General features: G+C 41.4%; 2 protein-coding genes across 4 annotated transcripts in view; one reads left to right on the top strand and one right to left on the bottom strand.

Annotated features, from left to right (window-relative positions):
• The window catches only part of gtf2b (general transcription factor IIB), a 25,931-nt gene extending 19,601 nt beyond the window's left edge, over nt 1-6,330 (top strand). The window contains exons 4-7 of the mRNA XM_078560763.1: nt 1,248-1,394; nt 1,521-1,650; nt 4,839-5,120; nt 5,738-6,330. Of these exons, the coding sequence (XP_078416889.1) occupies nt 1,248-1,394; nt 1,521-1,650; nt 4,839-5,120; nt 5,738-5,871 (693 nt within the window). The 3' untranslated portion in view covers nt 5,872-6,330. The remainder of the gene's footprint in view (nt 1-1,247; nt 1,395-1,520; nt 1,651-4,838; nt 5,121-5,737) is intronic.
• A 24,375-nt stretch (nt 6,331-30,705) lies between these two features.
• LOC144692194 (serine/threonine-protein kinase N2-like) lies at nt 30,706-142,175 on the bottom strand. 3 transcript variants are annotated; one of them, XM_078560749.1, is made up of 22 exons: nt 141,574-142,175; nt 88,988-89,285; nt 64,187-64,332; nt 60,849-60,978; nt 57,776-57,924; nt 57,468-57,681; nt 51,480-51,665; nt 50,353-50,462; nt 49,258-49,401; nt 49,102-49,177; nt 48,807-48,975; nt 45,045-45,165; nt 43,581-43,717; nt 43,328-43,403; nt 43,137-43,228; nt 42,130-42,306; nt 39,956-40,018; nt 36,718-36,794; nt 35,613-35,755; nt 35,420-35,527; nt 34,491-34,571; nt 30,706-32,939 (listed from the first exon to the last, which is right to left on the bottom strand). In XM_078560749.1, exons 1-22 carry the CDS (start codon nt 141,592-141,594, stop codon nt 32,736-32,738), a joined length of 2,922 nt encoding a protein of 973 aa, XP_078416875.1. In that variant the 5' UTR covers nt 141,595-142,175; the 3' UTR covers nt 30,706-32,735. The 3 variants fall into 3 exon arrangements, 2 of the variants coding, with proteins under 2 accessions (XP_078416875.1, XP_078416876.1); XM_078560750.1 differs by having other exon boundaries at nt 57,776-57,921; XR_013579284.1 differs by lacking the exons at nt 30,706-32,939; nt 34,491-34,571; nt 36,718-36,794.
• Nucleotides 142,176-144,179: the final 2,004 nt, after the last annotated feature.

Below are 144,179 nucleotides of genomic sequence, written 5' to 3'. Positions count from 1 at the left end.
CTAGCAGAGACTTTGGGTAGTTCCTTGTCTTCTCCACAAGTGGGGGAGGAGCTCAAGTCAAAACTGTAATCTGAATATGGGAGGTTCAGCTAAAGATTTTAGCTGCCTTTATTGAAACGATTGCCCTGACCCTTGAATACCACATTTTCTTGATTAATGTCTGCTCGCCTCATAAGTACCCTCGCTTCTACTCTCGCCCCAGGGAACCACATGAATTCAGAACATGACTGTGCTTCCTTAAGAGATCATGGGGTGTTTATTGGGTGCCAATGCCCAGAATATCTCTTGTGTGCAGATAAATCCTTTTCCATTTCTATGTGAACATTGCACTGCATAAAATAGCGGGCCATACTAAAGACAGAAAATCTAACCTTCCCTATAGCTTGTGTAGTCCTGCTCTGCATGCTTTACACGTTTCCTCTCTACTTTTCTTTGCTGTAAACCTTGGTGTAAATTGGAGCAATCCTTTTCGTCTGTAAAATTTGCATTGCAACATTGTGTCTGTGGTGTGGGGCGGTGGAGGAGATTCTGAAAACTAATCTGATAGGGTGGGTTTTTTTTAAAGATTGAAAGCTAAACAAACTGCTGGGGATTGTGCTGATATGACAGTGCTTTGGAATGTGGGAGTTAACTTTCTGAAGTTTTTTTTTGAATGTTCATCTTTTCTGTAAACATTAATAAAGATCTGCACTATAGATTGTAATTTATTGATGCTGGTTGACACGTTTCTAAAGAATACCTATAGATGCATCTAGTTAAATGCAAGTTCATGTAGTGAGGGTCCTTGCTAAAACAAAAACATTGCATCTAATTAATTGCGTGAAATTGTTCCAGTTGGAACTCTGCTTTGTTTCAACACTGACCAAGGACATTCCTGAATCAACAGTTTTAAAATATAAACTTTTTTTAAGAAAGGGAATTTGGTAAGTGAGATTTTGAGGTTTGGACAGCAAAGTGGAATTATTTATAAATTAATATATGAAGGTAGGAATTGTTTTTGCGCCAGTGTATGTAACTTTGATTTGAGAAGTGTGCCTTTTGTGAGGGTGCTTTTGAAGGGAAGCAGGGAAAATAAGTCTAGAGTATATTTCTATTAGGTCATAGACCAATATTTGTATTAAATCTTATCTAATGGGTTTGGCATTGAGATTTGTAACAAAGTAATTGGCGCGGCTTATAATTTTTATGTGTGTTTTATATAGTGTGTTTCCTTCTGTGGGTGTTATTTGCTTTGCATTTCTTCATAGGGTACTGGATCAGCAAGTTTTGATGAGTTTGGGAATGCAAAATATCAAAACCGTAGGACTATGAGTAGCTCTGACCGAGCAATGATGAATGCATTTAAGGAAATCAGCAATATGTCTGACAGAATAAATCTCCCCAGAAATATAGTTGTAAGTTCATATAGCCTTTATCATGATATTGCTTCATTAAATCATTGTAATGAAGACATAAAACTTTAATATTGATGCTAATTGAATGGCCTGTACTTAATTAAATCGTGCCTTTTCACTTCCCAGGATCGAACAAATAATTTATTTAAACAAGTGTATGAACAAAAGAGCCTGAAGGGAAGGAGTAATGATGCCATTGCTTCCGCCTGTTTGTACATTGCCTGTAGACAAGAAGGTGTACCACGGACATTCAAAGGTAAGAGGACCTGGAATTAATGCCAAATTATTGCACTGTTTTCAGCAAATTCATTTTACAACATTGTTGTCAATAGCATTTTTTGGTTTAGGCCAAAGTAATTATTCCAGTGGCTGTTAATAAATAGAAGTTGATGTTAACAGTTTCAATTAGCAACTTTAATCCAGCCATGGACACGAGCTGAATGCTGAGGAAGGGGTAAGCAGAAATGTGTTCAACATAAGGCAGCATCCAACTGATTATGGCACGATGAGTGGGGAAGACTCTGGTGGCTGGAGCTATACCCAATGCAAAGGAAGGTATTTGTGATTGCTAGAAGCTGAAGATGATCAGCGAAGGGTTTTTGACCCTTCCAGCTTCAGTTGCTTATTAATGATGTTCCCTCTGTCATAAGGTCATAAGTGGGACTGTTCTATGATGATTCCAGTGTTCAGGCTCATTCACAACTCCTCCAGTCATAAAGAAGTCCATGTTTGCTTGCAGCAGGACCATGGGTAATGTCCAGGCTTGACTTTATCAAGCGGCAGGTATTCAGGCTGCAAGTGTCTGTAATCATCTTGAACAAGAGAGAACCTGTTCAGCTCGCCCCTTTACCTTCAATGCCACTGCCATTGCTGTGTAATACACGATCATCATGGGTACCACTGACCAGAAACTGAACTGGCAGAGCCATATCAACTTTGGCTGTAGGAGCAGGGTAGTGGCTGGGTCACCACTTGATCCTTCAAAACCTCACCACTATTTACAAGGTTCAAGCCAAGACTGTGGTATAATACACATGCCTGGAATGGTGCAGCCGGTAACCTCGATTCATATGTTCAACAGTATCAGGGATTGAGTAGTTTGGTTGGTGATCCTATCACTGAGCCAAAAATCCATCCTTTGCACTGCTGGCACATTGTGGCTGCATTGTATACTATCTACAGAATACACTGATAGTATTTCCTATTTGACCTCTAAGAAAGGCGAGAACAGCAACATTTCAGGGATCCCACCACCTTCTAAATACCTCTCCAAGTCACGCACTATCTTGACTTCAACATATAATTATCATTCCTCCATTGTTACTGGATCACAATCCTGGAAATTATTGCCCAACGACATTGTGGTGGTGTGATCATAACCAGGACTGTAATTTTTCAGGAGAGCTCAACATAATTTCAGGAAAACTAGGCAAAGACAATAAATGTGACTTTGGCTGTGTTGCTTACATCTGAAGAAATTTTTTAAATGGCAGGAAGTCTACTGAAACACTAACTTGCAGCATTTAATTTCAAAGTAAAGAAAGAACTTACATTTTAACCTCCTTGACGTTTTAGAAGTGCAGTCACTCCTGTGATACAGGCAATTGCAGCAGCTAACTTGCACACAGTATAATCCTGCAAACTGCAGTCAGGCATGTGACCAGATAACCTATAGTGCAGGATAATTGTTGGACAAGTCAGCTCTCCTGCTCTTCTTTGAATAGTGCTATGGGATATTTTACATTTTTAATATTTTTTTTACCTAAGATGAAAGATTGGGTCTCAGTTAAACATCACAGCTGAAAGGTGGCTCTTCCAACACAGTAGCAGAGGCAAGAGTGTTGGTGCTGAGCCAAGGCTGAAATTGGTGTAATAGAGGTTAGCTAATTGAAGTATTAATTTGTCCCTTTTCCTGGCTAAGCTTTTTCCTATAATAGTTTAGGATTTGGGAAGAGGAAGAGCCCATCAAACCTGTTCTGTCTGTAGCCCAATGGGTTCTAGAATGAGGATAGGCAGCTCTGAGCACAGCAGGCCACCTCTCTGAGGTACACACATCATTCATTAGTCAAGCAAAGCTGGGCAGCAAGAATGAATCAGTAGATTTTTATTGACCTACCTTTCCTTTCTTTTTCTACGCCTGGCCAAAGCTCGGTAGGGCATGTGGGTGGTCTGAGTTAACACCGTTCTTTCACCTCTAGGACCTGGATTTAAATCCAGAGAGATGGGATAGGAGTCAGTTCTCTGTAAGGGCCCTAAAGTGAAATCATTTTGAGCCACCTCGATCCAGTACTCAGTAGGTATGTGTCTACAGAACAAAACGTTCCTTCATTCAGCACTTACTGGCAGCTTTGCTACTGTGTTAGAAATGGAAATTGACTAGATGGTATTTGGATAGTGTATAAGAGAGCTTTACTCTGCACTTCAAGTTCATATTGTATTTACCCTGAGCTTGCTTGATGTCAGTGCAAGTGTTAAATGGATGTCTCTCATTCCGTGACACATGCTTGCATTTCGAGGAATGTGAACTAAAGATCATCCCAAGAAACTAGAACAAGGCCGAGGGATTCCTGATTTTTTATTTTCAGGATTTTTAAACTGCTTGATAAGTGATATGTTAATCAAATGTGGCCATATCTTGGAATATTGTCGCTTGATATGGACATTACAGACAAGGATAATACCTGTACTTCACTGGGATCTTTAATGTGGCTGGTTAACTGCATTGTATGCCAGTTACTTTATAGCATGTACCTGTGTAAGCTAGACAGTTTATTTTAGCAGTGTGGTGAGGAGAGGCGATGACTATAAATCTGATTTCCTGTGTAGGATCTAATATCTGTATGAAGCCAAAGGTACAAATAATATAAAACAGAGCAATTCAGTGTTGTTGGTCTGACTCTGGCAGGCTGCCACTTCAGAGAGAAGGGACCCCCATCCTTATCAATCCTGGTGGAAAATTATATGTTTAGTGTCAGCTGGGTATTTGCTGGCGACATGCCAAGTAGGTTTTTGTTCTGGTCTTGATCTTTTAGTGGCTTTAATGAATTTGGGGCAGTTATTCCTATTCTAATCAATTTAAACACAAAATGCATGGCACAGAAATACATTGTGATGCTACCGTGTAGTAACACAGGCTTGTTGTTTAAATGCTGTTTATCAAAATGTATAAAGATCTCGTGCTTATATCAAATACCGAGTAAAGCTGTCCATGTTAATAATACCCTCTTGTTTGTTGCCAGTAGTTAATTAGTGGCTTGGGTGGAGTGATCGCAGCATCCTCCCAAGTGTTTGGATAATTGCAGTTAATTGAAATAACCCGAACTTTCATCTTTCCTGAGAATCATTTAACACTGCCACGTTGCCCAAATCTCTGGTGTTAACGGCGTCTTTGCTTTCAGATTCCTTACTTGTTTCGCTTCTAACGTTGTCCTCCCTCACTGTTAGAAATTTGTGCAGTGTCCCGGATCTCAAAGAAGGAAATAGGCCGTTGCTTCAAGTTAATCCTGAAGGCTCTGGAAACCAGCGTGGATCTAATCACTACAGGAGATTTTATGTCCAGGTTCTGTTCAAACTTGGGATTGCCTAAACAAGTACAAATGGCAGCAACGCACATTGCGAGGAAAGCTGTGGAACTGGACTTGGTGCCTGGCAGGAGCCCTATTTCTGTAGCTGCAGCAGCTATTTATATGGCATCACAAGCTTCAGCAGACAAAAGGACGCAAAAAGGTATTTGGTCTACTAACCTGCTAGTGAAGAAGGAATAATCTTAAATTGGGCCTAATTTGAAATGCATAACTACGTAAATTTTTCTTTAACATCCCAGCAAAATAAATGACCCTGGAAATGGGGAATGTTGGTGCATTGAAGATTAATCCAGTTTTCTTTCCCCCAACAAAATTATGCTGGTCTAATTGGCCAAAGGGCTCTGGTAATCCATGAACTTTGTTCTTCGAAATCGATATTTAATGTTTGCATAATGAGATGTTGGCGAGAATCTCACTTTCGGAGCTCATGTTCCATAACCATTATAGTGAGAGAATAGAACGGTTCTGATTTTCTTATTTTCTGTTCCCAAGCTGCATGTAGCATTTACTGATGCCAGCTTTTTTTTTAATTTCCCATTTGAAATCACTTGAACTCGTCTGCTGAGCGCCTGACATTTAGAATTGATGTTTTGTAGAAGTTCTTGGAAACTGTGATGGTGTCCGCAAGTCTAGGCATGTGGCTTTGTGGCTACTCATTGCCCTGTTTCTTCAGTGGTTGGGGGTGTGTGTGTATTTTCACTGAGCTCACGGTGAATTCTGAATCTAATTGGTGCCTTTTTTTTTCTCTCTCTCCTCCAGAGATTGGAGACATTGCCGGCGTGGCCGATGTCACAATCAGGCAGTCCTACAGACTCATCTATCCTCGAGCTGCTGACCTCTTCCCTGCTGAATTTAAATTTGATACCCCAGTAGACAAACTGCCCCAGTTGTAAATGGAACCAGCCTACTCGCAATATGTACAAGAGCGTGTTTCTAAATTTAAAAAAAAAACACCATTCCCCTACATAGGGTGTTTGAAAAGAAGTTGATTTGGCCTCCTGATTTTTGAAACTCTAAGTGAAGAACCCAGACGAGAACTAATGAGACTATGTAGCAGCAAATGGTTCTGTGTCTGAATACAAAGTACATTCCGAAGCTGAATTTCAAGATCGTTTGTACTTGCCAGCTAATTTGTATATTTGCAAGTGAGGAATTTATACTTAACCAGATAATTTGTATATAATGTGAAAATTGGGGATATTGTGTTGCGAAAGGCTGCAATAGACTGGCTCATATTTAGTATTTTTTATCGCTGAGTTACTAATTTGTAATTTGACATGCCTGTATTCAGGTTAGCGAGATGCTTGATGTCTTCATAAATAAATGGCCATTTTTTTGCCTTTGCTTCTCTATCTACTTTGACTCCTTGAACCTCAACATTGGTTATTATTAAGAACTGGTTGCTGAGTTTTGAAAAAATTACACTTAGTACCAGTGGGTAGTTTGAGGTTTTCAAGGTAACTTGTAGGTTCTCTAATAGATAATTGAACTGAAATTTGTTTTGTTGGAAATTTTATTTATGCAAGGAGAATTGAAATTAAAATGTGTAGTATTTAAGCTTCCTAGAGCTACAAATTGCTTATTCTAGGGAAAAGGAAATTGTTGTATAACGGTTTCACTACAAAGTGCAAAGCGTTTGAACTGTCTACGTCAGAAATCGAGTTTATATTCAGGGCAAGATTTTCTATTGAAACAGCTCCATTTCACATCAGTGTTACGTATTTGAAAATCATGCATGTTGCCCAAGGTTCCTTTTTAAGTGGCATGCTTACCCATGGATGACCCATTGAAGGAGTAATTAATGAAATTAGTAGATTACTTTTCTGTGATTTGTACAGATAGAGATTAATAAAAAAAAAACAAATTAATTGTTGCATAAATTACACTTCTAGCAAGTGCTGTTTTATTTTTCCTTTCAATTTTTTCCATGAAATTTGTGCACATTAGTGTAAAGAATTTAAAACTAGGGAATAGAATAATTAAGCCAGTGCCAGCCAGCTGCTATGAACAGAATGATCATGATCACACCAGCTGTTTCCTTGACAATGCAGAGATGATAGGGAAAAGGTTCTGAATGAGGTAAAGAATGCGAAAGGCAGCAGTGGCTGTCACTGACCTCCAATATAAGGTAGCATCAGTTGGGAGACTGGCTAAGATTGCATAATCCGAACGGCATAGAATCTGAAGTAGAAGTCTGGTCTGTAAATATGGTATCCACGTGTGCTCATCCCACCCAGCTCTCTTGCTGCACCACCTTCTGTGACTGCCTCTGTCAGGCAACTTGTACAACATCTAGGCTTGCATGAACCACAATTTCTTCCAGCTAAGCATCTAAAAGACTAAAACCACCATCCTCCCCAATTTCTGTCTCCGACTAAACCATATTCTCCATCACAAGACCATCTACTTCCACCTCTGACATCCTGTCTCTGCCCCTCCCTCAACCTAATGGCTCCCATTATCCTTGTTCATGATGTCACTTCCAGACTTAACTATCCCAATGTTCTCCTGCTCACCTCTCATCTTCCACCCTCAAATTTCAGCCATTGCCCCGTGCTTGTGAATTTAGTCCCTAAGCCCCTCCAAGATCTTCCCCCAACCAAACTTGGTTACTCCATATTTTACCTTGGCTCAATACTCTTTCATTCTGCCTCTGCAAAGCACTTAATGCAGCAAAATGTCCCAAACAAGACTTTATCATCAGGCAATTGAATTGTTGTATCTAAGCCTCCAATATGACAAACAGGAAGCACATGCTCAATACAAATCAGAAGTGTGCTGCCTGCTCTATTGGTGTAGATCTATAAGACGTAGGAACAGAAGTAGGCCATTTGGCCCATCAAGCCTGCTCTGTCATTCAATGAGATTATGGCTGATCTGATAATCCTGAACCCCATTTTCCTGCCTTTCCCCATAATCCTTGATTCCCTTACTGCTTAAAAATCTGACTATCAGCCTTGAACATACTTAATGACCCAGCCTCGACAGCTCTTTGCGGTAAAGAATTCCACAGATTCGCTATCCTCTAAGAGAAGAAATTCCTCCTCATTTCCATCTTAAACGGGTGACCCCTTACTCTGAGATTATGTCCTCATCCTAGACTCCCAAAAGGGGAAACGGCCTCTCAGCATCTACCCTGTCAAGCCCCCTAAGAACCTTATGTTTCGATAAGATCACCTCTCATTCTGCTAAACTCCAATGAGTACAGGCCCAACCTATTCAACCCCTCCTTGTAAGAAAATCCCTCCATAGTGGGATCAACATAGTGAACCTTCTCTGGACTGCCTCCAATGCCAGTATCTATTTCCTTAGACAAAAGGACCAAAATTGTTCACAGTATTCTAGGCGTGATCTAACTAGTGCCTTGTATAGTTTTAGCAAGACTTCCTTATTTTTATACTCCATTCCCTTTAAAATAAAGGCCAACATTCCATCTGCCTTCCCTATTACCCGCTGAAATTGTATGCTAGCTTTTTGTGATTCATGCACAAGGGCCCCCAAATCCCTCTGTGCTGCAGCTTTCTGCAGTCTTTCTGCATTTAAATAATATTCAGCTCCTCCTTCCTGCCAAAGTGCATAACCTCACGTTTTCCCACATATTCCATCTCCCAAGTTTTTGCCCAGTCACTTAACCTGTCCATATCCCTCTGCAGACTGTCATCCTCACCGCTTGCCTTCCCACCTATTCGTCATCTGCAAACTTGGCAATAGTATGTTCAGGTCCCTCATTCAAGTGATTAATATATATTGTAAATACTTGTGGCACTCCACTAGTTACAGGCTGCCAGCCTGAAAATGCCCCCCTTATCCCAACTCCCTCTCTTCTGTTAGTTAGCCAATCCTCTATCCATGTTAATATACTATCCCCAATACCATGGGCTCTTATTTTATTAATAGCCATATGTGCAGTACCTTATCAAAACCTTTGGAAATCCAAATAATATTACATCTACTGGTTCCCGTTCATCTATCATTTTTGTTACCACCTCAAAGAATTCTAAAATATCAGGCATGATTTCCCCTTCATGAAGCCATGCTGACTCTGCTTGATTATACACATTTCTAGATGTTCTGCTATTACATCCTTTACAATAGACTTTACAACACTTTCCCAGTGACGGATGTTCAGCTAACTGGCCTATAGTTACCTGTTTTTTGTCTCCCTTTGTGAATAAGGGTGTTACATTGGCAGTTTTTCAATCCTTTGGGACTTTTCCAGAATCTAAGGGTTCTTGGAAGATTAATACCAGTGCATCCACTATCTCTGTAACTACTTCCTTTAGTATCCTAGGATGCAACTCATCAGGCCCAGGGGACAAATCGGCCTTTAGCCCCATCCGTTTCCCTAGTGCTTTTTCTCTAGCGATAGCTATTTTATTTATTTCCTCTCCCTCCCCACCACCCCCCCTTTGCCCCTTGATTTTTGGAATGCAATTAGTGTCTTCTACTTTATTCAACTTATTCAACTCCTCTGCCATTTCCTGGTTCCCTATTATTTCCCCAGCCTCAATCGCTAAGGGGCCTATGTTCATTTTGGTGCCTTTCTCCCTTATATATTTAAAGAAGCTCTTACTGTCTGTTCTTATATTGCTTGCTAGTTTGCCCTCAAAGCTTATCTTCTCCCTCTTTATTTTTTAAAACTTCCCCAATCCTCTGGCTTACCACTAATCTTTGCTACATTGTATGTTTTTTCTTTCAATTTGATACTACCCTTTACTTCCTTGGTTAACCATGGCTTGTTTATCCCCTTCCGAGAATCCTTCCTCACTGGGATATATCTTTGTTGTGAGTCATGAATTATTTTCTTAAACATCTGCCATTGTTCATTTAACTGTCTTTTCTGCTAAACTCCATTCCGCGTCCACTCCAGCCAAATCTGCCCTCATTCCTTTGTGATTACCCTTTTTTAAGTTTAGCACAGTTGTTTCTGACCTAAGTTTCTCACTCTCAAACCGAATGCTAAATTATACCATGTTATGGTCACTGTTTCCATGGGGATCTTTCACTCTGAGATCATTTTATTAAACCTGCCTCATTACACAGTACCAGATCCAAAATAGCCTGATTCCTGGTTGGATTCACAACATATTGCTCTAGGAAACTGTCCTGAATACACACTATGAATTCTTGCTCATGGCTACCTCTGCCAATTTGATTTTCCTAATCTACATGATTAAAGCCACCCATGATTAATGTACTGCCTTTTTTACATGCCCTCAATATCTCCTGATTTATTCTCTGTCCTACAGTATAGCCACTAGGGGGTCTATAGACTACTCCCACCAGTCTTCCCCTTGTTATTTCTTACCTCCACCCATATGGATTCTACATCTTCTGATCCAAGATCGTTTCTTGCTACCGTACTTATTCCATCTCATGCTAACAAAGCTACCCCACCACCCTTTCCTTCCTGCCTGTCCTTTTGAAAAATCTCTCAGCCCTGAATATTTAGTTCCTAGCTTTGATCTCCTTGGAACCATGTCTCTGTAATGGCTATAAGATCATACCCATTAATGACTTCTTGTGCCGTTGATTCAGTTTTGTTTTTGTTTTGAATACTATGTGCCATTAATTTTCCCTTTTTACCATTTTTCCCCCTTTGACCCTATTTGCTGCTTTTTGTTTTACGTTTGTACACTCTGTCCTTTCCTGTCACACGCTGGGTTTCATTACCTAAATAGCTGCCCTGCAATGCTGCCATGTCCTTTTTCCTTTGTAAGTCTACGTATCCCCTCGCCCCTCTATTTAGTCTAAAGCCCTCTCAGCCCTAGTTATTTGATTTGCTAGGCACCCAAGGCCTGTATCTGAAACTGGTTATTAGGCCTTTGACTTAATCAAATGTGCCTGTTTAAAAAAACCCATTTCAACCTTGGGTTGGGTGTCCAAAATCTGGCATCCAAAAATCCGCATCCTTAGGACCAAGACTGCTGCATTTCGGATTTTCCAGAATTTTGGGCACCTGGGTTGGAAAGGGTCAAAGGTTCCGGTGAATTGAGTGCGGGAGCTAGACCAGCAGACCTGTAAACAAAGCGATAACTAGTCCGGCACACCACTGTAAACTAGCACCTAGTCGAGTTGTTCTGGTGTTTGGACAATAGGCCTGAGTTTGTTTAACTGAATATCAAATGGAAAATTTTCAAAGATGTCTGGTTTTTGGACAGCTGGACGTTGGACATCCAATCTGTACAAGCTGCCCAAGAACAAAAGGTTTACATGCGGCCTAACGGAGACCACCACAGGTTGCAACCAACAAGAGAAGTGTATAACAAATGCCTGTGTGAGATGTGGAGCCAACAGGAGCACAGCAGTTGCTTTCAGCTGCAAATTCAAACTAGTGCGCAGTTGATCTTTTTCTCCTCCCTCTACCCTTGTGATCCAAGTCGACTGCTAAATACCTGTTAAAGATTACTGGCTGCTACCACCCTCTTCCTTGTAATCTCCCACCCTTTCCCTGACCCCCTTGAAAGACTTAGCTGTGTGTTGCTGCTAGTGCCACAGTGGACTTCGAGATAAAATTACAAGAAATAGCAGGAGGAGTATGTCATTTGGCTCCTCAAGCTAGCTTCGTCACTCAATAAGATCTTATTGTGGCCTTAACTCCACTTTCCTGCCCGTACCCCATAAACCTCGACTCTCTTGTGAGGTCAAAAATCTCTCTCACTCAGCCTTGAATATATTCAATGACCCAGCCTCCACTGCTCTCTGGGGAAGGGAATTCCAAAGATTTATTTGAAGTCCTGTTCGTCACTGAATTGCCTGGGAAAGCCCATTAGGTGACCACAGCTTGATGAGACCCAATATTAGGATGAGTCAGAGACACACTTTTGTAGTGTTGGGATCATTCCTGCTTACCTGTGTTAGACATGCTGGCCTGCAAGCCCTAAAGATTTTGGAGGAAGTGCTTCGGTTTGTCACAGGTACAGCAGATAACTGGAGTGATGACTAGCTCATATCTTCCACAACATCTTCCCAATTACTTTTTCCGTGCCTGATAAGGGAACTTAATTAAGCTGCTTGTTTGGATGTCCTAATTGAAGCCATGTCCTTTTTAGAGATCAAATTTCAAGGTTTGGTTTGGGGTGGTGATGCTCAAAAACAATGCAAAAGCCATCTTAAATATAGGATGAATCCAGTAGCAAGAGAGCTTGGCACAAAGCGGATCTCATCTATATCTGGAATCTTTATTGAACCTGTACCCTATTACACCCAAGAAGGTAATGCCATCTTCAATAAATGAAACTGTTGAGTATTTCTGAATGGAATCCTAGACATCAATGCAATCAGTGTTTGATTTTTATTTTATTGATAATGATCCTGTTGAAGCCTGGCATCAATCTGAAAACGTTGCCAGGAATTCAAGGACAGTGAGCCAAAAGGAAACAAGCTCCTATGAGAAACAGAGGGTCAGGAAGAGGAGCATTTGCAGTGAGGAGCGAATTGTAATGAGACACGAGGCAAGAGTTGAAGCGGGGATGATGTCGCATCAGGTGTTAGATAAGCAGGAGTGATTGTTTTTGTGATGGCACATTTGCATTTCTTCTGTATTACAAATGTGTGTCTGTAAGCGAGTGAGGAAATATGGGGTGAAACTGATGCCAGATTTTTAGATGAAAAATTAGAATGATCAATTTTGAGGTGAGATCCCTCTTGGCCAATCTCCCTTGAATGCTTGCCAGCAGCCATATTAGAAACAAGTGTCCAGGGCGTGTGTGTGAAATGGGCATAAGGCTCCTTGAATGTCCTAATCAGGGCCCAACAATTAAGCTGATTTTCTCAATTTTTCAGGTCTATAGCAGTCTAGTTGGACCACTGGAAGCTGCTGACAAAGTTTTACACTTGCACTTATGTGGAGCTGGCAGTGCTAGTTGGTGTTTCCCAATCCCTTAAGCAATTATAGCTTGCTCATTTGTTTTATGCAATTTCCAGTGGTGAGCCTCAGGCTGATGTGTGCTAGTGGCATTGCCTCTTTGGTGCCAGTTCATAGAACTACACTAATTCCTTGCCCATGTGCTCCACTGAAGCACAAGCTGCCAAGTTAGCTGATGTCATTTCCTGCTATGCCTCTAGGTGGAGCTTTGAACAATTTCCTATTTTAATCTGAACAATTGGAAGACATCAGTCCCTGTCGCACCAGCTGACCAACTATACCACCAGATGGGGCTGTAGAACCACCCACATTGAGAGACACCAGCAAGTTGAGCTATGCCACGATGTGCGGCTGTCAATCTTTCCCATCTCCCTCTTTCCCCTTTCCAAAAAAATCAAATAGTTTCAGTTTAAAATTGAATTTATCTGCTCCTCCATAACTTTCCATCCTGTCCTTTGCTTAAAGATTCCCTCTTAAAGCATCCACTCCATCATCAGCTCCGAACCTCAATCCACTCCATGCCATTCCAATGTGTCCAGCTGCCCATGGATTAAATATCCTCCCAGCAACTGCTCTTTGTGCTGCAGCTGTCTGGCCCCACCGCCCAGCCCATCCCTCCTGAGTTCCTGACTGTAATAAAAAGCCTGTAATAATCTTGAAGAGTCATAGTGGACTTGAAACGTTAGCTTTGTTTCTCCCTCCACAGATGCTGCCAGATCTGCTGAGCTTTATTTTTTATTTCAGATCCACACTATTTTTGCTTTTATTCCTGACTGTAATGCTTTGCACTCTTGGGCTTTGCTTATCTTCGACAGCCCGTCTTATTTGTAGGTCCCATTGTTCTTCATCCTGGACTGGACTATGTCCCCACAGGCCATTCACTTGGCCAGGGATCAACTCTGCCCCGGAGGAGCTCTCGCATTCATTGCACCCTGGTCACAGCCATCTTCCCCTTCCTGCCTTTAACTGATATTACATCTTTACAGTTAGTTTCTCCCATTGTCTTCAGCACAAAAAATAAATGTTAAGTTTAATTGATTATTTAAGTACATTATATTGTCAGGTTCATTTTCTATTCTATTCCTCAAAATTTAGTTCTGAATAACTAACCACATTTTAAATACACAAAAATATACTTTCAATCCAGTTTCTATTTACTGTTCTTTAAAATATATGGGTATTTCATAAATGCGACAAAATACTCTGCATTAAATGCCGACGTTTTAAAAGAATTAGCCACAAACATCTTGCACATCAATCATTTTAAACTAATAAAATGTCTTGCTGCTTGTGTACAACACCACAGGATATTTATTGTGTATATAACGGGGTGCTACGTCAGCATCTGTAATAAAGGGAGGAAACCCTTTGTCAGAACAATCTTTTCTCTTGGAAGTCAACAGAACTGTTGTGCGGTTTCGTACATTTTCTGTTATTTGATTTCCAGCCCCTTTTCCTCAATAGACGAATAATTTTCTATTAGTTATGCTTCAGCGTTTATGAGTCCTTTAAAAATATGGTTAGCATCAGGGATTTACTGTTACTATCAATGATTGCCTGACTTTTAGTGTTGGATGACCTTTTCCATGACCAAATTATTCTCAGGAATAAAACAATGCCTACAATTATCAAGTTCTGGTGTATGTCATTCAAAATCCTGCTGTTCAGTGCACACCCACTCCTTTCCCAGATCCAATATTATTTGATTAGTAGGTTCTATTTTTTTTCATTTGTCCATTGAGTGTGTTGCTCACAGGCCAACACTTATTGCCCATTCTTAATTGCCCTTGGGAAGGTGGCGGTGAGATGCCTTCTTGAAGCACTGCAGTCCATGTGGTCTAGGTACACCCACTGTTAGGAAGGGAGTTCCAGGCTTTTGATCCAGTGACAATGAAGGAACAGTGACATATTTCCAAGTCAAGATGGTAAGTGACTTGGAGGTGGTAGTTTTCAATGTGGTTGTTGCCCTGTCCTGCAAGGTGTATAGGTCAGAGGTTTTGGAGGTGCTGTTAAAGAAGTTGCTACAATGCATCTTGTTGCTGCTACAAACTGCAGCCATTATGCTGGCGAAATTATCTGGGGTGGGATCTCAATGAGCCCACAATGCTGTCAGTTGCCTCCTTGGGCAGGTTCAGAGGCCTGCTCCTTCCCCTGCCTTCATTAATAGCAAAAAAGTAGAACTAATTTGCACTCGGGAGATACTGACCAGATAATCTGCTTTAGCGATATTAGTTGAAGAATAAACACTGGTCAGTGGGGAGAACTCGGCTGCTGTTCTTCGAATTAATGGCATGAGATTTATTATGTTTATCTGAGAGGGTAGATGGGCCTTGGTTTAACATGTCAATCAAAAGACAGCACCTCCGCCGGTGCAGCACTCCCTCGATACAACATCAGCCTAGATTTTGTGCTCCAGGCTCTGGAGTGGAACTTAAACCTACAACCTTCTGACTCGAGGTGACAGTGGGCCAAGTTCACTGTGAATATCTCTTCACATGACAATCCTTTACTGAAGGAAGGCTTTCAGTATACAGAGACATCAGAAGCAACAGTGTTCTGGGTTACAGGGCAGACAACGACAACAGAGAGATGCTGCAACATAGGCGGTCAAAGCAGATTAAGGTAAAGGCAGGAGTCAGGCTGGGGTTATGTATCTTGGAGCAAGCAGGGGGTTGAAGTTAAATCTTGGGAGGCAAAGGACTAGCCTTGAAGGAAGATTAGCACTGAGAATATTATGATCTGGCAACACTGCATGAAGTCTGGGTGGTGGTCAGGGCAGGGGGGTCTTGACTTTCAGGTGGCTAGAGGTAGCAGCAGTCTTGCAGACAGGCTTGGTGCCTGGTGATCCAAACAACATGCCCCCTCTCACTTTCTTGCTACTTGCCTCTTACCTGATTTTTCCTGTGGAATGTGTACTTTGAAGCAAATGTTAAGCCCTATAATTGAGAATACACACAAATAAAAATGAAATAGCCATTAATTTGCAATCAGGGCATAATGATATCATTTGAACCCCAAACCAGCACTAAAATTTCCATTATGCTATAAAACATAATTTCACATATTGCATACGTCACTGACCCCAATAATATATTGTACATTACACAACACAAAACAGTATTATTCCGATGCAGCATGAGCACTGCCATAGGTCAACCACCTTAATGAGTAATAAAGTGAATAACTAGCAATCGAGGTTTTACCAGTTCATGAAAATCATCCATCTGTTGCAAAGACAAACTACTGGCATGTAATGACATCCAGAGTCTTCATCCAAGGAAGCACTTCCTCCTTATTAATCACATCCCATACATTGTTAGAATGCAGATATGGTTGTGGTTTTTTTAAATAGTGGAAACAGCTCAGAGAATGGCAAATGTTTTCAAGTTTTAGATTATTAAGCCACCAAGCTAAAGAAGCTGAAACCTATAGGATTGGGGAGGAGGGGTGGAAGAGAAGAAACATCAATTCCAATTCCTAAATACTTTATTTGCAGCATTACCTGAGTCAATTTACCTCAGACAGCACAAAATAGCTTGGCAAGACTTAATATGTGGAGGGTGATTGCAATGCCATCTTTTTATCACCTGCACATTGCCAATACTTAAGGCCACATCCTATTTCCCTATTAATGTACTGTGCTTCTATCATTTAGATCTGGCACACAGCTCTTGTTACAACATTTACACTCTACATCAGAGTGGTTGCACCATTATTAATCATATCATAAATGCAGCCTAACCCCAGAAAGGCGACTGGTCTGGGTTGCTTTGGACTCCAGCCAGGGCCTCATTCCAGATATATATGCAGTGCTGGTGCGAAATGGAAACTGTTTAATATAGATGCCAAACATATGCTGTAGTATAAATGCACCCTTTGAAACTCTGTGGAAATGATCATTACAAGACAATGTTAGCAAGTAACTTTTTCCGCTTTACAGCAGTTCTTTCAAGCTTTTCCACATGGGGATCCGCAGACCTAAAACGTCAGCTACCCAAAAGGAAATAGTATTATCATTATTGCATATACATGTAAGAGTTCCAAATTCAACAAATACAGAAATCTGAATCGCATGGATCTCCTGGGGTCCAAGAATCCTAGTCCCAAAACCATATGATTGATACTTATGGGAATTAACCCTTGGGCCTTCCTGAGTTGTAAGTCTCAGCAACTCACTTTAACCAACTGAGTCAGCAGGTTGGGAGGTGGGGAGGGCCTTCAAAAGGACAATTTTTAAACTGCTTAACCTTAGATACTGGTGTAATTACCACTGAGTGAGTGGTCCCCACTGTCGGAGGTGCTGGCTTCCGGGTGTGATTGCTAAAACTGATGCCCCATCTGCCCGCAAGTGTTATTAGGGTCATCGAGGGATTCTCATGGTCAGATTAGAAGGGAGTCTTGGGGTATGATGGTTACTACATTAATACCTTGCATACAAGCAGATTTAGATGTACCGGCTGAATAGGCCACTGATTGGCAAAGTATGCTTAACTTTAGAGAAGTATAATGTTATGTGTGTGAGCTAGTCTAATGTTCAGTAGATATACACCCAACATGGCAAGAATTTAAGTTAGTGGTGAAAGAGGTCTGGATGTTTTAATGCATCAATCTCTGAAACTTGAAAGGTCGTGACCAATGCCATGAAGTTATAGCTGAAGTGCACAGGGCATTCGGGTGGACTTACAGAACAATTCACTATAAAACAAAGAATTCCATTTTGTGTTTGTACAAAACATTGGTTACAACTTCAGTTGGAATAATATGCCCAACTTTATCCTGAGGGTGGTTGTATGAAAGCTTTTGAAACGATATAAAAGCAGGCATCAAAACTAATTCACAATTTAAAATACATTTGTTATTCACATCCTTTGGACTCTTCACATTTAAGTGTAGACTTAGGGGTGATTGGATTGAGAGTTTTACATACATAAAAAAAAAAATCCTGTTTATGCTTATACAGGGAAACTACTTCAAGTGGTTAGGGAGGAGCAGAAGTCACACTTAAAAGTTCTGTTCAGGGCAGAACGAAGTTGTGTCACAAGCAGTGGTTTTCCCAAAAAATAATGGACCGGTGGAACAGGTTTCCAGCCCATACCGCCTCACTATATGCTGTGAAGCTGGAGCTGTGTCTGGTTGGGCTGGAAATCAGCTCATAGAAGAGGTAATGGAAATTAGGGCCAATGTGATATCCTGGGTTAACTGTGACACCCGAGGGATCAGAGGGGAATTTTCTAGCTTTTGTGCTAATTGGGCTGTGTTTTATTGCCTCCTCCAGGAGGTTACATTGCTCTGGGTGTGGTGTGGATGTATGGTAATGCATAATGCATCACAGCTGTGTGGAACAGGCTGGATGGACCTGTAGGTATTTTCCTGTCAATGCGATACATCAGCATCAACAGTAATAAGATCCAGCTCCACTATCTGGAATGCATTCAGCCCATGAGCACTGTGTAACAGGAATCCCTTGTAACCATACATTCTAAAGTGAGGCTCTGGACCCCAAATTGTAATGTTACATTCTCTTCCTGTTCATACTTTCCTGTCTACATTTACAAGGAGGCCTAAAAAAACCCACCTGAGCAGAGTGCCCTGGGGTCATTTACAGCACAGAAAGAGGCCAGTCGGCCCAGTGAGTCTATGCTGGCCCCCCATGGAGTAATCCAATCAACCCTATTCCCGCACTCTATCCCCGTAGCCCTGTAAGTTGATTTCCTTCAAGTGCCTATCCAACTTCCTTTTGAAATCATTGTCTCAGAATTCACTGCCCACAAGGGTGATGAAAGCAAAGTCATTTCCATTTGCTATGTAAACAAGTTCTTCCTCATATTCCCCTGCATCGTTTTTCGAAAACCTTAAATCTGTATTTCTTAGTCTTTGTACCATCAACTAATGGAACATTTCTCCCTTGTCTGCCTTATCAAAACATGTCAAAATCTTGTACAGCTCTATCAACTCTCCCCTCAATCTCCTTTGCTCCAAGGAGAACAATCCCAGGTTCTGCAACCTAACCTTGTGACTAAAATCTGCCCCCTTCCTGGAACACTTTAAAAGCAAAATACTGCAAAATCAGAAATCTGAAATAAAACAGAAAGTGCTGAAAAACACTCAGCACGTCTGGCAGCATCTTTGGAGAGAGATAGGTGGAATTTTACACCAATGGGATTTTACGTTCCTGCCGAAGTCGATGGAGTTTAGAATGGCTCGTCGCATTTTACAACCCCGTCCCCACGACAACAGGGCCATAAAATTCCGGCCATCATGTTTCGAGTCCATTGTGACTCCTCTTCTTCCATCTCTAGACCATTCCGGTAAATCTCTTCTGCACCCTCTCAAGGACCTTCAGATCCTTCCTAAAGTGATGACCTAAACTGGATGCAATACTCTCATTGTGGCCTCGCCAGAGCCAAGGTTCTTCCCTGCTTTTGTACTCAATACCTCGATTTATGAAACCCAGGCTCTCAAATGCTTTGCAAACCACTCTCTCAACATGTCCTGCCACCTTCAAAGATCTATGCACATGCACCCCTAGGTCCCTCTGTCCCTGCACACTCTTTAGAATTGTGCCATTAAATCTTTGAATAAAGGTGTCACATTTGCTACTTCCCAATTTTCTAGCACCTCCTGTCCTATCTAGGGAAGACGCAGGAGCAGAAGTAGACCATTCAACCCATCGAGTCTGCTCCGCCATTCATCGAGATCATGGCTGGTCTGATAGTCCTCAACTCCACTTTCCTGCCGCTTCCCCCATAACCCTTGATTCCCTTACCGATTAAAAATCGGTCTCTCAGCCTTGGATGGTAAGCCCTTCTGCTATCTCCACCCCCAGTTCCTTAAGCAACTGGGATGCAAGCCATCTGGACAGGCAACTATCTTCTTAATTAAAAAACAAATTACTCTGGATGTTGGAAATCTGAAATAAGGACAGAAATTGCTGGAAAAAGCTCAGCAGGTTAGGCAGCATCAGTGGAGAGAGAAACGGTTAATATTTCAGAACTGCAACCCTTCGCCAGAACTGGGAAAAGTTAGAGGTGCAATAAGTTTCGAGTAAGGGGTGGATGGGGCAAAGACAAAAAGCTCTGTGATAGGGTGGAAGGCAGGAGAGATTGAATGAGAGAAAAGTGTCTTTTCCAGGGCCAAAGGAAATGGTCATTGGGTAAGAAAAGAAACAAGGAAACAAAAGATGTGTTTAGAGTAGATGCTGCTGTTGACTGAAAGAAAAACCCAAAACAAGCAAACAAACAGTCTGAAATTCTTGAGTTCAATATCGGGTCCAGAAGGTGAATCAGATGAGGTGCTGTTCCTCAAGCTTAAGCCTCGCTAGAGCAGTGCGGTAGGCCGAGGATTATAAGAGGCCCAGATAGGGTAGTCAGGAAAGACCGGTTTCCCCTAGCTGAGGGGTCAATTACCAGGGGGCATAGATTTAAGGTGATTGGTAGCAGGATTAGAGGGGACATGGGGGAAAACTTTTTCACTCAGAGGGTAGTGGGTGTCTGGAATTCACTGCCTAAACTGGTGGTTGAGGCTGAAATGCTCGACTCATTTAAAAAAAGGTACCTGGATCTGCATCTGAAGTGCTGTAACCTGCAAGGCTGTGGGTCCAGGCGCTGGAAAGTGGGATTAAAAATGAGCGGATAGCTTCTTTTTTCATTTTATGGCCAGCGCAGACATGATGGGCTGAATGGCCTCTTTCTGCACCATAACTTTTCTAAAGTTCATTCTATTCTCTCAGCCAGCCTTCTTTTCTTCCCCTCTCAACGTATTGTTCTCACTTGAAGAATTCACCATTTCAATTGATCATGGGACAATCTAATAGGAACGTGGATACGGTTCTTGATTCACTGAGGAACATATTCAATTACTTCAGTTTGAGTCATAGTGATAGAGGGCTACAGTACAGAAAAAGGCCCTTTGGCCCATCGAGTCTGCGCCGGTCAAACAAGTACCTAATAATTCTAATCCCATTTTCCAGCACTAGGCCCATAGCCTTCTATGCCATGGCATCGCAAGTGCACATCCAAATACTTCTTCAATGTTGTGAAGGTTTCTGCCTCTACCATCCTTTCAGGCAGTGAGTTCCAGATTCCCACCACCTTCTGGGTGAAAAAATTCTTCCTCACATCCCCACTAAACCTCCTGCCCCTTACCTTATATCTATGCCTCCTGGTTATTGGTCCGTCAACCAAGGGAAAAAGCTCTTTCCTGTTTACCCTATCTATACCCCTCAATTTTATCTAACTCAATCATGTCCCCCCTCAATTTCCTCTGCTCCAGGGAAAATAACCCCAGGCTATCCAATCTCTCCTCATAACTAAAACTCGCCACCCATGCAACATCCTGGTAAATCTCCTCCGCACTCTCTAGTGCAATCACATCCTTCCTATAAATGCAGATTCCAGAACTGCACGCAATACTCTAGTTGTGGCCTAACCAGCATTTTATACAGTTCCAGCATAACATTCCTGCTCTTACATTCTATGTCCTGGCTAATAAAGGCAAGTATCCCATATGCCTTCTTAGCCACCTTATCTACCTGTCCCACTACCTTAAGGGACCTGTGGACATGCACACCAAGATCCCTCTGATCCTCAGTACTTCCCAGGGTCTTACCATTCATTGTGTATTCCAGTGCCTTGTTTGTTCTGCTCAAGTGCATCACCTCACACTTATCCAGATTAAATTCCATTTGCCACTGATCAGCCCATCTGACCAGCCCGTCTATATCCTCCTCTAATCTAAGGCTAGCCTCTTCACTATTTACCACCCCACCAATTTTCATGTCATCCGCGAACATAGGAATCAAACTTCCTACATTCAAGTCTAAACCATTTATATATACCACAAACATCAAGGGACCCAACACCGATCCCTGTGGAACCTCACTGGACACAGGCATCCAGTCACCAAAACACCTCTCCACCATCACCCTCTGCTTCCTGCCACTCAGCCAATCCTGGACCAATTTGCCTTGGATCCCTTGGGCTCTTATCTTCGGTATCAGTCTCCCATACGGAACCTTATCAAAAGCCTTGCTGAAGTCCAAGTAGACTATGTCAAATGCATTGCTCTCATCTACACACCTGGTCACCTCTTTGAAACATTCAATCAAATTGGTCAGACATGGTCTCCCTTTAACAAAACCACGCTAACTGTCCTTGATTAATCCCTGCCTCTCAAAGTGTAAATTAATTCTGTCCCTCAGAATTGCTTCCAATAGTTTCCCCACCATTGAGGTTAGACTGCCTGGCCTGTAGTTCCCTTCTTGAATAACAGTGTTACCTTGACTGTCCTCCAGTCCTCTGGCACCTCTCCTGTGGCCAGAGAGGTATTGAAAATTGCCAGCGCCCCTGCTATCTCCTCCCTTGCCACACTCAACAGCCTGGGATACATTTCATCCGGGCCTGGAGATTTATCTACTTTTAAGCCTGCCAGACCACTTAGAACCTCCTCCTTTTCTATGCTAATTTCTTTAATTGTATCACAGTCCCTCTGCCTGATTCCCATACCCACGTCACCCCTGTCACTTGTGAACACCGACACAAAGTATTCATTTAGAACCCTACCTACGTCTTCCAGCTCCACGCACAATTTACCACAACGGTCCTTAATGGGGCCTACTCTTTTCCTAGTTATCCTCTTGCTCTTAATGTACTTGTAAAATAACTTTGGATTTTCCTTTATTTTATCTGCCAATGTTTTTTCATGCTCCCTTTTTGCTCTCTAATTTCCTTTTTAAGTTTCCCCCTACACATTCTATGCTCCTCTAGGGTTCTGCTGTTTTGAGCCCTCGGTATCTGCCATAAGCTTCCCTTTTTCTTTTTATCCAATCCTGTATATCTCTCGACATCCAGAGTGCTGTGGATTTGTTGGTCCCACCCCCTTTGTCTTTACTGGAAATGTTGGCTCTATACTCTCCCTATTTCCTTCTTGAATGAGTCCCACTGCTCTGACACAGATTTAACTAAAAGTAGCTGCTCCCAGTCCACTCTGGCCAAATCATATCTGATCTTATTAAAATCGGCCTTCCCCCAATTTAGAACTCTGATTTCTGGCCCATCCTTGTCCTTTTCCATAACAACCTTGAATCCAACAGTTATGATCACTGCAAAATCCTCCCCCACTGATACCTCTATACCACTTGTCCGGCTTCATTCCCTAAAATTAAGTCCAGGACCACCCCCTCTCTTGTAGAACCTTCTACGCATTGGCTTAAAAAGCTCTCCTGGATGCATTTTAAGAATTCCGCTCCCCCTAAACCTATCACACTATGACTAACCCAGTTAATTTTGGGGAAGTTGAAATCCCCCACTATTACTACCCTATTATTTTTACACTTCTCTGAAATTTGCCTACATATCAGCTTTTCTATTTCTCTCTGACTGTTTGGAGGCCTATAGTACACTCCCAGCAATGTGATTGCTCCTTTTTTGTTTTTCAGTTCTACCCATATGGCTTCATTTGAGGAGCCTTCTAAGATGTCATCCCACCTTACTGCTGTAATTGATTCCTTGATCAATATTGCGATACCCCTCCTCTTTTACCTCCTTCCCTGTCTCATCTGAAGACCCTATATCCTGGAATATTGAGCTGCCAATCCTGCCCCCCTCTCAACCATGTCTCTGTGACAGCAATGACATCATACTTCCATGTGTTAATTTGTGCCCTCAACTCATCTGCCTTATTCATCAGACTCCTTGCATTAAAATAAATACCATCCAACTTTGCCAAACTCCCTCGTCTTAACTGGCCTATAATTTCTATGCCTTCCAGACTCACTTGCTTTCTTCTAATTTTGGCTGTGCACATCCCCCCAGCTGAACCGCCTCTCAGGATCCCATCCTCCTGCCAAGTTAGTTTAAACTCTCCCCAACAGCACTAGCAAACCTCCCCGCAAGGATGTTAGCCCCATTCAGTTCAGGTCCAACTGTCCGCCTTGTACAGGTCCCATCGCCCCAGAAACAGTCCCAATGTCCCAGAAATCTAAAGCCCTCCCCTCCTGCACCATCTCTCCAGCCACACATTCATCTGGACTGACCTCCCATTTTTATACTCACTAGCACGTGGCACCAGAAGAAATCCAGAGATTACTACCTTTGAGGTCCCGTTTATTAATTTGTTTCCTAGCTCCCTAAATTCTGCTTTCAGGACCTCATCCCTCTTTTTACCTATGTCATTGGTACCAATATGTACCACGACCTCAGTCTGTTTGCCCATCCCCTTTAGAATGCCCTGCAGCCGTTCAGTGACATCCTTGACCTTGGCATCAGAGGCAACATACCATCCTGGAGTCACGTCTACAGCCGCAGAAACGCCTGTCTGTTCCCCTTATTATTGAGTCTCCTACCATTATTGCTCTTCCCCTCTTTTCCCTCCCCTCGTGCAGCTGAGCCACTCAGTGCCATGAGCGTGGCTGCACTCCCCAGAGGAACCGTCACTCTCACCGTTTTCCAACACAGAAAACCGGTTCTCGAGCAAGATGCGCTCTGGGGATTTCCTGACTACCTGCCTGACACCTTTCTTTTGACTGGTCACCCATTCCATCTCTGTCTGCACTTCCGTAAGCTGTGGGGTGACCACATCTAAAAACATGCTATCCACGAAACTCAGCCTCGCGGATGCGCCTCTGCCTCCAGCTGTCGCTCAAGCTCCGAAACTTGGGGTTCAAGTAGCTGCAGCTCGTGGCACTTCCTGCACACGCGGTCGGTCAGAGCACAAGTAGCATCTAGGACTTCCCACATGCTGCAGGCGGTAAAACATGGCATTGAGCAGCCCTGCCATGCCTCTAGTTGAAAAAACCCCGCTTACTTTAAGTTAAACACAGTAAAAAAAAAAGTTAAATTATTTATGTACTTTAAATAAAAACTAGAACCCTTACCTTTTCTTAGCTTAATCTATTTTAAACTGGAGAAAAACACTTACCCACTACTCACCGATCGGCTCTCACCTTTGTGCTGACATCACTTTTTGAAGCTTCCCCACACTCGCACTGGTTCTGATCTCTCCGCTGCTCTCTTGCACTGTCTTGTGATGTCACTTGTTATTTTCAACAAGAACTGACTGCAGGACACTCTTCCCAGACTGCTTCACACCACGATGCTGACTGCAGGACACTCTTCCTAGACTGCTTCACCGCGATGCTGACTGTACGACACTCTTCCCAGGCTGCTTCACAGTAATGCTGACTGCAGGACACTCTTCCCAGACTGCTTCACCGCGATGCTGACTGCAGGACACTCTTCCCAGACTGCTTCACCACGATGCTGACTGCAGGACACTCTTCCCTGACCGCTTCACCGCAATGCTGACTGCAGGACACTCTTCCCAGACCAAGGTTCAAAAATTCTTATCAACAGTGTACTCTCATCTATCTCAACCAACCCAATTATGTGGGTCAATTTCAAATTTATCCTGAAAGAACTTAATTGTAAAACTAGCCTGGACCTCAACTCCTCTTTTTGGAGTTTAGCCATGATGGGCAAAGTGAAAGGAGAAGATAAATGAATTGCTGAATTTTCTCTTGTGTTTTGAGCAAAGGTCATCTACCTGAAAAGTTCTTTTTTTCTCTCCACAGATGCTGTCTATCCTGAGTATTTCCAGTACTACTTGCTTTTATTTCAGTTTTCCAGCAGCTGCACTGTTTCTCTTTGATATTATAGCATCCAATGGTAGTTTGATGGTGTGCATTTCAACCCCAAACTACACCAAACCCAAACTTCGCATCAAAATACAAACACATTTCAGACTGAAACTTAAGTGAAAAAATATAATGCAAATATAATTGTAACACATACACATCAGCAGCATAATTAGAAAAATTAAATTAGGTTATTTGAATATTCATGAATTACACACAGTAGCATCACTAATTTGCCAAAAGACTCACTTTCTTTCTCTGTGTAAATTTGAATTGGCCATGGATGGGAGAACAGCGCTTCAGTGCCTTCGGCCTATCTCAGATCAACATAAAGCTAGTGATCAGCTACTGCACCAAAGTTTGTCCCCAGCCTAGTTAATGACACCTAGGTAAATAAATCATCACTTGAGTGAACTAGAAGTATGCATTAAGCAGAGGAATACTGGGCTCCCTTTTAACATAATCTATGCTGTAAGCAGCGTCCATGTTCAATGTTACAAGCCACCATTCTGGCATAGTTTTCTCCAACTTCACAACTGTAATGCAAAAGGGCTAATGAAACACAATGCTAAAAAGCATCTCAAGGAAATTTGCAGCTGAAGGGAGGATACACAGGTTAGTCAAATAACTGAAATAACTGCTGGGAAGGAGACAGAAGGCTGGAGATTGCAGATGCGCAATGGCGTGAAGTCATTGGTGGAAATTTTAAGATGGAAGATTTTAAATCTACTATACTGGGAGTCTGAGAGTCAGTATGGGAAATCAAGTCTTGGGTGATGGGGTGCCAGTGCAGGCCAAAAGAGGAGTAATGAACAAGCTGGACAATGCAGAATTTCAGGGAAAATGGAGAGGAGGGTTAAGCAAAGAAGTCACTGGATAAAGAGAATCAGGTCACAATGCAAGAGAGTTCAACAACAGAAAGGCTGGGGTAAGGACAGACAGCAAATGTAGTTGGAAGCAAACCATTTAGTGATGACAAGGATGTGGCATTGGAAGCTTAGCTCCAGGTTGAAAAGGATGCCAAGTTTTTGTATTACATAATGCAGCTTGAGTGAACAGGGAGGAGAATATAGTCTGTAGAAAGGGAACAACGGTTATAGCTTCTTGGTGGTTAGAGGGGTGCGACATCAATAATGTCCAACAAACTTTGGCCAACTTTGCCCTTCAGGATAATCTTAAAGATCACATGGTTTTGCTGTGGAGAGGTTAAAGTGGTCAACCCACAATGACTAGACTGGTTGTGGCAAACACGATCAAGTTTGTGGCCCTTTACTTGAGGAAGCAAAAATGGGCTACCCATGGAATGGCTCATGCTACCATAGTTACAATGACAGCCCCAAAGACAGATGTTGGAGGCTCAATGATTTAGTGTTGGAGTGGGAAGAGGAAGGGCATTAAAGTTAGAAGTGAGAAAACAATTTAGCACCCAAGGTAGTAAAAGTATTTTGCTGGATATAAAGGTGAAGATGATGTTAAATGTTTGTTTCTAAGGGAGCAGGGAGAAGATTTCCTCCATCTCTGCCATCAGTGGATAATGAAGGGTGGAGTTAGAGATAAAAACAAAGTGCTGGAAATACTCAGCAGGTCTGGCAGCATCTGTGGAGAGCGAAACAGAGTTAACATTGGTGTCAATATGACTTCTTCATAACTGAAGGGAGGTAGAAATGCGATGGGTTTTATTCCGTTGAAAAAGATGGGGTAGTGGGAGGGTCAGGTAGAACCAAAAGATCAGGGATAGGTTAGCGGATGGCATAGATTAAATGATAAAGATGTAATGCAACAAAAGACAAAAGGGAGCGGTAATGGTTGTAAAGAGACAAAGCATAGGTCCAGATTAAGTGTTAATAGCAGAATAAAGATCAGCCTTCTGAAAGCAAAAACATGAAAACAAGGTACAGACTGGTTCCCTTTGTCCTAAACTTCCACCCCACCAGCCTCAGCTTTCAAAGGATCATCCTCTGCCACATCCAGCGTGATGTCACCACCAAATACAACTTTCTCCTCCCCTCCCATCTGCAGTCCAAAGGGGCTGTTCCCTCTGCAACACCCTGGTTCACACTCACCTCCAAACACCTCATCCCCTTCCCATATAATTGCAGGAGGTGCAACACCTGCCCTTTTACCTCCTCTCTCCTCACTATCCAAAGCCCCAAACAATTCTTACAGATGAAACAGTGATTTACTTTGCACTTCTTTCAATTTAGTATACTGTATTTGCTGCTCGCAGTGCTGTCTCTCCTACCTTGGGCAGACTCAGCACAAACTTGACTGCTTTGACAAACACCTCCACTTATTCCACAAACATAACCCTGACCTTCTGATCACTTGTCATTTTTAATTAACCATCTTGCTCTCATTTCTGTCCTCGGCCTGCTGTAACGTTCCAATGAAGCCCAATACAAGCTTGAGGAACAGCACCTCATTTGCCGAATAGACACTTTACAACTCACCACTGAGTTCAACAACTTCAGACTATGAACTTCCATTTTGATTCTTTTAGCTTGTCCTATATCTTGTTTTCATGTTTTTGCTTTAACAGTAATTCATTATTCTGTTATTGACACTTACTCTGGGCCAATGCTTTGTTTCTTTACTACAACCATCACCACTCCCTTCTGCTTTTTTTCAATGACATCTTTGTCATCTTATCTATCCCAACCTCTAACCTATCCTTGACCTTCCTTTGTGTTCTATCTGACCCTTCTCCCTTGTTCAACAGCATAAAACCCATCAACATTTCTTTCTTCAGTTCCGAAGTGTCATATTGACTTGAAACATTAACTGTTTCCCTCCCTACAATCAGTACCAGACCTATATTTTTCCAGTACTACCTGTTTTTATTTCAGATTTCCAGCATCCACAGCATTTTACCATGTTTTAGTGAGGTTGGAGACTTGAGCAGCAAGAGAGATAAAGAAGCAATCAGGGAAAGCAGTGGTGATGGAACTCAGCAGATGTGACATGGGAGACGGGAAGGTTGAGGTGCAGGGTTATGGGGAAAAGGCAGGAGAATGGCTCTAAGTTATAATGCTCATTTGGAGAGCCTGCACAAACACAACAGACTGAATGGCTGCCTTGTGCACCGCAACAATTCAGTGATTCCACGAAGAAGTGGGGAAAGAGAGGCATAATTGAAAAGTAGAAAGGATGGAAGAGGGTGAGGTTTTCAAAGGTGGAGAAGGTGCCAGAGTAGACAAGGCTAGGTAGAGATAGCAAAGAGGATAACATTATCTCTGTAGTGATTTGGGGATGTGGAGGAAATAAAGTGAGAGACTTCAACAAATAGAAGGATTTGCATCAATGCTAGGATTCCAAGACAAAAGGATGACAAGGATATGCTTGGGAGTGGATATTTGAGAGCGATGCCAAGTGAGATGACAGATTGGTGCTCTCTCGATGGAGAAGTGGCATTTAGTGAAAAGGAAAGTGAGGTGTGGAGGAAGTTGGGAAGGTTAACTCCTGAAAAAGCACGATAACTGCTTGAAGCCTTGGGCGAGACAACAGAAGTTGCAGCTCAGAGAACCAGTGACTCCCGAGCACTTGGCAAAGCAAAAAATAAAAGGCAGGCAGAGTGGGTTTGTGGGCTCTAGTCAAGTCAAACTCAAGCCTGCTCAGTGGTGGGAAGGAAGGTAGTGTCAAGTAGAAACGATCAGGGAAGGCATGATGTTGGGGAACAAAGTGAAAGGGTATGTGGCTGGATGAGAAGTAGTTTTTTTTTAAAAAAAAACAGAATTGTAATCATCAGCAGTAGTGAATGAATGAAAATTGGAATGAATATCAACTGCTGTGCAATTATTGAGCCCCTCCCTGAGCCTATGATAGAAAAAGCCACAAACCTTTCCCTTCTGCATTCTCCAACTCCAACCTCTTGTGCATCCTGAAATCTAGGACGACGGTTGAGGGGTGATTTGAAAGAGATCTTTAAGATTATGAAAGGGTTTAATACGGCAGGCACAGTTATGATGTTTACATTTGTAAGGAGGCCAAAACTTGATGACATAACAAAAGATAGTAATTAATAAATCCAATAGTGAATTCAAGAAAAATAAACCTTTTGTTTTAATCCAGAGTGGTTAGAACATGGAACTTTCTACCACATGGAGTATGAGACAAATAGCATAGATGCATTGAAGAGGAAGCCAAGTACATAAGGAAGGAGAGAATAGGAGATGCAGATTGGATTAGTAGAAGGGTGGGAATGGGTCTGTGTGCAGCATAAACACCAGCAACAACCAGTTGGGCCAAATGGCCTGTTCCGGTGTTGTAAATCCATGTAAAAACCCTTTGATATACCAATGGTAGCTGTGCCTTCAATCATAGGCCTAAAGCTCTGGATTGGCCTAAATCTTGCTTCCTTCTCCTTGAAGAACATTCTCAAAACCCATATTAGTCTTTAATTACCCCTCCCATTAACTCTATCTTTGACTCTGATTTTGTCAGATTATGCCTCCAAGAAGTGCTGACAGACACTTTCCTGGTTAAAAGGTGCATTATAAATGCAAGTTGCTGCAGATTCTAGGAAGAAGTCCCACAACAGGGTTGACAGTCTAATGATACAAAGTAACAAGAATACTGTTGTAAACCATTTCTAGATTCTAAAAGATTTTTAAAAATTATATCAAGAACAAGACTGACAGTAGAAAAGAAAAGCTTGCCTTTGATCAAAACAAACATAAGCATGCAAGAAATCATTTTTCAGATGCTGAGGCGTATAGAATGTTACACAAGCATATTTCAGAGCTTTTCTGCAGGTTGATGGGTAAAGCCAAGAGCGTAGTGCGAAACCGTCCAAACCAGAAAATTACAGGTTTGAACCCAGGTGCAGAGTTAGCATAAGAAATAGGAGTAGGCCACAGATTCCCTCATTAAGATCATGGCTGAATTTCTACATCAACCCAGCTTTTCTATTCAATGCCCACAATGTTTCATTCTCTTAGTGCCAAAATATCTATAGACCTTGGTCTTGAATATGCTCATTGACTGAGCATCCACTTAGTCTCAGAGGTAGAAAATTCCAAATATTAGCAACTCAGGGACAGTAAATGTGGCCTGTTCATCTGGAGAGAGAGTGTGTGTGTGTGTGTGTGGTGGGGGGGGGGGGGGCGCGCGGTATTGGGAGAGATAGAGGGAGGAAAGGAGCAGGCAGGAGCCCCTGCTGTAAGTGCCCATGTGTAAATGTCAAGATGAGTACATGATTGGAAGCCAAAAATGAAGAATAATCGAAAAGAGTTTAAAAAAAGGAATTGTATTGCAGGTACACATAAAGGAGGACAATACAACAAACATACCCTACTTAAAATGTTTTAATTTTGTGCATTTAAATGTAATGACTGCAAAACCCTTTTCAGTGTTTCTCAACCATTGAATCTGCTGGGCACATGTAAATGCATAGTAGTGTACCATTCCAAAACATGCCTTCTTATTTTCTTACAAAGTGCTTAAGCAGCCACTTTATAATGAATATACCATGTACAATGTAAAATATTCAATAATTTGAAATTGGACTAAAACATTCGTTTAAAAAAAGTCAGATAAAATTAGTGCTTTTGAGCTCATCTCTGTACTTTCACCCTGCCCTCTACAACATTAGTGATTTAATTTTCTTAAAAAACGTCTCTCTTCTCTCTATACACTTTGGAAACAGACCTTCTCTAGCAGTCTACTTTTTAAAAAAAACTATTTAAAACTTTCATTAATTAACCCTGCTTATTTACATGTACTGTTCTTTATAAAAATGTACATTTGCTGTTTCAAATATTGCAGTATTTATTGCTATTGCCACCTTCTCGTGACAACAAGGACAGGATGAACAATGAAGAATGGGAAACAGTAGCTTATGTTTAAATTGTGTGGCTATTATTTGTGCAGTTTTTGACATGGAGCCTGCTGTGGTTAGCAAAAAGGGGTTTCTTTCAACTTAAAATATACAAACCATTATCAACAGTACGGAGTGTGTTGCTGAGTCATAGCATGATCTATGCACTAAGATGGCCCAACAGTTAGAAATCATACTGATCAGCTACGTACTGATCAGCTACATTTTAAAAACACATTTTCACATGGCCACTGTGTATTAAATGTGAACACTATAAATTGTGTGAGAATGTAAACTAAATACTATATCAACCTTACATCGACAGAATGTATACATTTCCATAAGAACTTAGAAGCCGAGAGTACTGTTGTCATGTACAGCAGATAAGAGGAAATGATCCACTGACTAAATGATATATAAACTATTAAAAATCTTTTTCGTGTTCTTTGATCATAATACATCATAAGTAATAATTTGAGTTATGGAAATTTCAGAAGTGTGAGAAAAAGAAGAGGATCTCACTCATGGCTAGTTCTTCACACTTAAGACTTAAAACTTACAGACAAAACATGAAAAAATACACAGACTTTCTTCTCTTCATGAAGCTAATAGGCCAGTGCCCACCATTTTACATAGTTCCAGGAGCGTGGAGGTGACATTGCTGTTTGGCAAGTGGCTTTGGTAGGCTTTCAGTACCTGCAAAGAAATTTGTCTGGAAGCACTTAGTGCTGTCTCACAATGTTAAGGCATATTGCAATTCTACATAATAAATACAATTAAAATTTACAACATTAAGGTAAGGCATCAAACTAGCTTTTAAAATCATTATCTGGGACCAAATAATGTGCGGGGTAATCAGTTTGTTTAAAATGCACATTGTTTGGCCACACACAGTAATTATTTTGTTTCAGCAGTCAGGACAGTAGCTGCCTTATGCCAGGTGAGACCATACTGTAGTGTCATCAGCTGATAGCACCTCAAACTGAAGTGGTAATGTGGCAGAAAGAAAGTAGTTCTCAATTCAGCCCAAGGAATGATTCTTACGACACCCTCTCCTAATTAAGGCAACAATTACCAGTTATAAAGTGAACAGGTCATAGTAAGAGATTCTTTAGTACAGTTACAAGAAAGAACAGTGCAAGTCTACACTGGGATTCCCTGACATCAGCCAGATTGAGCATTGCAGAGGAAATCAATGATATAGAGCACAAAAAAAAAGCTTTCCCAATGTTCCTAGAGGTGAAGGATTCAAAGTTGCCATTTCTCGCTGTGGTGATGATGGTCTTTCGGGGAGCTTCAGTTGTATGAATTTGGAGGACTACAGATGGCACAGACTGCAGTAAAAGGCTGGAAGTATCCATTATTTGCCACAAAGGGCATTTCTGTGAGCTACAGTCAGCTATGAATTCACAGTTTCTACTCCATGAAAATGTACTTGTTGCATTTAACACCAATCTGCTATGTAGTCAAACTCCTTGAACATTCCCTGTTCCTCCTCGATCAGAACCCTTGGTTCTCGTGGTGGTGTAAGAATCGGTGCCTCTGAGGTAAATTCTTCGTCAAAGTTACTGACGTCTTCTCTATCTTGAATTATGGGCTGGAACGGGGGCTTTACTTTCTTTGCCAACAAAGCGATCCAATCAACAGCCTTTTAAAAGGGGAGAGATTAAAAAAATGCTTAGAAATGTTTTGAGTTAATAAACATGTCCACTGCAGTACAATTGAAATGGATCACGTGACTGCGATGAGTAAAGGTTACAGTCCATCCAGCTATCTGCTAGTCAATTGTGGAATTGTTATAATTCTTGCCTGCTTCATCTTAAGCAGCATCCATAGCCTGACAAGAACTTACATTTAGTTTATATGTCATGCTCTATAATTCTGGATAACTACATCAAGTCCCATTATTATTTTAACTGTTTAGATCATGTTCCTTCCTCTTTTATCTAACGATGGCATATAACTTATTTATACTTCTTATCCACAATAGCTACTCTTCACAAGAGAGAGCACCATATAAGTATTTGTACATACACACTCCGCTCCCTTCAAGGCCATGTAAGTGCCAATGCTTAGAGACCACAGGAGCATCTGCCCACAGCAGACATTTCAAGCTCCTCCCAAAGGGATTCCCTGAGCACTATAAAAGCAATACTGGCATTATAATGCATTCATTAAGTGTCAAACCTCAAACCCAAATGATCAGACTATCTTACTCCGTACTCATGGGAGGTAGGCGAGCACCTATACTGCAACTCCAAGCATCACTTCAATGCTGTAGCTGTGTTGCATTAATAAAATTGCAGCATAAACACCTTTTCCATATTGCTGAAAACAGAAGCATGTTGTCAAAGCTTTTAGTCTTGTACTCATCAGAAAAACACAAGAATGCCAAATTTCAAATGATCACAATTTATACTACAGCAAAAAAAAGAGTGCTGATTCTTTGGCTAGTCAACCCTGATTGGCCAAGGCATTGTCACGGAGAAACCAGCAGGGACCAATCAACTCCCCAAGCTCCTGAGTAATTCAAAACATATAATCGAACATGTTCCTTTTTGTTTGCAGCAAACGGGTCCTTGTGTATGAAGATATGGCACTTTTAGCAAGCTTGGGGAGCCGATTGGTCCCTGTTGTTTTCTCCATGGGAATGCCTCGGCCAAGCAGGGTTGACTAGCCAGCCAATCAGCACCCTTTTCTCCTGTTGTATAAATTGTTGTGATCATTTGAAATTTGGCATTCTTGCATTTGTCCTGATGAGTGCAAGACGAAGCTTTAGCAACATGTCTTGTCTCTTACCTTTTTCACAGCTAACCTAACACCTGAAGTTTTCATTCCCTTGCCCTTCTTTGAATTTCATTCCTTCTAAATTGCCCTAAGAAATGTTTCCCAAATTTGCATACTAAGTTATTGACTTTTTTTAAGGCTTACTGGGGTATCTTAGCATCACTTAAGTTGTCATACATTCTTATACAAGCTATTTTGTCTTGCAACTGCGGCCTTCTATTTTAACAGGATTTGGTCAGTTATATTCACACACAGATCATTTCCCTCGCACCTTATTAAGCAATCATATATTTGCTACTTTTGGAACTTGTGCATTAATGTTACGCAGAACTCATTCACCTAACCATTCACACTCACCCCCACGCCCCATAAAATTACATAATTCAAAAATGATCAGAATATAAACACCTACTCTGAAGAATGCTTGTTCCTTTACATCTTCTGCATCCCTTTCCCTTGCACCCAAACGCCGTTCTGGGTTCCTCCTTAAGAGCTAATGACAACAGTAATGCCAATTAGTGTTTACATGAACTCCTTTCAGAAAAGGATCCACAATGGTAGATGTGTAGAAATAACAAGTTTAAACATACAAATTACAACCAAGTAGAATTCAACACTGATCCTTATTCGACACGGAGGGCTTTAGATTTCATATAGTTTTGATGATGGCACCCTGCTGCTTCTCAGTTTTGCTGTTCGATGTCATTAACAGGAATAGGGTACAACACACTTATGTAAATGGAAGAATTTTCAGCAACAATTCATGACAAGAAAAGTTTACCTATTTAATCCTGCCATACACCTATGAAGTTTTATTTGAGGATCGGTAATATTTAAACCTGACCTGCTGAGATTTGAATGTGTAGTTCAAGTTGCATCAATCAGGTATTAAAGATATCAAAGATATTAAAGATGTCATGTTATCGTTCTATTTCCCCACTGCCCCTGCAGTGAAGGAAGACTTTTCCTGAATCCACTGCTCTATTTGATAAGATCATGGCTGATTTGACTGTGGTCTCAACTCCACTTTCCTGTCTGCTCCCATTAACATGAAGGAGGAAAAACTGAACAACTTCAAAACCGGCATCTTTGAATATTACTTCCTTATTTTATAATTACTACATTTACATAATGCTCATTTTTATTTCCCATCAGCTTGATGAGCACAAATTCAAAGAATGTTTAAAGATTGAGGAAGCAGATGTAGTAATGTAAGCATACAGCTTTTACAACCTACCCTAAGTGGAATATAACTGACTACACTTCAGAGCTTCAAAGCAGGCAAACTTATAAAAAAAAGTTAATTTTTGCTCTCAAATTAAATCAGTTATTGGAGCGTACCTTTCTCATGATGGAGATGGAATCTGTAGATAAGAATCTTGGATATCGCACTTCATCATTTACAATACTATCAAAAACTTCTTCTTCGTCATCCCCAGGAAATGGCGACTGAGAAGAGGTAAGAAAAAAATAATTGATATTGTTTAAATCCAGCGTACATAATACAATAGTCACTCCAACTACTTGTGCTCACCTCACCAACCAACATTTCATAGATAAGAACACCAAGTCCCCACCAGTCCACAGCCCGTGTGTACGAAGTTTCCGTCAATACTTCTGGAGCAAGAAATTCAGGGGTGCCGCAAAACGTGCTTGTTCGATCTCCAAAGCCCATACCTGAAATAAATTATGGCAAATGAACCGATTTCTTACCTGTATTTAAAAAACAAATTCAAAATAGTATAATCTTTTATGTTACATGCCGTTAAATCATTTAAATGATCTTAAGCAAGATATATGATAAAGTGAGTAATGTGGGAACTGTATTCACAAATTCACAGCTAGACAAGCTCTAAACGGCATTCAGTACAAGTAGATTCAAAACGGAAACTAATCTGGCAGGCTACATAGAAATATTCTACGCAAAAAACTTAAAAATGGACATAACAGTCATGCAATGAATCAAAATCTATTCTACTGGTTATGCCATTTAGTATTATTGTGGGGTACATTTATGACTGTAGAGTGCAATGAATGTAATCAAGTGATCTGCTTGGATCCTGGCTGTTATTAGCGTACAATTACTGCCTATGTGGCTGTAGATTCCCACTGCACTACAGCCAGGTGCCTGGGCCAAATCATGATTGTATATTGCTTTAACAAAATGATCAGATACACACTGCCAATGTGGCCTATACTGTATTGTGCTTACATTACTCAGCATTGATAGCATATAATCAATTTAATTCAGCATATTGGACAAGTTATTCCTTCACTTAGGCTGCTCATAAGTAGCAAATTGACGAGGAACTTGCAGACATTCACTACTTAGTAGTATTCATCATCAATACCAAGATTTGCAACATTACACGCAGCTTACAATGTGATTTACATTACAGATGATTTTAATTCTAAAAATATTTTGGCATGCATTTTAATTTGAGATAATGTACACCTACATATTCTGTTGTTATAATGAAGACAGGGCAAGTGAAGGAATTAATCAACGATACAAGGCATCCTGCTATAGATCAATAGCAGTAACTGTGTTAAAATACAGAAACAGTATTATGGGACAATAAATATACATTCAAACTGTTAGGATTTTTCCAGTGAACAGCAAGAATTTTAATACCTACCTTCTTTACAAAGACCAAAGTCAGCAATCTTCACATAGCCGTCACTATCCAACAACAGGTTATCTAGCTTTAAATCCCTGGAAGAGGGCAAAATCTTTATCAACTCACTATGCATTTGCTAAACATATGGGAAAAAATTGCTCCAATCCATTTCTACTCAACACCATCAAGGTTATGAAGGGTAGGAGAGGTAAAGGTTGTAATTTTCTCAGGCTGTACTCTTGAGCAGAGCCTTGCTAGCAGCAAGTGGAGACAATGCTACAACATTGTAACTCCAACTTTGACCCGCACTCACCACTAGCAGAGCCTTAAAAGATTACATCCAGGATTAAAATCAAACAAATAGCCAAACAGCAGATTTTATAGAATCATAGGATTATACAGAACAGAACGCAGCCATTTGGCCCATTGTGTCAATGTCAGCTCTTTGATATAGTTACCCAATTAGTCCCACTCTCCTGCCCTTTTCCCATAGCCCTGTAATTTTTTTCTCATCAAGCATTTATCCAATTTTCTTTTGAATACTATCACTGGATCTGCTTCTATTACCCTTCATAAAAGGCATTTTGGATAATGTAGTATAAGGAATGGATATGCTAATGCGTGATGCAGATAATGTATCATTGACAGTGGTCAGCCATGTTCTAGACTCAGGTTGGAACACGGCGTGCTCAGGAGCAACATACCTACTTTGTGAAACAAAAACAGAATTACCTGGAAAAACGCAGGTCTGGCAGCATCGGTGGAGAAGAAATCAGTTAATGTTTCGAGCCTTCACGGCCCTTCGGCAGAACTGAAGCATAGTTAGGAGAAAGGAGAAATATAAGCTGGTTTAAGGTGGGGGGGCGGGGGGGGGTAAAGAGAGAAGTTGAGGGTGTGGTGATTGTGGAGATAAGCAAGCCGTGATAGGAGCAGATAATCAAAAGATGTCACAGACAAAAGGATCAAAGAGGTGTTGAAGGTGGTGATATTTGTCTAAGAAAAGTGCTAATTAAGTGCTACTGCATTCGTTGCTCCCAATGCGGTCTCCTCTACATTGGAGAGACCAAACGCAAACTGGGCGACCGTTTTGCAGAACACCTGCGGTCTGTCCGCAAGAAAGACCCAAACCTCCCTGTCGCTCGCCATTTTAACACTCCACTCTGTTCTCTTGCCCACATGTCTGTCCTTGGCTTGCTGCATTGTTCCAATGAAGCCCAACGCAAACTGGAGGAACAGCACCTCATCTTCCGACTAGGCACTTTACAGCCTTCCGGGCTGAATATTGAATTCAACAACTTTAGATCTTAAACTCCCCCTCCCCCCATCCCCACCCCGTTTCCCCCCACCCCCAACCCTTTTTTTTCAATAATTTATATAGATTCTTCTTTCCCCACCTATTTCCATTATTTTTAAATCTAAAACTAAAACCTGGTTAGTCTTTTCCACCCCACCCCCACTAGAGCTGTACTTTGAGTGTCCTGCCATCCATTCTTAATTAGCACTTTTCTTAGACAAATATCACCACCTTCAACACCTCTTTGATCCTTTTGTCTGTGACATCTTTTGATTATCTGCTCCTATCATGGCTTGCTTATCTCCACAATCACCACACCCTCAACTTCTCTCTTCCCCCCCCCCGCCCCCCCCACCTTAAACCAGCTTATATTTCTCCTTTCTCCTAACTATGCTTCAGTTCTGCCGAAGGGCCGTGAAGGCTCGAAACGTTAACTGATTTCTTCTCCACCGATGCTGCCAGACCTGCTGAGTTTTTCCAGGTAATTCTGTTTTTGTTTTGGATTTCCAGCATCCGCAGTAGCTTTTAGCTTTTTGTTTTTATATCTACTTTGTGACCTGTTTGGATGTAGTGTTAATGAACCAGTTTTAAGTACCAGAGTATGACTACGGTCTAAGGCAAGATAGGTCATGCATACCAGTAACCGAGGACCACACGATGAGTCCAAATGGGCCATCCAAAACAGATCAAACTGATACAAATTAATTCCCTCTTGTTGCCTCTGATTCTTTTACCAATCATGTAAAATCTGTATCTCCTGGTTACTGGTCTGTCACTGGAAACAGTTTCTCTTCTGTCATGAATGTGTCATTATGATTTTACAGATTTTAAAGGACAACTGTTTAAAGGTACAAAATAAAAACAGAATGCTGGAAAACTCAGCAGGTCTGGCAGCATCTGTGGACAGAGAACAGAGTTAACGTCGAGTCCTTAAGACACTCCATCAGAATTGAAGAATCAGATAGACTCAAAAGGCTAACTCTGTCCTCTCTCCACAGATGCTGCCAGACCTGAATTTTTCCAGCATTTTCTGTTTTTACTTCAGATTTCTAGCATCCGCAGTATTTTGTTTTTGTTTAAAGGTAGATTTCAGTTTTCAAACCGTTTCGGCTTTCATTTGTCAAAGCATAAAAGGTATGTGGGTAACTGCACATTAATATGTAGTAATTTTGTTAACCTTACATAACATCCATGCAGTGTGTTTATTTCCCAGACGTGTTGGGCCCTCTGTTTAATGACACACAGTTCTTTTGACTGTTAGGAAGGTTGCCTCACTGCTCAAAATTATCCACAGAGCCTCATCCAGGAAGAGAAGATTTTTTTTTCTAAAAAAGTATTTCCTTGTTCACTCCGTTAACATTAATCTTTGCATATTCCACAGCTGAACTTTTTATTCGTTTATGGGATGTGGGCGTCCGTCGCTGGCTAGGCCAGCATTTATTGCCCACCCCTAATTGCCCTCAAGGTGGTGATGAGCTGCCTTCTTGAACCACTGCAGTCCATGTGGTGTAGGTACACCTATAGTGCTGTTAGGGAGGGAGTTCCTAGGCATTTGACCCAGCGACAGTGAAGGAACTGCGATATATTTCCAAGTCAGGATGGTGAGTGGCTTGGAGGGAACTTACAGGTAGTGGTGCTCCCATGTATCTGCTGGCCTTGTTATTAATAGTGTGCCTATTAGATGATTCAATATTATTGCAAGTGTGCAATTATTTGCTGCTCAATTATATCAGAAATCTAAGAATACATGCAGTGCAAATGCTAGCATTCTCAAAAACAGAAAAATAAACCCCCAAAACACAAAGGACATATTAAACTCTTTAATAAAGCTGTGTTTGTAACAGTTCTGAAATAATGTGCTTCACTCGAGAATTGGGATTAATACATGATGGCACTGCCCTTCTAATAAAAATTGAATCTAAAAGCAGACCATTAGCAAATAATAATCATTCTCCTACTCACCTATAAACTATCTTGTGTTCGTGCAAATATTGCAAACCAAGAACCACACAAGCAGCATAAAACCTGTTGCAGGGAAAGTCAAGCTGACAATTAATATAAATAAAACAATAATGCTGTAATTACAATTGTACTTTCCTCAGGCAATATGCTAAATTAACACTGAAAAATCCACAGCTTTTTTTAAGAAAGTGTTTTTTTCTTGCCTCCCACAAGCTCTGCCAATAGTGTGGCCAATCCTCCCCAACAGTATGTCTGCTCAGGCTATCAGTTACAAGGCTACATGGCCTCTACCAGGCCTGGACAGCATGGAAACTACAAGAGGCCAGTTGGAATCTATTTACTTAGGAACTTAGCCCTTTGAGCCTGTTTTACCTTACAATGAGATCAAGGCGGTTCTGCAGCCTAACTCTATATACCCGCCTTTGCCTCAGAGTAACTTTATACCTTTTTTTAAAAAAAAAAAATACCTTTGGTTAACAAAATCTATCAATCTCGCATTTAAAATTAACTTACCTAGTATCAAGTGCCATTTATGGAACAAGAGTTCCAAACTTCTACTCCTGTTTCCTCATTTCATTCCTGCAAGGTTTGGTTCTAATTTCTAGACTATGTTGCCTCTGCAACCAGCAGAAATAGCTTCTCTCTCTCCCACCCTGTTTCTCTTAATATCTTGAAAATTTTGATCAAATCACCACCCAACGTCCAAATTCCAGGACCCTGGTTTTTGTAATCTCTCAAAGCTAACCTTTGGAGTCCAGGTAGCATTTTGGAACATCTACACCACACTCACTCCAAGGCCAATATTTTCTTCCGAACACGTGGTGACCAGAACTGCTCACAATACTCTAGTTCCTCTCCCATTTCCAGCTCCTTCCTAGTCCCAAATGTTCTTGCTTTTACACAACATTGTTATTTCACGTTCAGAAGAACTACTGAGGAAGTGTTAGAAGAACTTGCACCCCATCATTCCTTGGCACAGTTTAAGTCTAGAGGCAAAATATAGCATCAGCTAACCAGGAATGTGATGTTACACAATATTACAACAATCGCTTACATTTGTAGAGTAGTCATTGACTTGAATATTGCTGAAAAAGGAGACATGTTGTCGAAGCTTTTCATCTCGCACTCATCAGGACAAAAGAATGCAAAATTTCAAACGATCACAATAATTTATACTACAGGGAAAAGGATGCTGGATTGGTTGACAAATTTGGCATTCTTGCATTCGTCCTAAGTGCAAGGTGAAAAGCTTCAACATTTCCCTCTTTTCAGCAATATTTAATGTTACAATAAGGCAGACACACAGCTATGGCAATTAACTTGAAAGCGTATAAGTTAGATTCTTTCCAAACTTGGTGTACAGAACTGTCAGCTTAATGAAAAATGTATGCATTTGCAATTGTTTGAAGCACTAAGGCTGAGAGATAATTTTTTTTCTGCATCAAGAAAGATTATTTTTTTTAAAAAAAGGGTTTCGGGAATGAGTGTCTCGCTGGCAAGGTCAACAGCTGTTGCTCAACCCTAACTACCCTTGAGGTGGTGGCGAGCTGCCTTCTTGAATCAATGCAATCCATCTGGTGTAGGTACACCTACATTTGAAAAGAGATCCATAACTCTAAATTATCATACAAGCAAGCTAATAGCTTTCCATGTTCATGTAAAAAGAGACTGAACAGTCATTTTAAGCGCAATTTATTTTACATGCATAATTCTGCATTAACCCTTTAGCTGCCATGTGTTATTTTGATGTACAGTCATTTATGTAGGAAAACATGGCAGTCATTTTGCATAGTAAAGTCCCATAAACAGCAACAAAAAAATGTCCATTAATCTGTTCTTGGTGTGATTAAAAGTGAAAAGTTGGCATAGGAAACCCGCCTCTAATGTTCTAATAAGCTTTGCGGGGAAATAATTACTTTTTTTAAACAGCCACAGTACATGCAGCACAGGCTGATTTGATTATCATGTGATATTTTTGTTTGTGAACTAGTGGCAGGAAGATAAACACCAGGAAATATGTAAAGAAATTGTGGAGATCAAAGTTGCAGCAAGGATTTACATTCAACATTTGTAATGCAGTCATTAAAATTCTCCTGCATTCAATGCTCAGAAGTTTTAAAAAAATGTAAACGAACAGCCAGAGGGAGTCAGGTACAGTATGAGTTAGTACTTACACAGCCCTGGGTTCAGAGAAAACATCAGCATGAATGTGCATCATCAGATCCCCACCAGGAGCATATTCCATTACAAAACATACATGATCTTTGGTCTGAAAACAGGCAAAGAGATTGACCAAAAATGGATGTCTCACACTGTTCACAGTCTCAAAAATTCTCTTCTCGCACATGAGGCTGCAGACAGAAGGGGAAACAAAAGAATACAATTAAGTTCTGCACTCCAGCAATGAATGCAGTTCTAAAAGCATTTATCAAAAAAATACAAAATAGTTATTTACTATCGAACCTGACAAACATTCTAGATGCAACAATTAATTCCATATATATATATTTTTAAAAATCTAAAGTGGTAGTTTGCAACAATGATTCATTTTAAATTAAACATCGTTTTCTAACTGGCTCAAACCTGAGGCTATGATCTGCGAGTGGAAATATGGGCAACAAACATGTAGTCAAATGTCTGCTATAGCTAAGACATATCTATGCAAGACTTATACTTCGTTGTTAAAATTGAAATCTGAAGCAGGGTGAAAATCTCGATTGCTAAAAAAGAGGATGGCACAGTGCTGCCATGGGCATGATGCAATTAGTTTGGTGATGCTTTACCTATTGGTCATCAGCCTAGGTGTTTTATTACTTTGACTTCCTTGCTTGGCTATCTACGGCATGTTGCTTACAACTGAATTAAAAACATGGTTCTAAAGTTAAAAAGTAATAAACCTGGATCACATCAACTAAGCACAATGCAAAAGAGGTGGCTTTCCTCAGAGGTTAGTGTTTGCAATGTCACCCAATGCTAGCGATAGGTCAAAAATAACTGAAGGTGATTTTTTAGGGGTTCTTGCAAAAGGTGCATTAAGAGGAAAGGAAGGTGCTTCTTGCTGGAAATTCCATTCTAAAAAATCCTGACGCCGTCCTTGCTCTAGAGTACAGATCTCTTTCATAACACAAATTTATAGGCTACAGGAAAGTATTTTGACAGCATACGTTTCTTACAAACTTACCTGTCGACCTCATCGCGAGCCACAATATCTCCTTTCTTCAAGGCTTTGATAGCAAACATTTCGCCAGTGACTTTGTACTCAGAAAGAAGAACCTGTGTTATATACGGGATTGAGAGTCAAATATTTATTTCAATGCTCTGAACAGTTGTAAGTGAAGGCAATAAGCTTTCCATTTCTCAATTTTGGATTACCTTTCCAAAGTGCCCCCTGCCAAGTACAGCAACACACCTGAAGTCAAGAAGACTGAACTGAAATCTTGGCTGCATTCTGAAGAATTAAAAAAATAAAAGGTTTCATTATAATGAATCTTAACTACTAGGTGCTCCCTTCAGGATTGAAGTTGATCATAATAATAGTTACTCACAATTGATCACAATCACATTTAAATATTTCTTCAAATCTATCAGCTCTTAAAAGATACAAATAGAAATTTAAATACCATACCGTTTATCTTCCGACTGTGGGAGTGTTCGAAAGTCTAGTTCTGGATGGGGTATCTCAGGTACAGAAATGATATTGTTCTCTATCTTAGAAACAATATTGTTTCTATCATTTAGAAAATCAAAAGTTGAGAGCGCTTCCTATAAAAGGAGAGTCAAACAATCAGTGCTATTTCTGTTTCAAGATAAAAAATACGATGTTGAATAAAAAGTTTTCTAACAGGGATGAATAGCAAGAGCATCACAAAAAAAAGTCTAGCTTAACAGATAGATTATTGCACATTTCTAAATATTCAGTCTCCCAAATTACAATGTTGAGAGTCATAAGCCTCATTTCCCTCAAGAGAAGTTTACACTTGTCATTTAAGGTGGAGGATTTGCAACTTTGATGAAAAGGTGACAATAGTTCTCCTTGGCAAGAAGGCCAACAGGTATCTAATAGAGAGAGGCTTTCAGATGATGAGAGGCTTGACAGCACAGAAGAAAAACTATCCCCTTTGGCGAGTAGATCAATAATCAGAGATCACAGATTTAAAATCATTGGCACAATATTTACAGGGAAGATGAGAATTATTTCCCCCACTCAGTTGTCAGGATCTGGAATGCTCTACCTTAAAAATTATTGGAAGTGGATTACCTAAATTTTAAAAAGGAGCTAGGCAGGTTCTTGAGGGTACAAAACTTACTGGTTTATAAATAAAAAGCAGGGGCATGGCACTGAGTACAACTGCACTTTCTAAAAAAACCAGCACTGAACTGACATGACGGGTTGAATGGTCTACTTCTGTGCTGCAATTTTCGATGATTCTAATTTCAGATCATTAGTTGCCATTGACTGTCTCCTGTTGTGATTAAATTCCACTTTGCTCACATTCTCCCACCCTGATTTCGTTACTATGAATGTTATTGAACAACTTATGGCTGTAATCTGAACACTCAATCTATTATGACCGCCTGACTTAAAATGACGCTTGTGTTTTTTTAAAAAAAACAGCTTGGATGGTCACTATGATCTTCATTGCTGTGCAAAGTCCAGTCTTGTAAATTCACATTTATTTAAAATATACACATACTGGTGGACCCAAAGCCCTGTGTTTTCACCAAGATTTAAATCTGGTGACTTGAGGCAGTCTGGAAATAGGCCTTCTGTGCAAAGCCTCCATAAGAGGATAATAGAAACTTCTGTTACAGGAACAATGGACAGTGTTGACTATGATCCACTATTTCCATTCATGGCAGGCAACAAAACTGTGCGCCTTTGTAGTATTATTTTGTATCACTCAACAGGAAGAAGTCCTTACAGTGTAGGAGGCCTAACGACAAACAGTAAAACAAAGGAGCACTTTGAACAGACAAACTGGAATCAGCTTTTAATACCTTTCCACAGCACAGTTGAAGGACAACACAAGGGAAACCTTCTCATCATGACATTAAACCTCTCTTTTTAAGCAGTGCTTCAAGTTCATACCTGTACATTGTCTGGAATCCTTACTTCTGTTGTGGTCCCTCCATTTTCTCCAAGCGATGAAGCACGTGGAGGAGCAGGTGGTGGTTCTGGTTCAAATTCTAGTTTTGTTACTGACAGATCTCTGTAAAGCATTAACAATCATAAATGAAGTCTAAATGCTAAAACTTTCAGCTCATTTCACGCACCAGACTTTAAATTAATTAAAATACTGTAGAGGTGCAACAGATAAAGTGGACGCCTTTGGTGTAGTACTCATTCTACAATATTAACTCTGATTCAACTTTTCTGGAACTGGTTGCCACATACATATCAGAGCCATTGACTAGGCCACATGATGGAAATCAGAACCCTGAACTCCAAATTTTAAAAAAAAACAATTCCTTCTTTCCTCCTTAATGTCAAAGTCGAAGCTCAAAAACATGAAAGCTCCAGTCTCTCAGCTCTTAAAATTTCCAGTCCAAAAAACAATACCCTGATTGTGATTTTCTACTTCTGAGAAGTCTAAAGAAAAGTCTGAGCAGAAGCAGTTGTAGAAACAACTTACATTCACAGTGCACTTTTACTATAGAAAAAACACCCCAAGGCATTTGCATGATGTAAGGAAATAAAGACATTCCCTGGAGTGCAGAAGATTGAGGGATGTCCTAATTGAGGTGTTTGAGATTATTAAAGGAGTTGATAGGGTGAATGGTCAAACAGATAAGGTGGACAGTCAAACTATTTCCTTGGGGGAGGGAGGAGCAGTGCAAGTCCAGGAAAAGGGAACATAACCTTAAAATTAGAGCTAAGTTGTTCGGGGTGAAATCAGAAAGCACTTCTTCACAGAAGGGGTAATGGAAATCAAACTCTCGCCCACAAAAAACTGTTGCGCTGGGGATGAATCAAATGTTTAAAAATTGAGGCACTGAATGGCGTACTCCTAGTCCTATGTTGCTTCCTATGTAAATGGAATTACCTGGAACTTAAAGCACCAGTTAAAAGGAGCTCACAGGCCAGATTGTACATGTTCTACAGTGCGCATGACCCAATGTCAAAAAGAGAGCTGGTATATTTACATTGCAAGCTTAATCATCGCACGACAATTTTTGCTTGTGCCTTGCCTTTAGCAAATCTATGCCAGCTATTCTATATCATCTTGTTCATTTCCAAGTATACAGAGTTTTTAAAAAAAATCTCTCATGTAAAATGGAGATGAGAAGAAACTTTTTCTCTGGGGGTTGACAGTGTGAAATTCTCTTCCCCCAGAGAGCAGTGGAGGCAGCCTCTCTGAATATTTTTAAGGCAGGGGCAGATTCTTGATTAATTTGGGAGTCAAAGGGTATAGAGGTAGGCAGGAAAGCAGCATCAAGGCCACAACCAGATTAGCCATGATCTTATCGAATAGCAGAGCAGGTTCAAGAGGCCAAGTGGCCTACACCTGCTCCTAATTTGTAAGTATTCAGTACTTATGAATTCTAAGAATTCACCCACAACTGCTATCAGACTAATTGGCTTTTATGTAGTGCCTTTCATATACTTAGGATATCTCAAACCGTTTCAAATTTTTCCAAGTTTAGTCACTAAATTAAGGTGATATAGTAACCAATTTGCACATAGCAAGGCCCCACATACAGTAATGGGAGAAATGATCTGGTCATCTATTTTAGTGCAGAACTTAGAGGTGTAGAGGGATCTAGATTTTCTCGTGCATGAGTCACAAAATAGCTAGTACAGCATGTAATCAAGGCAGCTACTGGAATGCTATCCTTTATTACAAGAGGAATTGAACATAAAAGAATGAATGTTATGCTTCAGTTATACAGGGCATTGGTAAGAATGCATCTCGAATACTGTGTGAAGTATTGGTCTCCTTGGTTAAGGAAGGGTGTAAATGCAATGGAGGCGGTTCAAAGGAGGTTTACTAGATTGATACCTGGAATGAGTGGGCTGTCTTATAAGGGTAGGTTGGGCATGCTGGGCATGTTTCCACTGGAGTTTAGAAGAGTGAGGGGTGACTTGTTTGAAGTATACAAGATCCTGAATAATCTTGACAAAGTGGACATGGAAAGGATGTTTCCTCTTGTGGGTGAGTCCAGAACTAGGGGGCTCTGTTTTAAAATTAGGGATTGCCCTTATCGGACAGAGATGAGGAGAATTTTTTTCTGAGGGTTGTGCAACTTTGGAATCTTGCTTCAGAAGGCAATGGAAGTAGGGTCACTGAATACTTTTAGGCAGAGGTAGATATGTTCTTGTTGGACAAGTGAATCAAAGGTAGATGGGAATGTAGAACTCGAAACACAAACAGGTCAGCCAAGATCTTATTGAATGGCGGAGCAGACCTGAGGGGTCAAATGGCCGCCTTCTGCTATTTTATGCTTGCATGTTGTCATCCAAGAAACACCAAAAACTCCCCATTTCCTCTTCAATTAACAATTAATTCTTTGACATCCATGAGAGAGCAGATGATGCTCAAGTCACCGAAGTGGGCCTTGAACACCCAGCCTCCTGACTCTGAGGGAAGCATATTGCTACTCCTACTACCAACATCCAGGAGTTTACCATTGACCAGAAGCTGAACTGGATCATCCACATAAATACTGTGGTTACAAAAACAGGTCAGAGGCTGGGAATTCTGTGGTGAGTAACCCGCTCCTGACTTCGCAAAGCCTGCTCACCATCTACAAGGCACAAATCAGGAGTGTGATGGAATATTCTCCACTTGCCTGAATGAGTGCAGCTCCAACAACAGATGAAACTCAACACCATCCAGGGCAAAGCAGCCTGCTTGATTGGTACCCGATCCACCACCTGCAACATTAATTCCCTCCACCACCAACGCCAATGGCAGCAGTGTGTGCAACATACAAGATGCACTGCAGCAACATTTCACGGCCCCTTTGACAGCCTTCCAAACCTATGAATTCTACCACCTAGAAGGACAAAAGCAGCAGATACATGGGAACACCACCACCTGCAAGTTCCTCTCCAAACCACACACCACCCTGACTTGGAACTTTATCATTGCTCCTTCATTGTCACTGGGTCAAAATCCTACAACTCCCTTTCTAACATCACTGTGGGTGTACCTACACCACATGGATTGCAGCGGTTCAAGGCAGCAGCTCACCGGTTCAAGGTAGCAGCTCACCATCATCTTCAAGAGCAATTAGGAGTGAGCAACAAACACTGGCCTAGCCAGCAAGACCTGCATTCCATGAAAGAATTAAAAAAAACTCAGCCAAGGCTGACACTTGTATGAAATTCCTCCCACTCCACAAAACAAAGCATACCTTAAAGACAATATGCTCAGTATATAGCCCCACAGGATGCAAATGACTGAAAAACTCCTAGCGACTCAGAGTACACAACCTATTTTTTGTTCAGCTTGACAGGATAAAAATGGTCCTGACTGCAGCACATGTCAGATGTAGCTTTTATGACACCTTTAGGTCAGACCAAAGTTTGTCTACCAACTAACATGGACGGCCTATGACCAAAACTTAATCAAAGCACAAAGGAGAATAATTAACATACATTCCTAATGCTTTCAACAGAGCCACTCTGGATTACTCCCTGCAATCACCATGCAAGTTGCTCAAAGCTGAGAAGAGTAACTTAAAAGTCACTAAACTGAATGTTTCTCAATCTTAAAATAAGGTAAATCAAGTCTGGCCCCTTTTTGTATGAAATTGGGAACTTGGGTCAAAAAAAAATTCTATAGACTTACAACATAACTGAATTGCTTTCCAAACATTTTTAAAATAAATCCAATAGGATACATACCTAGTTGAGTCTGTTCTTTCTGAGTGAGAAACCGCTGGTACCGCAGCAGGAATAGAGGCTGGAGGGCTGAAGGTGCCAGAATTATTTACTGTAGGAACAGCTCTCCTCACCAATCGCCCCCATGTGGCAATATTAATATTCATTTGAGGGGCTCGAAGGAACGTTTTGCCTATAGTGATGAGAAAATAGAGCGTGAATAAGGCAGCTATTTTACATGCGTTATCATAACACAGGCACACACTTTCTATGCCAGGGAATAAATTAAAATAGATTCTACTTTGATTTCAATTTTTACCTTGCTGTTTTGGGAAAATCTTCTTCTGTCTTTGAAGTTTTGGTCGTCTTTCAATGACTGGATTGTAAAAAGTGACCTGGAAAATATGGTCCAACACATCATTCATGGAACAACCACAAGAACAAAAAAAAAGTTACAATTTTAGATCATCCATACCTCTGCAAAGAGTGTACCCTGTGGCTCTAGATATAGACACATTCCATGCCGCTGATTATCTAGGAAGTCTTCTAATCGCAGAAATTTCACAGCACAGAGGGAACGCCAGTCACGCCAATAAACTGACATTTCCAGTTCACGTGACTAAAAAAAAATTTAAAGTTAAATCTGGTTACTTGAAGAACAGAATCTCCCTCATAATTCAGCAACATTTGAAAGATGTCAAGCTTCATTCATTTAGAGTCACTTGCTGTAATGGTTTAAAATTGATCTCTCTGAAAAGTACACCACTCCATATTTTCAAGTGGGCTGCAATTTGGTCTCGCTCCTAATATTTCTTTGTGAAGATATCCACAAGTGCAGAGCTGCTAACGGTACAGTGACAGGCTTGTCCACCACTCTATGCCATGGCATAGTAAGGTTTGAGTTTGTGTCAGAGATTATTCCTTGGAAAGCTGAGACAACATGCAGTATCTTCACAAGGGGGCGAGGGGAAAATCTAATGAGAAGGTTGATGCAGAATACTCATGCATCCAAACATAAATGATTATAAAGCAATATTAACAGGCCTCCAGAGCATGTCAATGTCTAGTTGGTCAAAGGAGGTTATGTGGTTGTGAAACCAACTTTTATCCTTAACTGAAAAACACCCATGTTTACATGTTAGAGCATGTCAAAGTTCCTATCCTTTCTCTGACTTTGTGCTTGGGGAGTGTCACTGTTGCAAAATTGATGTCCTTTAAAAATTGTCAATTTTATGGATGAGAGATATTCAGCTTGCACAGAAAATTTACATGGACTATTTTAACAGGCTCAAAAGCAAGGTTGGTGCAAACATCTGGGTGGTTGGTATAGAGTTCAACCTTAAATTTATCCTTTTACATGACCCAATTAAAAGCTGGCTACTATGTATAATACGACTAATTTAGTTTTGCAGCCAGGCTTTTGATTTAAATTCCATATGGCACACTATTTGTTCATTTACAGTTTAGACAAGTATTAAAACTGCAGTGATTAAATCCCAGCTTAGAGCTTGCCCTCATTAATAAATGTCCTACTTCCAAGAAAGAATGGCATGCAGTTTCCCTCGCTTACCCGATCTAGCTCTAATGTAAACTTCTGATCCCATGACTGATTGCAAACAGGTTTCCAACTAGTCTGCCCAACAACTGTATTGTCCAGCTTCAGTACAGCACCAATCTCATCTGTACAGAAATAATAAATACTCAGTTAGATAGTGCAAGACGATTTGTTCTCTTATGGAGGTCTCTCCAACTACACAACCTTTAACAAATTAGAAGTAAAATTAACAGGACTTGTGTTGCAAGCTTGGGTGGGAGAGAAAAGTTTGACTAAATGTGTACTCTCATCACTGGCCAGGAGCAGTAAGCTTCCAGATTTACATAGTCTGAAATGAATGATGAGTTTAGGGAGCGCATTCCACTCTTCGCCTTTAGGATGCCCCACCCAGCATTTTACCACAATAACCCTAAAGTAAATACAAGTTAGCCATCATACTTCCTTTCCTCCTACAAACCAGAGATTTTAAACCAAGCTTGGCATCACCTAACCACTACTTTACATGTAGCTGGTCTTTTGTTCTACGCATCTCAGCCATGTTGGTGGGCCTGGGATCTTGACCTTTGACCTAGGTTTCTCAATACACATATATACACATACACATACACACACACACACACACACACCTCTCTCTCATGCATATACACATACTAGACTGTGTTCAGTTACTTATTCTAGGAACAAATTCAAACCAAAAACAAAACTGTTACCATGTACAGGTAATGCAGCTAACTTAAAGCTAAGCAGGTCTTTTGAACTTCAAAATAACCACTGAACCACTAAAGGATTTCAGCTTTGCCTATGTGCATTGTGCTAATAAAACAAGGTAAGAAAGGGCTTCAAAAACATGTGCCATCACGTCACCTTTTGGATGAAAGGTGAAAAAGGGAGGGAGGAAAATTCTAATTTATATTATTAAGGTTAGGCGACACAGTGCAAGGATGCTCAAATACATAAGCCAGTACGTTATGTCTCAACAAATAATGGCTTCTCCAAGTATGAAGCAACTTTTTGTAGTGTAAAGTTCACAAAAAAGTGGTCAAGTCCTCTACTGCTCAGAGAAGATGGTGGTGCTCAGACTAACTAACCATACATAAAGCACTGTAACAACACACACATTTATTTTAAAAATTTTACTCAACTGGACAAATCTTCCGTTTTGACAGGATACCGGCTGTTCCCACTTCTGCTTTTGCTAGTTCTACTTATAAAGGAGGATCTGGTTTCATTTGGGCTCCAACCAGGTAAAGGAACAAATGTATTTTTTGATCGACCAGGAACTGTCTCTAGCAGGTCTTGACATCCCATAAGCCTAACCTCTAGGCTCCCTGTTGACAGAAAATCAAAGATTTATTTTTCACACAAGGAACACAAATTAATATTTACATTTCAGCTAGTCAAATTCATAACTTAAGACACTTTGATCATTCAACATCATCAACATCACATATTCATAAAGCAGCTCTCAAGTAGAAATACCCCAAGGTGCTTCACAGGGGAAATAGGATCCTAAGAAACAAGCAGATTAAAAATGTGATGTGACTGAAGGCATAATCAAATGGTCAGTTTTGAGGAGACTTTTGAAGGTAACTTGCATTTATATAATGCCTTCAAATGTAGTAAAATGTCTACAGAAGCAGGAAGTTGCAGATCAAAAAGCTCTGATAATGGAGCAGAGAAAGAGAGAATGAAACAGATGACAAGGATGCCACAACACAGCTTGAATGCTGGGGTACAAGCTCATGGTGTAGGGGGTAATATATTGGCATGGATAGAAAATTGGCTAGCTAACAGGAAACGGGGGTAGCCATAAATGGGTCTTTTTCGAGTAGGCGGGGTGTAACGAGTGATATGCCACAGGGATCAGTGCTGTGGCCCCAACTTTTTACAATTTATATAAATGACTTGGATGAAGGGGCAGATGGTATGGTTGCTAAGTTTGCTGATGACACAAAGATAGGTAGGAAAGCAAGTTGCAAAGAGGACATAAGGAGGCTATGAAGTGGCAGATAGGTTAAATGAGTGGGCAAAGACCTGGCAAAGAGTATAATATGGGCAAATGTGAAATTGTCCATTTTGGCAGGAAGAATAAAAAAAATACTATCTAAATGGTGAGAGAATGCACAGCACTGATTCAGAGGAATCTGGGTGTCCTAGTGTATGAATCACAAAAGGCTAGTATGCAGGTACAGCAATTAGAAAAGCTAATAGGATGTTTTAGTTTATTTCAAGGGGAATTGAATGCAAAAATAGGAAGGCTATGCTTCAGTTGTATAGGGCACAGGTGAGACCACATCTGAGTACTGTGTACAGTACTGGTCTCCTTATTTAAAGAAAAATGTAAATGCGCTAGCCGTTCAGAGAAGGTTTACTAGGCTAATACCAGGAATGGGTGGGTTGTCTTATGAGGAAAGGTTGGACAGGTTAGGCTTGTATCCACTGGAGTTTAGAAGAGTTAAGAGGTGACTTGATCGAAACCTCAATCGAGGGGTCTTGACAGGGTGGATGTGAAGAGGATGCTTCCACTTGTGGGAGAATCTAGAACTAGGGGTCACTCATTAAGACAGAGATGAGGAGAAAACTTCTCTCTGAGGGTCATGAGTCTTTGGAATGTTCTTCCTCAAAAGGCAGTGGAAGCAGGGTCTTTGAATATTTTTTAAAGCAAAGCTGGATAGATTCTTGTTTGACAAGGGGGTGAAAGGGAGGTTACAATCAGACCAGCCGTGATCTTATTGGATGGTGGAGTAGGTCTGAAGGGCTGAGTGGCCTACTCCTGCTCCTAGTTTGTATGTTCGTATGAAGAAAGTTATAGGTGTAGACAAACAAGGTCCTGGAGATATTCGAGGGGAGGATGATATATATTGTACACTTAAGAATTTCAGAAATACTTTGATAATGCAATATGATAAATATGGTAAAAGTTAGTGGAATTATGGAAATATTTTCACAGCAGATTAAGAACTGGCTACATTCCTGTAGGCAGAAATTTATTATAGATGGCTTGGATCTGCTTGGTTACCAGTGGTGTCTTGTAGAGGTTGACGTTTGGATCATTGCTTTTTTGCTATTTTCATTAATGATGTGGATACAGGTTTTGAGGCAGCAGTTCACAAGTTTGTGATCTGAAAATCTGAACCAGAGGTAGGACAGTATATGAGAATAAACCTTCCCAAACAAACTTTGATGCCACGGGAGACTGGGTCCACATTTGGTAGTGGCAATGTAGTGCACACTGACAAGATGAACAAATATATCGTACAGTGTAAACAAGTTCCTTCGCCTCCGTCGCATCTGTTCTGATGACGCTACCTTCAAAAACAGTTCCTCTGACATGTCCTCCTTCTTCCTTAACCGAGGTTTTCCACCCACGGTCGTTGACAGGGCCCTCAACCGTATCCGGCCCATCTCCCGCGCATCCGCCCTCACGCCTTCTCCTCCCTCCCAGAAACATGATAGGGTCCCCCTTGTCCTCACTTATCACCCCACCAGCCTCCGCATTCAAAGGGTCATCCTCCACCATTTCCGCCAACTCCAGCATGATGCCACCACCAAACACATCTTCCCTTCATCCCCCCTGGCGGCATTCCGTAGGGATCGTTCCCTCCGGGACACCCTGGTCCACTCCTCCATCACCCCCTACTCCTCAACCCCCACCTATGGCACCTCCCCATGCCCACGCAGAAGATGCAACACCTGCCCCTTCACTTCCTTTCTCCTCACCGTCCAAGGGCCCAAACACTCCTTTCAAGTGAAGCAGCATTTCACTTGCATTTCCCCTAACTTAGTCTACTGCATTCGTTGCTCCCAATGCGGTCTCCTCTACATTGGAGAGACCAAACGTAAACTGGGCGACCGCTTTGCAGAACACCTGCGGTCTGTCTGCAAGAAAGACCCAAACCTCCCTGTCGCTTGCCATTTTAACACTCCACCCTGCTCTCTTGCCCACATGTCTGTCCTTGGCTTGCTGCATTGTTCCAGTGAAGCCCATCGCAAACTGGAGGAACAGCACCTCATCTTCCGACTAGGCACTTTACAGCCTTCCGGACTGAATATTGAATTCAACAACTTTAGATCTTGAACTCCCTCCCCCATCCCCACCCCCTTTCCGTTTCTTCCCCCTCCCTTTTGTTTTTTCCAATAATTTACATAGATATTTCTTTTCCCACCTATTTCCATTATTTTTAAATCTATACCTGTAATGCCCTGTCAGTCTTTCCACCCCACCCCCACTAGAGCTGTACCTTGAGTGTCCTGCCATCCATTCTTAATTAGCACATTCTCTTAGATAATATCACCACCTTTTACACGTCTTTGTTCCTTTGTCTGTGACATCTTTTGATTATCTGCTCCTATCACGGCTTGCTTGTCCCTACAACCACCACCACCCCCAACTTCTCTCCCCCCACCTTAAACCAGCTTATATTTCACCCCTCTCCTAAATTTACTCAATTCTGCTGAAGGGTCACGAGGACTCGAAACGTCAACTCTTTTCTTCTCCGCCAATGCTGCCAGACCTGCTGAGTTTTTCCAGGTAATAATTCTGTTTTTGTTTTGGATTTCCAGCATCCGCAGTAGTTTTTTGTTTTTATAAAAGTAAGGATGTTATGCTTCAGTTATACAGGCATTGGTGAGACCGCACCTCGAATACGGTATGCAGTTTTGGTCTCCTTATTTAAGGATGTAAGTGCATTGGAGATGAGGTTTACTAGATTGATACCTGGAATGAGTGGGTTGTCTTGTGAGGAAAGGTTGGACAAACTGGGCTTGTTTCCACTGGAGTTTAGAAGAGTGAGGGGTGATTTGAAGTACACAAGATCTTAAACGGTCTTGGCAAGGTGGACGTCAAAAGGATGTTTCCTCTTGTGGGTGAGACCAGAACCAGTGGGGCACTGTTTTAAAATTAGGGGTCGCCCTTTTTGGACAGTGATGAGGAGAATTTTTTTCTCTGAGGGTTGTGTGACTTTGGAACTCTCTGCCTCAGAAGGCAGTGGAAGTAGGGTCATTGAATATTTAAGGCAGAGGTAGACTGATTCCCCTGCCTAACAAGAATCTAAGGTTATCAGGGGTATAATGGGAATGTAGAAATCGAAACACAAGATGATCTGCCATGATCTTATTGAATGGCAGAGTAGGCTCGAGGGGCCGGATGGTCTACTCTGTTCCTATTTATGTTAACGTAGGGATTTTGCTGTCGGTGTTTGGGGTAGGGAGCCAGTGCAGGCCAACACAGGTGATGGGTGTGAGGGACAAGATACTAGGTGCAGATGAGCTGGAGTTTGGCATGGGGAGGCCAAGGAAAGTATTTGAGGAGTGGATCGCCGAGCTGATGGAAAACGTGGCTGAAGGTTTCAGCAACACTAAGGTAAGATAGGGCCACAGGAAGGTGATATTCTGAGAAGTGGAAGTAAGCAGCCTTGGTGCAGCTAAGATGTGCAGTTTGAAGCTCAGATTAATGCCAGAAACAACACTGATTGCACACCACTGGGTTTAATCTAAGCAAACAGCCAGCTGCAGTAGAAAATGAAACCAGCACCTGATTTTTAAAGATTCTGTTGCAAATGGAGCAGGTGGTTTTGATGTTGCTAGTATAGAGCTGAAAAATGTTCTAGTTCAAGACGACTTGATATCAGGTACAGCCAGATGCATGGCAAGACAAAAGAATCAAGCATGGCAGCAAAGGCGTAGCACTGGGTGTCACTTTTGTAAATATAGAAGCTGGCTCCATATTTGCTGTTCATATCACTTAGTGCAATGCGAAAATGAAGAACAGGAGATCGTCTAAAATGGAGACTGAGCACACCAGAAGTAAGTGTACATGAAAATAAAAAACCATTGGGGGCCATGCGTTGGCTGCATTGGAATAGGTGGAATGGAATCAGGAGAGGACACTGTCACTGAAGGTGACCATGGAAGAGATGGGATGGTGGCGGAGGGGTAGAACAGTGGTCTGTATCAAAGGTATCAGAAAGGTCATGGTATCATAGGGCACCATGGTTTGCAGTCACAATGGTGGCAATTTTGACCAGGGTGATCTTGGCACTGTGTAGGACAGAATTGAAAATAAAGCCATTTAAAGAGCGAATTGTAGAGATTGGCAGTCACACAGTAGGACAAAAATAATGTATTTGAGAACTTGCGAGTAATTGAATGGGATGATAAGTTGGTAAAGTAGGCTTTTAAAAACTTCCATGGTGCTACACAAGGCAACGGAGAAAGCACAGAGCAACGGCATTCATTTTTGGACTGTGAGGTGCTACGATTCTATGACAGCATCTTAGAAGATGGGGAACAATACCAGGGGAAAAGAAAGTTCACAATAATGGTAAAAATTTTGCTAAGTGATAACAAACTATGCAAGGTGGTGGTGGTGGGTCCACAATACAAATCAAAGGGCAGGTTAGAGACACACCAATTATCTAACCAATTTAAATACATTCTTGAACTATTTGTTCAAATAAGAAATACACACTTTATTGGTTTTAGTTTCCTGTAAACTGATAGCCCTCAGAAGAGATGATAATCATGCATTTGCATTCTTGTTTGCATACCTCTCAGGCAGCCCTACCATTTTATTCATCAATATGGCTTTGTGATACTGTGAGATTATGCAAATGAAAGTATAACGCAAGTCCAAACTACAAAACACTAGCGTGCATCTGTGATATATACACATGCAGCTATTTTGTTGAACTTGGTTGCAATATGAATTACTAAAAAGTGAGATTCTTCTTTTGGATATTTGCCACCTTATTATCCACTGCTCCATCTCCACCCCACCTACTTCCCCACCCCCAATCCATCACTCATTTTCTCTCAACTGTTGTTCCAATCTGACCATTTACCTATTCATTCAAGAGGATATGATCGTAGGGTACTACCAATGCTGTATTTCGCTATACCGTACTGAGGCGGCTAATGGTGCTAGAGATCCCCAGCATGCCACAGATCCATGTACCTTTAAGATGGAGCTACCCTTCTGAAAAGTGAACCACATAATGGTGATCTCACGACCACGGAATTGAGCTTCTCTATGCATCTGAATTGGTGATTATGACTAGCACTACTGCCCTGTGAAACAACCATACTCTTAAAAATAGCTATGATGGTGGTAAGATATTTGAACTACACACCTGTTAATGCAGCAGGTTTGGACAGTGTGCTGTACTGATTCTGTGGATAAATCACACTGTGACGGGGACTGAGGGCTGGTGATGAAACCATTGACAATTCAACTTTGATAATACTGCTCTTTGGGTGGCTTTTTGGAAGCTCGCTCAATCTTTGCTCCAATGAGTATTTTAAAAGATCCAACTTCTGACTTGATTCATTAAATCTTGCTTGTGCCTTGTTGAAAAAGAGAAGAAAAAATACTTAACTAAATGTACTCAAGATTTGCAGTAATAAATATGCAATATCTATAGATTACTTTTTAAATTACCTCTGAAAGTGCTTTCTTGTCAGGAACCTTTCCAGACCCAAGAAGTCGCATAACATTTTTTGCTCCTTCTGCCACTGCATATTCTATCCTGAAGTGATGTCTGAGCTCTTCAACCCTAAGCTCCAGGGGGCTTATCACAGGTTTCGCTGCTTAAATGAAAACAATTTTAATATATGCAGATTATTACTATACAACTAATACAAAAAGGAGTCAGCCATTAAGTCACACATCATGGATAAAATGCACACACATGCGCGCGCACACACAACCCAATAGACAAGATACAAGTTGAATTCTACTTGAATTGAAAAGTTTAATTATAAATTAGCAACATTGTGTGAAAGGTAATATTTTGTACTTAGGCCCTCTAAACAACACTGAGCTGTTAATTCCATGACAAGGGAATGCTTGAAAAAAGTAGGTTACTATGTCATTAAGAATAAGATGACACTTATAAACAAATCTTCTATGGAAAGTCCATGCTGAGGTATGTGTGCCCTCCAGTATCACACCTAGATGGTCATTCAAGCCTGAAAATGGGCTAATTGACCAAAAGGGAGCTTCACAGCCTAGTCAAACCTTGGCCTCACCTGAGGGCAAGTGGACATAATTCCACTTCTTAAACCCAGGGGTGCCAAGGCCAAATGCGGCATTGCTACTCCCCCTCCAGCTGAGACTAGCAAACTCACTCCAGACCAGAGACTGAACTTGAGGCGTTCTATATCCATCCAGCTCTGCACCACAATAAATTTACTCATCACAACATAAAAATTAGTATTTTACAAAGCTGATCAGGAGAAAGTTCTGTTTTATTTTCTGAAGTTTTACCAATGTTTATTCATCTCAATCAATAGGTTGGAGTTCACAGCAGTGTTGACGAGACATGATTGTTGAATGGAGAATCCTATCCTGACCAAATGCCCTTTTTACAGTTTATCAGCACATTCACCAGGCATGTCTCAATACATTTTAAAATGCAGTTCGCATTGCGATCATAGAGTCATTATGGCACAGGAGGAGGATATTCAGCCCATTGAGTCCATGCCAGCTCTAATGTAGAGCAATCCAGTCAGTCTCATTTTCCCCCTTTATCCCATAGCCTTGCAAATTTATTTTGTTCAAGTCCCAATCCAATTTCCTTCAGAAATCATTGCTACAATTTCATTTATACAATTTCAATGCTCGAAATGTAAAGCCTGAAGACGACCCAGTTTTTCATCTTAATTGGTTTACTTTTATAAAGAACATTATTATACTCAAATTACAGAAATTATTAATATTTCTTAAGTGCATCTCTCTAATGTTTCTTTATATCCTTTTTTTAGCAATAATTTTCAAATCTACAGAGGCAAGGAATGTTGCATGTAGAATGTCAGAAGCAAATGGGATGGATTCTGATCTATCGTAAATCGCGGACAGCAATGCGAAAGCTGATTTGGTAAGATTCCAGCATTCTGGCACCCACATAACCCAGGAGGAAGGACAAAAAGATTACAACAAATGCACTTAAACGGCTTTTCTGCATCACGCCTTGTTTGGATGGTTAGAAATTGGACACCTTTTCTGGGTCATTTTGAATAAAAGATCATTAACTTGAAAATGCATAAGAAAAACAGGTTACAGTCAGATATCAGTGCAATTGGGGTTGGGTGGAGGGAGGCACAGTGAGGCCGTTTGCATAGTGTTACAAACTTCAATAAGGGCAACACCAAGCGTTTGCAAACCATGGTGGATCGCCTGCTCAAAGCTGGATGGCAGGAAGACTTGAGTGGTGGTGCATGATTCATTTCAAGTCCATGACCAATGCTGTGAAGCTCATACAAAGGAAACAGTGTTCAGATGCGTTGCCTGGATGATTAAATAAAAAACAAGAAATACTAATCTGTCCCTATGCATGGCCTTGGCTAGACCTCATCTAGTGTTTTTGTGCAGTTTTAGCCCCCTCACACAATGGGGAATATAGCAGCCATAGAAAAGGTTCAGAAAACCGCTAGAATGACATCTGGTATAAAGGTGCTCCTGTAACCTCAATAACAGGAGCTTTTTCCCTTGGTAAAACAAATTTCCAAGGGGCTTTGATTGGATCTAATCGTTTCATTGTTTAACGACTTCTACCAATCAATCTAGTTAAGGTATTCAAACTAGATAGGTAAAGGGCAACCGGGAACATCACACAAACATAGGCTTTTTAAAAAATTCATTCATGGGGGTGTGGGCTTTGCTGGCTGGGCCGGTATCTATTGCCCATTCCTAGTTGCCCTTGAGAAGGTGCTGGCGAGCTGCTTTTAGATGTTTAGTTTAAATGTTAGGAAATACTTCATTACAGAGAGAGACATCAGCCTCAGGAACAAACTGTTGATTGTGCAGTGAGCGCAGTATGGCTGCAAGCATTCAAAAAGGAAGTTGGAGGAGGTCTTGAGTGTGGCCAATTTAACTTGGAAGGTTTGGAAAGTATTGGGGATGTCTCCCCCATCAATGTGGTCACCTGGAACTTGTCTGAGCACTTCTGGGATTGCAGAAGAATTTCCAAGAGACTTTTTTTTTCCCAAAAATTGTTCCAAGACATTCTGCATCTCCTAGGATATTGCATTGTTGACGGAGTTGGGAAGGAAAGAGATGGAGTGATGGGGTGTAGAAGTTACAGTATGACAGTATCCAACAGACTCAATGGGCCAGCTGGTCTTTTCATGTCCTTTATTTGATATGTTGTAAAGTTTCCCAGAAATTTGAGCTAATCAGATACTTATAGGTGCAGTTTTTAAAAATGTTTTCACGAGGCACAGGCAATGACACACAGCATCGTGCAATACCTACCTAAGCATCCATAATTAATCCTGGTGACGATCTCTATTTTTGGAAGATATATGAATAGAACATCATTACAAGGGACAGAGTATACAAATCTGTTACATCAGAGGTCTGGAGTACGACTGTGGCAACTGGGGCTAATCCTTACATCACAATTTACTAGATAGCAGTTCACACATCAATATTATTATATTTTCATAACTTTTAAAGCCTACTGTAATAATGGTACAGAACAGATTTTTCATATTCTAATTATAGGCCTTACCTATTCCATCTGAATTTTCAAAGGCTGTTTCACTAGTCTGTGTAGATTTAAGAATTTGCATCCTGATAACTTCTATTTTTGTCTTACTATCCAGAAGCATTTGTTGAGCCGCAGCTAATAGCTTTCGATCCTGGAAAACAATAAAAAGGTGCTTAATCCAGTATTCAAAACTTTACAGGTAACATTTTAAAACAGCACTTGCAAAGAGTGACTGACTTAGAATAAATTAACTGACATTTGGTGAAGTGTTGTTCTAAACCAGCCTGGTTTTGACACCAAAAGTACACCAGTGCATTTAGATTTCCTTCTGCATGTACAGAATCACCAAATGGACTCCATAAATATAAAAAGCAGAATGGAACTAGTGTCTAGAAATTGAAGGACTGAAGTGTGTTTTTTTTAAACCAACACCATTTTCACAACCATTTTGTCTCCTCTGCCTACACTACAGTGACTACATCCTTCAAAATAATTAATTGCAATTGGACATTTTGAACAAAGTGCTATAGAAATGAAAATTATCATTTTTGTTTACAAACTTCATACTTTATTATGGCTTTCTAACACTGCAGAAACGTTCATGCTAAATGCTCCTTTGCTCTTCTCTTTGTCCCTCTCAAGGCAAAGTATTCCACAATACTCTATAAAGAGAAAAAGCCACTACAAATTCCAGAACCTGAAACTAAAACATTGTGCTAGAAATACACGGTGAAGTCAAATGGTCTACACCAGACATTAACCTGAGCTTTTCTCTTTTCAAATGCATAGACCTGCTGTTTTCCTTTTCCCTGTTACCAATTTGCAACCAGCAAAAACTTGTGCTAATCTGTATGACTCCAAAATAAACAGCAAGCTTTTTATCCTACAATGTACCAATGCAACATGGATTTTTAGTTTAAAACGTAAGACAGCTCAAAAGTATAATTGTCTGTCGTCCTCAGTCTGTCAGAGCATCAAGTAAATTTTGCTGTGGTACTCAAAAGATTAAGTCATTCAAGGGTCAGATAAAAATGGGAAGAAAAATTCTCAACAACCGTTTTTAATGATATGTATCTTTTGATGCTACATGCAAGGCAATTAGCTGCAGAATCCCAACTTTTTTCAATGAGTGCTCAGATCACAAACTCTCAATTTTACCTAGTTATTGCCTCATGGGCAGAAACTACAAGGCGTAATGTGTTCTATTACTGAATTTACTAATTTTAAAAGTTAGATTCAGCCAAGCTTTGGTTTCTATAGAAAACAAACAGTCATCTAGTTTGGTGAATACGTCGTCTAGTCAGGCAGAACCCTTTAAACCTTTAGCCACAAAGAAACTGGTACTGCCTTTCAATGGAAAAAAAGCAGGAGGTGATGTATGATGCTTCGGCACTGTGATTTCAACAGTACAGCTGTAGTCGAGAGATTGCCCTGCATTTATGCCAAGCAAAATATGCAACAGAGTTTAGCCCGAAGAGAATATGATCAACTTCCCAGATGGCTTGGTGAACAAATGTATATTTGATGTGTTATTTAGCCACAGGAACCAGAAGGTATTGGGTTCAATCCTGGGAATAAGCTGATCATAGTCAAGACAACATTCGGGGCACTTCATTAGCTTCAGTGAACCAGGTTAAGGAGAAGAAAATAATCTAGGGCTTCTGCTTCCCCGTTTTTATTTGGCAATCCATATTGGACAAGTTTATGACTATATTTCGGGTAAGGGCAAAATTCAGGCTATAATGTCTTCCATGATCAAAAAGCTGCAGAGTCAGTAAGCAAGCTCACACAAAGGACAGTCATGTGGTTGAGGTCCTGGATACTGCCAGCTCCTGCAGAGCCATATATCAGTAGCTTCGAGAGAAATAGGGAAAGAGAGAGAATACCTTTATGTACTTTTAAAATAATAGAGAACATATTGAATACCATCAGTTGTACTCAGCAGTGTACTGTACTGCAAATAAAACTGAGTGACGTCAAACATAGAAAACCTGCAAAGATCTAGCTATTTTGGTTTTGGTAAACCACAGTTCCTTTAGTATTATGCCACAAGTTATATAGCACAGAGATATATTTTAAAATATTAAACCATGTTCTGTGACAGCAAATTGTGCATATCAAGAATGCTTGGAAACCATTTGGATGAGCTCCAGGGAGCTCCCAGTGATCGGCAGTAAACTACTGCCCATAAATCAGCAGAACAACTTAAGGGACAAAGTGAGGGTGTGGCTGAAATTTTGGAATAATCAAAAAAGACATAGAAAGAATTATACCCATAATAATCTTCCCCATATGAAATTTTTTGATACAGTTACTGCATTAACTTCACTATCAGTTTAAATTTGTTGGTGATTTTGAGAGATCAAGGTGAATGATGCCAGTACAGGGAATAGAACACTTTCCATTCGAGCATCAGATCACCACCAAGGACTCAGACGCAGAGTGATGATCTTACTACACTGTTTCAACAGTGTACCCTAGTCCCAACTTCACAAGAACACCCTGTGCTGCATCAATGTTTACCCCAGCCCATCTCATGCCAGCAATAATCATGCACTGGACGTGCGCCCATTAGAGCTTTGATTGAGAATAGTCACACACATTCCAGTACAACCTTCAGAGCCAGTAGAGGAGATATCCATCCCAGTCTGGCTTTAGTACAGTAGTCAAATTGGTTTAGCTGCTTCTATACTGCAATTTTTGTGTGTTATTTAGCCACAGTCAAGACCTCAGTTGGGGCACTTCATTAGCTTCAGTGAACCAGGTTAAGGAGGAGGAGGAGGACAAGCAAATCTAGGGCTCCTGCTTCCCCATTTTTATTTAGCAATCCATATCGGACAAGTCTATGGCTATATTTCAGGTAAGGACAAAAATTCAGGCTATAATGCCTTCCATGTTCAAAAAGCTGCATAGTCAGTAAGCAAGCTCACACAAAGGATAGTCACATGGAGAGCAGAGCACAGCTGACTTCTACCTGAAAATAAACTTGATGGGACTTACTAACCTGGTAAAAATGCTCTTAAGAGAATGCAAACAAATTTACTTTGGATTTGCAGCTGCATGACCCACGAGTTGAGACAGAACACCACTTGCACAGATATCACCTATTATAAAAAGTGTTTTTTAAAATTCCAGAACGCAGCAAAAGCTGACATGAGCCAAACAGAATATTCACTTCCTATAATTATTTTGTTGAAAGGCTAGCAACGGAGCTCAATTTCTGCTAGAAAAGTTGAAAGCAAATAGGTGTACTAGCAAGTATGCAAGTAAACAATGGTCTAGTTTGAATAGATTGTGTTTGCATATAGACGGTTCTATTGTGTACAATCCTGCAGGTGTATTTTAGCACATTAACCCACCTTTGATGATCCATTCGAGTACATCTGAATCATATTCTCAGCTCCCAACTTCACTTTCAGCTCAATGTCCAATTGTTTCTTCAAGGCAGGAATGCGGCTATTATTTGCAGACTCAGGGTTAGGAGTATCTGGGGTTCGTGGACAATCTGAAATCATAAAGGACTTGTGTATGGAATTCCATAAATGTTTTGTGCTGGGCAAAATATTAATTGTTTGTTGCAAATTTTTTTGAAAGAATTGTCACAATGCAATCGCCTAGTGTGATACCCAATGGGAATCTGCTCAGCAAAGTTCATTTTCCTCCCCTAACCATCAGGAGAATGCCACTTTCATCGAAGGAGGGGAATAAAAGCCTGATTGCTCCTCGCATGTCCCATATGAATGATCTCCATCCCAAACATTCCAGGAGAACTTAAACTTTGTGATGGGGAGTTCAATGATCCTGCCTACTTCAGTAACTGAGTCCATCTATCAAATCAAGATGTTTGGGGAAGATTGATACCTGTTGTGGTCAGAGATTCTATCCACGCAAATGCTTAAAAGATAGTCAGCTAGCTCAACAATATCAAATGCAAAGAGTGCAACTTGAACTAAGGACATTTGTGGAGAGCTCTAATCCTGTGGTGCTTACGCTGCCTCAGGCAGAATACTTGCTACGCCACATTATCAGAACACAGAGCAAAATAAAAGCAATGACCTGAGAGCACATAGCCACCGAAAACCATGCACAGCCATCGCCAAGCACCCTAACCTTACGTTTCCAATTCACAAAATTACCTCGTTTCCTTCTCTGGAATTTCTCAGTTTATGGATAGAAATAGCAACTGTTAAAGCAGCAAAGTTCCTGTTCAATGACTGAAAATTACATCCTGAAGCTCAAGTCTTGGCAAAGGAAAAGGTGAAATAATGCAGAATCGCAGAATCTCAGTGCAGAAGAGGCCCTTCGGCCCATCAAGTCTGCACTGACACGTGAGAAATACCTGACCTACCTACCTAATCCCATTTACCAGCACTTGGCTCATAACCTTGAATGTTAAGACGTGTCAAGTGCTCATCAAGGTACTTTTTAAAGGATGTGAGGCAACCCGCCTCCACCAGCCTCCCAGGCAGCGCATTCCAGACCATCACCACCCTCTGGGTGAAAAAGTTTTTCCTCACATCCCCCCTAAACCTCCTGCCCCTCACCTTGAACTTGTGTCCCCTTGTGACTGACCCTGCAACTAAGGGGAACAGCTGCTCCCTATCCACCCTGTCCATGCCCCTCAATCTTGTACACTTCCATCAGGTCACCCCTCAGTCTTCTCTGCTCCAACGAAAACAACCTAAGTCTATCCAACCTCTCTTCATAACTTAAATGTTTCATCCCAGGCAACATCCTGGTGAATCTCCTCTGCACCCCCTCCAGTGCAATCACATCCTTCCTATAACCTGGCAACTAGAACTGCACACAGTACTCCAGCTGTGGCCTCACCAAGGTTCTATACAACTCCAACATGATCTCCATACTTTTGTAATCTATGCCTCGATTGATAAAGGCAAGTGTCCCATATACCTTTTTCATCACCCCACTAACATGCCCCTCTGCAATACTAACAAAATCTATAATATTGATATGAATCTTTTGAGACACATCTCAAACGGTCAATAGTGATCATGCTTTCACACTGCTTTCTAATCTCCATTGTGGTTAATTAGTTTGTGATCAAATAGATTGTTGCGTGGCTGACATATCTTGAGTCAATGTTAGTAAAGGCAAGCCAGGAAAGGGGGCAGTGATTCAGTTTACACAGTAATGGCTTAATGGTCCTTTCTAACCACGTCGCTGTGGTAGATAACGTCCATTGATTTTGAGCACTATAATTTGCCCGAGAGTCATTGATCTGTGGTAACTGTTACTCACTGGTCTCCAACAACCATGATATGGTTATCAGGGATATGATTGGAACAAGTAAAATTACTGAGTGGCTTCCATTCATTTTTCTTGGGCTACACATTGGTCTTCAAAACTATTACCAAGGAGAAAAAGAGAATAAAAATTGACAAAAGAAGGTTCAACATTTTCTATTCATAAAAACAGGGATGGCCCACAACAGTAACTTGTATTTATACAGTACCTTAATGTAATAAAACATTCCAAGAACTCCAGATAGTTATCATAACACAAAGACACCCAGTTACATTAAGGAGATAATGGGGAAGATGGCCAAAAAGGTAGGTTTTAAATGAGTGTCTTAAAGGAAAGAGGTGGCATGGTTTAGAACCCAAACAGCTGAAAGCCATCAATGGTGGAGAGAAAATCAGGCTTACTCAAGAGGCCAGAATCAGATGAGTGCAGATATCTCAAAGGGTTATAGGGCTGGAAATTATAGAGATAGAGGAGCCAGGCCATGCAGGGATTTGAAAACAAGGATGAGAATTAAAAAAGACGTTATTTAATCAGGAGCCAAGGTAGGTCAGTGAGCACTGGGGTGATGGGTGAATGGAATTTGGTGCGAGTTAGGACATGGGCAGTGTTTTGGATGATATCAGGTTTGGACAGTAGAATGTGGGAAACCAACCAGGAGAGCATTGGAATAGTCAAGTTTAGTGGTGGGTGAGGGTTTCAACAGCAGAGGGGCTGACAGGGGCAGAGTGGGATGATGCTACAGAGATGGAAATAGGCAGTCTTCATAACATCAAGGATGTGGCTGAAAGCTCATTTCTGGGTCAATTATGACACTGAGGTTGCTAACAGTCTGGTTCAGCTTCAGACAGTTGTCAGGGAGAGGAATTGACTCAAGGGTGAATGAGTGGAGTTTGTGGCAAGGGCTAAAGGCAACAGCTTCAGTCTTCCCAATAGTTAACTGGAGGAGATTTCTGCAGTACTGGATATAGGTCAAGACGTCTGACAATTATAGACACTAGATGGGTCAAGAGAGATGGTGGTGAAGCAAAGCTGGGTGCCATCAGCGTACATGTGGAAACTGATGTTTTTGAATAAGTCACCGAAGGGCAGCATGTACATGAGAAATCAGAAGGGGCCAAAGATAAATCCTTGGGACACCTGAGGTAATGGTGATTGTCTGGCCAAAATTAGGTATGAATGTAATCAGGCAACTGCAGCCCCATCCAACTTGACAACAGTGGAAAGGCGTCGGAGGAGGATAGTCTGATCAACTGTGTCAAAGGCTACAGACAGGTAAAAGAGCAAAAAGGATAGTTTACCTTTGTCTCACAGGATGCCATTTGGGACTTATCATTTCAGTACTGTGCCAGGGCGGAACCTAATTGGAGAGAGTTGTGGGAAAGATGGGCAAGGATTTGGGAAACAATAACATGGTCAAGGGCTTGAGAGGAAAGGGAGGTTGAAGATAGTTTGCAAGAACAGAGGAGCCAAGGGTTCTGTTTTTTTTGAGGAGCGGTGATGATGGCAGATTTGAAGGAAAGCATAACAGAACCTGAGCAGAATCAATAACAATGTCAGCTAACGTGGGAGCCAGCAAGAGAGGTTGGTTAGTCAGTAGTAACTATTTCAATGGGAATAGGGTTGAGAACACAAGAGTTGGGTCTTGTATACAAGATGAGCTCGGAAAGGGCATGAGGAGAGATAGGTGAGGAAAAAAATACATGTTCAGGGCTAAGGGGGAGCTTTTGAAGAAGTTTGGCAGACTAAGGGAAGGGAAGAATTTGGCAGAGGGAGCTGATCAGATGGTCTTAAATCTTGATAACAAAGAAATCCATGAGTGTAATAAGTATAGTTATGTACATGTAAACACATAAAGGTCCAACACAGGAAAACAGGAGAACAGGAGTAGAGCACTGAATCATTCAAGCCTGATCAAGATGTCAGTCAAACAATAATCTATTCAATTAGCACAGTAGCTCAACTCCATTTATCCACCTTGCGTCTTACATAACCAAAAGTCTATCTCTACTATGAACATTGCAACTGACCTAGCATCCACAGCGTTTTGGGAAAGGGTTTCAGATTTCCACAGCTTTGTGCTTGATTCCTGATTTCACACATGAAATCACCTAGCTCTAACTCAAGACCATGCCCCATCATTCTGGATTGCCCCATCAGAGGAAACTGTTTTTCTATATCTTCCCAAATGAACTACTATAATGTTAAACACTTCAATTAGACTCCTTCAACCACGTAAACTCAAGGGAATACAAAGCCCATGCAACCTGTCCTCACAAATTTGCCCCGAGCCTCAGCATTGTTTTGCTGAATCTGCACTGTACCCCTTCAAAAGCCAATATGTTTGCTCAAAACAGACACAGTATTGCAGATGTGGCCTGACCAAAGCTCTGATTAACTGAAGCAGCATTTTGTCACTTATGTACTTCACGTTCTTCGAGATAAAGGCCAACATTCCATTAGCCTTTTTATTAAAAGCTAGTTCACTGGTACAAAAACAATGATTTATGTACATGAACACCCAAATCTGTTTGCTCATCTTGCACTGTTAATATCATTTCTTTTTCTTGGACCCAATGGATGATGTCACACTTACTCACATTGAAGTCCATCTGTCACAGTTTTGCCCACTTATTTGTTCTGTTCCTGCACCCGTCTACACACTTACTGTGTCTTCCAATTTAATGTAATCCGCAAACTTGGATAACACATCTATGCTTCGATCCAAATCATTAATATATCTGAGGAAAATCTGAGGCCGCAGCACAGGTCCTGGGGCATACCACCCGTTGCCAAATAGAGTATGTTCCCTTCTGGCAACAAGTTTGTCATATCCTTATAGGCCATTAAAGTCTCACCTGGATCTTTCTTTAATGGGTCCACAATCCCCTTTACACATTCCATCATTTTTGAAAATATTCACTATCAGCTTTAATATTCCCTGCATGTTCGCTTTCCATATTCTCTCTATGAACATTAGTTTGCAGTCGTTCAGGAATTATAAAAAAACCGTAATCCATTAGATTTCTACTTTTCCTTGTATTCCTTCAAGCACTTAATCCTTTTCCTCGTTTGTTGCCTTTTAGGAGTATGAATTGGTTTTGTATTGTATCAAATATTTAATTCGATGCATCCATTTGTATTTTGCCCACTAACAGATCAATCCAATTTAATAATCTTGGTTTGATATTTCCCCTTTCAAACCTAATACCAGCTTCAATCACATTACAGTCACTATTAGTAAAAACGTTTTATCGTCAGATTGCTTAACATTCTGATTCATTACCCAACATGTCCAGTACGTCTTGTTTCCTTTTTGGTTCTAAAACATTGTTCCAGAAAATTGTCCAAATTATATTCCAACAATACACTGCCTTTACTATTGAACTACTCTACTTCTCCTAGTGAGAAAATTAAAATCTCCCATTGTATCTGCTGTTTTCACATTTCCTTAATTTCATATTTATATATCTTACTATTACATAACTGTGGGAGGTCACAGTCATAAAAGCACAGAAAGAAGCCATTTGGCATATTAAGTTTTCCCATAGCCTAGCAAGTTTATTTCCATCAAGTACCATTCAATTTCCTTTTGAAATCGTTAAGCATCTCTGCTTCCACCACACTCCTAGGCAGCGAGGTCCAGGTCGTTATCACTCACTGCAATAAAAAATTCCTCGCGTGTCTTCTGTGTCGCTTGCCCAAAACCTCAAATCTGTGTCCACTAGTCCTTGTACCAATAATGGTAATAGCTTTTCCTTGTCTACCTTTTCTAACCCTGCCATAATCCTGTACACCTCTAATAGATCTCCCTTCAATCTCCTTTGCCTCAAGAAAAACCCCAGCTTCTCCAGCCTAACCTTGTAGCTAAATTCAACACACTTCCTAAAAATGTGGTGGCCAGAACTGGATGCAATACTATAAAAAGCTTCATCATAACTTCCCTGCTTTTGTACTCAATATTTCTCTCATATGCTTTACTAACTGTTTTCTCAATATATCCTGCTACCTTCAAAAGATGTGCACGTGAACCACTAGGTCCTTCTGCCCCTGCACTCTTTAGAACTGTGCTATGTAGACAACTCCCAAAAGAGTATTACGTCCTTCCATGTTGTTGCATAATTCTAATGTTTCTGCAGCTTGATTATCCTTACTAAAATCCTTTTTCTACTGCTGTAATTGTGTCTTTCATCAAAAGTGCTACTGCACCCTTCCCCCACTTCCCCATTTTCCCTGTCCTTGCAAAATAACCTATAACCTGGAACATTATAATCTATAAAGCTGAATGTGTGCTTTTCCCCTCCCACCCTATTAGTTTAAATCTTTCCACTCCTCTACTTACTTTATTCACAAGGAAATGGGTGACTTTCCAGTCTAGGTGAAGCTATTCCATCTATATTTCTCTGGCCACAGCAGCATATGGCACTGGAAGTAGCAAAGAGATTTAACTACCATGGAGGTCCTGCTCCTTATCTAGAAATTATTGCGGTACATATCACTCTAAACTGTGATCATAATGTATCGATCCATATATTTTAGCCAATAAATATCCTGAGTTACCACATTGTATTCAGAGCACTGAAAGATACTCCTGAACAAGGGTCTCAGGGTATGGCAGAGATGCTAAACGAGCTTAGCATCGGCGGAGAGGAAAACAGTTGACATTGAGTCCGTATGACTCTTCATCAGAACTAAGGAAATAGAGAAATGAGGTGAAACATAAGCTGGTAGAGGGGGGTGGGACAGGTAGAGCTGGATAGAGGGCCAGTGATAGGTGGAGGCAAAGAAATTGCCAAAGATGCCATAGACAAAAGGACAAAGGAGTGTTGACGGTGGTGATATTATCTAAGGAATGTGCTAATGGGGACATTAAGGGTAGCAAGCAAGTGGCAGATGGCCCTAGTGGGGGTGGGGTGGGAAGAGATCGAAATGGGCTAAAAGGTGGAGATAAAACAATAGATGGAAATAAATTTAAAAATAGGTGGGAAAAGAAAAATATTTTTTTTTAAAATTATAAATTATTGAAAAAAGGGAAATCGGAAAGGGGGTGGGATGGAGGAGAGAGTTCATGATCTGAAGTTGTTGAAATCAATATTAAGTCCGGAAGGCTGTAAAGTGCATAGTCGGAAGATGAGGTGCTGTTCCTCCAGTTTGCGTTGGGCTTCACTGGAACAATGCAGCAGGCCAAGGACGGACATGTGGGCATGAGAGCAGGGTGGAGTGTTGAAATGGCAAGCGACAGGGAGGTCTGGGTCATGCTTGCGGACAGGCCAAAGGTGTTCCGCAAAGCGGTCACCCAGTCTGCGTTTGGTCTCTCCAATGTAGAGGATACCGAATTGGGAGCAGCGAATGCAGTCGACTAAATTGAGGGAAGTGCAAGTGAAATGCTGCTTCACTTGAAAGCAGTGAAAGCAGCACTTCACTTGCACTTCCCAAAATTTAGTCTACTGCATTCGCTGCTCCCAATTCAGCATCCTCTACGTTGGAGACACCAAACGCAGACTGGGTGACCGCTTTGCGGAACACCTTCGGTCTGTCCGCAAGCATTACCCAGACCTCCCTGTCGCTTGTCATTTTAACACTCCACCCTGCTCTCATGCCCACGTGTCCGTCCTTGGCCTGCTGCAATGTTCCAGTGAAGCTCAACACAAACTGGAGGAACAGCACCTCATCTTCTGACTAGGCACTTTGCAGCCTTCCGGACTTAATATTGAGTTCAACAACTTCAGATCATGAACTCTCTCCTCCATCCTCACCCCCTTTCCGATCTCCCTTTTTTCAATAATTTATAATTTAAAAAAAAAATATTTTTCTTTTCCCACCTATTTTTAAATTTATTTCCATCTATTGTTTTATCTCCACCTTTTAGCCCATTTCGATCTCTTCCCCCCCACCCCACCCCCACTAGGGCCATCTGCCACTTGCTTGTCCTGCTTGCTACCCTTAATGTCCCCACTAGCACATTCCTTAGATAATATCACCACCGTCAACACTCCTTTGTCCTTTTGTCTATGACATCTTTGGCAATCTCTTCTTTGCCTCCACCTATCACTGGCCCTCTATCCAGCTCTACCTGTTCCACCCCCCTCTACCAGCTTATGTTTCACCTCATTTCTCTATTTCCTTAGTTCTGATGAAGAGTCATATGGACTCGAAAAGTCAACTGCGTTCCTCTCCGCAGATGCTGTCAGACCTGCTGAGTTTCTCCAGCTAATTTTGTTTTTGTTTCAGATTTCCAGCATCTGCAGTATTTTGCTTTTATTTTGAGCTTAGCATCAGGGTGCACCTGACAGGTTTGAACAGTGCTGTTAACATAAAAATGCTGTTAAATCATAGAATAGCTGCAGCACAGAAAGAGGCCATTCAGCTTGTCACGTCTGTGCTGGCTCTCTGCAAAAGCAATGCACCTAGTGCCATTCCCATCTTTTCCCCATATCTCTGCAGATAATGATCCAAGTCTCTTCTGAAAGCCACAACTGAATCTGCCTCCACCACTCAAAAGAGTGAGGATGTTTTCACAGAAGAGGAATCTTAAAAATAAGAGATCAGGCTACCAGCTCAGATGTAACCCCATTATATTCCTTAGAGAGACAAGACTTGTGCTATGTGAGCTCTTTGTCCTCATCTTTAATCACTCACTGGAGTTGGGGACTATTCCCTTAAAATGGGAGGTGGCTAACTAACATAGCTTCATTTTTTAAAAAACAGAACCTGGTAATCATCTCGATGCCAGTAATAGGGAATACACTCCGCTGAATTGTTAGGGATGCAATTTGTGACCCCATAGACAAAAGGCAGCTGCATCAAGGACAACCAACGCTGCTCACTAGAAGTTTCTGTCTTACCAATTGATAGAAATTTTTTTTGAACAAGTCACCAATTTGCATAAGAGACTTCTTGGAGCTGGGAGAATTGCAATTGGAGTGAACCGCAAAGAGAAGCTAAAAATTTGGTGATGGTACAAACATGGTTTCTCATGCCGACTCAAAGGGAGTGGAGCTGCAGGACCCGAGGAATCTATAATTATCTAGGTTAAGTAATGAAAGAGTCACATTCGACTCGAAGCGTTAACTCTGTTTCTCTCTCTCCACAGATGCTGCCAGATTCTGAGTGTTTCCAGCACTTTGCTTTTCTCTAGGTTAAATATCTAGATCCCTAAATATTTAAGGTCTTTGTGTTTCATGTCTAAGCAGTTCGCGTTAATCTTGAGTAAATAGTTTAGTCTTTGGTTAGTATGCTTTGAGAAGCAAATAGAAAATGTAGCAGTGTAATTTAGATCTAGTTAACACCTGTTAAATAATCACATTGAAGAAGTTTTATATAAGTTTTTAAATTAGAACGGAGCAACAGCTATGACCTGCTGCCTGCAATCCCAGCGCCATGTAAAAATTCTAGGACACTTCATGTGCTCCAGGGACCCACATTTGCAGGGAATGCCTCCAACAGCTCAAACACATGCTGAGAATTTTTTGACTATGAGGCAACAGGATTCAGTGCAGGACATAGGGGGTGACTGAATGTTTCCTGGATCACAGGATTCAGGAGGTAGTCAGCCGGCAGCGAGATAGGTAGGATAGCAAATGGGTGGCCAACAAATGGGCAACCACCCAGAAGGAAGAGGCAGACAGTGCAGGAATCCTCCAAGATTGTGGCATAATCAAGATTGCTATTCAGCACTGAATACAGGTGAGGACAATGACATCTCAAAGAGTGCAGTCCTGATCCTGACACAAAGGAGTAAAGGACTCCAGGGGAAAGCAAGGTGGTACAAGGTATAGAAATGCAGTAATAGTTCAGGATCTGTAGTCTGGTTGGGGGGGTGGGGGTGGGGCCAAATCAGACAGACAGTTTGTTGTTGCTGTCAACAGGAGAACCGTATGGTATGTTGCCTCTCTATAGTATGGTGCCAGGGCAAAAAGACGTTACTGAGCAGGTGCAGACAAGCCAGAAATCATGGTCCACATCGGAACCGATGACAACGGAGGGAAGATGGTTAACGTCCTGTAGTCAGAGTTTAAGCAGCTAGGCAGGAAGTTAAAACACAACTTCAAAATATTATAACCTCTAGGTCACTCCCAGAGTCGCATGCGCCTCACGGCAAAAATGGCATGTTAATGCACAACTAGAGATATGGAGGAGGAGGGGGGGGCTTCAGTTGCCAGGGGTACTGGGACCAGTTCTGTGGCAGAAGAGACCTGTTCAAGATGGGACAGGTCACACAGGGACAGAGGTGGAACCAATATCATAGAAAGTACAAAGTCAGGTTGGGAAGGCATGTAAATGGACCATGTGATTACTAAGGTTGTTGAGCAAGTAGCCACATGGGGATATGATGTAATGGCAAAAACTCAGATGGCACAAAAAGGGAGGAGTGAATAATATAAGGTATTCAGGAAAAAGTAAAAAAAGGAGGGGTAGCTGTTTTGAAGAAGAAAAATATTGTTGTGCTATAAGGAGACAATGTCAAGGGATCAAAAACAGAAACTATCTGGGGATTGGAGCTGGAAAACAATAAAGAAGCAATTATACTATTTGGTGTTTTTTTTAAATATACAGGCTACCAAATAGTGGGAGAGAGTTAGGAGGAGCAGATGTACAAAGAAATTTCTGAAAGGCACAAGAATCACAGTAGTGATAATGGGACGTTTAATTACCCCAACATTGAATAGGGCAGTAAAATAAAATCAAAATATTGCAGATGTTGGAAATCTGAAATAAAATGCTGGAAAAACTCAGCAGGTCTGGCAGCATCTGTGGGGAGAGAAACAGAGTTAACATTCAGTCTGTATGACTCAATGGCTCTGAAGAGTCAAATGGACTCGAAACATTAATTCTGTTTCTCTCTTCACAGGAGCTGCCAGGCCTGCTGAGATTTCCAACATTTTCCGTTTTTATTTTGAATAAGGCAGTGACTGTATTAAAGGACCTAAAAAAAGGCAGGATTTTCTGAAGTGTGTTCAGGAGAACCTTTTTTGATCGGTATGTTTCTGACCCAGTAAGGAAGGAGGCTTTGCTGGATCTAATACTGGGGATCGAGGTTGATCAAGCGGAGAACGTCACATTTGAGGAGAACTTCAGGAATAATGATCAGATAATAAGGTTTAGATTGATATGGAGAAGAACAAGAAATAATCTAGAACAAAAATACTTAACTGGATGAGGGCTAATTTCAGCAAATGGAGGTGAGTAGTAGAATCTGCCCTGGGTAATTCAAGTCAAAGATTGAAGGCAGAAATGTTACAGGGCAATGGGCGACCTTCAAAGAGATGGTTTGAGTGCAGACTAGGTACATTTCTACAAGAGGGAAAGGGTAAGGCCCCTGATGATAGAAGAGTGGGAAGGTTGGATGAAGCATTCATTGGAAAGGAGATACATGGCGGATGTCAGCTTGATATTACAAGGGAGGTTGACTGAATATAGGAAGTACAGAGGGGAAGGAAAGGAAAGGAAGTAAAGAGGGACTGTATGAGATTGTCAGCTAATATAAAAGAGAATCCAAAGATCTAGGCATACTAACAGTAAAAGGATTGTCAGAGGGCGGTGGGGCAAATTGGGGACTGAAGTGGAGAACTAAGGCAAAAGATGTGGTTGAGGTACTAAAGTTAGTATTTGCATCAGTGTTTACCAAGGAAGAGACTTTGCCAAAGCCAGAGTCAACAAGGAGATTGCTGGGAAACTGGAGGAGATAATACAGGCAGTACTTAAAAGTTTACTGTAGAATAAGTCACCTGGTCTGGATAATATATTCCTATGTTCCTGAGGGAATTAACAGTAGGTGGTGTCATAGTATTGTCACTGGACTGGTAATCCAAAGACACAGGGTAATGCTCTGGGACCCAGGTTCGAATCACATGAGGGCAGATGCTGTAATTTGAATTCGTAAATACCCATCTGGTTCACTAATGTCCTTTAGGGAAGGAAATCTGCCGTCCTCACCTGATCTGGCCTACATGTGACTCCAGGTCCACAGTAATGTGGTTGACTCTGAAATGCCCTCTGAAATGGTTTTGCAAGCCACTCAGTTGTATTAAACCGCTAACAATAAAAAGGAATGAAATCCGACTGGAAACAACAATGGCAAACCCAGCTCTGTCGACACTGCAAAGTCCCCATCCCTGAGGTGGCAGCACAGTGGCATACAATTGGGAGGGAGTTACCCTGGGGGTCCTCAACATCGACTCCAGCGCCCATGAAATCTCATGGCATCAGGTCAAGTGTGGGCAAGGAAACCTCCTGATTACCAAGCACCAGCTGATGAATCAGTACTCCATGCTGAACACACTTCGGAAGCACCAAGGGTGGCAAGGGTGCAAAAATGTACTCTAGGTGGGGGGGCTCCAATGTCCATCACCAGGAGTGGCTCAGTAGCACCACCACAGACCGAGCTGGCCAAGTCCTAAAGGACATAGCTGCTAGACTGGTGGTAAGGGAACCAAGAGGGAAAAACGTAATTGACCTCATCCTCAACAACCTGCCTGCCACAGATACATCTGTCCATGACAGTATCAGTAGGAGTGACCACTGCACAGCCCTTGTGGAGACGAAGTCCTGTCTTCACATTGAGGATGCTCTCTATTGTGTCGTGTGTCACTATCACCGTGCTAAATGGGATAGATTTTGAACAGATCTAGCAATTCAAGACTGGGCATCCATGAGGCACTGTGAGCCGTTAGCAGCAGAATTGTACTCATCCACGATCTGTAACCTCATGGCCCGGCACATCACCCACTCTACCATTACCACCAAGCCAGGGGATCAATCCTAGTTCAATGAAGAATGCAGGAAATTATGCCAGGAGCAACACCAGACATACCTAAAATTGAGGCGTCAATTTGGTGAAGCTACAACACAGGACCACTTACCTGCCAAACAGCATAAGCAGCAAGTGATAGACAGAGCTAAGCGATTCTACAACCAACGAATCAGATCTAAGCCCTGCAGTCGTGCCACATCCAGTCATGAGCGGCGGTCGACAATTAAACAACTCACTGGAGGCGGCTCCATAAATATCCATCCTCAGTGATGAAGAAGCCCAGCACATCAGTGCAAAAGATAAGGCTAAAGCATTCGCAACAATCTTCAGCCAGAAGTGCTGAGTGGATGATTCATTTCGGCCTCCTCCAGAGGTCCCCAGCATCACAGATGCCAGTCTTCAGCCAGTTCGAATCACTCCACATGATATCAAGAAACGGCTGAAGGCACTAGATGGTGCAAAGGCTACGGGTCCTGACAAGACTTGTGCTCCTGAACTTGCTGTTCTCCAAGCCAAGCTGTTCCTGCACAACAACAACACTGAAATCTACCCGACAACATGGAAAATTGCTCAGTTATGTCCTGTACACAAAAAGCAGGACAAATCCAACCCGGCCAATTACCACCCCATCAGTCTACCCTCAATCATCAGTAAAGTGATGGAAGGGGTCATCAAGCAGCACTTGCTTAGCAATAACCTGCTCACTGACGCTCAGTTTGGGTTCCGCCAGCGTCACTCAGCTTCTGAATGCATTACAGTCTTGGTTCAAACATGGACAAAAGGGCTGAACTCCAGGAGTGAGGTGAGAGTGACTGCCTTTGACACCGAGGCAGCACTTGATCGAGTTTGGCCTCAAGGAGCCCTAGCAAAACCGGAGTCAATGGGAATCAGAGGGAAAACTCTCCGCTGGCTGGAGTCATACCGAGCACAAAGGAAGGTGGTTGCAGTTGTTGGAGGTCAATCATCTCAGCTCCAGGGCATCTCTGCTGGAGTTCCCCAGGGTAGTGTCCTGGGCCCAACCATTTTCAGCTGCTACAATGATCTTCCTTCCATCATAAGGTCAGAAGTGGGGACGTTCACTGATAATTGCACAATGTTCAGCACCATTTAGAACTCCTCAGATACTGAAGCAGTCCGTGTCCAAATGCAACAAGACCTGGACAATATCCTGGCTTGTGCTGACAAGTGGCAAGTAACATTCACACCACACAAGTGCCAGGCAATGACCATCTCAAACAAGAGAGAATCTGCCCATTGCCCCTTGATGTTCAATGGCATTACCATTGTTGAACCCCCACTATCAACATTTTGGGGGTTACCATTGACCAGAAACTCAATTGGACTAGACACATGACTACTGTAGCTACAAGAAGCAGGTCAGAAGCTAGGAATCCTGCAGCAAATAACTCACCTCCCAACTCCCCAAAGCCTTTCCACCATCTTACAAGACACAAATCAGGAGTGGGATGGAATACTCTCCACTTGCTGGATGAGTACTGCTCCAGCAACACTCAAAGCTTGACACCATCCAGAACAAAGCAGCCTACATGATTGGCGCCCCTTCCTCACCACCAACAAACAGTGGCAGCAGTGTGTACCATCTACAAGATGCACTGCAGAAACTCACCAAGGCTCAATAAGCAGCACCTCCAAGCCCACACCTCTACCATCTAGAAGGACAAAGACAGCAGATACATGGAGGGGAACCTCCAGGTGGTGTTCCCAAGCCACTCACCTTCCTGACCTGGAAATATATCGCCATTCCTTCACTGTCACTGGGTCAAAATCCTGGAACACCCTCCCTAACAGCAGTGGGGTGTACCCACACAACAGAGACTGGAGTGGTTCAAGAAGGCTGCTCACCAGCACCTTCTCAAGGGCAATAAATGCTGACTGAGCTAGCGATGCCCACATCCCGTAAATGAATAAAAAAAATTGCAGCTGATGGCCATTGTCTGTACAGGACCAGAGGATTGTATAAAGAGTTACACCCTTGTACCAAAAAAGGGGAGAGTCAAATCTGGCAACTACAGACCAGTTTAACACTGGTGATGGGCAGCTTTTAGAAATAATCACATGGGAGAAAATTAAAAACCACTTGGAGACGGCCGGCCTAATAAAGGTCAGCCAGCATGGATTTGTTAAGGGGAAATCATCTTTGGCTATCCTAAGTAAGTTTTTTTTGATGAAGTAACAGTTGAGGGTGGATGAAGGCAGTACAGTTGCTATGTTATGGAGCCTTTCAAAAAGCAGCTGAAGTATATTAGGCTTGTTGGCAAAATTGAAGCCTATGGAATAAAAGGAGTGGGAGCAACACAGGTACAAAATTGCCTAAAGGATGGAAACAGTTGTGCTGAATGGCTGCTTTTCAGAATTGTCGGAGATATACAGTGGTGTTTGCAAAGTTCGTTATTAGGACCTCTACAGTTATTCATAACCATTATGACTTGGACTTAAAAGTTCAGTATACAATCGCAATTTCCAAATGACATGAACCCTGGAAGCATAGTAAATAGTGAGTTCGATAATAATAGACTTCAAGAGGACAGGCAGGCTGATGGAATGGATGGATACATGGCAGATGTAATTCAGTCGAAGTGGCAGAAAAGCGTGAGGGTTGCATTCTAGTGGGAAGTTTGAAGAGTGATAGCATATGCTAATTAAACAGAGAGAAATGGGCACGTTGGTGCACAAATATCTCAAGATAGGTTAGCAAAAACAATCTTAAAAAGCATATGGGGTCCTGGGCTTTATAAATAGAGACAGCCAGAAAGTTATGCTAAATCTTCAAAAAAGTTAGTTTGCCTCCAGCTGAACTAGTGTCTAATTCTGAGCATTACACTTCAGGAAGTACTTAAAAAGTTTGGAAAGGGTATGGAAGAGATTTACTAGAATAGTTCCAGGGATGAGGGATAATGTCGAGAGACTAGAGAAGCCGGAGTTTTTTTCCTTGGAGTAGAAAAGGTTAAGAGATTGAATGTGCTTAAGATCATAAATGGTTTATATAAAGTTAATAAAAAGAGAAATTATTTCCCAAGACTGAAAGGTGATAACCAGAGGGCACAGATTTAAGGTGATTGGCAAAAGCAACATGGGGAGAAACTTTGTGCAACAAGCGGGTAAGAACTGAAATGCACTGCCTGATAGGGTGGTAGTTACAGATTCAAAGGAAATTGGATAATATTTGAAGGACAAGAAATTCAGAGAAAAAAGTGTGGGACTAACTGGATTTCTCTTTGAAAGAGTGAGCACGCACTGAATGGCCTCCTCTGTTCTGTACTTTAGTATGATTCCATCCTTCTCCTTAAAAGAAAATCTTGTGGAATTAGTGGTCATCCACTACAGTGAATTGAATGATTGTGGGCAGAAAGCGGCTGTTAATGGATTGACATTTGCTCGAGTTCCCAGTGGTGCCCCAAGTTTTATTAAATAGTCTAGCCGTAGGTATTTGCCGGGGGGTTTGTGGATATCATCTAGATAGTTGCTAGGGTTAGGACTGTTGAGATGTAAAACTACCACAAGCAGATGTATAAGTGCTGGGGGAATAGGCTAGTGTTTGACAATATTTTTAACTCAAAAATTGTTATGCATGTAGGCTTGTCAAGTTCTAAACATACATACACCCCATAAGGAAAGAATGAAAGCTGGAGTTCAAAGAGAAAGATCTGTGTGTTTTAGTGCATCAATTTCTCCATATCAATGACTAATGCCATGAAACTATAGCTGAAGAAGTGCACAGGGTTCTAGGGTGTAGTCACAGAACATTTCACGAAAAAAGCAAAGCATTCCATTTTGTTCTTGTACAAGACCTTGATTAGTTACAACACTGTGCCCAGCTCTCGCCTACTCATATGGTGAGCTTTGCAGAGCAGGGCCTCAAGATCAATTTGCAATTTTAAACCCTTAGATACCTAGAAAGCCTCAATAAGCTGGGTCTCGATAACTTTAGCAAAGCAAAGAGTGACTTGATACAGATCGATTAAAAATATGAAAATTAGATTGTCAGAGAGAAATTATTCCAACAGAATAGGTTAAGGAGGACTACGAGCCATGTTTACAAGTTCTGTTAAGGGTGGAACTAGGCAAATTAGGCAGCTCCTCCCCCAAGAGAGCAGTGAACAGGTTGTTGGCTCACTACATTCCTCCAAGCGCGAGGTGGACCTATTTCTGACAGGGCAGAGAATACCTCATACATGAGGTAGGCATCATGTAACATAAATCATGGCCTATTTGATCACCTGGATATCAATCGCCCTAGCGCCTCGAAAAGGAATCTTTGTTTTTCTAATTGGCCTGACTTTTAAAACACTCTCCAGGTGGCTGGAGAGTGTATATAATTTGCAAGAGGCATAAAAGCTGACTAGAACAAATTGGATGGGCCAATAGGGTTTTTTCCTGTCTATCATTTTCATATGCTAGCAGGAGTGGAAACTCCTGTCACAGCCCTGAAACAGCCCTAATTAGCATCCTATGTAAATGTAACCATGGTGCACAATCCCACCTCATCCTTCTCCACCTGTCTGCAACCTTCGACACTACCCTCATCCAATGCCTCCTCCCTGTTGCCCAATTGAGTGGGATAGCCCTTGCTTTTATTGATTTAGTCATAGCCTGAGAATCTCCTCCAATAACTTCTCTTCCTGCTCTGGTACCTCTAGAGTTCCCCAACCTTGCCCCATCCCATTTTTCATCTACATGCTGCTTTCAGCCACATCATCTGAAAACAGGTCAGGTCTCTCCACTGTCTTTGTGTCGTCAGATTGCTTGCCCGACATTCAGTGTTGGAGGAGCAGAAATTTCCTCCATTACATATTGGGAAAACCAATGTCGTTGCCTTAGGATTTCAAGCATAAACTCTGTTCCCTAGCTACTAATTCCACCCCACTTTTTGGTCATGGTTCCAAGCTTAACTAGGCTGTTTGCAACCTACGTCCTATTTAACCAAGCTGAGTTTCAGACCTCGTATCCTCTCCATCAAAAAGGCTGCCTACTTCACATCTGTAACATCACATATCTTTACCTTGGCCTTGACCAAAACTGTCATCCATGCCTTTTTTTTTAAAACCTTCAGACTCAACTATTCTAATGCACTCCTGGCTGGCCTCCCAACTTCCAACCCCCATAAACTTGAACTCATCCAAAACTCTGCTGACCATATCCTAACTTGCAGCAAGTCCTGCTCTTCCATTATCCCTATGTTCACTGAATTACCTTGGCAAACGGTCCACAAATGCCTCAAGTTTAAAATTCTCATCCTGGTGTTCAAATCTTCCAAGGCCTCAACTTTCCCCATCTCTGTAACCTCCTCCAGCCCTACAACCCTTGGATCTCTGCATTTCTCCAACTCTAGCCTCTTGTGCTCCAGTTTAAAATAGATTAAGCTAAGGAAAGGTAAGGGTTCTAGTTTTTATTTAAAGTACATAAATAATTTAACGTTTTTTCTTACTGCATTTAACTTAAAGGAGTTTTTTTCAACTAGAGGCATGACAGGGCAGCTCAGCCCTGTGCTATGTACCGCCTGCATCCTAGATGCTCCTTGCGCTCTGACCGACGTGTGCATGAAGTGCCACCAGCTGCAGCTACTTGGGTTTCGGAGCTTGAGCGGCAGCTGGAGGTAGAGGTGCATCCACGAGGCTGAGTGTTTCGTGGATAGCATATTTTTAGACGTGGTCACCCCACAGCTTACGGGATTGCAGACGGAGGGGGAATGGGTGACCAGTCAGAAGAAAGGTGTCAGGCAATCCCCAGGGTGCATCTTGCTTGAGAACTGTTTTTCTGTGTTGGAGAATGGTGAGTGTGACGGTTTCTCTGGGGTGTGCAGCCACGCTCAAGGCACTGAGTGGCCCAGCTGCACAGCGGGGAGAGGAAAAAAGGGTAAAGAGCAATACTGGTAGGAGACTCGATAGTAAGGGGAGCAAGACAGGCATTTCTGCGGCTATAGACGTGACTCCAGGATAGTATGTTGCCTCCTAGTGCCAGGGTCAAGGATGTCACTGAATAGCTGCAGGGCATTCTAAAGGGGGGAGGGCAAACAGACAGAGGTCGTGGTACATATTGGTACCAACGACACAGGTAGAAAGAGGGATGAGGTCCTGCAAGCAGAATTTAGGGAGCTAGGAAACAGATTAAAAACAGGACCTCGAAATAGTAATCTCTGGATTACTTCCGGTGCCACGCACTAGCAAGTATAGAAAGAGGAAGTTAGTCTAGATGAATGCTTGGCTGGGGTGATGCTTTAGATTTCTGGGATATTGGGACCGTTTCTGGGGCCGGGGGGTGCGACCTGTACAAGGCGGGTTGCAATTGAACCAGAATGGGACCAACATCCTTGCAGGGAGGTTTGCTAGTGCTGTTGGGGAGGGTTAAAGCTAACTTGGCAGGAGGATGGGATTCTGAAAGGAGTTTCAGTGGGGAGAGATGCACAACCAAAATTAGAAGAGAGAGAGAACTGAGTCTGGAAGGCATAGAAATTATAGGCCAGATAAGGCACAAGGGAATTTGGCACGGTTGGATGGTATTTATTTTAATGCAAGGAGTCTGACAAATAAGGCAGATGAATTGAGGGCACAAATTAACACATGGAAGTATGATGTCATTGCACTCACAGAGACATGGTTGAGAGGGGGGCAGGATTGGCAGCTCAATATTCCAGGATATAGGGTCTTCAGGCGAGAGGTGAGACAGGGAAGGAGGTAAAAGAGGAGGGGGTATCGCAATATTGATCAAGGAATCAATTACAGCAGGAAGGAGGGGTGACATTTTAGAAGGCTCCTCAATGAAGCCATATGGGTAGAGCTGAAAAAAGGAGCAATCACATTGCTGGGAGTGTACTTATAGGCCCCCAAACAGTCAGAGAAATAGAAGAGCAGATATGTAGGCAAATTTCGAAGAAGTGTAAAAATAATAGGGTAATAATAGTGGAGGATTTCAAATTCCCCAACATTAACTGGGTTAGTCATAGTGTGATAGGTTTAGAGGGAGCGGAATTCTTAAAATGCACCCAAGAGAGCTTTTTAAGCCAATGCATAGAAGGTCCTACAAGAGAGGTGGTGGTCCTGGACTTAATTTTATGGAATGAAGCCAGGCAAGTGGTAGAGGTATCAGTGGGAGAGGGTTTTGCAGATAGTGATCATAGCTGTGTTAGATTCAAGGTTGTTATGGAAAAGGACAAGGATGGGCCAGAAACAGAGTTCTAAATTGGGTGAAGGCCAATTTTAATAAGATGAAATATGATTTGGCCAGAGTGGACTGGGAGCAGCTACTTTTAGGGAAATCTGCATCAGAGCAGTGGGACTCATTCAAGGAGGAAATAGGGAGAGTACAGGGCCAACATATTCCAGTAAAGACAAAGAGCGGGACCAACAAATCCAGGGAACTCTGATGTCGATGGATATACAGGATTGGATAGAGAGAAAAAGGGAGGCTTATGGCAGATACCGAGGGCTCAAAACAGCAGAAGCCCTAGCGGAGTATAGAATGTGTAAGGGAGGGGAACTTAAAAAGGAAATTAGGAGAGCAAAAAGGAGGCATGAGAAAACATTGGCAGGTAAAATAAAGGAAAATCCAAAGTTATTTTACAAGTACATTAAGAGCAAGAGGATAACTAGGGAAAGTGTAGGGCCCATTAAGGGCCATAATGGTAATTTGTGTGTGGAGCTGGAAGACATAGGTAGGGTTCTAAATGAATACTTTGTGTCAGTGTTCACAAGTGAGGGACGGCATGGGTATGGAAATCAGGCAGAAGGACTGTAATATAATTAAAGAAATAGCATAGAAAAGGAGGAGGTTCTAAGTGGTCTGGCAGGCTTAAAAGTAGATAAATCTCCAGGCTCGGATGAAATGTATCCCAGGCGGTCGAGTGAGGCAAGGGAGGAGATAGCAGGGGCGCTGGCAATAATTTTCAATACTCTCTGGCCACAGGAGAGGTGCCAGAGGATGGGAGGACAGCCAATGTGGTACCATTATTCAAGAACTGAGGAAGGGATAAACCAGGGAACTTACAGGCCAGTCTGTCTCTCAGTGGTGGGAAAAACTATTGGAAGCAATTCTGAGGGACAGAATTAATCTACACTTTGAGAGGCAGGGATTAATCTAGGACAGTCAGCATGGTTTTAAGGAGAGGTCATGTCTGACCAATTTTGATTGAATGTTTCAAAGACCAGGTGTGTGGATGAGGGCAATGCATTTGACATAGTCTACTTGGGCTTCAGCAAGGGTTTTGATAAGGTCCCGCATGGGAGACTGATTATGAAGATAAGAGCCCATGGGATCCAAGGCAATTTGGCAAATTGGATCCAGAATTAGCTGAATGGCAGGAAGCAGACGGTGATGGTCGAGGGGTGTTTTTGTGACTCCGTGCCTGTGTCCAGTGGGGCTCCACAAGATCAGTGTTGGGTCCCTTGCTGTTTGTGGTATATATAAACAATTTAGATTTGAATGTAGGAGGGTTGATCCGTAAGTTCGCGGATGACAAAAAAATTGGTGGGGTGGTAATTAGTGAGGAGGATAGCCTTAGATTACAGGAGGATATTGACGGGCTAGTCAGATGGTCTGATCAGTGACAAATGGAATTTAATCTGGATAAGTGAGGTGATGCACTTGGGCAGGACAAACAAGACAAGGGAATACACAATGAATGGTAGGACCCTGGGAAGTACCAAGGATCAGAGGGACCTTGGTGTACATGTCCACAGCTCCCTTAAGGTACCGGTACAGGTAGATATGGTGGTTAAGGCGACATATGGGATACTTGCCTTTATTAGCAGAGACATAGAATAAGAGCAGGGAGGTTTTGCTGGAACTGTACAAAACGCTGGTTAGGCCACAGCTAGAGTATTGCGTGCAGTTCTGGAATCCGCATTATAGGAAGGATGTGATTGCACCAGAGGGAGTGCAGAGGAGATTTACCAGGATGCTGCCTGGGCTGGAGAGTTTTAGTTATGAGGAGAGATTGGAAAGACCTGGGTTATTTTCCATGGAGCAGAGGATTGTGAGGGGGGACACGATTGAGATGTATAAAATTATGAGGGGCGTAGACAGGAAGGAACTTTTCTCCTTGGTGGAGGGATCAATAACCAGGGGACATAGATTTAAGGTAAGGGACAGGAGGTTTAGAGGGTATGTGAGGAAGAATTTTTTCACCCAGAGGGTGGTGGGAATCTGGAACTCACTGCCTGAAAGGGTGGTAGAGGCAGAAAGCCTCATAACATTTAAGTAGTATTTCGATGTGCACTTGCGATGCCATGACATACAAGGCTATGGGCCTAGTGCTGGAAAACGGGATTAGAATAGTCAGGTACTTGTTTGACCGGCGCAGACTCAATTGGCCGAAGGGCCTCTCTGTGCTGTAGACCTCTATGAATCCTCCCTTCACCATGGGTGCAGTGGGAAACGCACTTAATAATTCCTCACTAAATTAACTAGGTTGTCTTTTTGCCCATGCATTTCAAGCCCTCATGTAAGCAGTCCACCCTAAACAAGGAACTTAAATAACTGAATAATAGCAGTGCATTTTAACCATGCATGCAATGGGGTATGCTGTGAAAATTAATTTAAAAATTGCTGATCGGATTGGGACATTGTACATATTACATTACAGTAGTAGCTACACTTCAGAAGTACTTCATTGGGTGTCGTTCGCTTAGGGAAGTCCTGAGGTTGTGAAAAGTGCTTTAAGTGAAAGTCTTTTGTAGCCACAAACTATTTAATACTGTGACCTATGGCCAAGCATTCAACTGTAAAACCTGGAATTTCCTTGCTAAACTTCTCTGCTTTTCCAACTCCCTCGCTTCTTTTAATACCCACCTTTCTGGTCACCATCCCCCCCCCCCCCCGCCAACTTTCACAGCTTAACATCCATTTTTGTCTGGTTACAACAATGTGAAATCCCATGATGTGTATTTCTATATTCAAGGTGCTACGTTTTGCTGTTGCATCATCTCTACCTACCATTAAACCCCTTCTACCATTTAGTTTGTACACTTGTAAATGCTACCCCTCAGACTGCACATTTCCTACATGAGCACTGTTGCAAGTCAGATTGCCTGGATTCATTGAAATCCTTACTGTTTGGTCAGCATGAACTTTAGTAAAGTCAAAGCTCTGGGGAACCCCCTTGTAGAGATAAGTTTATGCAGCTGAGTGTACAAGTTCTATTTATTGTTACTTCAGTTCAGTTTGAGAACTTTTGTCATCAATGCCTGGGACTCACTACTATTTAAAAAATCTTTTGTTTCTGTGGAATACTCATGTTATCATCATTGCAGCTGACAGTGACTTTGAAGCCTTCATGAGAAACAAATATAAAAATTAAAAATATGAAAAGACATCTATAGTTTTTGTAAGAAAGATCTTATCTGTAGTTTTATTTATGACTACCAATAGAAATCGTTCATTGGTTACATTGAAGCCAGATTTAAGGGAGAAAAATCAGGCACTCTATACTCAGAAGTCAGTAAACAGATCAAATTTATATATCACATGGCATGTTTGACTGTTAGACCTAAAATTTAACCTCAGGATTTGCTGGTTGGCAGTGAGGCATTCAAATGCTTGAGACCTGACACTGGATAGGTGAATGGACATGGTAAACATGAATTTTGCAGGAAATTAAGAAAATGCAAATCAGTAGTTGCTAACTATTGTCACTCTTTCTTGGTGAGATGTTTCTAGAGGGAAAATAGTTATTGCGTCTCTTGTGAAATACAACGAGTATGAGCAGCAGGAACCAGGAGAGGAAAGACAAACATTTGAAAAAGAGAAACATAATCTAGAGGTAATTTGCTTAAAAATAGCAAATGAGCTTCAATTTAGTACTCAATTACTCTACACAGCAACATCTAACCTCTAAAATGAAACATTTGCAGAAAAGTGGTTAACAAAAATGTTGCACTCTGTATTCTTTGCACCTAATACCAGGAAGATACATGGACATTACTTTTGTGAGGAATAGACAAACATAAAACTGACAACTAAAGACTGAGTAAAGACGTCCAGTTTGAACATTGCATATGTTTTTGACACCGTCCAATTTTCTTACAGCTAGCAGTAAAATTGGCATCAATGCATCCGCATTCAAAGTTACTGGTACAGAAAGAAAGTTTGAACACAACTAGTAACTTAAAAAAAACAAAAACTGTAGGAAAGTGGAAATAGAGTGCTCAAAATATTTGTACTCATTGCAATATGGCTTGGGCTGTTATTTGCATCTAGCTGAAAATGTTAACTGGCATGGCCCAGTGATGTGGAATACTGATAAAGGTGCCATGGAGTTATAGAATGTGCGTTCACAGAATCAAGCAGAATTACAATTGAACTTTTTCCCCCAACTTTTTTTGGGTGGGGGTGGTGGGGAAAGGAGGAGAAAGGAAACAACAGGTTTGGCTTGTTACACACTCCCTGGCAATCTGTTATATGGCCAAATTAGTTGGACTTGGAGTGTCACTCCTACTTGCGCTCTCAACCAGGGATGTAATGTGTAATGCATAACAATTTAAAAATGGCAATGCTGGATCATAAACTTGACTTATCTATGCAACACAATCTCGTGCCTAATATCCTCTTTCTGTACTAACCTTCAATGGAAATTAAGAAAATTTACTGCTGAAAGTAGTGGCCAACAGCATCTGGCTAGTTAGGTCACGAAAGCTGGTTAAGAGCAGGCAGAGTTAATTGCATGTCAGAACACGCATTTATTTGTCTTTTGACCAATCCCTCGGAATAAAATGCAACTATAACATTTACTACTACGTTATGAATGGGCAGTTGATGATTAACATGTGGGTTTGCCAGTTGCACTTGGAAAGAGAAAAAGGGTTGAGTTATTTTGTTCTGTCAGCAGCAGACTCGCTTTTGTGTGGGTCTTGCCAGCTCTGCTCTTAACTGCCATCTGATAAGGAATCTTACAGTTGGGAATGTAAATGGGGTAAGCAGTGGGAAAAGGTTGGCACAGCAGACCTCTCCCAAAACTTGAGTTGCACTGTAAATGCACTGCTTGTAGTTCAACTTGTACTGAAGCTGCTGTTGAAATTCATTCTTATTTTTCACATTCCTTGTTTATGCGAGTCTGTGTATCCCACATTCTCAGCCCACTAAATTCATACGAAGAAAAATCATAAAAATACTACCAGCACTGTATATCATTTACCTGCCAGCTCAGGATCCTTCACAACAATGTGTGCATTCAACTCTTGCAGCTCTTGGTGAAGCTCATCGAGCTTTTTGTTTGACTTTTTTAACATATTTTCCACATAGGCTAGATTTTTCTTATCAGTTGTGACCTTCTTAAGGTTCTCTGCTCCTTCCTTGATTTTAAGTTCCTTCCGTATCTCTCGCTTGATCGAATCCTTGAGTTCGTCCAGCCTCTGTTGCACCATGGTGTCCGACAGATCCAAATTCTGGCCCAAACCCAAACACTCAGAGACTGGATGACTTCGGCCATCACCCTATAAAAGAAGGAGGAAGTTTAAAGCAAGCATTTCTAAGAAACTTTGATCCTGTGCAAAAACTAGGACATTTTTAAAGTTGGAAAAATATCTGCTAAAACTATTTCATTGCACTGAACCAGATAAACCACTTGGTAATGTATTAACAGTACATTTGAACACAGTATAATCAACCATTCAAGAAGTGCAATATTTCAAACACAATACAGGTTAGAAGTTAAAATCACTTAACCAAAGACACACCAGAAATGTTGCAAGTGATCCCTTGCCAGTGCAAAAAGTCCAAATCTGCTTTTTCTGATGTTAAGTATTTTTCAAAATATCAGCTTAACTGGTCAAAAACAATCACATTGTACTTAACTCACCATAGTGTATAAACAATCAAATAGGATATTTTTAATTAAAATATCCTAAAACATCAGTATATGCAGTTTAAACCTGCTTAACCTGACGATAAATGACTGATGCAGCACCAGTATTTGTGGACAAACTAGATAATCTGATTATATAGAGAAAAAATGCTGGAAATACTCTGCAGGCCAGGCAGCATGTGTGGAGAGAAGAACAAGAGTTAACGCTTCAGACCTGTCAGAATTTCTGAAAGTTCAGGAAGCAACCATACACAAATTTTAAAATAAATTTAGATTAAGGAAGCGATGCTGCACATAGTACATACTTAGCTTAGGCACAGAAAACATTCCTGTGTGATCAGCTTTCACTTGCACAAGAATGGCTGCTGTATAGTTATGTTTCATCAAAACTGAAGCAGCTTAGAAATCCGTCTTTTGACATGCAACGCGAGCACGACAAAAATGTGGAAATCCAGAACAAATGGAAATCAGCATTCCTTTTATCTGGCTGGCCCTGAAAAGTGCATGCACAAGTATTTCTGTTCCAACTATACCCAAAATGGACAGCATTATGCAACCTCATTGCAACAGGTGATGACAGAAGTTATTAACTACAGATGGTAACTGCTGTGTAGCAGAGTGCCAACGTAATTTTGTTTTTAAATTGTATTCAGTTATTACTAGTTAGTGTCCAACTTTTTGTTAGTTAAGGGTTTCAAGGAAAATGGAGCTGACGTACAGATCAGTCATGATCTAAACTGAATTGGAATTGAGGCTTGAAGGGCTAAATAGCCAACTCCAGCTCCTGTTTCACTACACACATAATAAAGTACTCCTATGCCAAACTTGTGGGCATGTACTCCAAAGATGGTCAAATTACTGAAATATAATTTTGTAATTTGGAAGAGGAGCTGAAAACATTCCAAATTTTGGTATAAGCTTTCACAAAAAAAGGGATTCTAAAAGGGAAAAATTGTACGTAAAAGAATAAGCCTGTTTCTGCCGGGTTACTTTTATGGTTGGGAGTAGCCTTATAAGCTACTCTTTATTTGTAAGTTCAGAAATTGAGTGGTAGCATACTATTCAGCTTTGGAAGGCACCACAGTCCAGACAGATCCTATTTTCAACTGAAATCCACACAATCCTTAGCAAAGCCCAATCAAGAATGCAAACCAGTTGATTTTCTCCCTCTTAGCCCAGGATATTATGACCAATTATAGCATCCAAATGGGTGCACAGCCTGAAACTAGTTAATTCAGCAGAAAAAGAATGAAATGAGAATCACGCTGCCTCTTCCTAACACTGGGCTACCTTTCACATGAATGCCACCATCCAATCCACTGCCTCAGTGTTGTTACACTGGCTGTCTGACATCCAGTCTTGAATGAAACAGAATTTCCTCCAGCTACAGCCCTAGCCATGAATTCCATCCCCTTCCCAAGGCATGGTTAACAGTTGCGTTCAGCCTGATCAATGTCAAGATAAGGTACCATTGTAAGTGAATTATTTTTTTTTTTAAAGTATTTCCTTGTTCATTAATGAACATTAATATTTGCATATTCCACAGCTGGACTTTTTTTTCTTTCTTGGGATTTGGGCATCACTGGCTAGGCCAGCATTTATTGCCCATCCCCAATTGCCCTTGAGAAAGTGGTGGTGAGCTGCCTTCTTGAACTTCGGCAGTCCATGTGACATAGGTACATCCACAGTGCTGTTAGGGAGGGAGTTCCAGGATTTTGACCCAGCGACAGTGAAAGAGCTCGATATATTTCTAAGTGAGGATGGCCAGTGGCTTGGAGGGGAGCTTCTAGGTGGTGGTATTCCCATCTATCTGTTACTGTCGCCACTCCAATATTCACCTGGCTGCCTCCTTCCTCCATAAAGCTCAGCTCATTCAAAACTCTGCTGTCCGTAGTCTAGCCTATACCAAGTCCCACTCAGCCATTACCTCATGCTTGTTGACCTACACTGGTTGTCCAACATTTCCAACTTAAAATTCTCAACCTCATCCTCAAACATCTTTGGTGCCTCCATCTCTAACCTCTTCTAGCCAATACAATACTCAGAACTCTGGACTTGTGTAATGCCATTTCCTTTACCCCCATCCCTAAATTTTCTCCTTTAAGGCCCTCATATAAATCTACTTCTTTGGCAAGTTTTAAAATCAACTTTTGTAATAACTGGCAATGTTTATCTGATTATGCTTCTGTGAGGTTCCTTGGAATATTTTTCTACATTAGAAAAGCTATACAGATCCAAGCACTTCTTTCGTTTGCCTTTTCTTACTAGAGTGTAATTCCACAGTATCTTAAGCAAACTACCACTGTTTTATTTATGAATTTTGACAATGAACACTGGCAAGCTGACTTTGAAAAAATACTAGTAGTAATTGAGATTTCCACGTTAGTTTCCTCCAGCAATCACAATTGTTAGTCCTAGAAGATCGAGCTTAGTTGGAATATTTCAACTGCGCAGGAGTGATAGAAATGCAGGATTCATCCATGTCATTATTTGTTTTGATTGGGATTGAACTCTGTAGTAAATGGCAATGATAAAGCAGCTCATGGAATTGGAAGCCTTTTCCTGACGTTATGTGAAGTGTTAGTAATGCTAGTAATGCCTGTTGGATTGATTTTCAATTGTTGTCATGTTTTCTTGTAGGTACTTCCATGTTGTCAATGACGAACTTAGCCTGTATCAGAAGCACAGTAAAGCAAATCTGTCATTTACTTTGGCTACTTCTGAGTTTGGCCCATTTTTCTCCTCTTGGTACTTACCAAATGTGTAAGGGACAACTTGCAATAATCAGCAGCAATCTTAAACCATTTTCATTTTGTTAATCCAATCACAAGATCAATAGGCTTTTCAGTTCATTTTAGCTCAACCATTCAAAACAGAGAAACTGTAGGTTAATCCCTCCAAAGACACTTCACCTCTAATGGACTTTTAACTAAGGCTTGCACTTAAAATAGACAAGAAAAACAGTATGTTAATTTCCATTCTTGCCAATTACCACCTCAACGTCTACTCTCAATCATCAACAAAGTAATGATAGCACTGTCAATGACACCTCCCAAGAGCAATAACCTTCTCACCAATAATCGTCTGGGTTCCACCAAGGACACTCGACTCCATTACACCCCTTGGTCCAAATATGGACAAAAGAGTCGAGCCCCAGAGGTGAGGTGAGAGTGGCTGCCTTTGACATCAAGGTAGCATTTCAACGGGTGTGGCATCAAAGAACTGCAAAAAAAATGAAGTCAGTGGAAATCAGGGGGATGGGGAGACAATTCTCCACTAGTTTGAGTGATACCTTCCATCTAAAAGAAAGATGTTTGTGATTGTTGGAGGCCAATCATCTCAACCCCAGAACATGGCTGCAAGAGCTCCTCTGAGTAGTGCCCAAGGCTCAGCCACCCAGCAGCTTCAATGGCCTTCCCTTCTTCAAAAGGCTAAAATTGGGGATATCTGATATCAATCGCACAATTTTCACTACCATTCACGACTCCTCAGATACTGAAGCAGTCCGTACCCTCATACAGCCCAGGTCCGAATGTTGTCTAGTCTTGCTGCAAGCGACAATTAACATTTGCATCACGCAAATGCCAGGAGTGAATCTAACGATTCTCCCTTTGATATTCAACAGCAGTACCATCTCTGAAACCCCAGCAACATTCTGGGGGCTACCACTGACCAGAAACTGAACCAGAAAATAAATACTGTGGCTACAGGAGCAGATCAGAAACTGGAATTCTGTGGCAAATAACTCACCTCCTGACTGTCCACCATCTACAAGGCACAAGTCAGGAGTGTGATGGAATACTTCCCACTTACCTGGATGAGTGCAGCTCCCACAACACAAGACTTGACACTTGACACTGTCCAGGACAAAGCAGCCCGTTTGATTGGCACCACATCCACAAACGTTCACGCCCTCCACCACCGACGCATAGTAGTAGCAGTGTGTACCATCTACAAGATGCATTGGAGGAATTCACCAAGGTTCCTTCGACAGCCCCTTACAAACCCACAACCACTACTATCTAGAAGGGCAAGGGCAGCAGATAAATGGGAACACCACCACCTGAAGTTCACCTCCAAGTCACTCACCATCCTGACTTGGAAATATATTGCCGTTCCTTCACAGTCGATAGGAAGGGAGTTCCAGGACTTTTACCCAACAGCACTGTGGTTATACCTTCACCACATGGACTGCAGTGGTTCAGGAAGCCAGCTCCCCACCACCTTCTCAAAGGCAATTAGAGACGGGCAATAAGTGCTGGCACAGCCAGCGAAGCCCACATCCCATGAATGAATTAAAAAAAAGTACTCCAAACCTCTTGCAATAAAGGCTTTCATTTGCTTTCCTAACTGGTCGTATTTGCATGTTAACTTTGTTCATCATGTGCAAGGACATTCAAATCGCTCTCGCTACCAACATTTAATAGTTTCTCACCATTTAAAAAAGGTAGAAAAACTAAGTAAATAACCTAATTTTCCCCCTTATACTTAATCTACCATCTTCTTGCCCTAACTAACCTAATATATCCCTTTGTAGACTCTTCACAGCTAACTTTCCTACTCAGCTTTGTACCAGCAAATAAAAACAAAGTGCTGGAAAAACTCAGTAGATCTGGCAGCATCTGTGGAGAGAGAAACAGAGTTAACGTTGAGTCCGATATGACTCTACTTCGTTCTCAGGTCTGCTGAGATTTTCCAGCACTTTGTTTTTATTTTAGGTCTCCGGCATCGGCAGTATTTTGCTTTTATTTGCATCAGCAAACACAGACACACTACACTCAGATCCAAGTCATTAATATGGATTAGGAAAAGCAGAGGCCTCAGCACTGATCCTTGCAGCTCCTAACTAGTAACTGCCTGCCAACCTGAAAAAGACCTGTTTATTTCTATTCCATTTTGTCATTTAACAAATCCTCTAACCATGAGTCTTTATATTGTGGAACAACTTTGTATGGCACTTTACCTAATGCCTTTTGAAAATCCAAGTTTACTGTATCCACTGGTTCCCCTTCATCTACCCTGCTAGTTACATCCCCAAAATCCTTAGAGATCTGTCAAACATGATTTTCTTTTCATAATATGATTGAGTCAACATGGTTTGTGTTTTCACAAATGTCCTGTTACCACTCCCTCTACCCATTCAAGCCTTGAACTCATCCAAAAGCTGTTGCTCGATTCTGAACTCTCACCAAATCCTGTTCGTACTTCACCCATGCTAGCTAACCTACATCGATTCCTGGTCTGGCAATGCCTCGATTTAAAAATTCTCACCCTTTTCAAATTGCTCCATGGCCTTGTCTTGCCCCCATCTCTAACTTTTCCAGCCGCTACAACCCGTAGCAATTTCTGCACTACTCTAATTCTGGCCTCTTGTGCATCCCCGATTTTCAAAGCTCCACCACTGGTGGCCGTGCCTTCAGCTGTCTGGGCCCATAGCTCTAGAATCTTTCCTCCAACATTTCCGGTTCTTTTCCTCTGCTTCTAAAATGCTCCTAAAAACCTACCTCTTTGATAAATGTGGCTTAATATCAAATGTTGTTTGATAATGCTCCCAGAAGCATCTTTGGGCAGTTAGCTGCTATATAGATGCACATTGTTCACATGCCTCCACCTCAATCCTCAACAATTCCTATACTAAATCTACCAGCTTCTCCCCGGCACCACTTCCAAACTAGGTCTGACTATCTAACAACCCATTCCTGCTTTCATGTTTCACAACTCAGTTAATCTTTCTCCATTTTCAAACACCGCCCCACCACTCAACAGTGGAGCACTGATGCTTTCAAAAAGAAAGTAGCTGATCATCCCTTTAACATCAACAGCCTGCCCCTTTGTCACTGCTGGCCACTATGCGAGCTGATATTTTAAATGATTCGCTCGCAGTTTTCCCCCTCACTTTCAAAATTGCTATCACTATCCCTTTTATCCTTGCAAAGCACCACCCTTTCTCAACCTCCTATCTTCACCAAAGCCCTTGAACATGTTGCCTCCCAAATCCATATTAACTGTTTTTTGCAATGCCATGTTTCAATCTCACCAATTATTTTATTCCTGCCATGGCACTGATGTGGCCTTAATCAAAACTGTGACTTGAACAAGATGCATTATATCCCTTCAAATCTCTCTAGCCTTTAATACAGTAGATCACAGACTTCCTCCAATGTATTTCCTCTATTATCCAGCTCAGTGGGATTATCCTGGCTGAGTTCCAATTTTATCTAACAGCCAAAGAAGTTGCAGCAATGACTTCTCTTCGTTTCATGCACTGTGACCTCTGGAATGCCCCAGGATCTGTATTCGGCCATCTTCTCTTCCTCATCTGCATGCAGCCCTTTGCGACATCATCCGCAGACATGAGTCAGTTTCCACATGTACGATGATAACACCCAGCTCTACCTATTCACCCTCGACCCCTCCACGATAGCAGTGTTGCCAGACATATCAGCAGTCCTGGGTGAGCTGCAATTTCTTCCAGTTAAATGTTAGAAAGGCTGAAGCCATATACCTGGACCCTTGCCACAAACTCCGCATCCTCTTCAATTGCTTCCATCCCCTCCTCATTCACTGTCAGACTGTTAGCAGCTTTGGCGCCATATTCAATCCCAAGCTATGCTTCCGATTCAATATCCTCTCCATTACAAAGACCCAACTAACCCCCGTCTCTGTAATGTTGTCTGCCACTAGCCATATCTCAGTCCACGTGTCACTGAAGTCCCCACATGCCTTTGTCACCTCCAATCTTGGCCATTCCAATACTCAGGCCAGCCTCTCATTTTCCATTCACTGTCAGCTTGTATTCGATCCTACACCTAGTCCCACTTACACACAACTTCATGTTGAAATTCCTTCAGGGCTTTGCTGTTCCTCCCTCAAACTGCCTCCAGCCCTACAACACTCAGTCATCCCCAAACTCTCCACTCCTCACTCTGGTCTTTCGTGCATCCTTCGCCTTCACCTCTCAATTGGTGAGCATTCAACCAACTAGGCTACATGCTCTGGAATTCTCTCCCTAAACCCCTACACAAAAAAGTGCTTTTATATAGCACTTTTCATGTCTACCTGACATCACAAAGCTCTTACAGCCAATGAAATACTTTTGAAGTGTAGCTACTATTGTAATTTATTGGGACAAGGTGGCATAGTGGTAATGTCACTGGACTAGTGATCCAGAGGCCCAGGTTCATATCCTGGGGCCACGAGTTCAAATCCCACCACTACAGCTGGTGGAATTTAAATTCAATTAACCTGGAATTGAATGCTAGTCTCAGTAATGGAGACCTGCTACCATTGTCATAAAAACCCATCTGGTTCATTAATGTCCTTCAGGAAAGGAAATCTGCCTGTCTTTACTTGGTCTGGCCTACATTTGACTCCAAAGCCACAGCAATGTGGTTGACTCTTAACTTCCCTCATCGTACATGTGGAAACTTACCCACGTGTGCGGATGATGTCGCAAGACACACAGTTCAAGGGCAGTTAGGGATGGGCAACAAATGCTGGCCTTGCCCCCATGTCCCATGAAAGATTTAAAAAATGTAGGAAACAACAGCCAATTTGTGCACAGCAAGCTCCCACAAACAATAATGTGATAATGGCCTGATAAGGTGTTTTTTGTGATGTTGATTGAGGGATAAATATTAGACCGGACATTGAGGATGACTCCCCTGCTTTTCAAAATACTACAATGGAGTCTTTCACAATCTTGCAGAGATTACTTCTTTAGCAAGTCATTCCATATCAACAAAGAATTACTGGCCATCTATAATCAGTCACAAAACCTATTGCCAAAAATAATAAAACCACACCATGAATAAAACAGCATTAAAAAAAAAAGATGACCCGGCAATGACTCAAAGGTATACAGACCAGGAAAGTTCCAAGCACGCTGCCTGATCCACCAAGCCGACTGATCCTTATCAGGCACGCACTAAAATTTGTTACAAAGTCCGTGGGAAAGAAAGGTTAGTCAATATTCCTGCTTCCAAAATCACTAAACAACAACTCCTGCCGGAACCACTTTTGGCCATAGTTAGCCCATTCTGAGTCGGAAAACCTGTTAACATTCACTGTTTGGTTTCGCATATTTGACATTCAAAAAGAATAGGAAGCTAGGTAAAGGTGGAGAGGATGCCTCATTAATTAAGTATGGCATTGGTGCAATTGTTAGAGATGATCTTGGTTCAGAAGATCAGGATGTAGAATCGATTTGGGTGGAGTTGAGGAATAGTCGGGGAAAGAAGTCACTAGTGGGAGTGGTCTACAGGCCCCCTAGCAGTACTCACAAAACATACAAGAAATATTGGGGGCTTGTGATAAAGGGATGGCAATAATCATGGGTGATTTTAATCTACATATAAACCGAAGGTGGTGATATTATCCTTCAACACCTCTTTGTTCCTTTGTCTGTGACATCTTTTGATTATCTGCTCCTATCACTGCTTGCTTGTCCCTACAACCACCCTCCCACCATCCCCCCAACTTCTCCCCCCCCACCTCCCCCACCTTAAACCAGCTTACATTTCACCCCTCTCCTAATATTACTCAGTTTTGTTGAACGATCATGAGGATGCGAAACGTCAACTCTTTTCTTCTCTGCCGATGCTGCCAGACCTGATAAGTTTTTCCAGGTAATTCTGTTTTTGTTTTGGATTTCCAGCATCCACAGTAGTTTTTGTTTTTATATAAGCAGGTTATATTAGACTTGGTATTGTGTAATGTGATAGGATTAATTAATGATCTCAGGGTAAAGGCACCCTTCGGTAGCAGTGACCACAATATGGTTGAATTTTACATCCAGTTTGAAAGGGAGAGGAGTGGGTCTAGGACTACTATTTTAAATTTAAATAAGGGCAACTATGTGGGCATGAAAGCTAAGCTGAGCCAGCTGAAGTGAACTGGGATACAAGGTTAAGAGGACAGATCAATAGAGAAGCAGTGGCAGACTTTTAAGGGGATATTTCAGAATACCCAGAATAAGTATACTCCTACTATAAAGAAAAATTCTAAGGCGACCTACCACCTGTGGTTAACTAAAGTAGTTAAGGAAAATATCAAACTTGAGGAAAGAGCATAAAACTGCACAAAGAAGAGTGGCAGGTCAGATGATTCATCAGAATATAAAGAACGGCAGAGAATGACTAAAAGGTTAATCAGGAGGAAGAAATTAGAGTATGAGAGGAAGCTAGCTAGAAATGTAAAAACGGATATTAAGAGTTTCAACAGGTATTTAAAAAGGAAGAGAGTAACTAAAATGAGTGTTGGTCTCAGAGTGACAGTGGGGAGTTAATATAGATAATAAAGAAATGGCAGATGAAATGAACAAATACTTTGCTTCTGCCTTCGCCAAAGGAGATGCAAAAATATTCCAGTAATAGCTGTAAATCAGGAGATGAAAGGGAGAGGGGATCTTGGTGAAATTGAAATCACTAGGGAAGCAGTACTGAGCAAGCTGATGGAGCTGTAGACTGACGAGGCTCTAGGTCTTGTTGGACTTCATCCTATGGTTTTTAAAAGAGGCGGCTAATGTGGTAGTTTTGTGGTGCTAATTTTCTGAAATTCACTAGATTCTGGAACGTTTCCATCAGACTGGAAAGTAGCAAATGTGACCCCTCTATTCAAGGGGGAGGGAGGCAGAAAACAGGAAACTATAGGCCAGTTAGCTTGATGTCTGTCGTGGGGAAGTGATAGAATCTATCATTGAGGTGGTTATAGCTGGGCACTTAGAAAAACTCAAGGTAATCAGGAAGAGTCAGCATAGTTTTGTGAAGGGGGAAATCATGTTTAGCCAAATTTACTGGAGTTCGTTGATGGAGTAACATGAGCTGTGGATAAAGGGGAGTACTGTATTTGGATTTCCAAAAGGCATTTGATAAGGTGCCACATCAAAACTCCTTAAGAAAGGATAGAAGATTGGCTGACTGACAGAAAACAGAGCATGCATAAATGGGTCTTTTTCGGGTTGGCAGGGTTTGAGGAGTGGGATCCCACAGGGGTCTGTGCTGGGGCCTCAACTTATTACAATTTAGATCATGATTTAGGTAAGGGGAGCGAAGGCATGGTAGCTAAATTTGTGGATGACACAAAGATAAGTAGGAAAATTTGTTGTGAAGAGGACATAAGGAGGTTGCAGATGGATATAGATAGGTTGAGTGAGTGGGCAAAAATCTGGCACATGGAATATAATGTGGGAAAATGTAAAGTTGGTCACTTTGGCAGGAAGAATAAAAAGAGAGTATTACTTAAATGGAGAACGGCTGCAGAATTCTGAGGTGCAGAGAGATCTGAGTGTTCCAGTGTATGAGTCACAAAATGTTAGTATGCAGGTACAGCAAGTAATTAAGACAGCTAATGGAATGCTATCCTTTATTACAAGAGGAATTGAACATAAAAGTAGGGTCTGAAGAGTCATATGGATTTGAAACGTTAACTCTGCCTTTCTCACCACAGATGCTGTTACACCTAAGTTTTTCCAGCATTTTTTGTTTTTGTTTCAGATTTCCAGCATCCGCAGTAGTTTGCCTTTATAAAAGTAAGGATATTATGCTTCAGTTATACAGGACATTGATGAGGTCACGTCTTGAATAAAGTGTGCAGTTTTGGTCTCCTTATTTAAGGAAGATGTAAATGTGTTGGAGGCAGTTCAGAGGAAGTTTACTAGATTGACCTGGAATGAGTGGGTTGTCTTAGGAGGATAGGTTGCACAGACTGGGCTTGTTTCCACTGGAGTTTAGAAGGGCAAGGAGTGACTTGATTGAATTGTATAAGATCCTGAATGGTTTTGACAAGGTGGACATGGAAAGGATATTTCCTCTTGTGGGTAAGTCCAGAACTAAGGGGAGCCACTGTTTTCAAATTATGGGCCACCCTTTTAGGACAGAGATAAGGAGATACCTTTTCTCAGAGGGTTGTGCGATTTTGGAACTCTCTGCCTCAGAAGGCAGTGGAGGCGGGGTCATTGAATGTTTTTAAGACAGAGGTAGATAAATCCTTGTTAGATAAGGGAATCAAAAGGTTATCGGTGGTAGTTGGGAATATGGAATTCGAAACACAAACAGATCAGCCATGACCTCATTGAATGGCAGAGCAGGCTCGAAAGGCTGAATGGCCTACATCTGCTCCCATTTCGTACGCTTGTATATGGATAACAGCCACGTGGGCAAGGTACAGAGGGCAACCGCTACCCATGGAACCATAAATAAAATAATGCAGATGCCAGCAGGTCTACAGCATCTGTGGGGAGAGAAACGAGTGTCACATTGGGCTCGAAACGTTAACTCCCTGTTTCTCTCTCTCCACAGATGCTGCCAGGCCTCCATTACTCTGTTTTTATTTACCCATTGAACCATAACATTAACTTCCATCCCAGGATAAGAGAGGAAGGGGGAAAAACAGAAACCTAGAAATTCATTTCACGTCCATTATCAAAAACAGCTGAGATGGCATTCCAAACCACCTTTATCTCATGCTTGTTATTTCAAATGTCCTTCAATCCCTTGATGAGATTACTGCCTTATAATGACTCCCAGGTATTTTTTTTTTACTAATCCTGGAGAATATAAATAGAACAAATACAATACTTGTAAACTGGCATGGCCTGAATACCACCTACAAACCTGTGAAAACTGATTCTGGTATACTCCTTCAGCAAGTGTTCCAATAAAAAGCACGTAGAAATTGCTATCTATTTAGGATTATCATAGCATACGGGATTTAAAGAACAGGACCTCAAGGGTTATAATCTCTAACCAACATTCACTTGGAAACTGGCAAAGGGAATTAGGGAGGTGAACATGTGGCTAAAAGAGGGGTTCCATTACATTAGGCACAGCTACAGGAAGGAACAGCTCCACTGGGAAGGACTCCACCTGAACTAGGATCCTAACAGAAAAGGTTAAATAGGGTGGTCACAAGGACACAAGGACTTAGAGGTAGCAAAGTTAACAATTATAAAACAAATCAAAAAGATTAGTCAGTTGTTGCAGGTAAAAGAAAAACTTAAATTTGTAAAATAATTAAATCAGGGGAGAAAAAGAAGTGATAGAAAACACATTAGAACAGGTCAGGTTAGAGTGTATGGCCCAAAGTGTTCATTATACAAATGCACAGAGTACAAGGAACAAATTGCAGGCACAAGTTCAACTTGGAACGTATGACGGTAGCCATTACTAAGACATGACTGCAAGATAGTCAGGCCTGGGAACTAAATATGCCAAGTTATTAGGTCTACAGGAGGTTAGGGATCTGGTAGAGTGGAAATGAGTAGCCTTAGGTTGTTAAGGATTAAATTATTCAATGATGAGAGGATTGTAACAATGGAGGCAGGCAGGTTAAAAGGCAAAATTAACAGGAAAAGTAAGAAAAATCAGCATGGATATGATGGGGCTGAATGGTCTCCTTCTGTGCTGTATTATTTTATGACTATGATTTAAGGCTGTGGTAAGAGTTGTATACAGGGACCCCTGGTAGCAACTGTCATGTGTCAAAATGTATTGACAGAGTGATTGGACAAGCATGCAGTAAAGGCGGAGTGGTTTCAACGGGGAAATTTAACTTCAATGAAAAGCTCATGGTGGATACCTACTGAATTTCTTGGATGTTTCTGCAAAAACGTGTCCTTCAATCAAGGGGCTAGGTCAGAACAGATTTGATGAGCGATGAGTCAGATTTAGTTTACAGCCCAACAGCGTGTGAACATATATCTAACAGCAACTATTTGATGGTTAAATTCAGTGTTTGAAAGGGAGAAACATAAAACAGCTAAAGATTGACAGATTAAAGATTAACAGCTAAAATGAGATCATGAATGTCCACAGCAAATTGGAAAAATCTATTAAATCGGTAAAATGACAGAAAATCAGTGGGAGGTGTCAAAAGAATTAAACGCAATACAGAACCAGTTTATACTCCCAAAAACTTTCCAAAAAAAAGCCATGGACAACTGAAGAGGTAAGGGACAAGTTAAAATTAAAAGAAAAAGCATACAAGGATGCAAAAAATGCAAAGATCCTGATGAATGGGAAAGATACCTGTACAAAGAACACAGTAGGAGCTATACAAAAGGAGCATGAAAAGATACTTGAAAGATATATTAAAATCAACATGAAAAACTTTTACAATTGTATTAGGAAAAAGAGGGTTAAGAATAATTTGGGTCCTTTAAAAATTGACACTTGTGACATAAACAAAAATAAAATGTGGAACATGTTAAAATAATTACTTTGCATCAGTACTTATTTACAGTAAGGGAAGAGGCCACACATTGGACATCTCAAGGAAACCAATATTGAATCAGGGTCAGAGACTCATGAATTAACTTAAGCAAATTAACAGCAATATGTAGTGACAAATCCCCAGGACCACGGTATCCATTCCACCCCAAACTGCACATGCCATTGTACTATTTAAGAAAAGTGAAGGGAGAAACTAAGAAATTATACACCAGTCAGCCTAATATCTGTTGGTTGGGAAAGTGCCAAGGATAGGGTGAATGAACACTTGAAAACTTCCAGTTGATCAAAGAGTCCTAGCATGGGTCTGTAAAAGGTAGGTTATGCCCAATGAGCTCGAAACTTTTTGAAGAGATGACTAATGCAGTGAACAGTGGAATGTCTATGGATGTTGCTTATATATAGATTTCCAGGAGGCATTCAATAAAGTCCCCAGGAGACTCAGTTAACAAATTGAAGTTCATGGAATTGAGGACAAATTATTGACCTGGTTAGGAGATTGCTCAGCCAATCAGAAGACAGGCTAGAGATAATGGGCAGCCACTAATTGACAGGATGTTGCCAGTGCTGTGTCTCAGCGGTGCATTGGGGCCTCAACTATGCATTAATGACTTAGATAATGGGATTGAAAGTCACAGATCCAAGTTTTCCATTGACAATGATAGGTGGCATTGTAAGCCATATAGGCAAAAGCATAAAATGTCAAAGCTACTAATAGATTAAGTGAATGGGGAAAAATTGTTGCAAATGTGAGCCAAATAAATGTGGAAGTTTCAAAGAGACTACCAGTCCATATTCAAAGATCATTAATATGTTATGACCAGGTACAAAAATAAATTAAAATGCTAATAGAATTCTAACTTTTATTTCTAGAAGAGGGTCGAAGTCATGTTTTGGCTATAATGCCCTTGCTAATTACAATAATTAGAACAATGAGAGCAGTTTTGTGCACGACACCAAGGATGTTGTGTTGACCTTAGGAGTCCAGTACAGAATTACTAAAATTTTACCTGGGCTCCAAGGGTTAAATTGCAAGGAGAGATTACACAAACTAGTACTGCATTCCATGGAATTAAGAAGATTTAGAGGTAACTTGATCAAAGCTTTCAAAATATTAAGGAGAATTGAAGGATAGTTAGAAATTAAGTATTTCCTTTGGTTGGAGAGTCTAGGACTAGGGGACAGTTGTCTGGCTCAAATTAATAGACTTTCACTAGTTAAGTTATATAATACTTCAACATGCAAGTGTAGAAACTGGGAACTCTTGCCCACAAACAATTGATGCTGGGTCAATTATTAAGTTTGAATTCAACATTGTTATGAACGTGAGACTGTTATGCTTTAAGCTGGCTCCTTTTAATTTAAAGGTAAAACACAATGAAGTGGATGGGGAGGTGGAGATGGTGTGATCGTAAACAAAAACAGAAAATGCTGCAAAAGCTCAGCAGGTCTAACAGCATCTATGGAGAGAAAAACAGAGTTAATGTTTCGAGTCTGTATGACTCTTCAGAGCTAAATTAGCTCAGAAAAACAGCTGCCTCTGTTATGTCAAGGGAAGAGAGCTTATCACTTGATTGGAGAAGTAGGACTGTTTTCCTTAAAAGAGGTTTGGGGAGAGAGATGGAGGAGGAGAGAGAAATAGCTGCTGCTGTGAAAGGCAGATGAAAAGACTGTATTTTGCGTGTTAGCCACCAAGCAGGATGTTACTGGAAACTTGTTCCTTATTCAAAGAGATGGATTTGTGGAGATTTAAGGAAGGAGTTGCCACTATGGGCTTTGCTGCAGGAAATCAGTTCAGGGATTCTCATATCCCTACTGGGATCATAACATCATGAATACATTTCCATTATCCAAAAAGGGATGAAGGGATACGGAGTGATAGCGGGTATGTGGAATTAAGATACAAATCAGATATAATCTCACCGAATGCTAGAACAGGTTCCAATGGCCTACTCCTGTGCCTGTATTTCTAGAGGTTGTATCCCATCCAATAAAAGCACATGACCCTGTTTACAAAATTGAGGCAATCTGCTCAACAATCCCCCACTTTATTCCATCCAATCTAGCTTACTCCCACATTTGACACCGAGTCTTCAAATTTAGTCAAAAACTGACAAAATTGAGTACAATACACATACAAAAAAAACAAATTTTACAAGCTTCATATTAGGCTTTTTAAATTTCCAGTAAAAATGCTGCCTTAACATTCAACTAATTCTGCAGATAGAAAAATAAAACCTTGGATACCTTCATACCCTTACCCAAAGATCTATCAATCAATCTGTTTTGAAATTTGCAATTGTCCTAGCCTCAACAATTTTGAGATGCGAAATCTTTTCACCTGTGTTTATGTGGAGAAGTATTGCCTGACATCACCCCATATCTAAAGTGAGAGAGAGAAATCCAATGACCTTGGGGGAGAACTGGGGTTCTAACATTCCCAAGGGTTGGGGAATCCAGGTTTGAAAGAATCAGGTTTAATGACAAATTAGGCTACAATATAACAAGCACAATGTGGTGACATTTAAATGATGGAAGTCAGTCCATTTGTAAACACTTTTGAAGCCCAGTTTAAAAACTGGTATGTTTTGGACCCCATCGTCAAATTCAAAAGTCATACAAATGTTAAACACAATAGTAAATGAGGCAAGTGAGCTTAACTCATCCGCACTCAAATGCCAGGCAGGTGGAATGAAGGCCAGGCATTTAAAAGTTAACCCATTCCAAACCCACCATTATGCTTTAAGTTCATGACATTTCCATATTATGTCCATTCGAACGGTACAAACGCCAGCAGTACTGTTATAAATTTTAATCTTCCAAACTTTGGCACTGAAAAGATACGTTTGAATCAGTACAGAATTGGGGTGAAGCACTGAATGTTATAAATATGGTAGAAAGTAATGAACTCAATTAAATCAGAAAAATCATATGGCGCTAACACATTGCCGCAATACAATACAAGACAAACAGCCCTCAGATTTCATTACAGCTGTTAGACATATTTGGGGGAAATTCAACATTTTTTTGAAAAAACAGCAATAATGCATATGATGCTGAAACAATGGAAGTATACAATATACACCAAGGGACAACCTTTCAGCCAACATGTCATCCTCAGTGTTTACTGAGCTCTGCAGCGCTATTTATGCTGAAAATTTGGAGCCAAGTACTGTACTGGTATTGTTTCCATTTACAAAAACAGTAACAAACCACAGTCAACTATATATGACCTGCTTGCTTAATCAGATAAACATTAATTCCGCAAAAAGACACTATGATCATGGGCCAGACTTTACTGCAAAGAAAAAAGCCTAATGACGCTCTCTATTTATGCACCAATCAGACAGCAAGCACAGATACACATTTAAACACATCAGAAGTTGCTGTCTCAGATGGGCCAGTTTAATAATGCACAATAAATGCTGTCCTTGCCAGCGACACATATCCCTTGAATGTCCAGTTGGTCTGAGAGAATGGAACATCTGATGTTTTAGACCTATTAAAACCCTGCATTAAAAAATACATTTTAATGTCCAATGGAACCTCCTTTCTCTCTGGTAAAGAACTTGCTTTCAATGAGCACTCCACACATCTCAAACATTCCAAAGTGCTTCACATTCAGCGAGCTACTTTGAAGGGGACACACTATTTTGTCAGCAAACATGGCATCCAATTTGTGCACATCAAGATCCCATAAACATAACCAGACATTTTTCTTTTTCAACAAAAAGCACCACCCAACCAAAAAATCAGCCTTAACTCTACAAAGGAAAGCTTCTCCCCCAGGTAGGTAGTGGAAACTGGTAGATAATTGAGAATCCCCAATAGCCAAGTCATAGGAAAAACAAACATAATACAAAAAAAACAATTTGAACCTTATCCTTCTTGGAAAGTAAATTTGATTCATATCACACACGAGATGATGGGTTGGAAAATAGAGTTTTGCTTTGGTCAAGACTTTGCCATGCCAAGTTTCTGCAAAGTAATTGGAATGCCAGATAATGAAGGTATCACTGCGTTGCTCAATCAAGCATGAAGCATTTTATTTAAACATGTGCTATGAGGTGAAGCACCATAACTAGACATTGCTTTCTTCGTGTGCGCGCTTAATTTCCTTAATTTTGCACACAGGCATCATTAAAGTTTCTCTGCAAATAACTTTTTAGACAACTTAGTACATTACCAACATTTAATACCGTACTTGCTAGGCTGGCAATTATGCACAGTACAGAGGGAGTGCTGTATCTTCAAAAGGTGCCATCCTTCAAATGAAATATTAAACCTAGGGTCCTGTCTGCTTATTCCTGTGGATGGACAAGTTCTCGATTCCTACCCAACACCAAAAACAAAGCAGCAACCAATCATTAGACTCCAAGAACCACCTTGCAAGTACAGGAGATGGCCATTCAACCATCTTGCCTGTACTGGTTTTGAAAGAACTGTCCAATTTAATCCTATACCCCAGCTTCTTCCCAATAACCCTGCACATCAGTCCACTTCAAGTATATGACCAATTGCCTTCTGAAATTTCCTTTCACCACCAGATTCCAATCACTCTTTCAGATAGCACTTTCCAGGTCTTAACAACACTGAAGATATTTCTCATTTCCCCTCTAGTTTTTTTGCCAAGCATTTTTAATCTATGACCTCTGGTTACAGATCCACTTGCCAGAGGAAACAACTTCTTCCTACTTAGGCTATAAAATTACCCCATTTTAAGTGCCTCTAAATGGGTCTCCTTAATATTCCTCTGTTCCAAGGAGGCAATCCTAGCTTCTGCAATCTTTGCACACAACTGAAGCCCCTTATCCCTCTGTGCCCTCTCAAAAGGTTTCATAAAGTGCAGTACCCATAAGTTTTTTTTATTCATTCATGGGATGTGGGCTTCACTGGCTGGGCCAGCATTTATTGCCCATCCTTAGTTGCCCTTGATAATGTGGTGATGAGCTGCCTTCTTGAACCACTGCAGTCTCTGTGGTCTATATACACCCAGTGCTGTTAGGGAGGGAGTTCCAGGATTTTGACCCAGCAACAGTGAAAGAATGGCAATATATTTCCAAGTCAGGGTGGTGAGTGACTTGGAGGTGAACTTCCAGGTGGTGGTGTTCCCATCTACTTGCTGCCCTTGTCCTTCTAGATGGTAGTGGTCGTGGGTTTGGAATGTGCTGTCTCAGGATACTTGGTGAATTCCTGCAGTGCATCTTGTAGATGGTTCATACTGCTGCTACTGTGCGTCAGTGCTAGAGGGAGTGAATGTTTGTGGATGTGGTGCCAATCAAGCAGGCTTCTTTGTCCTGGACGGTGTCAAGCTTCTTGACTATTGTGGGAGCTGCATTCATCCAGGCAAGTGGGGGGATTCCATCAGATTCCTGACTTGTGGCTTGTAGATGGTGGACAGGCTTTGGGGTGTCAGGAGGAGTTACTCGTCACACGATTCCTAGCCTCTGACCTGCTCTTGTAGCCACAATGTGCTAGTCCAGTTCAGTTTCTGGTCAATGGTAACCCCCAGTGTGTTGATATAGGGTGATTCAGTGATGGTAATGCCACTGAACATCAAGTGGCGATGGTTGGATTCTCTCTTGTTGGAGATGGCCACTGCCTGACACTTGTGTGGGCACGAATGTTACTTTCCACTTGTCAGCCCAAGCCTAGATATTGTCCAGATCTTGCTGCATTTGGACATGGACATCCAATTCAAGACAAAGACTCGTACTTTATTTGGCTTTCAATTCCCTGCTGTGAATTTGGACTTTGCTATATACCAACATACGAATGAACCCCTATTGCCCACCCATTGTGAGACAGTGAGGCCTAACCAGTGATCTGTAAAGTTTTAGCATGACTTCCTTGTTTTTGTATTCAATGTCATTACTTACAAAACCAATTATCCCATATGCTTTCTTAACTGCCTTATTAACTTGCTCAGCCACCTTCAAAGATTGTGAATATGCACACCAGGTATCTTCTATTCTTGCACCACTCCATCAAAATATACTGCCTCTCCATATTATGCCTCTCAAAAAATGCATTACTTCACGCTAACCCACAGTAAATTGCCATGAGTCTGCCTAATTCACCAGTCTGTATGTCCTCTTGAAGTCTGCTTCTTTCCTGTTCAGTATTTGCCAAGTTTTATATTATCTGTGTGTATTTAGTGCATTCTGGTGCACAATGATTACCACACTTGGTGTAGACCAATCAACGCTCTTTAAATGTAATCCACTGTATAAAGTAGAAACATTTTGAAGAGATATCTTAGGCTAATGTAGTATTAATGAATTGAAAGTTTAAAAAATATCCAATCCAAGGCAAAGACTCGTACTTTATTTGGTTTTCAATTACCTCCTGTGAATATGGACTTTGCTGCATACCAACAGACAAATGAGTAGGCATTTTTTTCCCCTTGAGCCTGCTCTGCCATTGAATATCATGGCTGATCTGATTGTGGACTCAATGCCACTTTCCTGCCTACCCCAATATGCTTTGACTATCTTGTTAGTCAAGAATCTATCTACCTCTGCCTTAAAAATATTCAATGACCCTGCCTCTACCACACTCTGGGGAAGAGAGTTCCACAGGCTCACGACCTTCAAAAAATATTTCTCCTCATCTCAAATCTTAAATGAGAGACCCTTTACTTTTAAACGGAGTCCCATAGTTCTGCTGTCCCCCACAGGGGGAAAAAATATCCTCTCAGCATCCACCCTGCCAAATTCTCTCAAGATCTTATGTTTCAATAAGATCACCTCTCATTCTTCTAAACGCCAATGCATACAGGCCCAACCTGTCCAATCTTTCCTCATAAGATAACCCCCCTCATCCCAGAAATCAGCCAAGTGAGCTTTCTCTGAACTGCTTCTAGTGAAATTGTGTCCTGTCTTACACAAGGAGACCAAAAGTACATAGTACTCTAGATGTGGTCTTACCAATGCTGCAAATGCTCGTTTGCTTTGTTTTCCATACTGGTTAATGCTAGTTTGTTCAAGACTTAATAAGCAAAGGAAGGGACTGAAAATTAAGCCTCACCCAGTCACTTTTGTTCTAAAAAAATGAGATTACCATAATCTCATTACGGAATTCACATTGTAAATTTGTTGCATTTGCAGAGATTAGACTAATTAACATTTCCTCAGATAAACACAAAGTTGAAAAAAATCTTAGTTTTGCAATTCTTTAACCATTTGTGTCTTCCCCAATCTCCAACAGGTTTTATCATGGTTATTACATTTTATTTTTTGTGCTCATTTATAAACTTTTCTTTCCCTTCCAGGCCTGCTGAGAGAATCTTTATCATCTGCATCTGGCATTCAGTACTCCCTAACCCAGGAAAGACATGAACAGATTGTGGCAGATCACCATCAGACTTGAGTATGTGAGCGAGAGAAACAAACTGCACTACAGGCCTGAACATTTAAGAACATACAAGGTGCAACGTATTCAATTTTACAATATAGAAATGTGCTCCAGATCAGTCAATGCTCAATGTAGAAGATAACTATCAGTAGCATCTCTAGGGTGCTAACAGTTCTATACTTTGCTTCGATTTGTAAGAGGATAGCACTCCCAACTAAAGATGATTGAATGTCAGTTTTGTCTTTTGTACATCAGATCTGTTATTCTGCAGTCATTAGACATATTGTTTGCCAGCATCCCACATGCCCAAGTGCGCAACCTGCTGATGCCTGGAGCAAAATAGAACCTTGGCTTTTCCTTCTGACTCCATAGGTAATGAATCCCTCTCTTCCCAAATGGCTGGCACCATTTCATCTTATGGTATCACTTCTTTTAGTCTAGTTTCCAAAATAGAGCCATCATTATGAAATTTTATTTCCAGATTTCATAATTGTATCCAGCCAATGATTTCAACTTACAATAACCTATAATGATAATGGGCTATTTTAATTCAGTTTACATGTACCATAAATGCAAGCGATCACAGAATTCCTAATCAAAATAGTGCTTTGGGAGATTTTCAAAAAATCCCTTTGAATGAATATGTACTTCCTTGGCTAAAATTAATTAATAACTGCAGCTTAAGTTTTTTGATGGCTCCAAGCGCAGTGCAGTTGTCCAGAGGAAGCGTGCACTTCTGGGCAATTGCCGCACAAACCCTTCTTTGTGAACTTCCCAGAGTGATTTCCCGGCACATCTTTCTTTGGGGTACCCCCCAAGTCCAACGCTGGGGAGCTCAGAAGTTACAGGCTGTTGTCTTTTTGGTTCACATTGGCAAACCAACAACTAAAAAAGGCTTCAGCAGACATACACACATCAGATCAGGAAAGCTAACTATGAATATTGATGGTAAATTGTTAGAATAATTATTAGACCATTAGAACTAGTTACAGACTGTAGGCTCTCCTTATTTGGTGAAGCCTGACAGAGATCGATATGAAACTGTCTGCATCTTTCCAGGATTATAGACTGCACTGTTCCAGATGTAGCTGTCTGTTTAGCAAGATGAAATTCTTCAGCAGTTACTCAGTGAGTAAATGAACTTCCTGGTGATACTTTTTGCACTGTTCAGTGTTGGAAGGGTCCCATATTTGATCCCTGGCCTGTACTGAGTTAACTGCTCTAAGCCAAAGTGACAATCCATATAATAGTTAGCTTCAATATGCCAGAGCTAAAAGGAGGAAGATAAATATGTACGGTATAAAGAAAACAAATGGGTTCAAACTTCTGAGTATTGTTCAGAGACCCCTCCAGACAAGTAAGCTCCAGTATGTGCACGCCTTTCTCTCCTCATCCTCCCCAGCCCCCTCCCCATCACTGAGTTTTATCGTAACCTCCTGCATGACGATGTAGGCTGCTAATCTGTGCTATCTCAGTTCACAGAGATTCATGCAAACATACCATATCATGAAATCACCACGTTGGGTGGAAAGAAAAAGGAGAAGATGGGGAGAATGGAGAGGGAAATGAAGCAGTTTTGCAAAAAGTAAGTTTCTGGAAAAGATTACAGATACTACCCACTGCAAAGTGCATGGTTACATTACTTCAGCTATCATACCTTTAAATCATTATTCTCCAGCAAAAAATATATACAATTACAGCGGACTGCCAAATGACCATATCTAGCTGCAAATTATCAATTATTAACTATCAACACCACTCCAGAATTAATCACAATCTTTAATCTCGCAGAGGCAGAATCAAATAATTATTTGCAATTTATAATTTTGGATGTTCCAATGAGAATTCCAATGACTTTTACCAGTGTTGTAAGTCTTATTGTTTTCATGGAAAAATAGGCAGTTACAGAATTCAGTGCCCAAAAAAAATGGTAAAAAATCTTGGAAAATATCAGAGGGCCCCATGTAATAAAAAGGATTTTGGGTTAGTCGGTCATCATAAATTGCCCATTGATGAACATGATGGATAAGGATCCTTAAAAGTTGTGTATGGCTTTTGAATGAGTTGCCTTACTTTTCACTTAAAATTACAGGTCACTCTAGCAAGATGCAACTTGACCTTGGAAGCAAATTAAGTGTAAATCACAATACCATCTGAGAACATTATGAAATGCCATTGTGTAATCAACAGCTACCAGGAGCTAATTTCCTAACAACAGGTCAAATAACAAAAGCATTTTGGAAAGGCAAAGAAATAATCATGTTCCCAACTCCTCTAACATAATTTCACTATCATTTGAACTGCACTTTGGGACATCATCAGGTTTTTCCTCACTGTGGGACAACAGCTCTACTGAACAACTCTGTTGGTGCTAGGAACTAGGAACACAAGTGTGAAAATCAAAGTTGAGTGTTCGAGTACCACCACTATAGGCTATAACTCATTAGAGAGCTAATGTGGGGATGCACAGTAGGACCATCTTCAAAAACAAGGTATTGACTGATTTGATATCATATTAAAACTATATCAATATTAAATGCGCTTTTTGCATGATAATCACTCCAAATTGTGTGTGGCATGTAAACACCAGTACTTCAAAATGGTGTTACCCAACCTAAATTTGAAAGAACACCTATAATTGAACTATTGATAATATTCAGTAGCAAAAGTGAATTAGGAACATTTTGTTCACCCACCATTGTACTTCAAATGAATTTCAAAGAATTATAGCACGAAAAGTAGACTTAAAGCATGGACCCAAGGCCAGAGTAGCACAGCCAAATTTCCAGCATGAGGACTTGATTCATGGGTACCCAACTATTCAGTTACCAATATTCAACCCTAATGCCACATAATCCTTATCCCAGACATTTAAACACCTTTGTGGATCCTCATCAAGTGGCGTTTTCCATATGGATATACGCAGCATCCACTGAATTTTCTAAGCTCAATATGCCAGGATCAAAACATCAGAAATTAGTTAGGCATAGCATCCATTTCCTTCATTTATGCTGGCTGTACTTTATAGCCACCGGAAATGCCTATCTGCTGGATCCTTCTGTGATAATTTCAAAAATGTTCCTTACAATTGATCCTGGCTTCCAATTTTGTCTCATTATTGGGTGTTTAATATTCAAGGATACATTCAGGGATACAGTTCAGGAAAGATAGGGAGGGAGAAAAAGGCGGTGGGTTGGCAGTATTGATTAAGAAAGATATTGTAGTGTTGGAATGGGAGGATGTCCTTGAGGGGGCAAGGATAAAATCCATTTGGTTAAAGTTGAGAAGCAAAAAGGGATCATGTTACTGGGGGTATTCGTGGGTCTCCAAATAATGAGAAAGGGAGAGACAGAGGAGCAATCTGCAGGGAAAAATCACAGATGTGCAAGAACAAGAAAAAAAAGTGATACTGGGAGACTTTAATAACACAAATATCAACTGTGATAAATGTTGAAGAGGGGGAAGAATTTCTGAAATGAGTTGAGAACTTCCTTGACCAGTATGTTCTCGGCCCAACAAAAACAAAACATTGCTGGATCTGATTGGGGAATGAGGTGGACCAAGTGTCTCTGGGGGAATACTTAGATAAAAGTGCCCATTTGTTTAGATTTGTAATGGAGGAAAGCAATTAACAATGTAAGGTAAAATTTCTAAATTGGCAGGAGGCCAACATCAACTGGGATTGCAGGGGCTGGTGGGGTAATATAGCCAGGGTAAAATGGAGCCAAAGATTGACAGGAAAACTATAAAAGAGCAATGGATGATATTTTTCAGGTATAGGTTAAGTACATTCCAACAAGGACAGATTGATAGAGTGGTTAACAAAGCATATGGGATGTTAGACTTCGTAAATTGAGCTATTGAGTACAAAAGTAGGAAGCTATGCTGAACCTTTATAAAGCTCTTGTTAGGCCACGTTTGGAGTATTGTCCAGTTCTGATCACCACACTTTAGGAAGAGGGTGTAGAGGAGATTTACCAGGATGGTTCCAGGGATGAGGGATTTTAGCTGCAAAGTTAGACTGGTGAAGCTGGTTTTGTTCTCCTTGGAACAATGGAGATTGAAGGGAGATTTGATAGCAGTAAGATTATAACAGGTTTAGATAAAGTAGACAAAGAAAAGCTGTTCCCCTTGCTTCACAGTACAAGCACCTGGTACACATGAGGTTTTGGACAACGTACAGTGGAGGTTGAGAGGAAGAACTTCCTTTTTTTTTAAAACACAGTGGTAATGATCTCACTGCCTATGAGGCAGAGGGAGCAATTAATGATTTCAAAAGGAAATTGGATGAGTATTTGAGGAAAATACCCTTGCAGGGCAACAGGGATAGAGCTAGGGAATGGGACTGTGGATTATTCTAGAGAGGGGCAGCATGGGGTCAATGGGCCAAATGGCTCCCTTCTGCTTGGTTATGACTCTGGCATTTAAAATAAAGCATAGCAAGGAGTCACCCATTTCAGTCATCCCTAGATTCATGCCTAATACATTTCCCCTTTAAGAGTTCTATTAAACAAGCTGGATACAGTCCTTAAGAACAATTAAAATGGAAGTTTTGATAGATCTGGTAACAAACGTTCAGTAATCCACTGAGCATGTACGACTAAGTTGCAATTTAACCACAAATTCCTCATGTGGCAAGCCCCTGATATATCCATGTCAGTCTGGGAGTGGTCCTAATTGTTCATTTAGCAGCATCAGTGCTACACAAATCACAATGCCCCGGGATTGAACCTCAGCCACTGCTGAGTTATAAACAGCCTAAGTATTCCCAAAAAGAGAACAAATCATGTCCGTTAAAGCCAGCCACCGAGGACGAAACTGGGCTTCAGGAAAAGCAAAACTGGCCACAACAAATTGGCAGCTCACCAGATTTTGTTTTCCACTGAAAAACAGAACAGTACAATGCAAAAAGTCAATGTCATCAAAAAAGAAACTTTCAATGATGCAAAAACATTTTAAAGAGAGACAGGGAAGGCATTAGAAATGTAGGTTAAGCACATTATCCTTTCAGCCCTGAGACGGAGGTTAAATCCTTACTAATGCAAAAAAGTCTCATGAGCTAGTGTCCTACATTAAATCAGAACAAGCAGTCTCATTCCAGTCCTTAGTAGGCATGAGTTTGTATCACAAACTCTCCCCAATTTGGCAGTTATCTCACTCAGATCCTTTCCTAAATCATAATGCTAACCTGTGGGTTACAGTGATGAAAGGTAGATTTATCTGCAAATTCTTGCCAGCTCACAAACATTCCCAGTTTACAAAACAACTCATTTGCAAGTAGGAAATGTATGTCCCTGCCCAATTCTGTCCTCTTACAAACTCATATGCTTGCATATTTTTAAATTCTTAACTGTTCCTCCCACAGTAGCCAAGGCAAAAATTGTACGAGACTGAATGAAAGCCAAGAGTGAAGGAGCAGCTGAGACAGCTGCAGCCATTTTAAGGCACGAGATTCAGGCGCAGTGTCTATGCACCTGTTTACTGGCTTGGACACCCTCATATCTTAGGCCAAGGTCCAATGTGTAACCCATTGCAGAGTCCACGTTTTCCAAACAAGTGTTGGTGTTGCTAGAATTAGCACATAAATCCAACTTTTAATCTTAAAGGAGGACAAAGTTTTCAAGTCAGGAAATTATAAATATGAGACAGCAACTTCCCATCATCACCTCCCCCCTGATTAATGTTGGTCAACTGAGCAACTTTACAATGAGATTCTCAAGCAAGCACAGAATGACATCAGGTCATTCTGCCTATCCAGGTTATCAATGATAGCAGTTGGAAATGCACCAGGTCAAGAGCTTGGATGACGGAATACTAGTATATTTTGTTCCTCCTCTTTCCAACCCATGGGCATTGTGGTGCATCTACAATCACGCCGAGGTGTCAGCTGTGGCTTAGTTCATAGCACCCTCGCCTTTGAATCAGAAGGTTGTGGGTTCATGTCCCACTCCCGGAAACCAAGAACTGTGAATGTACTCGAAAGAGTTACAATCTGTGACTGTTGATAACTCGAAAGAGATACAATCACGCCAACTGATTAACTTCCCAGGGGCTGGGGATCAAACCGGATCTGCTCATATTAATAATTGAGGATCAAGACTATTTATAACATTGAGGGCATCACAATATCAGTAGTGCCAATTGATCACAAATGATTCTAAGTTCAGGTCAAACCAAATACCAGCTGACCATCCACCAAATATCAAAGTCCAGGGAACCTTTCTGGTGTAGGCGAGTGTAATGCAGCTGGGGAATTACTAGTAGTAGTTAATTTTTAGAAAAAAAATATTTGAGGCAAAATATCCAGATGAAATGGTAGTCCCCTAATCTCTCAACAGGTTTATACACAGGAACTGAACCAATTAAGTCAGGAAGTTCTTTACATCACCTCTATAAATGTCTAAAAATCACATTAGAGATGCTTTTACAATTCAAACTCTATGACAGGGACCCAAAAAAATGGGGAAATCTGGAACTCTTTCTTACCTTCCCACCAAAGAATGCTGTTGCGACTCAGTCAATTAAAAGTTTCAAAACTGAGATTAATATCCTTGCCTAACAAAAGGCTAGCAAAAGATACTCAGAAAGGGTAGTAGCAGCGTGGAACTTTTTCCCCACAAGCATAGAAAGATTTACGGATCATTTGGTCTGCCGTGGCCATGCCAACCGGGAAAGAGATAACCAGTCTAAACCCACTTTCCAGCACTTGGTTCTGTAGCTTTATAGGTTATGGCAATTCAAAAGCGGATATCTAAGTGTTTTTTTTTAAATGAGGGTTTCTGTCTCTACCATCTTTTCAGCCAGTGACTCGGACCACACTCAGTAAAAAAGATTACTCAATTCTCCAATAATCCTTCTACAAATTACTTGGTCAATGCTTCCTAGTTATTGACCTATCGGCTAATGGAAATAGGCCCTTCCTAAACACTCAATTCAGGCTTATAAATTTATCCACCTCAATTATTTTTCCCCTTAGTCTCCTCTGTTTCAACGAAAACAATCTATCCTCATAGCTAAAATTCTACAATCCTGGCAACATATTTTGTACCCCCTCTACTGAGATCACATTCTTCCTATAATGTGGTTCCCAGAACTGTACACAGTATTCTTGCTGTGGTCTAACTATCTTTTATACAGTTCTAGCATTTTCTTTTATTCATTCATGGGATGTGGGCATCACTGTCTAGGCCAGCATTTATTGTCCCTCCCTAATTCCCTCGAGGTGGTGGTGAGCTGCCTTCCTGAACCGCTGCAGTCTCTTGTTGTAGGAATACCCAGTGATGTTAGGGAGGGAGTTCCAGGATTTTGATACAGCGACTGTAAAGAAACGGTGATATCTTTCCTAGTCAGGATGGTGTGTGGCTTGGAGGGGAACTTGCAGATGGTGGTGTTCCCATGTGTCTGCTGCTCTTGTCCTTTTAGATGGTAGCTGTGTAAGGAAGTTTGGTGAGTTTCTGCAGCACAACATGTAGATGGTACACACTGCTGCTACTGTGCATCAATGGTGGAGGGAGTGAATGTTGGATGGAGCGCCAATCAAGCAGGCTGCTTTGTCCTGGATGGTGTCAAGCTTGAGTGCTGTTGGAGGTACATTCATCCAGGCAAGTGGAGAGTATTCCATCACACTCCTGACTTGCGCCTTATAGATGGTGGACAGGCTTTGGGGAGCCAGAAGGAGGCAAGTTACTCAGCAGGATTCCCAGCCCCTGACCTGCTCTTGTAGTCGCCGTATTTATATGGCTAGTCCAGTTCAGTTTCTGGTCAGGGTGTTAATAGTGGGGGATTCAGCGATGGTTAACGCCATTGAATGTCATGGGATGATGGTTAGATTCTCTCGGGGATGGTCATTGCCTGGCACTTGTGTGGCACAAAGTTTACTTGCCACTTGTTAGGCCAAGACTGGATATTGTCCAGGTCTTGCTTCATTTGGACATGGATTGCTTCAGTATGAGTCGTCGCGAATGGTGCTGAACATTGTTCTATGTTTGCTGGTGATTGCACATAGAAACGAAGCCCTTCGAGCCTGCTCCGCCATTCAATACGATCATGGCTGATCCTCTACCTCAATGCCACATTCCCGCTTTCTCTCCATACCCCTTGATGCCCCTAACATTCAAGAAATTAGTAATTTTTTGGATATACTCAATGACCCAGCCTCCACAGCCTTCTGTGGTAAAGAATTCCAACGGTTGACCACCCTCTGAGTGAAGAAATTTCTCTTCATCTCAGTCCTAAATAGCTTGCCCCGTATTCTGAGATTGTGGCCCCTGGTTCTAGACTCCCCAACCAGGAGAAACATCCTCCCTACATCTGGTCTGTCTAGCCCTGTTAGAATTTTATACGTTTCAATCAGATCCCCTCTCATTCTTCTAAACTCTAGTGAATACAGGCCCAATCGAACAAATCTCTTCTCATATGACAGTCCTGCCATCCCTGGTATAAGCCTAGTGAACCTTCACTGCACTCCCTCTATGGCAAGTATATCCTTTCTTAGGTAGGGAGGCCAAAACTGCACACAATACTCCAGATGTGGTCTCACCAATGCCTTGTATAACTGCAGTAAGACATCCCTATTTCTGAATCAAATCCTCTTGCAATGAAGGCCAACATACCATGTGCCTTCCTGAATGCTTGCTGCACCTGCCTGTTTACTTTCATTGACTGATGTACAAGGACACACACACACACACACAAGTTTTGTCTCATCAGCAAATTTGGATGAGGAAACCAAATGCAATATTTCCAAGTCACATATATATATCGTGAACAGCTGGGGCCCAAGCACGGATTCCTGCAGTACGTCACTTGTCATCGCCAGCCAATCTAGAAAATGACCCATTTATTCCCACTCTCTGTTTCCGGTCTGTCAACCAATTTGCAATCCATGCCAGTATATTACCCTCGATCCCATGTGCTTTAATTTTTCCCACTAGCCTCTTATGTGGGACCTTATTAAAAGCCTTCTTGAAATCTAAATACACCACATCGACTGGTTCTCCCTTATCTATTCTACTAGTCACAGACTCAAAAAACCCCAGTAGATTAGTTAAGCATGATTTCCCTTTCATAAAGCCATGCTGACTTCGTCTAAACCCGTTAATGCTTTCCAAATGTTCTGTTACCACGTCTTTTATAATAGACTCTAGCATTTTTCCCATGACTGATATTAGGCTAACTGGTCTGTAATTCTGTTTTTAACTCTCCTTCCTTTTTTAAATAGTGGGGTTTCATTTGCCACCCTCCAATAAGTAGGAACAACTCCATGGTCTATAGAATTTTGGATGACCACCAATGCATCCAATATTTCCAGGGCCAGTTCCTTTAGTACTCTGGGGTGTAGGTTTTCAGCCTTTAACCCCATTCATTTCTCTAGCACTATTTTTTTTCCTAATACCGATTTTCTTCAATTCCTCCCTCTCACTAGACCCTTGGTTCCCTAACATTTCTGGGAAATTATTTGTGTCCTCTTTTGTGAAGACCAAAATTGAACCAAAATGTGTTCAATTTTTCTGCCATTTCTTTGGTCCCCATTATAATTTCTCCCATTTCTCACTGTAAGGGACTTACATTTGTTTGCTAATCCTTTTCTCCACATATTTATATAAGCTTTTACAGTCAGTTTTTATGTTCCCTGCAAGTTTACCCTCATACTCCATTTCCCCCTTCTTGATCAATCGTCTTGTCCACTATTGCTGAATCTAAACTTCTCCCAATCCTCAGCCTTGCTGCTTTTTCTGGCAATTTTATATGTCTCCTCTTAGGATCTAATAGAATCCCTAATTTCTTTTGCAAACCATGGTTGAGCCACCTTTCCTGTTTTATTTTTGCGCCAGACAGGAATGAATAATTGTTGTAATTCATGCATATGTTCCTTAAATGTTAGCCATTGCCTGTATACCGTTAAACGTTTTAGTAAGGTTCCCCAATCCATCATTGCCAACTCACGTCTCATACCCTTGTAGTTCCCTTTATTTAGATTCAGGACCCTAGATTCAGATTCGAACATCCCCATTTCTAGACCTTATGATGGAAAGATCATTGAAGCAGATGAATATGGTTCAGCCCAGGACACTACCCAGAGGAACTCTTGCAGTGATGTTCGGGAACTGAGGTGATTGACCTCCAAAAACCACAACCATCTTCCTTTGTGCTAGGTATGACTCCAACCAGTGGAGAGATTTCCCCAATTCCCACTGACTCCAGTTTTGCTGGGGCTTCTTGGTGCCACACTCGGTCAAACACAGCCTTGATGTCAAGGGCAGTCACTCTCTCCTCACCTCTGGAGTTCAGCTCTTTTTTCCCCATGTTTGAACCAAGGCTGTAATGAGTTCAGGAGCTGAGTTGCACTGGCGGAACCCAAACTGAGCATTAGTGAGGTTATTGCTAAACAAGTGCCACTTGATAGCACTGTTGATGACACCTTCCATCGTTTTACTGATGAGAGTAGACTGATGGGGTGGAAATTGGCTGGGTTGGATTTGTCCTGCTTTGTGTGTACTGGACATACCTGGGCAATTTTCCACATTGCCAGGTAGATGCCAGTTTTGTTGCTGTACTGGAACAGCTTGACTTGTGCTCCAGAACTTGTCGCGCCCCAAGTCTTCAGTACTATTGCTGGAATATTGTCAGGGCCTATTGCCTTTGCAGTACCCATTGTCTTCAGTTATTTCCTCATATCACGCAGAGTAAATCAAATTGGCTTAAGACAAGCATCTGTGATGCTGGGGACCTCCAGAGGGGGCAGAGATGGATCATCCAATCAGCATTTCTGGCTGAAGATTGTTGCAAATGCTTCAGCTTTATCTTTTGCACTGATGTGCTTGGCTCCCCCATCACTGAGGATGGGGATATTTGTGGAGTCTCCTCCAGTGAGTTGTTTAATTGTCCACCACCATTCACAACTGATGGGGCAGGACTGCAGAGCTTAGATCTGATCCGTTGGTTGTGGAATCATTTAACTTTAAATATTGCTTGCTGCTTAATGCTGTTTGATACATCCCTCCTCTTATTTTCGAAGAAGTATGTTCATAAAATTTGTCAAAGTACATTACATAATGTTAAATTTGAACTGTTATGTAAAGCACAATACAATTCAATTTCTTTAACTACAGTTGGCACTTGAGGTACCTCACTACATTTAATTATATTTAAAATATACATTTACATTTCACGTCTTTCATATACATTCTGATGCAAAGAGTCCAAGGGGATTTCCCCACAGGCTCCAGCCCTGTGGTGTACAATAACTGGAGGGCCTTAACTGTAGCCTTCCTCCATTGAGCGTTTAAGGCAGTTTCTCCACGATTAGTGCACTCAACATGTAGTCGTGGATTTTGGAACGTGCCAGTCTGCAACACACAATCATAGTCTTCTACTGCAAAGAGTTGACTAACAAGTTTCAGCAGGTCAGAGGGTTTTTCATCTAGTTAGTGTCCAGCAGTAATTGAAGCTTATCCCTGGGAACAGCCCCACATACAGCACAAGTCCTGCACTGCAGAGCTGCTCTGGATGAACCCAACCTTCCAAAGCTTCTTCGCAAATGCATGTTTCAGAAGGAGGTGGACGACGGTTTCTTCCCCACAGCAGTTGCCTAGAAGGCTGCATGTGGTGGCGCTGAGAATCTGGGGTTTGTGGAAGAATCTTTTTGGGAGGGCCCTTCTCACCACCAGCCAAGCTAGGTGCTGGTGTTTGTTTGAAAGTTCTGGCGATGAGGCATTCTGCAAACTGACTGAGTCTGCTCAGGCAACCACCCGACAGGATCCACCATCTCCCATTCCCACAGGGCCTCAAGGATATTGTGTAGACCACTGCCCAATGGGCTTGTGGTCAAAAGATGTTTCTCTGCACAATGTTTTCCACAAGGGACAGGTGGTGCGGCACAGTCCAACTGAAACAAGTTTTCTGCACAACATGGTCAGACCCTCCTTCGCAACACCAGAGACTGATAGAATGCATTGGTACTGGGTGTTTGTGTAGTGAGGGTATACATACAGCTTTATGCAGTTGTGCAAAAAAGGTGGCTATCAGAATGGGGGAAACATTGGGCACGTTCCTCCACTTTATCTAGAGATTTGTCCACGGTCTATTCCGGCCTCTAGACAAAGTGGATGACGACATGGGTGACTGTGGTGGCACAGGAGCAGGATCTGAGCCAAACCCACGTGACAGTGCAAAAACAAGAGCGCCTTGCACCTGATGACCAGGTTATTACCCACAATGGAGGGGGAGCAGTGCTCCCACATGCCCAGTTTCTATTTCACCTTAGCTATATGCTCTTCCCATTCTTGGCAAATGCCCAGGCCCCCTGAACCAAATCCCCAGCATCTTCAAGTAATCTGACCCGATGGTAAAGGAGACAAAGGATCAGTGGGCTCAGTTCCCAAAGAACATGGCCTTGCTCTTGCCACAATTTATTTTGGCTCCTGAAGCTAGATCAAACTGGGTCACAGATGCTCCTCAGTCTGCAACTGACAGCAGGTCCAAGCAGAAGATACCTCATATTTTAAGCATCTGCCAATAAAAGTATCCTATATGCCTTCTTGACTACCTTTTCTTCAGGGGTCTGTAGACCTCCAAGGCCTCTCTGTTCCTCTTCCTTTCTCAGTATTCTACCATTTACAATGCATTCCCTTGTCTTGTTGGTCCTCCCAAGTACATTACCTATCACTTCCCCAGATTGAATTTCATTTGTCATTTTTCTGCCCACTCGACCAGTCAATTCCTATCTCCCCACAATCTACAGCTTTCTTTCTCACTAGCAACCACGTGACCAATTTTTATATTCTCTGCAAATTTCTTCGTCATGCCCACTACATTTAAGTTCACTTCATTGATATGTACCAGAAACAGCAAGGAACCCAGTAGTGAGCCCTGTGGAACCCCACTGGAAACAGCCTGCCAGTCACAAAAACAACTCACCACAACCCTTTGCTTCCCGCCACTGAGTGAACTTTGGGTCCAATGAGCTTTTAAATTTTCTGACCAGTCTGTCAAAAATCTTGCTAAAGATCCATGCAGACCACGTCAAATGTGCTACCATCATTGAATTTAGAACCTTCCCAGAAAAAATACATGCTGACTCCCTTCATTAATCTGTCTCTCTCTGAAATGACAACTTGTACTATCTGATTTTGCCCCAATTTGCACACAGAGGTTAGGCTAATTGGCCTGTGATTACTAGGGTTATCCCTTCCTCGGTTTTTAAACAATTATATAAATGTTAGCAGCCCTTCAGCACCCTGCCCATTGACAGAGATGATAGGAGAATGATGGCCAGAGCCTCCACTATTCCTTTTCCTGCTTTCCAAGGCTGCCTAGGATACACTTCATTCAAGCTTGGTGATTTAGCCACTTTCAAGGTTGATAAAAACCTTATTATTTCCTCCCTATGTTTATCCCATCCAATAGTTCATATTCCTCGACTACAATGTCTGCTCCATCCCCCTCTTGTGAAAACATATACAAAATATTCACTTAAGAACAATGCTTAATCATTTTAACATAATTTAATTAATTAATTTAATCTGGAGATAGATTTCTGCTAGCCAAGGGTATCAAAAGAGAGGGAGCTAAGGGGATAGAGGTAGTTAGGATACAAATCAGCCAAAATCTTATTGCATGGTGAAAAAGGCTTGAAGGGCCAAATGCCCTACCATTCTTCCTACGCTCCTAGATTTCCACATGCAGTGCTAAACCCAGTTCTTTTGTCACGGACCTGTGAAAAATTGAGTCATGATTCTGTACCATAAGAGCTGAACACAGGTACTACCCTCCCAAAATCTGAACAAGTCTGAACAAGCACTAAAGGCATTTTAATATTGGCATCAATGGATGGTTGTGGAGGGGGGCGGGTTCTGAATCACAGGTCCTGCTCAACAACCGGTGACTACCATAAACCTGCTGGATTCACTAAGATCAGTCAGTCATCAAGAAGATCTGCTTTTTAAAAATGACTTCCCACAAATATCCACAGGCACCAAGAGCCTTAAAAAGATGTTCCTCATGCGTCTGAATTAACCACACTATTAACATAATTCATATGAGGCAACACCTTTAAGTAACACATGAATCATCAAATAAAAACCACAGATCTGATATCGATCGTAATGTTTCAATACTTCTTACTCATTTCTTCATCTTTAAAGGCAAAGATGATCTTGTTCATCATATGGGATGTTTAGTAGAGCGCCAAGGTGACCATTAAGGCCAATTTACACCCAGGAGGTTCTGCTGCAAATAGGATAGGATACCGCAGACAACAGCATTTTCGACGAGTTCCTGGCTCAGGATTTCCTCTCCTGATATGCACTTGCTTTTTAAGGAGGCTGTATCGCCTTTTTTTATTTGGGTGTGCCACTTGCAGCAATCCATGCCATGCCTTTCCTAAGACTCGAAGTCGATATCAAAACTCCTATGTGAAGCCTTCAGAGTATCCTTGTAGCACTTCTGACCACGTGAGAATGCACCCCACAGTCAAGCTCTCTATAGAAGATTCACTTTATTAAGCACATTCTGGCTACCTGACCAGCCCAAACCTGGCCATCTGACCTTCAGAAGCTTCCAAAAACAGCTCATGTGAAAGGTCTTGGCATGACGCTGGTACACAATCCAAGCCTCACATGCACAGAATTGAGTGGGCAGGGCTATTGCACTAGAGGCTCTCAGTTTGGTAGGCAGGCATGCATCACTTCGTTCCCAGAATGATGTTCAAAGCCTAGTGAAGGAGATACTTGCTTTGGAAATTCTTGCATGTGTCATGTCGTTAATATAGACAGCTCTTTCAAAACCCATTTCACTCAATTTCTTTTATATCAGCACATCTTAAAAGATGTTTGCAAATCCTTCCCTGATCACATCCCTCCCCATCTCTAATCTCCTCCAGCCCCACAACCCTCTTCTAATTCTGGCCTCTTGAGCACCCCAGATTATAAACTGTTCCACCATTGGTGGTCATGCCTTCAACTGCCTAATCCCTAAACCTCTGCGCCTCTCTACCTCACTTCATTCCCTTAAGGTGCTCTCTAAAGCCTACTTGTGATAAAGCTTTTGATCATCTGCCCCTATATCGCCTTGCGGTGTAATATTTTAAAGACCATAAGACATAACAGCAGAAGTAGGCCATTTGGCCCATCAAGTCTGCTCCGCCATTCAATGAGATCCTGGCTGATCTGATAATCTCTAAACTCCACTTTCCTGCCGTTTCCCATAGCCCTTGATTCCCTTACTGATTAAAAATGTCTATCTCAGCCTTGGACTGGAAGATTATGGTAAGCCCTTCTGCTATCTCCACCCCCAGTTCCTATGTCAATTGGGATGCAAGCCATTCTGACAGGCAACTATCTTCTTCATTGAAAAGCAAATTACTCTGGGTATTGGAAATCTGAAATAAAAACAGAAAATGCTGGAAAAAGCTCAGTAGATTAGGCAGCATCAGTGGAGAGAGAAACAGTCACTATTTCATGACTGCAACCCTTCGCCAGAACTGGGAAAAGTTAGAGATGCAATAGTTTTGTTTTATAATGCTCCTGTGAAGTTCCTTAGAACATTTTATGTTAAAAGGTGCTATATAAATAGAAGATATTGTTGAAAACAACTGTTTCAGGTAAAAAAAAATTGCATTTTTATAGTGCCTTTTACAACCTCAATGCTACAATACACTGTACAGTGAATGAATTACTTTTGAAATGTAGTCACTGTTGTAGGAAGACAATTTAACTTCTAACTTTAATTACAATCAACAATTCTGGGCTACAGCTGAGAAACTGATTAAACAAATATGAAATTTGTAACAACTCTTTCTTTTCCTCCTAATCAACATCAAGGGCCCATTCTACATCAAAGAAGGGCCCTTTGTATTAGACAATGCAATGCCAAACTTCGGTTTTAAAACATGAAGACTAATTTTTTTTATTATTAATTGTGCTATGGTAGTTTGGATTACAAGAGACAAAAATCTGTGTGCCAACTCCCCGCATTTACATTGTTAAAACTAATTGTGGCTTTTAAAAGGAAACTGGATAAGCAGCTGAAGAGAAAAGATTTGCAGGGCTACAGGGAAAGGGTAGGGGAGTGGGACTAGGTGAGTTTCTCTTGCAGAGAGCCAGCATGAAGACAATGAGCCAAACGGCCCCCTCCTGACTAACTGAGTTTCTCTTGCAGAGAGCCAGCATGAAGACAATGGGCCAAACGGCCCCCTCCTGACTAACTGAGTTTCTCTTGCAGAGAGCCAGCATGAAGACAATGGGCCAAACGGCCCCCTCCTTTGCTGTAACCATTAATGATGCATTACTATCTGTTCTATTATCCTCAGGATCATAGATCCATGAAAATATGTATTTATAATATTATTTGTCGATTAAAGGAGCCAATTTTAGGAATGTACAGGGGCAGTCTCCAAAAATGTCAAGTAAAAAGCACAAATTGTAAAAATGTCTTGAGGGGAAAGAAGTCCCATATTCTTGAAGCTATGGGAAAAGAGGAGGAGGTTTAACACTAATGACACACCATTAGCCTGAGGCGTGCAGTACTCCAATCAGCAATGGCAAAGGCATGTAGTCCTCCTTCACCCCATTAACAAGAACATACCACGAGCAAAACTTCACATCTCCTTCAAAACCTGTTTAAAGTAGGAGCACCTACACAGCCTCAAAACTTCAGAAATCATGGTGCTGAACAGTGTCTCTTTCATGTTACTTTCCAGCAGGGATGACCATCACACTGACAAACAGTAAGTGAGCAATGCTTGATGTTTGTAGGTGCGCCCTTGAGAAGTCTTCTTCCAAAAGGGTACCCTTGACCACTTTTATCCTTATAAATTACCACACCATCTCAAACCTCCCTTTCCAAGGTCCCTAAAATGTGCTGTCACCTCCCATATTCATTCAAATCTTTCCAGAAATTCCATGTTGAATCCCTCCTAATCAGGTTTCTGCACCACCACAGTACTTGAACACTTATCAACCACAAATGATTTCCCATCTGACTGTAACCGTGGTAAACTAGGCCCCCCCACAACCTGTCTTCAGCCTTTGCCACAGCTGGCGGCACCATCTTCTTCCAACATCTAGGTGGGTGGGACAGCACTTACCAGGTTCCAGTCATATCCAGAGAATTACTTGCAGTGGTTTGTCTTCCTGCTCCTGCACTATCACCTCTGAAATGCCCCTAGGATCTATACTTGGGCCACTCTTAATCATCACCTGCCCCTTGGTGCCATCAACCAATCCATTGCCCACATCAAGAAGGGGTCACAATCTCAAGATGCGGGGTAGGCCATTTAGGACTGAGATGAGAAGAAACTTCTTCACCCAGAGGGCAGTGAACCTGTGGAATTCTCTACTACAGAGGGTTGTGGAAGCCAAGTCACTGAATATATTTAAGGAGGAAATAGATTTCTAGAGGCATCAAGGGGTATGGAGAGAGCGCGGGGAGCATGGCGTTGAGACAGAGGATCAGCCATGATCATATTGAATGGCAGAACAGGCTCAAAGGGCTGAATGACCTACTCTTGCTTCTATGTTTCTATGTACACTAACAACATCCAGTTCAACCTCAACACCCCTTCTCTTGACCCCTCCATTGTCTTTAAAGATAGGTGGCCTGTCCAACGTCCAGTACAGGATTAACAATTTCATTCAACTAAATTTTGGGAAAGCTGGAGCCATTGTCTTCAGCTGCTGCCATTAACTCTATCTACTAGCCACCAACTCCATCCCTCTCCCTGGCAACTGTCAGGGGCTGAACAAGACTGTTCACAACCTGTGTCCTATTTGAACCAGAGATTGGCATAGATATATAATCAGAAGCTATCACCAAGAAAGCCTAGTTCCACTGCCTCTATGATATTGCCAGGGTCTGCTCCACCTCAACTTGCCTGCTGCCGAAACCCTCAGCAATGCCTGTTGCCTCTAGACATGACTAGTTTAACACACTCTTGGCTAGCCTCCTATCTTCCACCTTCCATAAACGCTGCTATTCATATCCTAACTCAAGTTCTGTTCACCTATCATGCTGTGCTCATTGACCTATTCTGACTCTGATTAAGCAATGCCTTGATTTTAAGGTTCTCATCTTTGTTGTCAAATCTCTTCATGACTTGCCCCTCCCTATCTCTGTAATCCCCTCCAGCTATAGAACCCTCCCAGATATCTGTGTTCCACCAATTCTGGCCTTGAGCACCCCTTATTTTACTCACTATTACTGGTGGCCATGCCTTCACCACTGAGGCGTGAAGTTTTGGAATTCCCTCCCCAAACCTCCCCGCTTCTCAACCCCTTTCCTCCTTTAAGATGCTCCTTGAATCTACCTATTTGACCAAGCTTTTGGTCACCTGCTTCAATATCTCCTCATGTGGCTGAATGTCAAATTTTGTTCCTGTGAATTAGCTTGGGATGTTTAACTATGTTAAAGGCAGTTTTTAAATGCAAAAGGTTGTATGACATTTTTGGTGTTTAATACAATATGAAATATTGTGTCTATGGTGAATTTATATAAATCAGCAAGAAAGGCCTTCAAGAAAAGGTCTAATTCATAAGCTGAAGTGTTGAAATTCCTTTCTGCCTATGTGGGTTAATGTCTTTGTATTACTTCTTCATTCTCTCACATTCTATGCAAAAAAAGGCTTAACATTTCCCTGAAACTTCAGACTATCAAGCGTATCCACTTTTCACAGGGTGGTGGGGGGTGTGTGTGTGTGTGTGTGTGTGTGTGTGTGTGTGTTGGTAGGGGAGGAATCGTTCAGTGTAGTAACTACCTTCACAATTCCCCTTTAACCATCCTCCCACTTTATAGGTGCGACAGCCTACTGGAATCTCTTTCAAATTCATATGAAAACAAAATGGTTAAGAGTTATGACACTAGCACTCAATGACATTTACCTTTCTGTCAATAATGCTGAGGTATAGCACCCACAGAGACATCAAGGAACAAATCAGAAAATGACAAACTGCAGAGCTCCATACAGCATCATTAAGTTCAGGTACTAATCAGAGGATTGACTTACAAAACTTAGTTAGGGAGAATCTGAAAATATATTAAAGTAAACACCTAAACTTGCTCCATTTATACCATGGAAAGATTTGGTAATTTAACTATAGATCTGCAGAGTTACGTGAGTCAAAAAAATAAGATTAAAACAAATGCACATACTAGAGGAAGGTCTATACAGGTCAGGAATGTGGCAGGCATATTACTGGCTTCACCCTCAGGGCAAAGGCAGCAAACACTCAAAATTGCAGATGTAGCCTACATGCACTGGTAGCTGCTGCTTACATGTAGTCTGTACGTTGTCCAGCAGCTACAGGCATACAAGGAAACACCGTCAGCCCCCACTCCCACATTCCAAAGCAGTTATGATACATCAGCTTTGTGGCGTTTGATTTACACAACTGTACCTGCTTTTATGTTAATGTTACATTAAAAAGTTCAGCTCTATTTTAGTAAAGGGCAACAACCTAACTTAACTATCTTCCAGGCTGCCACCAGTAAAACATATCACAGGTTTAGTCGGAAGACCAACATCAAGACCTCTAGAATTTTCACGTGTGCCGTGGCTAAGGTGTTACAGCAAGGCTGTGCAAATGCACAACAGCAAGACCACAGATATAGCCAGTTTATCAAATGCATCAACCTCAGTTAAATGTTGCAGTACAGCATACTTCTCTCAGACTTTACTGTAACAGAAAGTGGTTATCAGATTTCCGTTGTTATTGCAAGCAAACTGTCAAGATAATGGGGTAACAGCAAGTCAAGCAGTGATAAGGGTACAATATGCCTTAATGTCTCCGGAGTAGGGGAAAGGCAAGGCATCCAGCATTCCCACTAATGGCACTCTTAACCTTTGACATGCATATCATTATTGGGCAAGAACCAAACCCGAATATGGAGGTAGAAAACACGACTTAAAAACATAAACCTGATGTTTGAATTAGCATACAAGCACAAAAATTGAATTCAAATAAAAGGAAAAAAGATATTGTTGATTTTAAGTATTAACACTGCTTTCATTTATAGTGTCTATAACACAAAGAACATCACAAGGTACTTCAGAGATCAAGGAAAAATGAGTGCTGATCTAAAGCAGGACATATTTGAAGGGGGGTAACCAAAAGCTGGACCAAAGAGCTGGGTTTGAAGGAGAGTCTTAAAGGACGAATGGGGAGATGGAAAAATCAGATGGGTTTTAAGTAAGGAATTCTATTAGAGCATGGACCTGGATAGCTGAAGACACAGTTGTCAATGGGCAATAAAGGAAAGGAGGCATGCGTAAGAGACCAGAACCAGGAGAATGGAGAGGACGATTGTAGGGCTCAGGAAGTACATGGATAGTTGGGGGCATGGTCACAAAGAGATCATGAAAATACTGGTTCAGGTGTTTTAAATGTCAGATATTGGGAAAGCTGGAAACCAAAATCACCAAAGGGTTATAGGTGAGCCGGGCTTGGAGTGTACAATATAGCAGAGTTTTGGAAGAGTTGAATTTTATAGAGTTTGACTGTGGGAGGCAAGCCAAGTGAGTGCTGAAGAGTCAAGACAAATAGGTGACTAAGGTTTAACGATGAGGGTTTCAGCAACTGATAAGCTGAGGTAGGGGTGGAGACAAGATGGAATTGGGTAGTCTTCATGACTAGCAATGGGTTTAGAAACTCAGCTCAGAGTAAATGCCAAAGTGCAACATTCTGGTTAAACCTGGGAGGGGGATAGTATCAATGGCAAGGATATGAGGTTTGCAGCAGAGGATGAAGACAATGGCTTTGATCTTACCAATGCTTTACTGGAGAGAACTGTGGCTCATCCAAGATTGGATGTCAGACAAGTCAGAGGCAGCAAGGGAGTCAAAAGGAGTAGATTTGGGGATTTGTCAGCATTTGTATGGAATCTGACTCTGCTGCTGATGACTCTTTCATCTGCTTACTGCCCTTCAGTGACAAAGTGCCCAAGGATAGACTACTGGGGAACTCCAGAAACAACAGTGCATGCTAGGATAAGAAACTACTGCTGGAGATGATGGAACATATCAGAGTGGAAGTGAGTAAGTAAGGGTAGACCCAATGAGCTGAATGGAGGAAAGGCAGAGGAAAGGTCAACAGGGATAGAGCACCACTGTCCAGGGGATCCATTTCTGATTTTGGTTAGCTCCCTGACCTCCAGTACAGACTTGTGGATCCACAAAAGACAGGGTTGACAAGCCCATCAGCATAAGGAAGGGAGGCTTAGGAAAATATTTTTTCAAAGAAAGATGCTTGTGTTGCTAGGTTTACTTCAGTTACCAATTGCTGCTCGAGACTCCTGCATTATAAAAGCAGCTACACATTGATACTTAAGATGTGTTTATATTGCATTATGCATAAACCTGAAGCTTGCTAAGTCTCCACACTCGTCACCGATTCCAGCAACCAACTCCCCACTCACCCCCCTCCAAGACAACCTTGGCATCTTATCTTACCCCTAGCTTAGTTTCCAACACCATATCCTCTTTGTCACTGCCTACTTGCAGCAACCAAAAATACCTAAAAGACTAATCCTCCAATAACCAATTTCACCAAGACCCTATTAGAGGGTTTTATGTAATATAAAACTACTAAACCGACAATCCTACAGGATTTATGCTAGAGTAGGGAACAGAAATGCCATTAAAACACAAGATTTGAGCCAATTACAAAAAAACCTTAAAAGTTATTATAAATGTAATTTTCAATCAACCGAAGTTGCTATAAATTTGAACAGATCACTTTTGATGCAGACCAGAGATTGTCAAGAACCTGTTACAATCACAATATGGACAGACTGGATAAGATTGTCTGTACCAAGCAATATGAGTCAAATTCCTTGGGGATTCAAAAACAAGCATTACATCACAACTCAATAGTGAAAGGAAAAGCAGTTGCAAAAAAAAAGTATGCATCCTAACTACAAATAAGAACTCATTGCTTAGATCTACACTGGTTGCAATTGAAGATGTACCTCATCAAGAGATTACTAATTTGGCCAAATTAATCCATGAACACAGTATGGTGAGGATTTTACTTGTTGCACATACAAAATCATTTGACAACAAACTCTCAAGTGCTTCTAAACGACATGACAACCTCCAAGAGAACTCAGTCAAACAGTAGGCAAGTTACATCTTTGAACACATTGCCAAATTACTTTTTTGGTTGTCCAAAATAAATCCAATCTTTCATTCATTTTAATTCAAAAGCTTCTCGATAATGCAGCCAAATTTGCCCTTACCATGTTTTTTTTTAAAAAAGAACTGCATGCAAACAAACCCACGGTGCCATCAGTTGACCTATGAAAGTCTGAGGCTCAACGTTTACTTTTTAACTGAGCAAGTGCTCAGTAAAGGCAATGGTAGAGTTATTACAATTGGCTTTAGTGGTTATGGTTTAGGGGAGGGAAGATGCACCAGTGTTCTAATTTATTTGCTGCCCAACCTTCTGTTCTAGAAGCAGTGTGTGGGGATGTTGGTAAAGAAATAATCAATTCAGTTGCAATGTCCCTTTCCCACAGTCGCACAATCTGTCGAAGCTTATAATGCATTTTCAAAATGATGATTCGCACTAATGGTTCCAACCCATTCACAGTCACATCATTGGGAAAATGCTTGCAGTTGCTTCCCAATAGCCTACACTCCCAGTCTTCCCTGTAGAACTGGTAACAGAGGCTGGAATAGGGTTTTTTTGTGGGGGCAGGGGGGGTGGAAGTATATCACTCCACATGTGGGAAAATAAAATGTATATATAATTCTAGACAAATTAATTAAACCAAAAAGTATGTTGCAAACCTTTAACACAAGATATTGAAAAAACACCATAAACCACCGAGGGCAAAGCTAGTTCGTGAAGGTCAAACCACCAAGGTTCTATTACTGCTGTCGCTCACTGCAACTGAATTAAAGGAACATGGATTGGAGGAGGGAATAGAATAAGTTTAGTATAAAGTGCCCCTTCCACCTACGTGCAAGGATGTAATTCTAGATACGGAACCTGAATACCGTTTACAAACCAAGACTTCAGCTCCAGCAGCTTGCAGTGGAATGTCAATTATCTGTGCTCCAATTATTTGCCAGGATTTTTATGGGGCAAAATGTCATGCAGCATCTCATCTCACTGGTGTTAGAGGACTGAACAATCTACTTCCTCTCTGGCATATCAACCTCATAGCCAGAGATAGTTATGCTATTTGTAGTGTATTTTCTGTGTCTACATTTCAGGGCTTGTGGATAAGCAGAAATCTGGACTTTTATTACATCTAGTTGGTGAAGGGGAGAGAGGCGCATTCCTTATTATTGCTAAAAGAATCTTAAGAGTGGTTACAGCACAGGTGTCGTCTATGCTAGCCCTCAGAGCAATTCACCTAGTTCCACTCCCCCTTTTCCCAGTAACATTGCAATTTTTTATTTTTCATGTAATGATTCAACTCCCTTTTGAAAGCCCCTACCTCCACCACACACTCAGGCAATGCATTAGAGATCCTAACCATTCGTTATTTCATACAAAAGGAGAGCTTCACTTGTATTTAGGCAGACATAATTACCGTTTTTTATGTCACTGACAATCAGGGATACTTTGGTTACTTCAAAGTTGACAGTATATGTCCTATCAATTTAGTGCAACTTTCAGTGTGCAAGACAACATCCAAATTTAAGCCAGTTTTCACTCAGTTTCTTTCTTATCCTGCTAGAAATTCAAGTGATACTACCCAATTCTTTCCTGCTATTACCTCCCTCCTTACAAGTGTTTCAATTTTCTCCTCAAAGCTTATTTTGCAGCCTTGCACCATAATTTTTTTTTCCACAGCCTGACTCTGGTTACCTTTGTTGCATTTTGCTGTCTTTAGTTTCCACACGTCTGTTTGTAAATAGTAGCTATTTACCAGTTGCCTTTTTGCATTTCATACATATTCATCAAGATGCTCCTTATTCCCTCACAAAATCCTTCACGTAAAATATTTTCTTTCCAAGTCCCCCACAACCCAATCATTCCCCCCTCCCCTTCCAAACTGAGATGGACTGCCTTTTTCGCATCATGTTTTGCTGCTTTCCAATCTTATTTTCCAAAGCTGTCATTCCCTCCCATCACCCAAATGTCATCATAAGCCTCTGCTCTCTAGCTGCCTTCTGAACACTCCCTGATGCTATCCAACTACCAATGTGCGCGATGCTTTTTGTAGTTTTCCTTGTGCCATCTTAGCACTCTGCATTACACCAAGTAACAGTCCTTGGCATAGTGCAAAGTCAAAAATCTGTACGAGCACAGCATTCACACCCTTCAACATTAGAAACCACCAGACTCTTCCAAATACAATAGGAGAGTATAGTGCACAAGTCTAGTTTGATGTATGAGATTGTGGGCCACTTGCGAAGCTGCTAAAGATTGTTCACATCACAATGGCCACAGATAGGTATCTACACTTACAGAATCCCTCTGGTCTGCCAAGTAGCCTAAATGCGATCTAATGCCTATCTGTTCCTATTATTCCCAAGTCTTCCCTTCTAGTCTCTCTTTTTTTGGGTTAATTCCTCAATATTCGACAGGTGCCTTCTCTGCTTCTTAACTTCGCTGTCCGACACTGGGGCTACTCTATTTTGTCTGCAGATCTTTTAGCTTTCTTGCGGCAGTCTTTTCTTTCCTAATCAATGATGCCTTTCAGCATTTGACCTCTGGATTGAGGTATGCCATTTTTCAAGGGAGCATTGAGGCATATTTACTGCACTAATTTTATATATTTGTTGCATTGCTTCACTGACCTTGGTTGTTCTTTTTTTAAATTGAGGTTGCATTGTTACTTGTAGTTTGTTCTTTGTTGCTATCCTCTTGAACACTAATTTCTGAATCAATAATAGTACAATTTTTTTTGAATGAATAAATGTATTTCCTTTGAGTGTGAAGTATCCTGTGTCTTATTTTTGCCTTTTAGCCCCTTACAGATCCGTCAAATCATAGCAAGACAAGTTCTGCTCCCAATAATCACCTGGATTGATCCTGGATTCTTTTTGGAGCCACTCTAACAAGTGCACAACTGGTATCAGTGCAAGACTTAGTGGTCCTAACGGAGAACCGAAATGGTAGATTTTGTGGTTCTTCCCAATTAGTCAACTAGTTATAGCAGTGAGTAGCTGATCTTTATTGGCCAGGAAGATCTAAAGTTTGACTCCCACTTGGTGCTAGTTTGCTCTTGGCTTGGGCAGTGGTAGCTGTGCTAGAATTAGGGAGGGGAGTAGAAATAGCTATGATTATTTGGCTACTGTCTCACCCGCTGCTAAAAGTATACACAGATTTCAGATGAAAACAGAATTAAGCATGGCTATCAAACCACCATGGTTAAATAGCCTGCCAGTGTTTTGATCAAAGCTGAAAACTGGTAACTGGTGATATTGTCAATGAAAATAAGGAACGGCAAACATGCTGAATAATTACTGCACGCTCATATTTATGAGTGGAGAAGGAGGGTAGCATGTCAGACATTCCAAGAAACCAATATTGAATTGGAGCAGGAACTCACTATAATTAACACAAGCAAAATAACCGTAAAGAAGAAACTAATGGCACTTAAGGGTAACAAACCACCCCCTCCCCCAGATTAGATAGTTTCTACCCAAGGTTTTAAAAGTAGATGAGAACATTGGAAGATTATAATTACGGCATCTGCAAAGTTCTCTCAATTCAAGAACTGCTCTTTGAGTGTGGAAAATTGGGCTTAGGCATGTCATTTTGCTGTTCTATAAAAGTGACAGGGAAAACAGGGAACTATAGACGAGTCAGCTCAACATGTTGTTGGTAAATTGCTAGAGTCTAATTAAGATAAGGGAGGCTGAGCACCTTGAAAATTTTCAGCTGAAGAGGGAGAGCTAGCACAGATTTATAAAGGGTAGATTATACCTGACAAATCTGATCGAAATTTTAAGGCAGATCTGACACACAAGTATGGCAAGGAGGCAGGTCCCAAATCCACCCCAGCTGGAACAAGGATCAAACCCAGTGCTGTTGGTGCCAATCTGATCCACACCGGCCATCCAGCCAACTGAACCAAATAGCCTCCCAAAGAGTCAGTTGTTGTGGCAACATGCACTTTTACCACCTGCCATTGACATATGTTTTTATTACCCATCCTCAATTACCCTCGAGGTGGTAGTGGTAGGTCTTCTTGCACCGCTGAAGTCCATGTGGTGTAGTAGGTACACCTGCAAGTGCTGTTAGAAAGAGAAGGCTTTACAAGTTGATAATCAGTTTGGCCGCGTTATGAACGCACCTTCCTTGGCCATTAAGTCCTGGAGTAGGACTTGAACCTGGAATTTCTAGCTCAGAGGTAGGGACATTACCCACTGCACCATAAGACCTCCTAGGAGAATGCTTGTGGATGTTATTTATATAGACTTTCAGAAGGCATTCAATAATGTCTCTCATAAGAGACTGCTACCCAAAGTTAAAGCTCATGGAATTGAAGGCAAACTCTTGTCCTTGTTAGGAAAATGGCTGTGAGACTGGAGACGGAGAATAGAGATAACAGGCAGGTACTCTAATTGACAAGATGTGACTATCAGTGACCTGGAAATCTGTGTTAGGGTCTCAAATGTTCACCATATATAAAAATTTAGATGGAATGAAAAATAAATATCCAAATTTGATGACGCAATGATAGGCAGCATTATAAGCTGTATAGATGGAAGTACAAAATTACAAATGAGATATTGATAGATTAAGTGAATGGGCAAACTGTGGTAAATGGATTTCAATATAGGCAAATGTAAGATCAAGGCTAATGGAATCTTGGTCTTTACATTTACAGGAATAGAATACAACAAGGAAGAAGTAATGTTTCAACTATACAAAGCCCTGGTTATACCACACCTGGAGTATTATAAGCAGCTCTGGGCACCACACCTTAGGAAGGATATACTGGCCTTGAGAAGGATCGTAGCATAGGCTTACAAGAATGATACCTGGACTCCAAGGGTTAATGTGCATAGAGAGATTACGCAAACTAGGGTTTTTTTTTGTATTCCTGGAATTTAGAAAGTTAAGTTCAAAAGTTTCCAAGAAATTGGGAACAGAGGGTAGATTTGTTAGTTGCTGAGTTAAAGACTAGAGGGCATAGTCTTAAAAAGAAAAAGTCAGACCTTTCAGGAACGAAATTTGGAAACACTTCTACACACAAAAGGTTAGTAGGATTTTAGAACTCTCCTGCACAAATGGCAATTGACCTGAATCAATTGCTAATTTAAAATCTGATTGATAGATTTTTGTTAACCAAAAGGGATATGCGGTAAAGGGAGGTATGTAGGGTACATTCACAGATGAGCCACAATCTCACTGAATGGCAGCAGAACTGGCACGAAGGCTAAATAACCTCCTCTTGATCTTATGTTCCTAAAGCTCATACATGAAGAGTAGCCATTTGGGCACAAGTAGCTGCGGAATCATGTATTAAGATTGAGGGAAAAGGGGGAAAGTTAAGATAAAACAGCAGGGTGAAACTGGTCTTCAGCACTGACAGCATTGGAGAAAAAAAATGGTGCATGTTGGAAAATGGGCTACCAATACACTATCACCCATTTTGCGCTCCCGCCCAAGAAAATACACCCAGTATATCTTCCTGGAGCTCAAACACAAAACAAAATTAGGCACTGCTCGTAGAAGGCAAGTGATTTACACACAGCATTTTACTATTATAATTTTGAGAATGGAAGAGGGGACATATCTTGCTTGAAATATATCCCCACTTAATTTCCAAGCTGTCCTTTACATAATGATTATTCTGGTAATCAATCATAGAAACATGTCAAGGTCTGCCACTGCCACTGCCACATCCTACAAAAACTTTTTAAATATTGAAAGTATGTGCTTTTATTTTTCAAGTGTTTTGGAAGTTCACAGGTAAAAGCCATAGGAAGTCAAAAATGACATTTATAAATAACATTTTCTGTTAATGAAAAAAATTACAATCTTGAAATGTTAATAGCCAACAGGTAGATATGAGCACAGTATGGGCAACAACATACTGAATTTCACTGACATTAAATGAAAAAAATCAAACTTGTTGGGTCTAACTGCAATGGTTTATGACAACCAACAAACTCAGCCATACCATTACGTATCTTTTTGAAAAGAATGTAAGTCTCTCATGCTATTGCTCAATAGATGTTGAGAGAGACATGGTAGAGTTTAAATAAGATGTGGTAATAGATAGTGAAGCAAGTCAAGTGGTTCCTCTTCATCTCCCTCACCTCAAGATTTATATACACGTAGCTTTGCGATTAGCTTCTCATTATGTAAATTAGTCATTTGGTCGTACAGAACTTGAGTATTGTTGAAAAATTGAAATATGATGAGGCTTTTCATCTTGCACTCGTCAGGACACTTCGCAAGAATACCAATACAAGGGAAAAACAACAATTTATACTGTGTATATAGAGAGTGCTGACTGATAGAGGCATTGCTGTGGAGAATGCACCAGTGATGGTGACTGAGTTAACTGCCAAGCATTGTTTGAAATTTAAACCAGGCAGCTTGACCCCGATTGGTCAAGGCATTGCTCTGGGTAGCGAGTCAGTGAATGACTGCCACTTATTTTGCTTAGATGAAACAGACACAATGTGTACATGCTCTGTCTGCAAGGAACAGGGTCCTGTGTATTAAGATATGTAGCTTCCAGTACACACAAATGCATCACACTGTGAGCCTGACTGACCATCTTAAATTGGTTGTCAGCGTAACTCTTAGCACACTGAGGATTATTTAGTGAATGTTGTCCAATTGCAGAACCACATCTAAATGTTGGACACTGTGTTTTGAGTTTTGCAAGCACGGGCTGGTTGGGTACAGTCTGTACCTTGCCCATTGCGAACAGTGGCTGGGACATGCTGTTTGATACCACCCACCAATCTTCGGGACGTACGGCCTACATATCTAGCATCACGCTGGCACTGAAATGAATGTACCACATTACTCATTTGTGCGATATTCGCCACTAAGAGGAAGCTGCCGTCAAGCCAAAAGGACTTTCTGCCTATCACACAGGGGACACAGAATTGAGATCGTAATGAACAGAATGCTCCGCCACTGTTCGCAACAGGTAAGGTACAGACTGTCCTCAGCCAGCCCATGGTTGCAAAATTAAAAACAATGTACAACTTTAGATGTGATTCTGCGATTGGACAACATTTACTAAATAATCCTCAGTGTGCTAAGAATTACGCTGACAACCAATTTAAGATTGTCAGTTGGGCTCGCAGTAAGGCGCATGTGTGTGTACTGGAAGCTACATATATTAATACACAGAGCCCTGTTCTTTGCAGACAGAAAGAACACGTACACACATTGCACCAGTTTCAGTTAAACATAATAAGTGACAGTCATTCGCTGACTCATTCCTCAGGGCAATGCCTTAACCAATCAGCATCAAGCTGCCTGGTTTAAATTTCAAACAATGCTTGGCAGTTAACTTCAGTCACTTGTCACTGGTGCATTCTGGCAATATCTCTACCAATCAGCACTCTCTTCGTGTTCAGTATAAATTGTTTTCCCCTTGTATTGATGTTCTTGCGAAGCGTCCTGGTGAGTGCAAGACGTAAAGTTTCAACATGTCTCTTTTTCCAACAATACTATGTAAAACATACATGCTGGTTCCATCCTCCATTAACCGTTGCAATAAAGAAAATCTGCCGCAAAGAGGATTTTTCTGATCTTCTTTGTACCATATGGCAGGAAGATTTGTGTTTTATCCGCAAGATTACGACACTAGATTGGGACTGTAACATCAGCTGACAGGAAAAGAATGTTTTACTACAAAGTAACACTCACACTGAGTTATGCTCATGTACATTTATTGTAAGGACATATGATACCCTAAACAGTACATTTGCAAAATTTACTATGGGAGCAGGTTCCAATTACATGAGATCATTCAAATATTTGAATGGAAACTTCATTCTAATCCTTTTAGAAATTTAGTTTCCTGATGCTTTCCTGGACAGGATTTCAGTACTTATCAATCTGTAATGATTCTTACATGTGTATGCAGAAAGACATTACGTTTAGCCTTTACTGGATTTTATTGACCTTTGACAACATTTATACTTTTGTTCTTTTTCCACAGCTGATGAAGCAGTACCCAGTCCTGAAAATGTATTAATACGTATCAATCTCCTAATTGATGCAGCCAGTATAGAACAAAAGATATCATGCTCAATAAAACAAAACCTCCATCTACTAAATAACTTGGAATGACAAGGGTGCTAATTAAAAAACTGACAAGCTTAAATATGTAAAGCCCTAGTCAAAATAAAACACTGTTGCTGCCAATTTGAAAAATCAAATGACATACATACATATATACTATATATCAAAACAGATAAATAAAACAATTCCTCCCCAAAGCAGCTAATTTATCCACAACAGCCACCTTGAAGGTAAAGCAGATTTAAAGATTTAAGATAGAAACCAAACTGTTCTCATAGCAGGAATTTGCAAACTCGCTCTATGCCTCCATTAAAGGATATTAAAGTAACGAAAGACTCGGTGCTAGGCAGGTGGCCAAGAATCCAACAACAATTAAACAGTTTTCCTTCATTCACCAACCCCAGACCCCTGCTACCACCACCACCACTCCAGTGGCTAATATTAAAGCAAACTCAAGGCCTGGAAGGTCAGGCTCTTCTGGATCAACTGGTCTCAACTTTTTCAACACATCAAAACTTAAAAATACACAGGCACAACAGCGGCTGGCCAAAGACGACTTGCACACAGCCATACACACACACAATTGTATAGAAGAAAATATTTAAAAGAAAACTTAAAAGAGGCACAAAAAAAGCTGGACCTCCCCCCCCCGCAATATTTGTTCTCCCTCTGCCCCAGATCGCTCTACTCAGAAACACACTTTCCTCACAATAATTTATGGGACAAAATATAAAACAAAAGAGGGAGAAAAGCATTGGAAATTTTTTCCCTTTTTTATTTGTTTGTTTGTTGTTCCAGCAGCAGTTTGTAAACTTGAAAAAGTCAGGCCCAGGAGGAGGGTTTTGAGAGAGAGAGAGAGAAAGAGAGAAAAAAACAAAAAAAAGTTGGGAAACCATATATATATATAAAACTAAAAGTAAATAAAACAAATTGCAAGTGTGAATTAAGTGAGCAATGTTGCCTGTTGCCCACACCCTCTCACTGTTGCCCTGAGACCTCCTTCTCTGCACCCCCCCCCCACCCACCCCCTCTCCTCCTCTGCTCTCTCTCTCTCCTCCCCTCTCCCTCACACCCACACACACACACACACACTCTCTCCCTCCTCTCACACATTCCCTCTCTCCCTCACACACAGACACAGCCGAACCCTCTTTACCTGGACTGGATCCGCCGCCATCTTGGCCTCCCTCGCTCCCGGATCCGACGATGACGGTGTCGCCGAGAATCCCAATTTTCTTCTCTTTTATGTTACAACGGGAGAGTGGTCGCAACTGGGAGGGAGTTGGGGTTTTTTTTGGGGGGGGGGGAAGATGACTTGTTTACTGAAGTTATTCGTTTATATATCAGATAAGTTTCTTTTTAAAAAAAAATTAGACCCACCTCAGTGCATCCTCTCTCTCCTCAACCCCCCACCCCCCCTCCCCCCCCCAAAATAGCCGGCGGCTGCCACAAAACAACCCCCTCCCCCCCCCCTCCCCTCAATAAAAAAAACAAACTCTTTTAGAAGAAAAAATAAATTACATCCAAAGGGAGGCGGGCTTTTAAAAAAAAAAGTGTCAACTGGCCATTTGCTTCCAATTTCTGAGTTTCAGTCATGAAGAGAATTCATTGCTGCCGTCTCCTTCTCCCAAACTCGCGCAAAAAGTTTTCTTTCAGCTTTTAATGATTCTCTCCCGTTCTTTCTTTCTTTCCTTCCTTCGTTCGTTCTCTCTCTCTCTCTCTCTCCCCCACTCTAGTTTCTTTCTCTTTTTTTTTATCCCTCCCCCCCTACTTTTCAGGAGGATGGGCACAAACCAAGTGTTTAAAAACGTGAGCCTCCGCCCTCGGAGGAGGGCCCGCCCGCCTGCCTCCTTCCCTAACTCCCTCCCTCCCTCTGCATGAACTAACTAACCCATCATGTGATTCCCTCTTCCCAGTTCGTTTCAACAAACCGCCAGCTACAACTCTATCTCCTGTGTGTGTGTGTGTGTGTTTGTTTTCCCTTTTTTTAAAAAACAAAAACTCCCCAGTTTTTTTTTTGATATTTTAGTTTCAGTTGTTGTGAAATGTTTTACAAAGGCCAACCCGACAGATAAACTGGATAAACTTCTGCCACCTACGCAAACTTTTTTTTTGACACGACACCTCCACAAACTTTTTTTTTTCCTCCCTCTCCCTCCTTTCAACTTCTGTCACCTTTGCTAAGGTCACCCTGAGAACTGCATTTATATAGTGCCTTTCAGAGCCAATTAAACTTAACGACCGATTAGGCACTTATTCAAAATAAAAACAAAAACACCTGGAAAAACTCAGCAGGTCTGGCAGCATCTGTGGAGAGGAGCACAGTTAACGCTTCGAGTCCGAATGACCCTTCAACAGAACTAAGGGAAAAAAGAAGAGAGGTGAAATATAAGCTGGTTTGGGGGTGGGGTAGAACAGGTAGAGCTGGATAGAGGGCTATTTTTTGCTATTGCTATTTTTACTTAGTTCTGTCGAAGGGTTATTCAGATTCGAAACGTTAACTGTGTTCCTCTCCGCAGATGCTGCCAGACCTGCTGAGTTTTTCCAGGTATTTTTGTTTTTGTTCTGGATAGAGGGCCAGTGGTAGGTGGGAGATTGCCAAAAGATGTCATAGACAAAAGGACAAAGAGGTGTTGACGGTGGTGATATTATCTAAGAAATGTGCTAATAGGTGACATTAAGGGTAGAAAGCAGGACGTGCAAGGTACAGATAGCCCTAGTGGGGGTGGGGTGGGGTGGGGTGGGGGGAAGGGATCAAAATAGGCTAAAAGGTAGAGATAAAACAATGCATGGAAATACATTTAAAAATAATGGAAATAGGTGGGAATAGAAAAATATATATAAATTATTGGAAAAAAGGGGAATCGGAAAGGGAGTGGGGATGGAGGAGAGAGTTCATGATCTAAAGTTGTTGATCTCAATATTCAGTCTGGAAGGCTGTATAGTGCCTAGTCAGAAGATGAGGTGCTGTTCCTCCAGTTTGCGTTGAGCTTCACTGGAACGTTGCAGCAGGCCAAGGACGGACGTGTAGGCATGAGAGAAGGGTGGAGTGTTGAAATGGCAAGCGACAGGGAGGTCTGGGTAATGCTTGCAGACAGACCGAAGGTGTTCTGCAAAGCGATCACCCAGTCTGCATTTGGTCTCTCCAATGTAGAGGAAACCGCATTGGGAGCAACAAATGCAGTAAACTAAATTGAGGGAAGTGCAAGTGAAATGCTGCTTCACTTGAAAGGAGTGTTTGGGCCCTTGGACGGTGAGGAGGGGGGAAGTAAAGGGGCAGGTGTTACACCTTCTGCGGTTGCATGGGAAGGTGCCGTGGGAGGAGGTTGAGGTGTAGGGAGTGATGGAGGAGTGGACCAGGGTGTCCCGGAGGGAACGATCCCTGCAGAATGCCGCCAGGCGGGGATGAAGGGAAGATGTGTTTGGTGGTGGCATCATATTGGAGTTGGCGGAAATGGCAGAGGATGATTCTTTGAATATGGAGGCTGGTGGGGTGATAAGTGAGGACAGGGGGGACCCTATCATGGTTCTGGGAGGGAGAGGAAGGTGTGAGGGCGGATGCGCGGGAGATGGGCCGGACACGGTTGAGGGCCCTGTCAACCACCGGGTGTGGAAAACCTTGGTTAAGGAAGAAGGAAGACATGTCAGAGGAACTGTTTTTGAAAGTGGCATCATCAGAACAGATGCTATGGAGGCGAAGGAACTGAGAGAATGGGATGGAGTCCTTACAGGAAGCGGGGTATGAGGAGCTGTAGTCAAGGT

The sequence above is a fragment of the Cetorhinus maximus genome, chromosome 17, assembly GCF_964194155.1.
Source record: "Cetorhinus maximus chromosome 17, sCetMax3.hap1.1, whole genome shotgun sequence".
Classification (NCBI taxonomy): Eukaryota; Metazoa; Chordata; class Chondrichthyes; order Lamniformes; family Cetorhinidae; genus Cetorhinus; species Cetorhinus maximus.
The sequence above is the reverse complement of the archived record's forward strand: the minus strand, read 5'-3'. Positions and strand labels throughout refer to the sequence as shown.

Coding starts and splice junctions, on each gene's coding strand:
- LOC144692194 (XM_078560749.1), bottom strand. CDS start 141,594: ATGGCGGCGGATCCAGTCCAG. Junction 51,666..57,467: donor CAAACCTGCTGCATTAACAG/GTGTGTAGTTCA, acceptor TTCTGTCAACAG/GGAGCCTAGAGGTTAGGCTT. Junction 49,178..49,257: donor AGGGTACACTCTTTGCAGAG/GTATGGATGATC, acceptor CATATTTTCCAG/GTCACTTTTTACAATCCAGT.